The sequence below is a fragment of the Pithys albifrons genome, chromosome 6 (assembly GCF_047495875.1).
Source record: "Pithys albifrons albifrons isolate INPA30051 chromosome 6, PitAlb_v1, whole genome shotgun sequence".
NCBI classification, from domain to species: Eukaryota; Metazoa; Chordata; class Aves; order Passeriformes; family Thamnophilidae; genus Pithys; species Pithys albifrons.
The window spans coordinates 50,310,701-50,430,638 of NC_092463.1; the positions used below are offsets into that span (position 1 = coordinate 50,310,701).

At 40.9% G+C, this 119,938-nt stretch overlaps 1 protein-coding gene across 2 annotated transcripts; it reads right to left on the reverse strand.

Moving 5' to 3' along the window:
• Nucleotides 1–850: 850 nt before the first annotated feature.
• Nucleotides 851–73,246, reverse strand: PTPRJ (protein tyrosine phosphatase receptor type J). Of its 2 annotated transcripts, none has more exons than XM_071558838.1 (24): nucleotides 73,101–73,246; nucleotides 26,551–26,569; nucleotides 25,283–25,450; nucleotides 24,311–24,568; nucleotides 23,518–23,784; nucleotides 21,902–22,168; nucleotides 21,016–21,282; nucleotides 19,619–19,885; nucleotides 18,165–18,431; nucleotides 16,989–17,255; nucleotides 15,150–15,230; nucleotides 14,554–14,685; nucleotides 12,008–12,218; nucleotides 11,728–11,843; nucleotides 11,070–11,157; nucleotides 9,780–9,821; nucleotides 8,771–8,858; nucleotides 7,566–7,656; nucleotides 6,724–6,797; nucleotides 6,444–6,578; nucleotides 5,926–6,045; nucleotides 5,388–5,548; nucleotides 4,767–4,902; nucleotides 851–4,068 (listed from the first exon to the last, which is right to left on the reverse strand). In XM_071558838.1, exons 1-24 carry the CDS (start codon nucleotides 73,155–73,157, stop codon nucleotides 3,910–3,912), a joined length of 3,738 nt encoding a protein of 1,245 aa, XP_071414939.1. In that variant the 5' UTR covers nucleotides 73,158–73,246; the 3' UTR covers nucleotides 851–3,909. The 2 variants fall into 2 exon arrangements, with proteins under 2 accessions (XP_071414939.1, XP_071414938.1); XM_071558837.1 differs by having other exon boundaries at nucleotides 14,937–15,230.
• Between the last annotated feature and the right edge of the window lie 46,692 nt (nucleotides 73,247–119,938).

The following is a 119,938-nucleotide window of genomic DNA, read 5'->3' on the forward strand; positions in this document are numbered from 1 at the left end:
CCCACACTGGGAGGTTCATGGTCACAGCTTCTCTTCTGTTTCAGCAAGAGCACTCAGACAACCATCCTGTGGCTGGCACTGCCCCCACTGAACAATGATGAGACAATCACGCTTTGCTCTTCCCATCTCACCACCCAGTCACTTCAGAAAACACAGAAGTTACCATGGAGGATCACAAGATTTTACATTGAAGTGTCAGCACCCCATGATGAACTGGAGAGATGCTGACTGCCAGTATCACCCTCCAGGCATGTGATTCCTCCTTGGGAGTGATTCAGATGGTAGCCAGGAATGCAACCTAAAGATTTTAGGAGAAAAGGACTTAACTGAGATAATTTTATATGCATCTACACACAGGTAATATGTAATCAAGTAGCCAGCTATAACATTACCATAACAGATATTTCTGCACCCCCTTCTATCATCACCTCCCAACAACAGAGCATCTTAAAGGGACGGAAAAGTCCTCACTCTTGTTTCTCTGGAATTAAATGAGTTCTAGAAACAGCGGTCCTCCTTCAAGGCCATTTCAGTGAATGGATGTCTTTTGACAGGCCTTGGATTATGGTCCTGTTCCTTTACCTGGTATCAAGATCTTCATTTACAGAAGCCATTAAATGCCAGGACACATTAACTTCAGACCCAGGTCCTGCCAGGCAAGGCTGAATGACAGATTAACACTCTTGCAGGGAGCTCCAATGACTGCAATACACAGCCATCCCCAGCCAGAGGATGGGAGCCCACTTCCCTTAGCCATTATAAAGCCCTTCTAAATGAAACTTTAGGAAATTAATTTTATCCAAAAGGAACCAAAAAGAAAACTCCAAGAAAGAAAAAATAAGACAGAAAGTGCTCTAGGATGATGCTTTTTAATTGTTATTTTTATATCTTTGAAAACAAATCAAACCATTAAAAACATTATAATGTGCTGAAATTTCCTGTACAACAAATATGAAAACAATAAAATTTGTACATCGTTTCAAGATATTCAACAGTCACTTATTTGAAACACATCAACTTTTCCCTTCTTAAGCAGGCCCGAAACAGGAAAAACAGTAGAACAGAAATGCAGGAGACATAATTGTCACACAGTGGAGCTTTCAGTGGATAGCTTTAGATAGCTAACAGCAAAAGAAGACACCAACCAGTGAGACAGACCTCAGCAATTGTAACACAAAGAACATCAGAGGGCAGGGAGAAAGTACTTCCAGGAATTCTTCCCCTACAGATCCACAAGGTAGGGGAGCATTACCTTTACTCCTTCTCTTCCTGCAGAGACATCCTATAAGGTATGTCTCTTATTCAAAGAGACACTATGCCCAACTTTATGTTTGCAACATTTTAAACCTTACCAACTTTTCCCACCTATATATGGGATCAACAGGTCATTTACTGCAAACTTCATTCTCTTCTCACAATGAGTCAGTTTTGGAAAAACATATGTACACAGTTCTGTTTAAAATGGGTGATCATTAGATGATGCCACAAGTCAGAATTTAATGCCTGCCTCCAAAACCAAAATAACGGGACAGATCCAACTGTTTTCCATATAAGGACTGGGGCAGTAGTTAGGCAGAAACACATTATTCTAGCTAGTTTTCTGATGTTCTGATGCAGTATTATGGAATCAAAATGAAGCTACTGTGGAAGACTCATCTCCCCCTCCTCTGGGCTATACAAAACAAGGGCCTTCAGAAGCAAGAGAGCATTCACCACCCTAAGGCAGCAAGTTCTTGGGAGACCTGGAATAACGAATACTGGCTCTGTGCTCTGCACAGATGTGCACTAATTAAAAAAGAGTTAAAAAATAATGTGACTGTAAGGGGCAGACTTTCCTTCTTCCCAGTTCCTTTGCAATGGTTCTGTTTGGTCCAAGTGGTTTATCTTTGTCATCTGACAGCAGCTTAGAAGAATGTGGGTAAGAGATCCACTTCATGAACTGCCAGTTTGGATGGAGCTGGGCAGGATCATTAAACTCATGGTTGTTATTTTATTATCTTTTAATTATCTCAGAGAAAAAAAAATATTTGCAAGAACACACAAGTTAACCAAAACAAACCAAACAACAAAAAGCTGAACTGCACCATGGTTTGTCCTCCAGTTTTGCTCACATAGCACACCACAGTTTGACACCAGGTTGTAAAGAATTCCCTGGGATATTTGTAAAGTTACAGCTGTGCACTAGGAATTCTTATATTTTCCTTCAGTTGACACTGGATCCTGCGAGGTTGCCAAGTTCCACTGTAAAGCCACATACACTCTTAGCATCTGCAGCTTTTTCTGACAAATCTGCCAAAACAAAATAAAAAAGAACCCAAAAAACTAAAAAAAGCAGCAGAATTCCAGGGACTCTGGTTATTAAACCTTCATAAGATTTTTTCACCGCTTTATAGCTATTCTATAGCATTATTCATAAACTTCATATTCATCTGCAATGCCACCAGTGCAATGATCCAACGACCAAAAAACACCCCCCCACTCCCCAACCCCAAGCTACTTAAGTCCTTCATTGGTAATGCCTTCTTAAGTCTTATCAGTTATGTACCAGCAAAGTAAATCCAATCTGATCCTTGACTTGTGAAATCAGCAGCTGGGGTATTTCTGCTTGTTTGTTCTGTTTCCAAAAGGACCAGTTAAAAAACCAGCAGCACTATATTGGAAATAATTACAAAACAATTACATTGGATCAATGAGATGCAGGCAGGTAAGATGTGTCTCAGTTTTGAATGGCTAAAACAACCAAGAAATTTGTCTTTACAGCAGACTTTTGTGCAATGTGTTTTGGTAGAAACAGTAAAGCCAGTCAATCGTTTGGGAGTGCTTGAACACTTGGAACCTTAGTTTCAACATTTTCACAGATTTATATATTTGAGGAAAAACAACAACAATGATAAAAAGACACCAACCTGAGAAAAACTCTATTAGAATAGAGTGAGCATTATTCAGTAAATCATATATTGCACCTTTAAATAAATCATTATAAATTGTATAAAAACAGGAATATCGTCCAGGAACAGGAAGGAGCTATTCTGTCCTTCATACACACCCACACACACCCCCTTGCACACACGTTCACAGATTCACTTGCTCTGTTTTTTTTTTTTTTACTATAGTTAAAGCTTGGAGTGACAGACCACACTCCTTTTCCTCTGGCAGAGGCACTGAAACATTAAGGCAGGGGATATTTGTGGTGAAATGCAAAAACAAAGCTCACCTCCACACTTCTGGAGAGTCCTGCCAACAGTGCAACTACAGTTAAGTTTGACATAAGCCTTATTTAAAAATCTGTGTTCTCATTAAGAGTTTCAGTACAAAAATAGAATCTCTGCTGTTTTTTTTTCTAGAGTAGCAACCAGTAAAGGCACAATTTCCAAGTATAAATGTCCATCTGAAGGAGCTGTTTGTACTCCTTTTTTAAATAAAAAGGAACACAGGAAAAAAATCACAGAGGCATGTATCTATTAACTAAGTAACCCGATACAGTAGATAAAATATGTTCCTGAAACTTATAATTAAATATATTAAAACACCCCACAAGCCTGGTGTCTGTAAATGAAAACATATAAAATTGTAATAAAAAGCCTGTGTTATTATTTTAATATTTAAATTCTAGTTCACTGTTCATACTGCAAATGCTATTTCACCTATCAGTACTGTTAAATTCCCAAGAAAAAACAAGATTCCTCTGTTAACTTTAAATAGTTTTGCTTGTGTTGGGTTTTTGTTTTAGCATCAATCTGCAGCTCCTGCCAGCATTGTTTTTCCTCCTGCAGATCAATTCTTTGAATGCAGACAGAACTGGAGAAGCCAGACATGAGACACTGCACACAGTCCCAGCAAACGTGAGTAGAACACCTCCCTTTACTACAGGCAGGCAACACCTCCTGGAGAAACTCCATTCCTTCTGGGCTATGCGTGATAGCCATTGGCCTTCCCAAAGTCTGGTCCAGGTGTGAAATTTTCATAGATTTCCATTGCGGTCACATTTTGGTAAATAAGATCGGTTTTCTTCTTCTTCTGGGATCTAATAATATCCATAACACACTGGTTTAGGAAGACATACTGGTCCTGAGGGAGAAAAAGAAAAGATAATGCATTTCTAGAAAATATCTGATTTTTGAAGTAATTCTGCTTCTGAATAAAGGTTTTGGCACTGCACTGAATGTTAACACAGAGTATGTTTCAGAACTTGTGTGTATAAGTTCATAAAAAATAGAGCTGGAAAGGACCTCATGATGTCATCTGACTAACATTCCCAAAGAACACCTAGGATCAAGTTTACTATCATGCCTAATGCTCTCTTAAAAGACTTTCATAATAGACATTTTATACCCTTTTTCAAATCAGCTTGAATTAGTCCACACACCTTTTTGGATCAAAGTGATAATTTCAGCAGGAACACTTGCATTCCTGCAGAACACATAAGAAAAGACTAACATCAAGACTGCTTGACTCAAGATAATTCTGGCTCACAGCTAAAGGATAAAACACAGATGGGTAAAACAAGCTGTAAAAAAGTCTGCTTCAGAATTTGATTATTTCCACCTGCAAATGCCAGTCCTACAAAGTACTCTGTAAAGAGATTGTTTGGATGTACTATGGCTCCTGGCTGCAATGACTTCTGTGGGAAGAGTTGAAGCAGGAAGGAGGGAAGTAAATAAAGTGCAATTTTACCTTCTTAAGTATCTTTCTGTAATTCGGAGCTACGTCTTGAGTCCACAGTTCCTGGATTATGCATATTTGAAAAACATGCTGCTTGGCCTTACCTCAGTCTGCACCATTAAAGGCCGGTGCATGCGGAGATCATACACCACTCCATACACATCCACAGTGTTCTCCATTTCCATCTGCTGAATCAGGCGGTCAATAGCGATGAACGTTCCTGTCCTCCCAACACCAGCACTGTAATGACACAGAGATGCTACTTACTGCTTCCTATCAACCACCTGCTCACCGCTGGCCTGATGAAAAGCCAGTGAAAACAGTACAGTGCCTCCTGTTATTGCAGTGGCACAGGGAATAAAAGTCTTGGCAGCCCAGAGAGGTGGCTCTTACCACCACTGAGAGGAAGGAGCGACATGATTGTGGGCTTCTCAGTCTTGCACTCACACAAGGTATTCAAAACCACTTGAAAGGACAACTTTTCCTGCTAAGTTTTCCAGGCTGGGAGAAACTGTCTAATTCTGATGAAATTTTGTATCATTTACTTTGATATGTACATAGCATTGCTAGTTTCTGAAGCACAGGGCAAAGGTTTAAATTTTGCAAGGTAAACAGCCCATGCCTTTAATAAGCAAAGAAACCTGTTTTAATCCCATTGAAAAAAAAATTGGTCACAAATAAGCCACAAGATAAAAGTGTGTTTAACAGAAACACGTTCTTCCTACCTGCAGTGCACCAGAGTAGGAGAGTCGATTGGATTTTGACTGTTGTACTGATGAACAAGGTGTCTGAAGTTGATGAGAAGATCTGTTGTCTCTGGCACTCCGTGATCCGGCCAGGAGGTGAAATGGAACTGGCACACCGTATGGCTTTCTGGTGTGTCGGACTACAGAAATATATATTGAAACCAAAACAATACAAAAAAACCAAACAAACCCACAAGACAAATAAGAACTGGCTTCAGCCAAGCAACAGTAGGGCTTCCTGCCCTATGTACTGGGCCAAGCTCAGCTTCATTAAAGATGCCTGTTACAAAATGTGCAGTGATTTGGATCAATGATATTTCAGTTTCCCTCTTCCTTCTGCTATGATAGTGAATACTTTGAAATAATTTTCTTTTCCTTTGACTCTACTCTAAGCTTGTATCTGCTGTATTGTATTTACTGATGGGGCTAATTGTTCACTCCAGCAGATATTACAAGTATCTGCACAAGCACAAGGTTACTTTATCTATTAATAAAAAACAACCAAGGCAGTACTTACCTTTTCTACAGTGAAGTCCCTTATTGTCCATTCTGGAAGGACAATTTCTGAGACTATTGTCACTATAATATCACCATAGGTCTTGGATTCTTTGTCTGGCCAGTACTGCTCACATTTTGTCTAAGAACAGAGTGACAAAATTAGACATATTAGACAGAGCAACAAAGCAACTGACTCAGTTTCAAATAACACACCACCTGAAGCAGGGCTAGAAAGAACATCATTCTTCTCAAGGCCTACTCCAGGGCAAGAGAAGCTCTACTAAAATCATTCTTTAGTGAGAAGAACCCACCTTTAAAGACAGCCCTCCTGAGGCAATCTATTCTGATAGTTAGCAGATTAAAAAAAAGGGAAGAAGCTAAAAAAAAAGTTGTGCTTATTTAATTTAGAAAATAATCTTCCACCAAGAGGATAGTTGTTAAAATAAAGGGGTCAGTCTCCAAACTACGAGGGTAACAACAAAATTAAAAGAGATCCAGCTGCCTTCAAGAGACAGTTCAGTTTTGATAAAAACATACCCGAGCTTGTTCCACACATTTTGTCAACATAACAATAGAATAGATATTCTTTTCCCAAATCATTTGCCAGAAGTCTTCTACAGTATTGGGTAAAGGACCCTGTGCAGCAATAAATGCCTTCATTGAGTTATAGCCCTAAGAAATGAAAGAAAAAAATATATATACACACACATGTGCATCAGTGAGACATAAACGTTGATTTTAAATATCATTATGAGCTGTTAAGCCTACATCAGAAAAATACACATTATACTGAATTTCAGCTAATGAAGCAACTTACAGGCATATAGTTTGCATTAATATAATCACCAGTTCCAGAGCTTTGATTTGAAAGTTTAACACGAGAAATATCATCTGTAGAAAGGAAAAAAAATAGACAATTATGAATTTTAGGTTCCAGTTTATCTAATGCATGGTTTCTAAATAAAAGGTGTTTTAGAACAATGTGCATTTTAAGAATATGAATAGAACTTCAGGAATCATAACCAGCAATATTTTTATAATGAAAGCCTTCAGAAAAATGAGTGGCTGGGATAAACACTCAGAATACTCAACACAGATTATTTTGGTTTTAAACATGCTATGGTTTTGCCTATTTATACATTTTTAATCCAACACAAAATTTACTACGCTTTTAATTACTAGATTAAAAAAGGTATTTGTCTCCAGCTGATGTTTTTCCTCCAAAGCACCATTAAGTACCCATCACTGTTCACCTTTCAATTCCTTCTTACACTCTGCTGCACTGGGATGCAGCTTGGCAGGGCTTAAGACTCCTCGTTCATCTGCAAAGCTGGTCAGCAAGGTCTTAATATTTCTTATAGCTCTGCATATCTATCTGTCTGTGGTCAACTGTTATCCTCTTGTGTTTTCCACCTGGACTACAAGTTTCTCATAAATGGAAAATTAAAGTTATTTAATTAAGGAAAAGTTATTTAAAGGAGCTTTCTTCAGGTTTGCTTATACAGTGATTTTGGGAAAGCAGCAGTGAAAATTCATTCGCTTGCAAATGGACAACATTTGAAACCTCTGGGTACTACTAAAGCCAGATTAGCCAACTCCAAGGTTTTTCACCTAAAAATTCAACCAGTAGAAGATGCAAAACCAAACAGAGTAACTCACATGGCAAGACATTGTTGTATCTATTTTTTACCCTATTCTCAGGTAGTTCAGCAGCAAATTTGGGCTGATGAATACCAACAGACTTGAGTTCCTGTAATAAAAGAAGGATTCATGAGCACCTGGTCCTGGTTTCGGAATCAGAGAAACATGAGACAAACAGACAAATACTCTGAACGTTTCTGGCCTGTGCTGTAAAAGCAGGCATGTTAAACTGTCATAAATGACAATAAAAATAATTTTATTAAAGAGTGGAAGGGTGACAGTGGCAAACTTGACAGAGAAGGGATTAATACAGAAAGTAGGAACTGTAGTGTGTTTAAAAAACAGAGATGGACCTTAAAGTCTGGAAACAGTTTTGCCAAAACACAACACTGATATCAATGGCACACTAGTTCAGGCCCCAAGGCACTGAACTACTTTGCATAAGCTTTACAGACATTACAAGGAGAAAGGGAGCAAACACATCATGAACAGACTGCAGGAAGCAAAATCTGAGAGGAAGGCAAGGTGGAGCACTAGCCTGTCACGTACAATCACAGAGACAGAATTTGAAGAATAAAGTCAATTAAAAAACTTCAAGATGAGGAAAAAAAACTAGATTTTTTTAACAGCAGACATGATAACACAAAATCCTTTCTGATTCTTCCTTTCTGTTCTTTATACCTTGTAACAATTGAGCTTTAGCACATTTAATAGAAAAATATTTATGGTCAGAAAGCAAATCATAATTGCTGTTTGTCTGACTGCTCCTTTGAGCTATTCACAGGTGTGGTTTGCAAATCACACCTACACACTGAAGAAGTCAGTGATATTAGCAAGAGACCTCTATACACAGCGAAAGTCTGGCTGTGTATTAAAAAAACCCCAAGATGAGAAAACTCAAGTGCAGAACTCAAATAGCATCCCCTAGACTAACTCTGTGGTGCAACTAGGGCAAGGACTCAGGAGATCCTGTCTCTGGTGAGAGCTCTGACCAGCAGGACATGCTCTAAGCTCACAGGTAGAGACAATAATTCAGGATACAAAATTTTTATCATGTACTTCAGCTTAATTTAGAGCTGCACAAGAGAAGGGAAGGCTATACGTACTCTAAAATAACAGACCCTTCTCTTTCCCTTCAGTAAACCTTGCATATGATAATTGGAAAACTGATTTGACTTTCCAAAAATATTTGTCATGAAGCTCTCTCCACTGAGGGCACATACCTCATACTCTTCAGCAAAACCACAGTTGGAGTCAGCTTGCTGCTTCTTAAAGTAGGACTCAAAGTTCTCCACTTTAATAATTTTTGATCTAAAATGAAAAAAGCCATGTATCAGCAACTAGTATTATGTCAAGACACCACGAATTAATACAGTCAACGTGTTAGAAAGTGCTTTACTTACTTCTTGACTCTTCAGGGGAAGGAGAGGGAAAGAAAAAAAGGTTGATTAGACACATGCATTTGTATTTTTCACTATGTGAATCTAAGAATGAAAGCATGACTGTTAGTTGCAGCAACAAAACCGTGCATTTACAGGGGTATCAAGCATAACATATAACTGCTCTGTTAAACCAAGGAGAGAATAGTGTATCCTTCAGGAGAGGCACTTGGCAGAAGGTGTGAGTCAGCCACTTACTCCCATCAGATTGGCCCCATTCCCTGGTGTATTTTATGTCAACTATCAAAGCATACACAGGTGGAATTTCATGGGATGCTCTGGCCATGCCTTTCCATCAGCACAAAAATGGATGTAAGAACCAACAATATGATTCAACTGCACTGCCTATGACTTCCAATTTATTATGGTTACCCCACCATGGCCAGCTTTTACAATCACAACACTATCTGAATTAATGGCTCAGAACAGTGTAGTAATAAAGAAAAGAAAAGAAAATCAGGTCACAGTGCATATTTTGTCCTTTATCAACAATTTGGATTGCTATCTCAATGTGCATAAAGCCTGTGTTTCATTCAAACATTCTGTTTTTCAAAACCATTTATGTGTCTAATAGTGATTCATGAAGTGAACACTCAAATCCCTGTGGTGGCTCTGGAAGTCTTGATCAATTTGATTATTTCTAGTCTGCCAGCTGGAGTCTTTGAATTCCATGAGGAATTAGTACTGCAAAATTCTATACAAAACTGCACCGAAGACAAGTACCTGTGTTCAGAGTAATTTTTGCAAGTATCACTTGTTCTCAAAAACAGTATGTGAAAGGATATGGACTTACTTAATTGGAGAAAAGGACACTTCAGTATTTCTTTTATCTTCCCTGTAAGGTGAAAGAAAACAACACAATAGGTTCACAGTACAATTTAATGGAATGCATACGACATTTCTGATGACAGCTATTTCCTGCGCCTGTTGAGAACAATTTCTTTTAAAACATCTCATTCTGTGAAAAAAACCCAGATTCCTAAGGCAAGCCTTACACATGGAGTAAGAATAAAATACTTCATTTGGTGATGTTGTGCAATAGGACTGTTCCTTTCTGTTGGAACCAGAACATAAAGCCTGAACATAAAGTACGCATTTTAGTGGATTACGTACATCTGAGGGATCTGCATCACTAGGCAACATCTCAGAACTGTTACTAATACCAGAATCCCTACAATAAGTGTTCAACAGTGATGTGTCAGTCATACTGAAAGACAATGTTAAATGAAAATAAATGTTCCTAGCTTTAAAGGAAGCTCTTCTCATTATTGTACTCACTTATTGGACACAATTTGGAAGACAGCAGCAGTTAATCAAAGAAACTAAGAAAATTGGACTAAGAGCCTTACAGTTAACTGTTTAGAGAGAAGGTACTACATGATCAGAACCGGGAAAAAGCATTTTGTGGACTCGTACATCCCAGATGATTTGGAAAAGACTGGAAACTGAGCAGCCAGCTCAGATCTCAGGCAACTCATCAGCTTCTGGGAATCCCGTAATGGAAGTTTCTTGTGACAGGCAATTCAAGAGCATATTAATGGATAATTTAAAAATAAAACCATCTAAGGTACAGTTACATATGCCTTTTGGCACAATAATTTGTGATGTTTGCTCAGGTCTAACTGAATGACTTGATTAGTATGCTTGAATGGTGAGGCACTGGAACAGACCACCCAAAGAAGCTGTGGATGCCCCAACCCTGGCAGTGTTCAGTGCCAGGCTGGATGGCAATTTGAGTAACCTCGTCTGGTAGAATGTGTCCCTGCCCATGGCAGTGGCACTGGAACTAGATGATCTTTGAGGTCCCTTCCAACCCAAGCCATTCTATGACTTCATTCTATGAATTAAGATTTATTTTGTTTAGCTCTTTTGAACTTACTAGTTTGTAACTATGGGGTTAAACAAAGTAATATAACAACTGGTTTGATACTTCAATTCTAATCTGTAACATATAAACAACATTTTTAATATTATGTACTTTAAAGCATCATGATGGAAGTGTATAAAACAGAGAGAGGCCTTTTTAGGAGAAAGATACAGAAGTGAAAAATACAACCAACACAATGATAAACACACACGTTACCTTCTCCTTCTCCAGAATATGAAACCCCCTATAGCGACTACAGCAAATATTGCCAAAAGGCATCCAATAACCACTCCAGCAATAACACCTGATAAAAGAGAACAAGTATTACTCATTACTAATTTACCTCTTCAGTAATGATCTAACTCAATGAACACCCTACAGCAGAACTTTACAAGTGATAGAGCATGCTCTACTAAATGTCTTGTCTTTACCGTGTCCTTTGGCAGTACCATATGGAAACTTCATTAAGAATAATAAAAAGAGGATGATGAATTAATAAAAAATTGGGATCAAAGGATTAGTATCTGCATTCCAATACACCTGCTTCTAGTTTAGCACAACTGTTAGAACATTGGTTTCTTTTTGCTACTTTTGCTGTACCAAAGTCTCACTGTGCCATTCAATCCCTTTTAGCACACCATGAGCAGCACAGCTTTTGGCTACTCTGGCAGTGGAAGTCATACCTGGAAAAAACAGATCACCCACAGAACTAGCAAGGTATGAATTTACAGAGCAGTGTCACTGCAAAGCTAGAAACATTTCCTACAGAGAAACCAATAGGTGTTTTGATGATATGAAACTTGCCATAATTAAGGAATCTCCATACGCTGTGTATGTGCCAAGACGCCAGTCCCATATTTGACATTAACTATACCTGGATCCTGGGGTAGTAAAACCGGTTCAGAACAGGGTGAAAATGATACATAACTATCTTCCCCCTCAATCACATCGGCCATAAAGGTTATATTAGTGAAACCTGCAACACATGCCCTGTTGAAAAGAAAGAAGGAAAAACCAAAACAATAAAGGTACATTACAAGTACATTTAACAGCCTTAAGCAAGACTTGTCATTTTTTCATTAGATTTCAACTTATTATGTTTTTAGATTTCAACTGCAGAAAACATGAAAAAGTGATTTGGAATATTTAAGTACCTGTATGAAAGAAGTGGGATCAATGGTCCATTTTCGTAGCCGTACATTGTGTTTCCCTTGCCTACATTAACGATGTTTTTACCATTCTGAGAATGGAAAGAAGGTGATTCTGCCTTTTCTGTTTCTATGACATATGTAACATAGGTAGCTGTCTTCTTCTTCTTGAAATCTTTGTATGTGTTGTTCAATTTAGACTTCAAAGACTCATAACCTTCACAAAAAAAAGGGGATATATAGAGTAAATGTATCATTCACTGGGGTTTTATATCAATTGGCACAATGGCTGAGATGATAACATTAACCACAGTTGACATTACTCCATAAGTACTGGATGAAATGAAAAGCTAAATGCAACGGATAATCTCAAATCTCTGCTACTGCAGTGCAATCTACTCACTACCTCACTACTCCCCAGCGTTATTTATTTTAATCTGCTTTTGGTTACAGGGTGACACTAAGCTTGTCCTGACCTTGTTCCTTGTTCTATGTTACAAGAAGTCTCACAGCTAAATCCTAAGTGGTGAAAGAGTTAATTTCTGCCTTTTCTTGAGATAGATAAGCATTGTACAAAACAGTGATCAGAACGGTTTCCCTTTCAGAAGGCTAAAAACAGGCTGCCGGAGTGAGCAGCAACCAACAGGGCCCCATTTGCAGAACAGCACCACTTTAGAGTATCTGTTATAGAAGATGAAACTTAGAAACTTGAGGCATTATACAGCTGAGGCACAGGTAACCTACCAGTTGTTCAACAACTCAAAAGCAAGCAAACTGATTCACAGTGCTGAGGGAAAATAAAGAATGCACTCATCTGACCGAAGTTTGCACACATGGCTCTCTACTGACCTCCTTTGCAAAGCTAAAAGTGCCTTCTAATAGCAGATATGGTACTGAATTGAAAAATGAGAAGCCTTGCAGGAGATTTGAAAGTGGAAAAGCTCTACTAAGTTTTAGAGAGTTGTGTAGAGACAAGGGTTGATCTGCCACCAGTAGCAAACCTCCCATCAACCACAACTATGCAGGAACAGGGTGCAAGACAACTCTTACAAACCACTAGCTTGGCTTCATTAAAAGCAACTAAGGCTGAAATTAACTCAGTTGCCTAGAAATGTGTGTTCAACACTACCAGAGACATGATATTGTGTCCTGTCTTGTCCCTAGTTTCAATTCCAAAAGGATGTACATCCCAGGTTATACATGCAGCTCCTTGTGAATGTCTTGCATATCATCTTAAAACAGCCTTAGACACCATTCCTTGCACAACAGAATAAAGTTTCCTCTGTCTATACTAAAAGTAATGATGCCTGTTGTAGAACAGAGAAACACATCTCAAGAATATTTGTGCTAATTCAACACTTTACAGCTGAAGCAATATTTGGCTCTAAGGCGGTTTTCTGCTCTTACCAAAGTACTAACTCTACACTATAAACGTGGGCAATCTTAGTCCCTTATTTCTCTTCTTCTCAAATACCTTACAATAAATGAAGAATGACCAAATCTCATCATGACTAACCAGGATTGACTGAAAGTACAAGCAGAGCTGCATGCAAGAGACTGGCATTCACACCAGCAACCCTGGGGCAGCTGAGTAGGTGTGTGAAAAATAGTAATTTTCTGCATTGATTTAATATATATACATATAACATCAATGTAAAAAATTCCTATTTACATAATATATACACGCACACATACATAGACACAAACATTTCTTGGACATTTATTTTATGAAAAACCACAGGAGAAAGACCTATGGTCAAAATTTGGCAAGACTAATTTCCAGTGTTAGGACTAAGGATAAACACGTCTGTCAAATCCCACTTGGCCGAAACTATCTCCATCAGGTGCTTTATTCCTTCAGTGCACCGGCAGAAATGAAAAGTTGTTCAACTGGAACCTATGCTGCAAAGGTAAGTTCCCTAATTTAATGATTTATCACTAGACATTCATCAATTACAGGCATTTCTCAGTTTTGATGTTTTAAAGAGAGGAGTTTGACTCTCTAGTTTTCTGTGACATTGAACTTCCCATGGCATTAATGCTGTCAATGCTATTTAAACCTTCCACCTGCATCCCCTCTCTTTCAGATAAAGTGTTTTAAGTAAAATCAGGAGGAAAGCTCTCTTCCTTTTAAGATCTTTCTGCAGACATCTTCCAGATGAAGAAAGGAGGGGGGAAACCATTCCACATTACAAAGCTGCTTGTGTTAGCAGCTGTGACAATTCTAGGAGTGGAAGGGGAAAAAAGGATACTATGCAATCTTGGGGCAGGACATTGCTGGCAAATCAATTTGACAACAGCGTAGGGGCAGTACATGTGAGACTTATGTACAAGGATAAGTCAGGAGAGAAAAGAGAGTGAAAGAGGGCTTTCTGAAAACAAGGAGTGATCTGACAAAGCAAGCAAGGTATTTGCCTCATGATTTTTGAAAGGTGATCAAAGATATTGAATCAGCTTTTTCTCTATCCATTTAACACCAATTTAGACTGTAAAACCTAATGCCATCTGATAAATTGTTTCACACAGCTACAAGATAATTTCATAAATCTTACCTTGATGTGTTGTGATCATTACTGCATACGCTTGTAATGGACCATAAAGTGAATCAAAATCAGAGAATTCAACAGACAACGAGCTGTGACTGACTACCTTGACTGAAGGAGCTTCACTTGGATGAGGTGGGTCTATCAACAAAAATATTTTTTATTATATCAAGGACTGATAGAAGTTTTCCAAACAAGAAAATGCTGTAATGCTGATGCTGTTCATATAATGCACATTTACTGCGCATCACATTAGACCTTGCATTAATGTAGTGTTTTATTCATAGTCTGTACGCTGATAATGTACTGCATACCAAGTTTGGTATTCTGCAAACATGAAGTTAATAATTTTGTCCTATGAATATTTTTCATTCTCCAATCTTAATGCTTACCGGTAATGCTCGTTTGACACATTTTGTACACTGGAGAGCTTTCAGAACCGCATGAAAGAGTTATGATAGTAACATTATAGGTGCTGAAATAATCTAAAGATTCTGTTATGAAGGTTTCCTCTGAGCCTTCTCCCATGCAGGATTGAGCCTCTTCTTTATTTTCCTTTGAATTATTTGTATTAGTTATTATAATTTTGAAGCCAGAGCTATTACCAGAGGGACACTTCCATTTCAACATGAGGAAAGGCTGCTTTGCCACTGGTTCACACCAAAATGAATTCACTGAGGCAGGTTCTGCCAAAAGAAAAACAATAACAAAAACAAACAAAAAGAGTAATAAATTAAGTGCTGTCCTTAATAGACAAAGCTGACTATTTGTATGTTACATGTATAAATGTTTGTAAAATTTCGGCTTTCCTCTCCACTTCTAAAAAGATGCCTATATGGCATCTACTGCCCACACAAGGACTTGTTACCCTATTAGAAAGCCAAATACCTAACACACTATGTACACAGACCTATTCTACTTAGACTGAGCATCTGTTAAGATCAGCAATGTTTTCAAAATACAGTTCAACCCTTTACCATACTACTCAAAGAACATTGTTAAGAATAGTAAGTTGACTGACACTACGCCCCTATACAATTGTGTAAAACTCTTAGTGGCCAGCAAATAAGAAAATAAAGATAAGCTCCATGCATTAAGAGCACAGCAGCAGCTATCCTTAAAAACACCAACTACAACATGTCAGTTTGGATGAAAGTCTTCTGGAACACAATATAAAAGCTGCAATCTTATAAGAAGACACAAAAAGATATTAAAAAAGTTAATGTAGTGGTAATACTGAGGAGAAAAGTCTCTCTAAATTAAATATCTTGTAAAACTCAGCCTTCAAGATGAAAACTCCTATCACTCTACAACTGTAATACACAATAAATTTATTTCCTCTCGAGATAAGAAAGTATTTGGTACTTTCAAATAGGGGTTATAGACTGATGGATCAAATTATTTTGTTATTAAAAAGGGATATTATTTTAAGAAACTAAGGAGAAGCACAATTGTGTGCCAGAACAAACAGATTTAGTTCAAAGTAGATGTGACTGGGACTTTTTTCTACTGCATTTTATAAATATCTACTTCCCTTCAGTAACACTGTCAGGTACTCCTACAAATACAGCGAAACTGTAGGAGATTACAGACACAAACTCTGGAACAATACCTCTGACAGCTAGTGACACTGGATGTCTGGTTTCTAGAGCAGTAAAATCATAACTTTTGAGCTCTGCCTGTAGGTGCAGCTAGAAGTAGCATCATCTGTTCCACATGGGAGAAATCAGAGACCAGCATACTCCACCCTGATGTGGAAAACAGAGCTGGGCTCTTTTGAAGTCAAAGAGAGATTCTGGAAACACTCATGAATATTTCAAGACAGACAAAAAGAACCCCCAAAAACAGAGGCACAACCACACTTCCAGTTTCAGATAGACTGAGATTATGAGCAACCAAGCAGCATTCACAGAGTACCAGCGACTCTCTTAACAAGCTCTCCCCAGAGCCCCTTTGGCAAACCCGCTGTGGAGCTCCGGGACAGATTCATTTCACTACAGTCAAACGGGGGCAAAACAAAGAAAAGGACAAAGTAGAACATAATCACAAGGGGTAAAAATACTCACAATGCTTAACACAAGGAGCACAGGCATAACAGCCTTCTCTTGTCTGCAGAGGAGCTGAGCAAAACAGCATGACAGGCACACAGCACAGGGCTGCCCACAGCCCAGCTGCAGCCACGAGCCCCTCCAAAGGGAAACAAGCCCCCCTAAGGGTCCCCTTGAGCATTCTGTGGGAACCCTTCAAAATAAGGGCCTGAGGGCCTCAACCAAAGGGAAGAGAGGGCAAAAAAAACCCTATAAAGAACCCCCATCCACACATTAACATTGCTCACTCCAGGTAGGCTGTGTCATATTTCAACACTCAAGCAGGTGGGCAGAGCCACGTGCTGCACAGCAGAATACAGACCACCAGGAACAGGCCTGCAAAAAACTGTGACTTACTTGTACAGATGGGTATGGATCTTCCTTCTCCTTCTGCCTCATTATCAGCTGCTACTGCATATACGGTGAATTCATACATTGTCCCAGGAATTAACTCAGTAATTTCTGCTTTGGGGCCATTGGATGTCACATTCCTAATAGGAGTATCTTTTACAACCTCTACCCTGTATGCGTAGGAGTCAGAAGCCGTGTCATTCATCTCCCATGATAAGTTGACAGAGGTCACCCCAACATATTCTGCCCGGAGATGATGCACTGGGCTGGGCTCTGTGAAAGGCAAAACAATCTGTCAACCTGCAAAAACAGCTACTCACAGGTGCACCCAGAAGAATCACAGATACACCAGTACTTCACTCCTTTCCCACCACTCATGGCTCAGAGTGCAGGAGCAGCCCAACATCATCACCAGATTTTCCTAGAGGCTGTTGCACCAGTGGGCAGCTATGAGAGAACTGATGGAAAGTAATCTTAAGCAGCATTCATCTCCCTTTGGAATTCCAAAGCAGGATCACAGGTCACCACAATGTCAGCACTCCCAGAATTTTTCTTGGCAATCCAGAAATGTGATCAGGACAGATATAAGGCTGCAGGGAGACTGGGGAAAGGAGATGGTGGTATATCTGTGCACTGCATAAAGTAGTAAGGAACTCACTGAAAGAGGAACAGAGGTGATGAAAGCTGGCAAAGGAGCAGTTTGCCTAGGTCAAGCCATGAGCCCACTCCTGAGCTAGTGTTGCCTAACATTCACTCTCCTGCCCCAGCCCAGTGTAAGCCACAGGCCTCCAAACCATGTAACTTCCCTGGGCACAACAAATAGTCTCTGTGTGGGAGCCTTTTAAAAGAATGTTGATACTCTGATCCTCCAAGAAGTAAAGGCAACATGGGTACCTATGCAAATCCCAGCCCAGGAAGGAAGTTTAAAGGAAGAATTCATTGCGGCACAGGCCATGGTGACCAACTTGCACAATTACCATTTTTGAGGCATTAGTTTTACTTTTTTTTTAAAAAGAAGGCTATGTCTCTTCCACACAAACATCTATGAATGCAGGCAGGCAAAGAGTAGCACCGCTGCCTGCAACAGTATTAAATTCCGAGCTCCAGGCAGGTGGGCAGAGCCACGTGCTGCACAGCAAAATAACAGACCACCAGGAACAAGCCTGCATGAAACTGACTTACTTGTATAGATGGCTATGGAACTTCCTTCTCCTTCCGTCTCATTATCAGCTGCTACCGCATATACGGTGAATTCATACATTGTCCCAGGAATTAACTCAGTAATTTCTGCTTTGGGGCCACTGGATGTCACGTTCCTAATAGGGATATCTTTTGCAACCTTTATCCTGTACGTGTAGGAGTCAGAAGCCGTGTCATTCACCTTCCATGTTAAGTTGACAGAGGTCACCCCAACATATTCTGCCTGGAGATGAAGCACTGGGCTGGGCTCTGTGAAAGGCAAGACAACAATCTGTCAACCTGCAAGAACAGCTGCTCACAGGTGCACCCAGAAGGATCACAGGCACGTAAGTGCTTCACTGTCTTCATATCACTCATGGTTCAGAGTGCAGGAGCAGCTACCATCACCAAACATTCTGGAGTCTGTTGCATCAATAGCTGGGTAACAGAAAAATGAGACAGAGCCATCTCAGGCATGATACACTTTCGTTTCAGAAGCAAAGGCAAGAGAAGCACAAGCCTTCACTGTGACAGAACTCCCATGGCCTTCCCTGCAAATCCAGAGGTAGGAGGGAAGGAGTGAAGGGGAAAGACAGTGGCAGTGCAACTCTGCACAGCAAAAATAAGGAAGATAAACTAGCACTAGAAGAGGAACAGAGGTGATGACCCTGACTCCCTTTTTCTCCAATCCTCATGCCCTGAACTTGACCCTCACAGTAGAGACCATCTACAAAAACCCTCTTTTCCAACACCATATTCTCTACATATCTTCAATAGAGGGCAACTGGCTATTACAGATAGTACAGGTGAAATTTCTGGGAATTGACTGGTAAGGTAGGATCATACATGCAGGTATATTTCAGGTAAATACAAATGACAGCAACAGTTACCTGTTTTCTTTCAAATGCACTCCACTGAACAACCAGGTTGGGCTACTACCTTGGAGGCTCCTCCAACACCACATTGCAAGACTTTTGTTATGTAACATGGCAAGGTGCTGGATGGCCAAAGGAGTTCTCCTGAGATAGCACTGCCTGAATCTCACTTTCCTGGCTGCAGCCCAATTGCAGCTACAGGCCCCCTGCTCACACAACCCCCGGGGCACAATATGCTCTGTGTGGGAGCCCCTTAAAAAGAAAATCTGAGTCCCCCATCCTCTAGGAAAAGAATGCAAATGCCCTTTGCCCAAATTTGGAAGAGATCAGTCATCAGGGAAAAGTCTCTTCATTGACAGCAGCCTTGGGGCAAACTTTAGCAACAGCTTTCTATTAGGGCAATACTGCTTCTACACTTCAACATCCCATGTTTGGGAGATTGGACATATATAGCTCGAGGATCAAATCATCACCTCTGCCTGCAACAGTATTAAATTCCAAGCCTCAAGGTATCAGGGAGTGCCCTGTGCCCCACAGCAAAATACAGACCACCAAGAACAGGGTCACAAGAAACTGACTTACTTGTATAGATGGATATGGAACTTCCTTCTCCTTCCGTCTCATTATCAGCTGCTACCACAAATATGGTGAATTTATACATTGTTCCAGGAATTAACTCAGTAATTTCTGCTTTGGGGTCACTGGATGTCACGTTCCTAATAGGAATATCTTTTGCAACCTCTATTCTGTATGTGTAGGAGTCAGAAGCCGTGTCATTCACCTTCCATGTTAAGTTGACAGAGGTCACCCCAACATATTCTGCCTGGAGATGAAGCACTGGGCTGGGCTCTGTGAAAGGCAAGACAATAATCTGTTAAGAGAGAAATAAAGGAAGAAGAACCACAGCCACATTTCCCTATTTCACATAGAATGAGCATCATTTGTAGCCAAGCAGCACTTTTACAGTACCAATGTCCGGTTTCAGACACTCACACTGTGGCACCTCTGGAAAAGCCACAGGAATTCTGGGGAACACTCTATTTCACTTCATATGCCAAAATTATTTGTTCCACAGTGGATTTGCAGACAGACACAGGTGGAAATCAAGGAAGGAAGTAGAGTGCAAGCTGATCTTGGTTTGTTAACTCAAAACTCTGTCTACGAGTGTTAATCTGAGACTTTCAGCCCAAACTCCCCCCAATATCAGCATAAAGAAATGGGCTGCTTGAGCAGGTGCAACAGTTGACACACATTGCTGTATCTGAAAGTCTGACTCATCAACTCCAGGCAGATAAGACTCACCTCAGGCAGCTTAGACAAGCTTATCTACTCAGTACCAGCTCCAGGACGCACTGCTACAAATTGCTTTGTGGGGGCGTTGCCTGTTCCCTTTGCATCTCAGAGCTACATACAAAAGAAACATGTCCACCTATTCATACCTCTGGTCTGGGAATAAAGTTCCATGGCACAAAGCCAATAAGATTGGCACCACACTCAATAATTTGGCCCTAGGCAGTGGGAGAGCCACAATCCTCAAGAAACTCAGGCCAGAGACACTGCAAAGAGCTCAAAGCAACCTTCAGGAACAAAAAGCCTCCATAACTCTGGCCACCAGATCCCTGCACACCATGTCTTTTGGTACAAGGTGTTATAACCCACTCTCAGAAGCTGTCAGGAATCTTATTCAGCCCTCAAGCATCTACAAAAAGTCATGCTGTTGTAGCAGCTGGATCTCTACACAGTCTTGAACAGCAATGCAGATGAAGTAACTGATTTACAGGCAACACATGCAAGCACAGAGACCATCTCAGATCTTTCTCCTTTTACCAAAGGCTGCTTAGCATTCATGCATACAGACACTTGGAGAAAACAACATCACAACCAGAAAGAAAATGAAGATGTAAATATAATACAAGAAAGCAGAGCAATTTGGTACAAATGCCATGTTTACTTGCAACCAAGAGGCACCATTTCCTTACTTGTATACAGGTCTTTGGTAATTTCTTCTCCCTCTGTCTGATTATCAGCTGCTACCGCAAATATGGTGAATTCATACATTGACCCAGGAATTAACTCAGTAATTTCTGCTTTGGGGCCACTGGATGTCACATTCTTAATAGGAGTATCTTTTGCAACCTTTATCCTGTACGTGTAGGAGTCAGAAGCCATGTCGTTCACCTCCCACGTTAAGTTGACAGAAGTCACCCCAACATATTCTGCCTGGAGATGAAGCACTGGGCTGGGCTCTGTGAAAGGCAAGACAATTTGTCTGAAAGGCAAGACAATTTGTCAACTGCAAGAACAGCTGCTCACAGGTGCACCCAGAATGAACAGAGGCACATCAGTACTTCACTCTCTTTGTATCTCTCATGGTTCAGAGTGCAGGAGCAGCCCAAGAATATCACAAGACAGTCTTGGAGGCTGCTGCACCAGTGAACAGCTATGAGAGAACCAAAGGCAAGTCAGAGTGTCATTCAACTCCTTTTAATATTCCAAAGGAGAAGCAGAGGTCACCACTGGACCACAGCTCCCAGGGCTTCCCTTGAGATCCAAAAGGTAAACAGGAAAGGTATATGTATGGTTGGCAGTGCAGGGAATTTTGCTTTGGCTGGTTAGTTTTTGGTTCAGTTTTTGTGGTGGATTTTTTTTTCACGGTGGGGGGTGGGGGGTTTAGGGGGAGTTTGGTGTTTAATAAACAAACAAACACCACAATTATGTTCCCTCTACACATTAATACCTCCTTCTTAGTATTCAACCCAGGTAAGGCTTGTATAAAATTCCAACCCTCAGGCAGGTGGGCAGAGCCACGTGCTGCACAGCAAAATAACAGACCACCAGGAACAAGCCTGCATGAAACTGACTTACTTGTATAGATGGCTATGGAACTTCCTTCTCCTTCCGTCTCATTATCAGCTGCTACCGCATATACGGTGAATTCATACATTGTCCCAGGAATTAATTCAGTAATTTCTGCTTTGGGGCCATTGGATGTCACATTCCTAATAGGAGTATCTTTTGCAACCTCTATCCTGTATGTGTAGGAGTCAGAAGCTGTGTCATTCACCTCCCATGTTAAGTTGACAGAGGTCACCCCAACATATTCTGCCTGGAGATGATGCACTGGGCTGGGCTCTGTGAAAGGCAAGACAACAATCTGTCAACCTGCAAGAACAGCTGCTCACTAGCACACCCAGAAGAATCACAGATACACCAGTACTTCACTCCTTTCCCACCACTCATGGTTCAGAGTGCTGGAGCAGCCCAACAACATCATCAGATTTCCTAGAGGCTGTTGTACCAGTGGGCAGCTACAAGAGAACTTAAGTCATTCTGAGTGGCACTTATTTTCCTTTGACACCCCAAAACATAAGCACAGACCTTCATTGTGACAGAACTCCCAAGGCTTCCCTTGGGAATCCAGAGGAGTGGACAAGAAAGCGATAGAGTAGCCTGGAATATTTCAGTTGGAAGGGTCCTGCAAATATCATCTAGTTCAACTGCCTGATCACTTCAGGTCTCACCAAAAGGTAAAACATATTAGGAGTATTGTGCAAATACCTCAAACAGACAGGCTTAGGGTATTGACCACCTTCCTAAGAAGCCTATTGCAGTGTTTGACCACTCTCTCAGTAAAGAAATGCTTCCAAATGTCAAGTCTAAACCTCCCCTGAGGCAGCTTTGAACTGTTCTCACACATCACATCACTAGATACAGGGAATAGAGATCAGCATCTCCCTTTTCACTTCCTCTCCTCAGGAAGCTGAAGAAAGCGATGGAGTCGCCTCTCAGCCTCCTTCAAACTAGACAAGCCCAAAGCCCTCAGCTGCTCCTCAGGACAGGCCTTCCAGCAGGTTGCTGCCCTCCTTAGCAGGCATTCAAGGACATTCATATCCTTCTTAAATTGTGGGGCCCAGAACTGCACCCAGTATGCTGGATGAGGCTGCAGAAATACTGAACACAGCAGGATAATCACTTATTTTGATGAGCTGATTCTACTGTGTTTGATGCACCCTGAGATGGGGTTTGCCCTCCTGGCTGCCAGGACTGTCCTGCTTCAACCAGCACCCCCAGATTCCTTTCTGCAGAGCTACTCTCCAGATACTCCTCGCCCAGTTTACATTTATGTTCAGTATTACTCTGTCACAGGTGCAAAACATGGCATTTGGACTTGTTAAATTTCCTTCCATTAATTACTGCCCAATGCTCCAATCTACCTAGATCCCTCTGGAAGGTCTCTAAGAATGCCAACAGCACCTTCCAGTTGGTATCATCAGCTAACTTGCTAATTTTGGATTCAACTCCTGCACCCATACCATTGATAAATATACTGAACAGCCAGATTAGGCTCCATGAATAAGACATCATATATATATGTGTGTATATGCGTGCATATAAAAAAAGCTTTATACTTTGGCCTTCAGGCAGTTAGGCAGAAGTCTGAGCTGTCCAGCAGAACACTGCTGCAAGAAACTATGACTTACTTGTATAGATGAGTCTGGACCTTCCTTCTCCTTCCGTCTCATTGTCAGCTGCTACTGCAAATACGGTGAATTCATACATTGTCCCAGGAATTAACTCAGTAATTTCTGCTCTGGGGCCACTGGATGTCACATTCTTAATAGGAATATCTTTTGCAACCTCTATCCTGTATGCGTAGGAGTCAGAAGCCATGTCATTCATCTCCCATGATAAGTTGACAGAGGTCACCCCAACACATTCTGCCTGGAGATGAAGCACTGGGCTGGGCTCTGTGAAAGGCAAAACAACAATCTGTCAGCCTGCAAGAACAGCTGCTCATGGGTGCACCAGTACTTCACTGTCTTCATATCACTCATGGTTCAGAGTGCAGGAGCAGCCCAATGACATCACCAGACTCCTGGAGGTTGCTGCGCCAGTGGGCAGCTAAAAGAGAACTGAAGACATGCCATTCTAAGTGGCAGTAATTTCCCTCTGACACCCCAAAGCAGAAGTGTAGGCCATCACTATGTCAGAACTCCCAGGGCATTTCCCCAGGGAATCCAGAGAGGTGAACAAGGAAGAGACCAGGATGGAGGGGAGGCAAGACAATTTAAAACAAACAAACAAACCCATCAGGCTTATGTTTCTGCTGTACCCTAACATCCCATTCTTTGTATATTGCCCAGATCAGCCTACAGAACCAAAATACATACACAATAGTATTGAATTGCAATCCTCACATAGGTAGGTAGAGCCCTGAGCTGAACACAAAAGTACAGACCACCAGAAACAGAGATGCAAATAACCGTGACTTACTTGTATACAACCTTAAGGGCACTCCTTCTGTCTCATTACCATCTAGTACTGGAAATACGATGAAACTGTACATTGTCCCAGGGATCAACTCAGTAATTTCTACTTCAGTACCACTGGACTTCAAGCTCTCTCTGACAGAGGTATCATTTCCATACTCTATTCTGTATGAGTTTGAAGCACTGTTGTTCACTAACCATGTTAAGATGACAGAAGTCATACCAACATATTTTGCTTTGAGATCATAAACTGGGCTGGACTCTGTCAAAGGGAAAAAATAAAAATCTTTTATCCTACAAGAATATTTGTTGACAAACATATAAAGCACTCTTCCCCCTGCCCTACCCGGGTCTTTTGTAAAACAGTCATCAGCCTGAGAAAATAATCAAGCCATCCTCTACTGCACTTGGCTACCTCTCCAAACTCCTCAAGTTTCTCTTCATCTCAAGGAGTAAAACTATCTAGGTGCAGCAGTGATTACTATGCTGCCTCAGCTGTGAACTTCATGCACAGTGCTGAGAAAGACTGGAACACACAACCTGCTGTTATTTTTTACTAAACTGTCTACCCCATAGAGAGAAGTTCTTCGAGCTGCAAGATTCACACACCTTTCCTCTCTAGGTACATGACCCAGCACACTCTGTTACTTATGCATTTCAAATCTATGCCACAGTGAGGTTGAACTGCTGAAGCTGTAACCTAAAAAGCTGTAATAAGGATGGAAGGGAGCCTAAGTCTAACATGAATAAAACTATTTCAAGGCCATGAGCCAAACACAGAGTGAAACTGTACTCCCAGTCAGCTGTGCAGATAGATTTCTTCAGCTCATTCTCTATTCCAGTAAAGCAGCTGGATCCACGCCCCTACAATGCTCTTTGCACTGTGGACTACAGTTCAGGCTTAAAATACTAACACAATACAGAAGTGCAAAACACCCTGAAGATTCACATCCCAGTCACATTTCAAAACACGTACGTGTTACATTGCTTCGATCACTTATTGTCCCATCAGGTAGTGACACAGCCCTGATTGATCTTCCACCTCCATAGGCTTTGCTCCCGCTTGCAGAGTTTACTGACAAATTATCATTACTACTGGTTCCTGGTTCTGCAGTTACATTTTTTGAGCTGCACTCCTCAGTGCCTGAAAGAAGAACACCAAATAATAAGTCTCTTTACTGTTCACAGAACTAGACAGATATCACTTTTATAGATACTGTGCACAGATCCGCAGTCACTTCTGATCTCCCAGTTTGTTCTACAGAAATTTCACTGTGCATTTCCTAGTTCTACCTTTTAATTTCAGTGAGATGATTTTAATTAGATTAAGGGATTGTCACATTATTTCAGTCATTCACTGGCACTACATACAGTTTGGATGAAAGCTACCATGATCTGCTCTTTTCAGTGCAGTTTTGTTTGAAAGAATTTAAAAAACTTGCAGCTGCTTTCTGTATGTTTTCTTCATGTATTATCAGAAGCTTTGTTTAGCCTGGAACAGCGATTTTGTCTCTTCCTACCAGCACATGAGCAAAAAAGTTCTCATAGTCCTGCAGTGTGTTTCCACAAGTAAGGATCAGACATGGTGTATCTACAGTAAGAAACTTTACATTGACGTAGTGCAGCCCAAAGAGTGAAGAGGGCTGATTCAGACTCTAAAATTTAAAGCTAACACATGTGTGTCTGATGTTCAATATTAAGGTAGAACTTATCTGCATATACTTTCAGAAATTTCTGCTACATGAAAACTTGTCATCTTGGCCAGTACAGCAGCTCTAGACTCACTTCAGAAAATCCTTAAAAGCATCACTTTGGGCAGCTTTTTGTTATGGGGTTTGCTTGATTTGGATTGCCTATAGGTATATTTTCCCATCTTTCTAAGCACATTATACCTGTACTTGACTTTACCAGAACTCTTTACAAACTGAAAAGGAAAGGAGTTAAAGTACAGATTTATATCTTTAAATATCCTTAAATGCATTGCAGGAATTATGGTCACTAAAATAACCAAGTCTACATTTTTAACTACCATTCCTAAAAATTCTTTTCAGGAAGTTGGTTGCTGGTTGTTTTTTTGTTTCTTTGTTTGTATTTTTTGGTTTGTTTTTTTTGTTTTTGTTGTTGTGTGGGCGTGGGTTTGGGTTTTTTTAAATACTTGCTGATACAGTCTGATCTTTTTAAAAGAAATTAAGATAATGAGAGTTACATAAAAAAATAAAAAGCAAGCCACAGAATGATACTTACAGTCAATTGTGCATCTGACCTGGAAAACAGAAATAAATAATAGAAATTAAAACTTTAAAACTACCAGAAGTTCAAATAAAAAAGAAAAAGGGACTGGTTTAATTAAGATGGGGGATTAGAGGGGGAGAAATCAGTTTTTAGAAGTCCAGACTTTTCAAGCTGCAAAAGAGATACCTAAAAACCTGCTAACATAACTCCAAAAATATACCAAACTATTAGAGAAAAAAGACTATTTTTAAAACTAGTTTATTTTGTCACAAAAAAAAGTTTGAATACATAAGCTAGTTATTTTGCACATATCAATTCAAAAGCCAAACCTGTAAGATCTTAGTCAAAAGACAGTTTAGTTAGCACCTTTGACACCATCCTACCAAAAAATGGCAAATACCAATTAGATATTTTTCATTAATAAGACTTTTCCTTTCATTGTATTGTTGTATAAACTTTATTATTTCTCACAAAAGAGTATTTTGCTTCAGAGAATGCAAACTCAATGTAGTCAAAGTTCAAAATACTTAGTTACATAATCTGAAATGTAATTTATAGGTGTGCATTTATCTGTAATCCATCAGCAGTTGCCATTTACCTGCAGCCTGAACCTACTCTGCTAGTAATACAGACCATCACACCAGATTTTGCTCTGAGGATGATTTTTAGTCTTACAACTTCCTACTTTTACTTTGGAATAGTCATTCTCTTCCTCTTTATGTGTGAATTCACCCCAAAATTGTCAACTTAGTATGCCTCCAGGGGCACCACAAAATACTTCTTAAAGGAGTGAAATAAAAGCCCCAGACTGATATCTGCAGGCGCTTGAGAGGATAACCGTGATTTCTTGGGATTCCTGTAGCCGGTTGATGCCAGCTGACTGCAGCAGCCACTTCTGTCATGTAACAAACAGATTACTGCAGCCATTGTATCAAGGATTAAATACAATGATTCACCTTGCAAACCTACACATGACAAGGCAAAAACAAGCACACAGAGGTAAGCACCCCAAGGACAGGCAGGTTCCCCGTGTGGTGCTGGAGATCCACAGGTCACAGTGCCTTGTGCCAGGGTGACCTGTAGACACGCAACATTTCTGCCCATGCACCTCTGGGTCTGGTTTTGACACCGTGGTGGGTATAGGCAGAAGCAGTCATTTATCTGAAGCACTTGAAACTCTCATTTTCTATTTCCCCATTTTCTTAAATTCTTAGCTGTTTGTGCAATTTCATGAGCTAACTCAAAATAAGCAGCTGTATCACAACAATGCTTGAATCCCAAATCATTTGCCCTGTCTCCCACTCACATGTTGCTGGTGCCACAAGTAGCTCCAGGAGCAGCAGCACCTGGTGCCACAAGCACAGGCCCAAGCAGTCCCTTAAAAAGTAGTCAGAAGATAACATTAAATCTTGTTCTCCAAATGATAGACTAAAAAAAGGACTCTCCACAAAGAAGAGGCAGGCCACCTGATCAGAGACAACACTAGAAGCAACCTGTCCAGCTTTACAGCAAGGAGAAGAGCAGCAGAAACAAGCTCCAAGTGGAGAGACATCCTTCCAGCCTGTGATGGTCTCAGCACCACAGCAAGAAGAGTTTGGGCACACTTCCTAGGCAAAAAAGCACTTGCAAGCACCAAACACCCAATTCCTGGTTTTCTCTAGCACAGCCGTATGGAGAACTCGGCACACAACAGACATGTCATGGGACACGGATGTTCTGTGTACAAGCCCAAGGCTTCTCCTCAACCTTCTGAATTTTTGAGAGCTCAGCCAAACTGCAAGGCTATAAAGAGGTGAGGAAACATTTGTCTCCACTCAGGTCAAGCATCCTTCTGTTTTCTTTCACAAAGTGGCTGAGGAAAGGCAGGAAAGCACTACCATGTAGCAGTCAGAGCAGAAGCGCTGTGTGGAAACAGCTGCTGAATGCAAGAGGTGAGATTCCCTGAAACGCAGGGCAATCCAACAGCAAAGCCAAAAGGGTGTTTTATTTATTAAGAAAGAGAAATTGAAAAAAGAACAGAAACAAGTAATGCCACAGGACTAAGAAACAGTGATTTCTGCAGCCCTACAAACAAAGAAGCAAGAGACTGACATGGTTCACAACCTGTCATTCAGATACCTTCTTTTCTGAAAAACTACCTGAATATGAACTTTCTGATCTCCTCCTCCCTAAATTTTGAGTTCAGGGGCACAGCATCCTTCCTGAACAGCAGGAGCAACAGTTGTCATGTGACTGTGAAACAGGTATGCCACCACCAAGTCTTTTGCACCCCTCCTTTATCACCCCATTTCTTCCCTGCCAGCTCAAACAAGGAGCATGTTGATTCCTGTTTTATGGTCACCTGATCTAATGGCAAATCATGCCCAGCTGCTAGAGACTTGGCTGTATTGTCACATGTGGGTTTTGTTAAGGATGCTCAAACAACAAAAGGAAAGTTATGCTAAAATTCCTGTCACATGATGTATGAACAGCTTCCCATCATCCCATTGCTCATCACACACTCTGGCAATACTCCCTCACATCACCCCTCTGACTTTCCAAAGGCCTATGTGCAAACAAAATTCAAAAAACCACACGTAACAGGCAGGCCTCCTTGTGAAACCCAAAACCACACAAAACAAATGATCCCATTCCCAAGAGTCAGCCTGCCTGACTCAGTCATTCCATGCTGTATTTTTCAACATCAGCCGTGAACCAAACTGTTGTCCTGCCTTATGTGAGAATTTATAATCATTTAATAAGAATTTATACAGAGGATATTTATTAGAGAATTTATTTCAGAGGATATTTGCACTGAACACCTGATTCTCCTTGTGTTTGCATCTAATATATCATAAGCCCTGCCATCGCTGCGTTTCTTTTTCAAAGACACAAATCCCTATTTTTCATATATACAGTTTGGTAATTTTTTAACTTTTGTGGAACTTTGAGTAGGGGCGGAACATTCCTCTCCAAGAAAACACAGCAAAATGCTGACCATTTCAATTGAAAAACAGGAGAAACGTTTATACACAAAGGCATCACTGTCAGTATGATGGTAAGTGAATCTTTTCATGTGTCACACAGCAATGCTTAGTGCCTGATCAAAGGCTGCACGTTCCAGAGGAGCTGAGGAACTCACCTGCACTTGCACAAGGTCTGTCCTGTGCTCCTTAATGTGTGCAGCTTATTACTGACCAGGAGTTGGTGGTGTGTAATATACGAAGAATTCAGCTTCATCCTCCTCAGGTATACACTGGGTTGCCTAACCGAGGAATTATTATTAGTCTCACAAGGCAATCTTACTGAGGGAGAAGTCAGACATGTTGCAGGAAAACTTCAAAAATTTTAAGCGACTGAGAAGCCCAAGTCCTACTGATATGCATCAGAGGCATAAGACAATAGTGCCTCCCTTTCTATTAGCTGCAAGTCTTCAGGGCAGCTTGGCTCTGCTGCCAAACTCTACTCTCTAATGACATTAGGGTTCCTGAACTGGGGAAAACCCTTGTGCACAGTAGTCCTCCTGCGTGGGGTGCTCCAGTTTTCAAAACAAACAGCGTGGTTTGATTCATGTAAATACAAGGTTAAGAAGCTGACTAAACAGTCAAAGTGAGCACACCAAAAATCCTAGCCAAAAAAAGACCTTAACCACAAATCCTTTCCGAGAACACCACTTGAGGTTACAGCTTACTATTTCTTGTGTGCTCATCAGTGTGTGCCTTGTGACTCAGATGAAAAAAAAACCCAGGAAATTAATCACAACTCTCTCAAAGCTAATGATCTTTCAAGTGTGCACCTTCAGATCTTATCTTCTCCATCCACCCATCCTCTCAGGTTTGGAGGAGTTCCACAAAAATACAAAGCTATCACAGTGGTCTTCAAATTGCTTCTCAATACCCTTTCACAAAAGCAACAGCACAATTAAGATCACTACCCCAAGTAAGACCGATCGCACACCTTTTTTCCCCCTGCTCTGTCCACCTACCATTAGCTGTCCCACACCACAACTATGCGCTTCAGGACAAGCCACCACACAGCAACCATCATGATGGTTTTAAGACTCCAGGCTTGGCTTTGCTGATGCTCAGTCACCACCACGCAGCCAACAAACATTAACCAGCAAAGACTTAGTAACCTGGCCACTTCCAAACCCCTCTGTCACCTCTGGCATTTCATACTTAGCATAGACTTATTCAGAAAGCATTGCCACAGAAAGCTTTTATTCAAGGTCACACAAGTAAGTGCAAATTAAACACTGGAATGCCACTGGGAAGCCCCGCAGTAATGGAAGTGGGATTGCCCAGGTATTGCATCCACAGACTGATAAGCTTTCCAACACTTACTGATTTCCTAGGAGTTTTAAGGTATTGACTGCTATTTCAGCTGGGGACATCTTCCCACTTCCGTGAGAGTGTGAAGTCCAAATCAGCAGGTAGTGACATCTTCCCGCAGGAAGACAGAATACATTTTGGAAGATGAAATGTTTCTGTCTCTTGCACCCCATCTCCTGGCTGTTTCATCTCATTCACTTCAATATAATTTCCAAATTAATGAAGCTTCTAGCATTACAACGCTGGGCAAGAAAAAACAGATCACGTGAATAGGGGCAAAAAATACATGCTTAGACTTGTATGAACCTAGTTCAAGTAATATGCCCTAGTCAGGCAATTTGTGGATTTTGGAGTGCAAAACATACGATACAGGAAAATGAATTAAAATATAAGTGGGTAATATACTGCCCTATTTTCTAATTTCTTCATAATATATCATAAATCTTCAAGTGCAAATAATTTATCTGCATTTACACAGAAAGCTTCAAGCACAAATCATTATACTAATACAAAATGCAGAGAAATTCACACAGAATCATCAAGGTTGAAAAAGACCTTCAAGATCATCTAATCCAACTGTCAACCCAGCACCATCATAATCACCCTTAAACCAAGGGTCACATCTGGACAATTCCTGAATATTCTGGAGATGGTGACTCTACCACTTGCCAGGGCAAATTATACAATGCCTGACCACTCTTTCAGTGATTTTTTTTCCTAATAACTAATCTGAAACTTCCCAATGCAAGTTAAGGCCATATTTTCTTGTCATTTGACTTGACACATGGCAGAAGAGTCTGACCCCCACCTCACTACCACCTCCTTTAAGGTAGTTGTAACATTGCACTGAGGTCACCTCTGAGCCTCATTTTCTCAAGGCTAAACAAAACCAGTTTCTTCAGCCTTTAATTTGCAAAATTAAAGATACCCAAGTCAAGAAAGAAAATCAGGTGCTTTCCCCTCTATTTACCATACAAAAAAAAAAAAAAGACAAGGTGGAGTAAGTCTGCTTGCTGTGGGTCTGCTAAGCTAACAGGTCACTTTCCAATTTCAGTGGCATTTGTAAACACTTAACCCTCCTGTATCAGGTCCTTAGTACTAGAAGGAGGAAATAATCAACAGAAGGCTAAGTCAGAAGCTAACATTTAATTATATAGTTTCATTGAAGACTCAGGACTTGGGTTTGGATCTCCCCCCCCCCCCCCCCCCCCAGTGTGTATTTACTCTGCTCAATTCATTTTAACAGTAATCCACAAATAGTCTTCTTTATTATTATTATTCAAATTAACTCCAGATTATCTCAATGATATGATGCATTCACTTCCACTGAAAAATAGAAAATATGCTGTGGCAAATGTAAGCTCCACCTGTTTTCCCTCTGGTCTCTCAGGCAGGTACTCAAAGCCCATACACAAAATACCGTTTCATGGAATGTTTGGTGTAAGTGGGTTTATCCTGGGGTGAAAAGCCTGTAATTTTAGAAGCAATGTACTAAGTTTTCTGCAAGATATTTGCAGTCTTCTGTTCTTTTAGCCCGAAATGAGCAGCTCTGCTAATGAGACTGCATAGGACCAGATGGAGATCCAGAACTCAGAAGAAAGAAACACGAACTGATGTTTGTTAACTGGGTGGGGCTGGACCCTCTTAGGCCACCATGTTGTGGTAGGAAGATACGCAAAGCCCGGAAGAAATCAACAGCCATACAGGCTATTTTGAGCTATTATGCCATTATGTGAGAGGGGAAAGACTATTTCCGCTTTGCATGTATTTCTATTTTACCCGTGACATTTCTAAATTCTGCCTTCCCTGAAGCAAGATTTCCTCCAAAGAGAGACCAAATATAATTTTTCCCACTGGCTTTTACGAAAACAGATGAGGAGATTCTGGTTTCCACAGCATCTCCAGTAAAAATGTTGTGGAAGACAAAGCCTTGCAGGAATGCCAAGATGAGACACCAGATGAAAACCTGTGATGAAATACATGGAGCAAGTTCTTTCTTCCTCTGCTGATTTTTGTCAAAGTTTTACCTACATCTGCTTTTCAGATGGCTAACCTAGGAGCAAGGAGTTTTCTGGACAACATATCCAAAATAAAGAGAAAAATATAGAAGGGATCTCATCTGAATTGTACCTGTTAGATTTGTTCTCCTTCCTGAACACTACCTTCACAGAAATATTTCTCAGATAAGTTTTCCTGTGGTTTGGTACAAGGAAGTGATTCACCTACCTGTGCACATATAAAACACAGAAGCAACAGAGATACCTAAGACCAAACAGCAGAGATTTTGGTAGGAAATGGGCTGACAACAGGCCCAGACACCAAACACAATAACTGCATTGCAACTAATAGCTCTCTCACCACTGATCCTAGGAAACACCATTAGGCTTAATTCCAATGACTTCCAGATCAAACTTTCGTATAAAACCTCTCCATTGCAACCCAGTATTAGTTCTCTGCCTCCAGGTCCTCATTAATTACAGGCAGTAGGTGCTGCAAACCACCTCACAGTAGAGTAGGATCACTCCAACTGAGGAAACAACAAAACTTCATCCCAGAGAAAGGCTGAAAAGTTTCAACGACTTTAAATAATTTGTATAACACAGTAGGTTGGACATTACAAAGACAATCCTGCTGAAGGACTTTATAAAGAGAACAGTCTGCTTATTTGACAATGGCAACAAGTAATATTTAAAACAACTACTTACTAAACACCCGAAATTGTTATCCTGCTCAAGTTACGTGTCATACTGACATGGCTGGAACTGCAGCTGGATGTGCAAGAGCAATGTCTGAACTGAAAAATGTCCTCTTTTAAGAGGAACTTTTAGTTAACATTGCCAGTCATTTCCTTCCAAAACTAAGGGAAGCATCAACCTTTATTTTATGTGAACAAGCCACATTCCTGCATGTAAGTCAAGAGCACTATTTTTTCACTCTGAGTCATTACTCAGGCACACCCTGGAAGGAGGAGGATTCAATGAAAAAAAAAATTAGAAAAGGAGAGAAAAGAAAAAAATGGCCTGGTGGCAATGACACAACACTAACTGTCACCAAGTCAGCAGGGTTGGCCACCCAGGCACCACGGAAAACACACACCAGAGCCAGCAGCCGCCTGGCCTTTGTGGCACAGTCATGAAAGTGAGCAGCATTTCCTGACAGAGCCCAATTTCAGATCTGCTTAGCTGAGTGCAATTGGGACTCTCAAGTTTCTCTCTTATGACAAGTAGATTTGCCAGAACTCTGGACTCTGTAGAGTCTTTGCTCAGGGAAGTGTTAAAAGATACTTTACAAGGAACATAACATCGAGCTGGATTTGGTTTGAGAGTTTTCCAGATAAAACCTGTCATGAAGGGATTTTAAAGCTTACACAAAAGCTCAAGGACAGTATCAAGAAAGATTATTTATACTGACGATGAGGACCAAATTTCTGATCTATGACACTCTGTGAAAGCCTTCAAGCTTGCTCACACTGAGCTCAAAACTGTCTGGTTAAATAGAAAATCCTCTTTCTGTGGCAGTCCTGGCACTGTACGTGATGGCTTTGCTCTTTCCTGCCTTCATTCTACACTTTTTTTAGGAAAGTTAATCTTTTTGCTTTTACCAGGGGCAAAACTTCCTAATTTAAAAAGCAATGAGGTATGCAGCTGGGAGAAACCAGTCTGTGACCACTGCCTGACACAGAGACCTCTTGGGCTAACCTTCATCTCCTCCTTCATGCTCTGTTTCCGTTTATTACCATTTATTTATACTCCTTCAGCACATTCAGTTCTACATCTGTGTAAAATGCTCCACTCGAATCCAAATAAGTTATCTGTACGGCACTGCCCTTGCCCCGTATCTGGGTAAATCTACCCAAAGTGAGGGAGAAAAGCAATCCTTCCCATCTCCAAACAGTAGCTCTGGTTGGGTAATGCAGTTTGAAACCACTAGAGGCCCCAGTAAAACCATCAACTTCAGCCCCAGTGACTAACCAGGGAAATACGACTGAATTCCCATGAAATTGGACATTCTGCAAAGTACAAGGTTAAGGATGACCACGTTGGATCGTAAAGTGTGATGTAGGTGTAAACACAGGTCAGATACAGATTGTGGGAGATAAAGACACCACTTTGAGGTGCCTTGGGCAGGCTCAGTGCACCTTCAAGCATCACAAACCTGTCATGAGGGAAGTAATTTCATACAATAAATTACTGGCTGGACCTTAGAATTTCTTCACAGTGCTTATTTACTACATATCACATCTTCACCTGCCTTGGTTTGTAGTGAATCTACACTTTTTGATAGGACCTAAAAGCAAAGTAGCATTTGAGTCTCCAAAACAAATGCAAATTGCCTTATAGCAAAAGATGTGATGTCAGACCTTTTCCAGCTCTAAACTAAGCCACAGATCTGGCTGATCCGCAATGATCAGATCATCACAAACACAAACAATTTGATTAAACCATGTATTCCCATATACTGTTTTCACATAGCAACATGGGGCTGAAGGGATACCCTTGAGGTTTGCCTGCAACTGTCAGCCCATTTAATCCTTTAATGAATTTAAACTGTAGTAAAAGACAAATGGACTGCAAGCACTCAAACCATGTAGTAGTACTCCTGGGAGGGAACAAAAGATCTCATTGTAAAGCTCCAGTAAGTTCATCTAGGGCTCTGGTAGTCTCTCTTTTCCTCCTCTTTGAACAGAAGCTGAATAGAAGTAGGAATGAGAATTGGCTCTGCCATCACCCCATCACCAGGCTCTCCTCTATGAATACACTGAGGCTGCATGAGAAGTTATTCACTGACAACAACATGGGCTCTCTCTCATTTACCAGTCAATAGACATGTCTATCAATGGTCAACTTCATGGCCATCTGGAAGGACTGGTTATGGAGGAAAAGGTTTGGATGATGGCAGGGTCAGAACCAGAGATCAACCTGACACTGCAGCCTGACCAGCTGCAAAATTTTTTTTTTCCTAGAAAAAAAACATCCATGGCTTCTTTCTACTTCCAAGACACATGAAGGAGTTCCTGATGATCTGTATATTTGGCTTAGCTCTGATACAGATCAAACAGCTAGTAGCTCATTTCAAACTCTTATATTTAAGAGGAAGATGTTTACATTATTTATTAGCAGTCCTGAAACATGTTCATTTCAAATAAATTACATGTTATGGCAATGTGCAGTGTTTGCTCAGCCTTGTACATCACTTAAAAAAAAAAAAAACATAGAAAGCTTTCAAAGCTAGGAGTCAATTTTCCCAACATTTTGGGTTTTGCTTGCTTAGAGTAGTAGTATCACTGATGTGGCTTCCAATAGCTTTTGCTATTTCCATACAATTATGGATTTTCCTCTACCTATACTACAACCAGAATACAAAAGAATACCTCTTTCTTTTGCATGGTCTTGACAGACAAGTCCAAAGTTTTCATAAAAGATTACTGGAAATAACCTTTTAAAAAACCACAATTAAATGAAAGAGAAATAACCCTTAAATTTGCCCAATTTCATCCAAACTTGTGTTACCACTAAATGAATACCCACTACCAGTGTATTTAATGGTGAAGCACAACTATTTCAATCAGTTCACTTCCACTTGATGATGGTTCTTACAAATTTTAAGCATGTAATATTTTAAAAAGAAAATTTCTCTACAAGCTCTGTTTCTGAATACACATATATACATATTTTTACACAGGCAGACTCCTGATTAATAGACTGCTTTGTCAAAATACATGAAATGAACTTTGAAGTTTTATAAGAAGTACCAGTACACTATTAAGAATGGTTGTGTCACACAGCCCTCCACAGCATTTGACAGTGTTAACCTAATGAAAAATCAGAAAGGAGCAGCAACAAGTGCAGTATCACCCTCCAAGCACTTTGGCAGGTTCTCACTTTGGCAGTCTGTAGTACCAACTAGTGCCTCAACTGTGGCCAAGAAGTGAGATATTAAAAAGTACTAATACTAGTCAGGCATTGACTTTGCAGAAGAGACTTGGGGTAGGGAAGGGCTTCACTGGTGTTTTTGTTTTTCCTATCTATGCTATTAACCTTTTTAGTCCAATATTTTTTTTAAAACTTATTTGGGACAGTTAGAAATTCAAATGGAGGGATGTCCCCCAGGTATCCTCAACGTAATTTAGGCAGCCTCTCTTAATACTTACATACAAAATAGCAGGATGAAAGGTCAGTAGCAGGTACTACAAGCAATCACAACTCTTCACCCTTCCTCTTCATTTCTGCTGCATCTTCAACAACACACTAGGAATTCCTTCAATTAATTATTCTTTGACTTAAACTGAAAGTCACAAGTGTAGATTTGATTTTACTTAACCCGAATTGTATGTTCAATGCCTTTGAAGATGTATTCTCTTTGGTCCTCTGTCCTCAACAGACCACACACATGAAAACTCAAAGTAATCACTGCTTCTCTGGAAGGTTTCTAATCTTGAACCAATTTATAGAAACTGTTTTCCTGCACCACTGCAAAATGCCTGAGAAACCATGAAGGACAAGAACTTTATGATTCATACACATACAGGTTTATATGTCTATCATATTAAAGATGAAACAATGCCTACAACAAAAAAAATGCTAAGCATTTCCAACCAAGATAATAACAAATGGCAGTAAAACATTTCCAAATCAAACACATTTCTTTCTGGCTTGATGTTCAGTGTTTAATTTTTTTATACTTTTCAATAGCTATAGCATAACAACTCTATCTTATTCAGTGTGGAAACAAGCACATACCCAAAACCAGCTAGCTAGAGAACATTCACTGCTATTATTTATTTGCTAAAAACACCAAACAAACAAAACCAATGCTCTCCCTCCAAAACCAGCACCCTCTCACCCCTCCACCACCCTCTGCCCCTCCTCCCCCCCCCAAAAAAAAAACAACACCCAAATTAAAAAACCAAACCCAAACCCAAACCAAACCAAACCACAAACAGGTAAGGCTATGAAAAACAGTCCTCAAGTATTGCATTAAAACATACCTAGTCCACAAATGGAACTTTGATATATCTGCTAAAAATATGCTTGTAAAGTTTCTTGTCTGCATGTTTAAGGCTGACTAGTACCAAACCTTTGAATAGAAAAATGTGTCTGTATGTTTGGAGCAAAAGATTTGGAGAATGTTAGAGGAGAAACCCTTAAGTTCATTGTGGTGCAGTTTTACCATGCACACATGGCACAAAGCTTCATCTTCCCACTCAAATACTAAAGCTACATGAAACGAGCTTTAAGACAAAGATCAGACTAAGTCCTCTGTGCCTTCTGTCATATTTTATGTGCATGTCACAGAAGGCTAAGTCATTTACTGTACTTGCTCATGTAATAGCCAGATTTCCCTCAGATTAGTGGGATAACATACATATTTATAACTACCTATAAACTGCTGCTTGCCAACAGTAGAGCCTGTAAAGCAGCACTGTAAAATGCAAACCTTAAATGCTCTGCACCACACTGCTAGGTGAGATCTTCTTAGGTCTTTAAAGTCAGCACAACAAAAATTACATGCCAACTCGGACTGTTGAGTCAGAAATCAAAGTCCTGAATCAGATGACCTTTGCTACCTGCCACATGGCTGTTCACCTGCATGGAATCTACAGGTAGAGGAGAAAGATAAGAGTGAAGAGGAAGATAATTGCATTCCAGCTGCTAAAACCTTGTTATCTCACATCATTTAATTTATTAGGTTTTCCAGACTTTCACATCACCTTCCCTGAACTGCTCTCTTAGCGGCCTTGGGCTCTTTTGCCACCTTCAAATAAGGGTTAAAACAAGAGTGAGTGAGAAGCTGGATTCGTTTGCACCTCTTCTGCCTCTAACAGAGACAGTCAAAATATCACAGAGTTATATAATGCAGACAGAAATGTGACCACCTGAGGAACAGGTTTGAGTATAGAATGTAAAACACCTATGAGAATGATCACATACCAGAACAAAGTAGTGAATCCTTCACAGGCTGTGGCAGCCTTTCATCTCTAGGAGATACTATTTTATCACTCCTTATAGCAACTACATTATAGCAGTTCAACTGCAGAAAACAAACTAACAAGAAAAAGCACTTTGGAACAACTTGCCTTATCGGCAGGAGATGCCAGCAGAGGTTGATCGACAACCCTGCAGGGTTTGATTTGCCTGGCAGAACCTCCACCCTGTGTTTCAGCATCAACAAGAAGGCATCTTGCAGGCACTGACTGGGAAGAGTTTCATAAAGATGAAAGACTCTGCTCAGAAGACACATACAAATGAGACCAAAGGCACACCAAGCCAAGTAGAACTAAAGACTACTGTTCACTGCCCCCAGACTGCCCAGTGAAAAGCTAAAAGACTTTTCAAAGGACTGAGAAACACATTAACTTGAATACACTAGTGCAGACAAGGCCCTAGTTTAGAAAGATGCCTGATCCATCACCTGACTCAAGCTATGAAAATGGAACTGTACCCGCAGACTTTCTTTCTGTCAAGGGAATACCATGTATTGGGACACATGAGCCTCCAGATGCCAAAAGGCATGAAGGTAGATTGTCTAGACAACCCCTAAGGTCTGAACATCTCTATAAAGATATTTTCTTTTTTTTTTTCCTAGTGATATATCCCATCTGGATGACTCAGTACCTTTTAAAATCCACTGTTATAGCACATTCTTCCCTACCCCATACAGTGGTTTTTATGCCTACACTGCTTCTAACAGAAACTGCATGTTGTGAAGTGTGTGTTCAGAACCTGTGTTAAATGCAGAGTTGAAGATTTAGAGCCCAGCCCCTGCTCTGTCTCCCAAAGACACTTACCACAGCACATTCCTTACAAGTAAAGCAAACAAACAGAAAAGTGCTTGGTTGACTAAGCAGCTTCCTCCTTGTTTGATAACAAAGGAGAGACCAGCAAGTGTGTGCTCCTGCACAGTTACCCAGGGCTTCAGATGCAGGCAGCCAAAAAGATAAACTCTGATCATATAGGACATTGTTGCACGTAAGAGGGAAGACACAGCATCACTCGTGTCTCAAGATCAACCAAAACCATAAGACCATAAATAAGCCGTTCAAATCCTCCCCTGCAAACCAACTAGAATGCCTTATTAGGGGATTAGCTCTAAAATCAGGAACATGTTTAGAGAAAAACTTTTTCAAATTAAAGCATTCTACAAGAAGCAAATAGATAGGATTTGTAGGTGGAAAAAAACCCTTTGTACTGAATATACTCAAACAACTACGTTTCTTTAGAGAATAAGAGAACACCAAGTTACCTACTTTCATTCATTCAAACAATATTATGGTAACAGGAATGCAACACCAACAGAGACAACCTAAGCACAGAAAAAACCACAAGAACTACCTTTTTACTGACAGAAGTCAGCCCAGGGATAACCTCGTACTGAAAGGTGCAAGTACTACAATATAAGACAATAATGAAATGGAAAAGTCTCTGGTAACATCTGTAATTGTTTTGACCCAACATCTACCACTGAATATTTCTTAGCCAATTGCTCAGAAACTGAAGTTAGATGATATGACTTATCAGAATTTAACCCTCATATTTAAATGAAAGAAAACAAATTGCACTTATGGTACTGTTAACTCACTCAAAGCATTTGCACTGCAGGTTAACCAAAAGTGTCTCATCTGAATTACAGTCTTTGTACCCTACAATTGAACTACCCATACTGAAGACTGTACAGTGAAACAACTGAAAAAGCAGATAGTATTTTATTTTTTCTACTTTTTATCCTGATTTAACTAGAATCGCATCCTGAAAGATATTTCCAGTTTTTCTAATATCCCTCTTATCCCATTTCAACATACACTGTGTGAAGATCCTCCATCCCAAATATTATCACAGTAACATTTTAAGCTCTTACATTGTTCTTTTATATATCTCTCCCATGTCACATTAACATTTAATGTAGCTATCAATTCTTAGTTCCTATAATAAGCAACCCACAAAGTTTCTTTCACTAATTTTATTAGTATAAATTTTATTGCAATTCCTCCAACAGAATGCAGTGTATTTATAGCAACTCCCAGAAAAGTTGGGTGTAAATGGTGGCTCAGTCACCCCAGAAACAGTATCTGCATAGCTACCCAAAATAGACCCAAAGCATCCTTTTCCAACTGACCTGATCCTCTGCAGAAACAACCTTTCCAATAAAGCACCAGAGCTTCCTCCCTTCATTTCAAACAACAAACAGATGCCCATGATGCACAACAGCAGTGAATGAGTTTAAAATGTATAATAGTTTCCTCTATTATTACAAAGTTTATGTTGCCTCTTAGATATCTTGTGTTACCATATGAACTAGTTCCTTCTATTGCAGTACCAGAGCTCTTGGTGCAAAGCTGTCTTTTTAAAGTTCTGGGTTTATATAAAAAAAACCCAACAAGAAACAAATAAAAGCCTTCCCTTGATTGTGAGAATCAGGTTTGCTTATTGGCCAAACTGCAACTACACTGCTCACAGGCCCAAAGACTTTGTAACAGTAAAGAAACAGGCCTAGCAAATTTTAACATTGTTGTTTCTGGATGGAAGGGGTTTTTTTCCCTTGCTCAATCATTTAATCATTAAGAAACATAGTTTCAGTGCAGACTATTCACGAATTTGGGCTGAATTTACAGAAGGGTTCACTCGAGGACAACCCCCTCTGACTTGCATTGAAACCAACATGAGAGATCGAAATGAACTATTTTGATCATGACAAAAACATTCAGATGCTGAGCATAGGGAATAAAAGCCAAGGCAACAAAGGGCTATATTCAGTCACAATATGGTCAACGTAGTTTTCAACAGCCAAATGGTTACAGCACTCAGCTGGCACGCAGCAGATTCAGGTTGAAATCTCCTCACTACCTGATCCACCGAGACAGGGGCAAAGCACAGAGTGGGGCCACTGTTCCCATCCAAGAGCCACCAGACTTGTCCTCCATCATGTGCACCAATTAACACCAAGCTCAAAATACATTCCTGCTGCAAGGGAGACCTGAGGTCAAGGCCTAATGAAGAAAAACGGCTTCAATGAAAGACACACAGGGATGTACCACTGGGAGAAATATGGGCTGCCATCCTCTCCCACTGTCTTCCCCTCAAATCTTTCCCCTGTGACTCTTGGTTTTAAACACAAACCACACAAGCAAGAAGGAAGCCCAAGCTAAACCACTCTGACATGAGGTCACACCAAACAGTCAAATTAACTTAAGCTAGCCAAACTAGAGGTTTCTGTAAGACCTTCCCCATTCCCACCCTCTGCCCCAACCACTTAGTTGAATTGTGACCACTTTTCCCTTTAAAAGTATTTTTTTGGGGGAAAGTTGTTTTCCCATATCTATGCCACCAAATGGAAAAATAAAGATGTAGATTTTTGGTTTTGTTTTCATGTTGTACTGAAAAAATATCTGGTTAGAGCAGTACTGCATGCACTTAAGAGAAGGTGAGTCTGGGACACATTCACATTTTATTAGCACCTAGAGGCCAACAGCTCTGGGAGCAGAAAATACTGCAGAAACAATAAATAAACATTAAAAGAACCACAAGGGAAAGGCATTTGTTTGCACACCAGGGTGTGGGAGGCAGCAGAGTACAAATGACCAGATAAATTGTTTTTTCACACAAAATCTCAGAATCAACTATGTTGGAAAAAAACCACTGAGATCACTGAGTCCAACCTATGACCAAACACCACCTTGCCAACTCAAACCTGGCATTAAGAGCCACATCCAGTCTTTTCTTGAACACCTACAGGGACAGTGACTTTACCACCTCCTCAGGCAGCCCATTCCAGTGTCTAATCACCTTTTCTGTGAAGAACTTTCTAATGTGTAACCTGAATTTTCCCAGCTTAAGACTGTGTCCTATTATCGTGTGCCTGATTGGCTGGGAGAAAAGACCAAGCCCCACCTGGCTACAACCTCCCGTCAGGCAGTTGCAAAGTGTAGGAGGTCCCCCACGCCCCGAGCCTCCTCTTCTCCAGGCCAAACAGCCTCAGCTACTCCTCACCGGACTTGTGCTCCAGTCCCTTCAATAGCCTCAATGCCCTTCTTTGGACATGCTCCAGCATCTCAACATCCTTCCTAAAGTGAAGGGCCCAGAAATGGACACAGTTCCTCTCTGTTTCGTTTTCTGCGTAATCCTAATGAATAGCAGCAATTTGGGGAACAACATTATATTCCTCTATCAGAGGCCACTCAGTACATACCCTTCATCCAAATGCAGTAGGAGTACCATGGTGAGAATGATATGTGTTACTTTCTACTACACAGGGTGGGACGAAATGCTACTCAACAAGCCTGTATAGAGACATCTAAAACACATTCACTGAAATTAAGAGCCTGGGGAACGACAGGTCGGAAACCCAGCTTTGGGTTCTTAATCTCAGCTTTGTTAACAGGCAAAAATAGTGAGAATTCAGACCCAAAAGTCATCTAATTAATCAAAGTTATAGGAAGGACAATTCTATGAAATGACAGCAGTGAAATCATAATGCAATGCTTTGATTCACATTATGTATGCACAGCAAAGAAAGATTCTCCAGCCTGGGATATTTTGGGAATCTGTGCTCTAACAGATGCTGTAATTGCAACATTCCAGACCTCTGAGTTATGCCCAAACAGTTCCCTTTATTATGCTATCTTTACTGGAGATAAAAAATACTGTATTGCAGGCGCAGTTTCTTATCTAGAAAGCGGTCACTAATACACAGAACTACTTTCAGTAGCTTTCATGAGGCATTACACCCAGTTATGTCCTAGCAAGGATATTGTTACTGATTACTCAAGAAACTGGACATTTCCAGCTCTATGGCTTTGAACACAACTTGCAATCAGCTAAAAGCACTGCCCCATTTACCCAAGCGTGCAATTCTCTTGCATCTTTATGACTGATCTGCAAACGATATGATGATAACGAAAAGCAAGTAAATAAACAGAAAAGGTGGACTAGCTGCTAAGGTTGAACAGAGTTTAGCATTTCCCCCATACAGCAGTTTCTGTGAACCACTTTTCCCACCTGCTGTTCTGACACCTGGCCAAGGTGCCAGGGCCCTCAGCCCCACTTCCCAGTCCTGAGTGGGTGCATCAGCAGTCTCTTGGCACAAGAGACTGGGCAGTGGCAGAGGAAAGCCTCCACCCTGCAGCACAGCTTTTTCAATCACCACTCAGCATCAATACTTCTAAAAACAAGACTGAGACAATTAAAAGATCTCAGTGATAAGATGGGAGCCAAAATTTGCTTTTTTTTTTAATATGCATATAAATTAATCAAAAGTTCCTGTCTGATAATGCCTTCCAGCATACAACTCCCAGCCAGTGGCACATGCCAGGCTGGGGTGGAGAGCTGCAGGCATTCACGATTGTAACTGGAAGGACACCCAGTGCCTGTCAGTATCAAGAGTCTTATTTCCCAATTTCCACTCCAGTAACAGCTACTGAAAGAAGAAGGGGCAGGGTGGGGAGGGAAATAATTTTTATGTTTATTATTTCTACAGTTCAGTAAAAATAATCATTATTTGAGATACCTTTTATGTTATTGATTCTGGATTAACGTTTTGTCAAGCAGCAAACCTCCAGTTTTTGCAGCAACAAGGATCCCTTGCTGCTCCATATGAAATGGAGCTGCTTTAAAATAACGGGAAGAAAAAATAACTTTTAGCACTTTTCCCCACAGTTCTCACCTCTACTAGCAAGAGCAAGGCTTTGAATATATAAATAGCCTGGCAAGGGTGTAGTATAAACCACACCCCACCTCAGGGCCACTGTCTTAAAGGAAACAATATTAAAAATACCAGGGATGTGGAGAACACGATAAGGTTTGCACAAGATCTATTACTGTATCTACTTTTGAAAAACACCAAGTACCTCACACAAAAATGCTGTACTGGGTGCTTTTTCATGGGCAGGGACTTTTCAGTAGCTCTTCCAGTCCCACTGTTAATTGATTCCTCCTGAAGCCATGACAGCTTTTAGTCAGGAATAGGGGCCAACAGAACATATACCCTGGGGTTTGGAGGAGGAAGGGGTTCCCCCCTAAAAACACATACACACAAGGGTTGCAGGATATGAAGGCAGGAAGACACACGGAGCACATCTTGTTTCATGACCGAGGTCCCAGCCTGCTGCAGAGGGGTTTGCCCCAACCCAAGAAGCATGTGGCTGCCCCAAACTTCAGCTTGCTTGAGGTTTCCAGGGCAATTGCACCAGCAGGAGCTGCAGTGTCCCCTCAGCTGGTCACCTGACACCCAGAAGGTTCCACATTGACAAACAAAAAAGAATGCAAATTTTCAGGCAACACACACTACTTCTGTCAAGCAAATTCTATTATAGTTATAGGAAGTTGTTGAGAAGTAAGATCTCAGAGGAAGCTGAGGAGAGGAACCAGACCTTCATGGGACTAACAAGAATCTGAAGAGTTGTAATGAGATTGCTAAAAAAAAAAAATCCCTTAAAGGCAGGATTAGACCTTGCACTTCAGTTATAAAGATGATACTATGTTCAGAGAAAGACTGAGAACTAATATAGAATCCCTCTCAACAGCGGAATTTTAATTTCCTTCGTTCTGCTAGAGTTGAGTATTTCTACCTTTCACCAGCACTTTCCTCTCTTGCTGCACATTTTAAGTGGTGGCTGAATGCAGCCTCCATGCCCCCAATAAAACAGTTCACATTTTGCTGTGTGTTGAGGGAACAACAGGAAAAGAGAACAGGACTTCTCAAGAAGCTGAGGCTTTGCTAACTCTGCCGGAGCTGGAAACTACAACCCCAGCCTGGCTGTTCTGTGTCTGCTGAAAGCCTTTGAAGTGAATTCTTTGAAGCTGGCCAGAAGAGCTCTGAACTGGAGAGAGCGACAGAAAAGGGTGGCTGGGGGGCCAGCTGGGGGCTTTGATTCCCACACAGCTGAGTCCAACTGTGGATTCAGCAGATAAATGTGCATGTTTTTAAAAGTCACCCCTTCTTTTACAGGTAAAACTAACTTATGTTCACCAGCCGACCAGTGGGTCAAACTGCATGTCACAACAAATGTTACAAGATACAGAAGTGCACAATTCTTGCAGTTTCACACTGCTGCAAACACCACCCTTTGAAAAACCACATCTATGACCAGACTGGACCAGGCATCAAAACCATTTACTGTGCATATTTCTGAAAAAATGACTGAAAATTCCTCTACAACTCCCTGCAGCAATTCTGCTACAGGAATAAAAGGTGCTGTTAATGTAGGTTTGACTTTCCCAGGGAAAAGTAAGAGTGGCAGCCATTTAAAACTGGCCTTTTCTGGAATTTTTCTGCAAAGGACATCTCTGATCCTCATTTTCAGTATGCAACCTAGTATCACACAGCCTGTAGTTTTAAGGGTTACAACTTTGGAGAGCAGAAGTAAGAAGTCTGGCTTAAAGTAACAGCCTGACTTAAATCCACTGGGACCCGAGTACACATTATCCCTTTAAGCAAGGGGCAAAGCAACATGATAAAAAAACCCAGCTGAAAGTATTACACACTAGAAGCATTTCACCCTCCCTGTTCTGACTGAGAACCAAAGGAACATAGGCAGTAACTGCAGTGCTGAACACGTGCAGACAGCTATTTAACAAATCAATGAATGGGAATTAGCTAAGTTTCTGTTGCACTGAGGAAGGAATCAGGCATAGTGAGCACCTAGGACTTGGCTCACAGAATTATGAAAGTGTTTGATACAGTTTGATTATTATACAAAAAAAAGTAATTAAAATGAAAACAGTTGCGTATAGAAGACTTCATCAGGAACAAAGTGCCTGAAATTTTGGGACCCTGGGTTTAGTCATACTCAAGTATTGCTTCTGTTTTTCCTTTCCCAAAATACGTATCCTCTTTAATACAATCAATTTCCCTTATAATTTAGGGTTCATTGTAGAAGTGTTTTTCGTTCAGTCCCTGACCAGCAGCACATAATAACCAAGAGGACAGATGAAGGGTTTTTTGCTGCATTTTTACAACCACTTCTCACAGAACTTTTTACAAGTCAGTATTTTCAATAATCTTGGTAAGGAAAAGTAACCTATCAACACTATTTCCTCTTTATTTGCTCTGCTAATTCTGTGGCTTTTTGCAACAGACTAAATCAAAGTATTTTCAATTGTGAAATCTAAAAAAATTTTGAAGCCTGTGTATAGCACATCGAGCTTTAGAGTACACATGCTATTCAAAACACCATGCAGCAGTGTCTCATAGTGAAAGAAAATCATTGCCCTGTGATCAAAAGATGCAGGATTTATTGTATAGCCCCGAGTATAAAATTCTTAAAAGCTGCTACAAATGGTGCAACAGTTTCTACTTTTTTGTGTCTTGGTGATTTGCAAATTAAATTTGCAGAGTTCACAAGACACGTTGCCAGTGTCACTCTGTTCAACCTCACTGGGCTGTGGTTTTCTGTTTTGGTTTTTAATTAATTACTTTAGATCTGCAATTTCAAATCACTTGACAGTTCCACTGGGCTGCTTTTAGGAACATTTCTCATCTCTTTGCCTATAGAAGCATAACTTGCAAGAAATTACATGAAGAAATATTATAGTTCTATTGTAGGAAAAGAGATTACTCAAAATAAGCACAGCAGCTATGACTTAAGTAAAAATATAACTATCTGACCTGCTGACCATGGCCACATACTGAAGTCACAGAGATCTTTATGCAAATTAATTTCAGTTAACATCACATTAAAATCACCTACTACTATTTTAACAGCTTTCAGTTTCAACAGTGTTTAACCAGATAAAGTACAGTTCTTAGCACTAACGTCTTCAAAACAGTCTCCAGGCATAAGAATTGTTTTTCCTCAAGGACAGCATAACACACAAATGGCAAGATTTTGAACTGGACTCTGAGCTAAGCCCTCTCAAACTGTGCACTCTGTGCTTGTGTATTTAGCATGTCATCAACACAATAAGCCAATAAATTGCTGCCCCTTCCTTCCATGCTTTGTTTTTAAAGGCTTCATTGTATTTTATTTCAGTTTATTTAAGCAAGATTTCTATCGCTGCTGGTACAGAAAACTTGTTATCTTTGCAAATATGAGAAAAGCCTCTGAAAATTCATCTATATATATTAATTACTCTGACCTTACAATTTAACCGCTTAAAACTTGTTTGTTCACTCTAATCAGCAACAAGAAATCAATAAATCTTTATACCTTGACAAGGTATAGAAATGAACGACATCAGCAGCAGCATTTCTTAGATTTTCCTTTTTTTTTCCTGACACTCCAAGATCAGCAAGAAAGCCAGGTAATACACCAGACATAAAACCATTACCCAGATTGCAGTGGTTTGCTGAACATATAACCTTTGGGAGAACTTCCTTAATGAAGAAAAAACTTCACATTAATGAAAAATTTGAAGGCTAATCACTGCATGTTGTGGGGACTTCCTGCAAGCCCACAGATGCCGTATCTAAAGAACAAATCTGACAGTAACTCCCAAACATTTTCTGGGATCAGCTGCTCAGGTTCTGATGAACGCAGGAGGGTCAGTGAGAACTGTTTTGGCAGACTTTCTCCTATTGTCTGTTTTCTGAAACACCACAGACATGCAAAATAAAGACATGTGACTTATCTTCCCGACCAACTATTTACAAGGAATATTGATTTCATGGGTCATTAGACATATTCCTGCCTTTTTCATTGTCTCTGCTGCAGAGTGGTGATGGCAGCTCAGCACTTACAAAATGATTGTGAATTTAAGAGCAGCAATGACCAAGGAGGTGGGAAAGGGTGTGGGTGACAGAGATGACATAGAACAGAACACCCTTAGCTTTAGCACAAGAATTCCCAAAACACACTAGGAATGCCAAGTCATCTCTTTCTTCCCAAAGCACCATAAGGCAACAGCAAACAAGAGGAGGAGTTTGATAAGGAAAGAGCTGTAGCAGAGCTGGGAACCATGTTTGCTGTTTGCTTCCCTGGTTGTGGGTAAACATCCAAACATTCGTATGACTGAGATCCTCATCATTAGATTTGTGTGTAAACTTGCCTATAGCAAAACATTTCATCTGTGTACATTTAGGAGAGATGTTTGCTGCTTTTTAAAAATTCTGTTTTACTTCAGAAGCCTAGAAGAAACGTGGCACAGACTACATTTGTTCTCCGAAAACGCTTTTGGAAACTCAAAAAAATATGGTCAAATAGCTGAAAATGGGTAACTCACATGCTTGCTTACATCATGAAAACTGTACACAGTACGTCTCTGCATCAGCTCAGTACTAATGCTTTGGCTAGACACTTAGAGCAGGAAGTGGTGCCAAGTGACAATGGCAGAAAAGAACTTTTGCTTAGCTTTGTTCTTCCCACTCCAACTTGTGATTATTATTTTGATCCTCTCTAAAAGGATCAACTCTGCATTTTGAGGTCTGCTCTGTGTGAATGAAGCAAGCCTCTCTATCTGTAGGAGACTAAAAACAAGGGGCAACCTTTCCTCCCACTCCTGATTACACAGAACACCCCTACAACTGCTGGCAGTGCAAAGTCTGGTGCTCCAGTAGCCAGGTCCAAATTCCTGCCTACTCACATGGTGTCCTTTGCAACACCCTGCTCTGCTCCTGTGCTGCTCTTTTTCAGGTGCAGGATGTGGGCAAGCTGACAAATGGCAAGTTTCACTGTGGGAGTCTGAAACATTACTGAGCCCAGGTACCAACCCAGTCCCTGCCAGGCAAAGCAGGTAACAAACTACCAGGCCAAACTGTCAAAGGACCTTTCAAATCCTTAGAAGAATCCGTTCTGCTTGGCTCCTCTGACCAATGCAGGCCAAGCATAAATCCCAGCTCAGGAGCCACCTGCCACAACAAACGGAGAGAGGAAACTACACCACAAAAAGAGCCTGAGGTTCACCTCCCATAATATCCCTCTTTAACCATCTGTCACCAAATCAAGACCCAAAAACCACGATGGGTTTTTCCTACCACTTCTGTTCAAAAAGTTACTAGTTTCTTGTAGCAAATGGAAGCCAAAAGATAAATTCAAAGGTACAAAAACCACACTGAATCAATTTTACATTATTTCTATCTATTTTCTCATCACCATTTTCACTCAGACCTTGTTCATAGGTACAGATAAACATAAAACAAAGGTGGAGTGGATACATATGGACATAACATTTACAAGTGAAAACATCTGGCAACAGTAGCTTAAAACTGTCAGAGCTGTAGAGAGGACTTCACAGTTTTTCCTGGTAAAAATTAATAGGGTTTTAACCTGACCTTCTAACCAGAAGAAATTCCTTGCCAGCATGACTCAAAGAAAACTCTAAAAATCACCTTTTTTGTTAAAATGTGTGGTAAGCATCTCAGACAATATGAATATTATGGCTCAAATGAAACAAAATGTGTTTGGGGAAATAGATAAGAGCTCTTGGCTTAAATAAACAACAAGGAAACAAAAATTAATTCCCTAATATAAACTGGAGGAGGAAGAAAAAATATTTGCTAGTAGATTCCCATGTTCTGACCTCTGCATGAACTCTAAGTAACCAGCCTGCAATTTCTAACAGCAATAAGAAAGTGCACAGGAAGATACCCAAAAATCCCAATCCTTCCAATTTCTGCTAAGCAGACAGGACACAAGGCAACCGAAGAAAATATTTAACCTTCACAAAGCTCCAGCATTTTGTTGCAAATGGCCAAAATACTTCACTGCAACTGTTACACATGGAACACTGCAAGTCATAGACCTATACATGGTTTAGGAACCAAGGCCCAATTCCTTCCGGAACAGTTTCTTCCCAATTCTCTTTATGGCTTGGGGTTTAACTATGTATCAGTTCAAGGTAAAAAGAGCTTGATTTAGAAAAGCTAAATACTGGATAATCTATCATATCCCAATGTTAATGATTCCTCAGCTTAATTAATGTTAGCATAATCACCTGCATCTACTCAAAAGAAAAAAAAAAGTGTTGAGAGACAAATATTCAACATATTTTACTGTACCTAACCACGTGGACTTTTTAGGCTGATGCTGAAACAAGTAACAAAGCCAAACTGCACTCACTGAACATACCAGAAAAACTACAGGAGGTCTTTAGCAAAGCAGGGGATTTGCCTTTACATAGTGTTAACAAGCAATAACTACTCAAATTAGTGAGGTCTTGAAATAAGCTAAGACTACAGTGTCTATTTTAAACCACGTATTTTTATTAAAAGACAGTTATTCTTAAGTAATTAATAAATTAATCTTTGCCATTACCCTCAGGTTCAGCAAGGTACAAACATATACTACTAGTTTCTTTCTCATATCCCACAGCTAGTAGCAGACAAGTCTCCAGAAAAAGCTGGCAAGTTCATTTTGTTTTGGATTATATGAAATAACTTGCTTCTGCTACAGAGGTGTGCAACGCTGCTACCACACTTTCAATTTTTCTTGAAAAAGAAAAAAAACAGGTAGAGAAATTATTTAAAAAAAAACAAACTGATTTTTATACTTGGAAGAGCTTCTAGTCTTTGCAGCTGTAAAAAAAAATTTGAACTCTGAAATAAGCTCATTGATTATCAGCATACTGTCATTATCATCACACTGGGCTTTGATTTGCTCTGTTAAAATGGTTCAGGTATTTAGCTCTGAAACTGGCATTTGATTCCAGGTTTATGGAGATGGAGGATATGACATTGCATATGAAACTAAAACACTAGGAAGATAAATTTTCCTACTACTGTTGCAGAATGTAGCTGACCCTACCCAAGTCTGGCTGCTGCTGAAGGGGGAAAGCCATGCCTCCTCTCCTCAGGCTGTCCTTACTGAGGCACAGTCACTCACCTGACTGCACCGTGAATTTTTTTAAACAGCTCATTTGGCAGAGAACTTCTCTTCAAAAATAATGGGAATAGCTTTCTGCTAATTTAGCTATCTCACCCAACCCAGCACGGGGTCAGACATGGGCCAACAGAGTGAAAGGGAGCAGCTCGCGTCACTGGATGACAGCACGGAAGTAGATGGCCATTAGATTGGCTCAGCTGTTTGATAAAGCCTCACCCTCTTGCAAGCATAAAGGAAAAGATCTAACACTCATCCATTTCAATGGCATTTGAGGCAGGAAAATGTTCACCCCTCCACCAACAGACATTTCACAGAGGTGACATATTTCAATGAGATAAGACAAGTAAACAGAATAATCCTCCTGTCCTATAATCATTCTGTCTGATGAAAGCTCTCCTCGTGGCCTACAAAAAGGCAGCATGGTCTTTACTGCCCAGGAACCTCAAAGCATCTCTTCTACAATCCACTCATCCCCTGCCTGACTGCCTTACTTTACTATCTTCTGCCCATGTGAACCAATTGAAAGACACAAGACAGGCAAGTGACTGCTTGAAAAAAATCATAAGGTCCTTTCACCTTAACAGTGTACATTTCTGGACATGAGAAAATTATTTTAGAAAGACTGTTTTCAGAAGCACTCTCCATTCGAGGCACACTAGTTTATCATTGTCATTGATGAGATGCACAAGGCACTTGCAGAAGGATTATCCTCAGGGCAGGAAAAAAATCATCTTTCAGCCAGCACCAACAATGAAATGAATGAACCAGTTGGGAGCCTCGATGCAAAATATTTCATTAGATAACCTACACTACTCCTTAGCAGAGTTTAGTACAGTTTTTATTCACAACAGAAAGGGTACCATGTGTTCTTCAAGTAATTACTATAAATACCGCACGAATTAACTGCTATGAAATAGCTGTTTTTAAACAAACTGCTCTCCTTCCTTTGTGCAGTAATATTAGTAGAGAAGACAAATACAATGGCTTGAAATAGCAGAACTTGAAGAAAGCAGAAGGAAATTTAGCACCCTTTATTTCTCCTCTTCATGCAAATTACACATATTTGCACTTCAATAACACCTAGAAACAGCAACCAGAGCATCCTTCTGCTGAGAAGTCTGCTCGTGTCTGGTAAAAACAGATCCTGCCCACTGACTGCTCTTTCAACCTAACCACAGCAATACAGGAGGGTCTTCAAAGTAGTTGGCAATTGCAAAGGATTTCTTCCTTTCCTCCAGCACAAAACATTAATTATACTTGTTACAAGGTATTTTTTGAAAGGTGAACCTACAGCATTCACCAGATAGAAATACTTAACAGTCCAGAAAAGGTTCAGCAAGTTAATCACCTTTTGTGCCACACAGGGAGGGTACAAAATGTAGAAATGACAAAGCGAGGTAATTTACTCTTTCCTATTTTAGAAGCTGTTTGATAAGGAGACTGAAGAAAGTTGCTAAGATTCAATGGACCAAAATTAAGAATTAAAAAATCCCAACTTTGCAAAAAGAGAAAATTAAGTGATATGCAGAAATGCAAAGCCAGCAGCACCAAAAAAATCTCACTTCCTTTGGCATAGAAAGGGAACAGGCAAGCGTGATGTCAGAAGAGCAAAGTGGTCACAGGCTGCAACTCCACTTCCCATCATCAACAAGCAAAAGGCATGTGGGTTCACTTCACTAGACAACCAGACCTTCCACCTTCCATTAGAAAGGGAGGAAATTTCACCTGGAGCACTTGGTGATGCTGAAAATAAGACATAAATTCTAAGAGGAAGAACAGAATAAGCGACTAAAGCCCTTCTGAGACAAACGAGGGAGTCAGAAAGAGAGTGGGATAAATAATGAGCCTGGAGCTCTATACAGCTGTGCTGCCCTTGGAAATAAGTGTTAGGTGACACATGGAGAGGCTGCAGAATTTGGAGAACAATGAAGCACACAAAAAAAAGCCTCCAAATTCAGAATAATCTTATTTCTGTAGGTGTGGTATGTTGAGAGCTCTGTAGCTCGTGCAGTGTGTATACATTGCAATTCGTGGTTATTAATTCCTACTACAGAGTACTGCATGACAGGTGCTACTCTCAACAATTAAGGGGCAGCAGTATGTTACTTGGGGGGAAATGCTGGGGGCTGTAAAATACTTCTTTTGTGTAATGAATAATAAGTCCTTCTCATCCCCTTCACAACTGAAAAGTCAAGAAAGAAAAGTAAACACTGAGTAAGGTTACTGTTTTCCAATCCGCTTGTGCTGCTTCTAGCTACTCATTAACCTTCACACATATTAACCAACAATAAAAGAGACAAACTCGGTTGTTTCTCCCTCTCCACAAGAAACAAATTAAGCACGTATTAGGTTTAGAACCACTCCAGAATCACTCCAGAAATGCATCTTACCATGGACAACGGCACTGTGGCTCAAAAATCAATGATGGATCCTTTCTACTGGCATGGGGCCACACAGACACCAAACACACACTTCTGGAGCCAAAGTTTCAGCCAGATACAGCCCATCAAGCGATGCCCAGAAAAATAAAACCTAAAAGCATCAGGTATCACTGATGATCTACTCTGACAACTTCACAGCCAACACTCCTGCTATGTCTGTTTGGGAAAAAAAACCCAAAACAACAAACTCCAATCTAAACAAAAATCTCTACAGACCACAAACCACTAGTTTGCTTTCACAGGTCAGGTGCTTGAAGTATCAGGTTTCTTGTCCATTTATAATGCAACCCACTACATTCAAAGCAAGACCTCGAAAGTAGGCTTAAGGGACACTGACAGTGCGTAGACTTGGACATAGACAGATTTAGACTTCAGCAGCTCTCAGGATTTAGATTTTGCCCTAGGCTCTAGTGACAGGTCAGGGGAGAGTCAGTGAACAGTCCCACCGGTAAGAAGCCAGCTAACACAGGACAAGTGCAGTACTGAGATGAGCTCCTGACATCAGGGAGCAAAGCAGTAGGTGTTCCTCCTCCATGAGGACACTAGGGTGATACAGAGTCAGCACCGACCTGAGAAAGGTGCCAGCATCACCACCATCCAATACCATCAGTGTTCCTACAACTGCAAATCAAGCAAAATCACAGCAGGTGCTGGAGAATTCCTCCCCATAAAAAGGGCTTTCTTTTCATAAGAAATGAAAGAAGAACAAAACCAAGACCATAAAGCACAAACCCCCCTGTTGTGACCCCTAAAATGATTTACAGACTACAAAAGACAAACCAAAATGGGCAGAGCAATGGACCTTTCACTCCCCTTAATTCAATTCTCTGCTTTAAGTCACTGCACTGTTATTAGCCTAGCAATGAGACTGTAACACTGAAGTTTTTCAGCTTGATGGTAAAATCACGTAGTGTCCATCCATCTCCAATAATAGCAATATTGAGACAATGAACTCTATTGAGGCATCTCATAAGGCAGATAGTCATTTGCATAGTACATTTTCTGTGACTCTCTGTAATACAACATCTCAAAGACTCAATTCAGACTATTCTCCTTTCCCACAGACATTTTAAAAAAAGGATTCTTTTACTAGAAAAAGAAACAATAACCCCTCCCATAATAGGAGAAAGCAAAAGATAGGATTTTCCTGGCCACGATGGGTGCACACTTTTGCCAGTGCATTTTTATTTGGTCAGGCTTTGCCCCCCACCCCCAACTGTATGTGCTTTTTATCTCCATTGTAGCTTGACTGCTCAGAAGTATATTTCTGGTTTTGTGCTAACAGAGTCCTGAGCAGGAAGCACTTTGGGATCCACAGGTTTTTTTTCATGTCTTCACATACTCCTCTCTTAAACGACTCACAGCACATTTGCTGGACATACCATGGTTCTGTAGATACATTACAAGCTTACGAGCCCTGAGTTTTCGGATGGGCTCTGCAATGCAGTACTTGGGTAAAACTTGACAAATAATTCTTCTCCAACAGACTGCAACAGCCTAGAAGAAAATGCACATGCATATAATGTATGCTGTGCCTCAAAGTTCAGCTCAAATAACATTTCCAAGTACCACTATACACAAGCTGCTATGATTATGCTCTTGCTCTTCATAATGTTTCTGTTTTATCCTCTTTCAGTAAATAATTCTGGACTTTGTCAGTGTTCTATTTCATACAAGCAAGGACATATATTATTCCTGGGCGTAGTTAAGCTACCTCTACCTATACAAGAAGGACACACACTCAAAATACCTCTTCACTCTACTGAAACAGCTCCTGTCTGATTTGCCCTGTCCCTCAGCACAGTCATAAACAAGCTTGAGGAGATTTTCCTAAATCCTCCACCCCATTTCCTCTGTCAGAGCCCACAAAAGGAACAGTAGGAGGGAACACGTCTCCCTAACTCACCACCTCAACTCCCAACTTGTGATAGAATCATTATTCCACCTTTGGTCATGAACACAAGCTCTCTGCAGCCACCCAGACCAGGGTGCAGAGGAGATAACCACTGAGCTACAGAAGTCCTTGGACACTCTCCTGTGAGGTCCCAGAAAACCAGCAGTGACACACACTCTTCAGACAGGTCAGGCATGACAGTGTCCCTGGGGAAGGCCGAGCCACAGACTGCTCTTAGGTTAACTTTGGGCAACGCTGTGTTGGGCCCCTGCAAAAACAAAACTAGATGGCATTTTTGACAAGTCGGAGAAGGTCAGTGGAAAGGGAGAAAAAGTTGCCACACAACAGCCCCTGTGAGGAACAGCATTGCACCCTTTGTCCAAGTTTCTGATTTTATCAGTTTATGCCACAGTATTAACATTGTTCATGGCCCTATTTTTTGTCTGTGAATCACCCACTCCCAGAGACTCTTCCTCCACCCCAGATTATAAATAGCACGATATACAGAATGGAGCTTGTGAAGCAAAGGAGACTTGCCGAAACAAAATAGTGTATACTGAACTGACAAAAATCTTTCAAAAGCCTTTCTCGTTTATTTATAGTGCTGGCTAGACAGGCAGATTCCCACATTTTGTAAACCCTGTAGGTCACTATCTCCATTGCTCATTCACAAACAATTCTGCTAATAAAAATAAAACCTCTCTGGTTATAACTGAACTTATTCCTCAGCACACTGCTTCTTGGCACGTGCCTCTTGAATAATTTCTAGATAAGCAATATTATGTATTTTTTCCTATTTGAAGGCAACATATGCCTAGACCATGATACAACAATATGACATTATTTATATATCTAGAAATATTCAGACTTTGCAACCAATCTCCTATAGCTCTATCAGTACAGATAAGTAATTTTCCACCACATCATAGTGGACTGTGACTTAAAGATCTATTGATTTTATTTTCATAGGAAAATACATTCTTGATAGCAAGCATAAAATCCATCCATCACAGGGTTTTTTAATTCCCTCTTTTCTTCAGAAATATTTTGTTTGCATCGCAAAGTTCACAGTGCTATCAGACAGATAACAAAACAAAGAGATGTGATCAAAAGCTTCAGAGAACAGGCTCCTGGAGTTCGAACACACATGACACCTTGCTGGACCAATATACAACAGGTGGTAGTTCCTAGGGCCCAAACAAGCACAAGCCTGGGTATTAAAGAAACTCAAATTCCCCCTAACATGGGCTGGATGGAAAGTGAACTAGCAGGTTCTGCTTTGGCTCAGAAAACCTTCAGCACCTGTGCTGAACCCAGGCAACTCATCCTATGTTTCTATCCCCATACAGACATATTTGCAACATGTCAACTTCACACCAGAGTCAGATCTGGACTGGATACACATCAGCCTAGCAAGGGACTGCTGAGCTCAAACAGCCACATCAAACCCACACTTGCAAATACACACCACTGCAATGTCCCCACAAATTACCCAGCCCTTTTTACCACGCAGACACATCAACACCCAGGATATTGGGACTGGAAGAAACCCTTCAATTTCAGAGATATGGATACACAAAATGCCTGTGAAAAGAATCTCACCCATATCAATTTAACAGAAACAGAAGAGCCACTAGGAGTAAGACTGGTGGTGTTGTACTGATAAAATCCCCTGTAAGTGTCTCAGGTGAATGCACTGAAGTGCTTGACTGTACGATTCACCATTTTTTTCCCCTGCCATTAATCACATGGTTATTTGTCAAGCTAATGGTTCCTTAATCAGTTGTACAAGCTAAAGCCTGCTGAAACAAGGTTCCTCTTCAAACACAAAGGAGTAAAACAAAGCACTCAAATGCATATTTGAGAAACCTTTAAATGTATTAATATTGTGGCTCTTTTTATTTTGTAGACTCAACAAAAATCAACTGTTTATAATCTTAACAAGAAAGGAAAATACTAGTGCCTGGAAAATATCACAGTAAGTCTGGACATCATTTAAGCCAAGTATGTCTTTTTTTTTTATTCTCCTACTGCTTATCTCAATGCAGAGTTCCCTTTCCTTTAGCCTCTTTCAAACAATACTTGCACTAAACAAACAAAACTAAATACCAAAATAAATTATTTCTCACTAAAGGCTCCTTTCTTCTCTCTTGTTCTACATTTACAAACATATAAATGTGGGCATACACAGTCACACAGATAGACATGTGTACATGTATATCCTTGAACTAGCTTATGCTATTAAAGTAACCTATTATCTTATATGAAAACTGACTAGTGTTAAACATCACTTTCTAGCAGAAAGAGAAAACAAGAGTAGGATCCTCTTGCAATTACATTGCAGCACTGAAACTCAAAAAGTCCAAGCTATGTGCTATCAGTTCATGATGTTACTTCAGACCCTCGTGCTTTATCCTCCACATTTAAGAACAGAAGCTTTCCCAGGGGCTCAATACATTGATTTTCATCATCACTCTGAAATACTGACCAAAGGACATATAGAAGCAATATTTAACCTACCATAAGTTCTTTCCATCTAAAAAAAATGTGTCTGTAAATCAATCTTTGTTAACATGCCTGAGCAACACAGAGGGAACTATGAGATCATAAAATAGGACTGTAATACAGTAACAATGATGGGGATCTCCCACATAAGTTCTCACTTGTACACACAAAGAGGAAACAACTCAAAATCAGGGAGGAAAAAGAAATTTAATTAGAGCTGACTGAAAAGTAAGCCATATGGTTCACAGGAATTTTTGCTTTCAATTAAAACACCCTCCTCCTCCTCAGCAAGCTAAATAAATACAAATTAAACCAAAGTATTTGACATGTATATTCAAAACTGAAAATAAGCATGGCTGAAAGTTTGGGTGGAAGCTGCAACATATACCAAGCACAACTACAATCTGAGTTCTTCAAAAGACATATTTTGTCACCATACTACATGGGCATTTATCCCTCCCCATCATCACTGCATGTAACAGATTCCCCCACATTACTAAAACCTATTCCACCCACATACCCAAAATTTGACTTGAGGTGTAGGCAGAAAAGGAAAAGAGGAGATGAAAAGTTGCAAAGAACAAAACTGAATTTTAGAAATAGACTTTTGAAAAGTCATATTCTGAAGTTTTGTTTTTCTAAAAATGAATGAATGAAAACAGCCATGTTTCTAAAATAATATATAATAGGGAACTGTATAAAAGACTGGGCTATTAGGGAAGGATTTTCAACCAAAATGACAAATTGCAATTACATATATACAGAAAAGTCTTAAGAAAACAAGATATACTTTATTTAGAAACAAGTGTGAGAAATGTTATGAGAAAGTCTGCATTAAGAAAACTCAGAATGGGTGGAGCTTTCACCTTTTTAAACTCTAACAGAATTACCTATAATTGCTAAATACCCTGAAGACCTTTCTTCCCTTGTGGTCTGGCATGAAATGGGCTTTCTGCAACCCTTTTAGTCCTCCCTTCACTAAGGTTGCCCTTGCTGTAGCTAGGAAAAACTTTTATGTATCGGAAACACTTGGGATATCAAAGTAAGAAGTCTTAACTGACTTGTGCCTATTGGAGCCTTTGCAGAACTGCAGCAGGGGAGAACAAATGCAGCATAAAGCTACTAGTAGTTGCTCTGTGCTAGATCAAGCACTGAAAGATTCTTGGAAATCAACCCTAACCATCCTATACATGGAAGGAGAGGGAGACTGGAGAAGAAGGATGGGGGGAAAAAAATATGTGAAATAGCCAGAAACCACTTGTAAGGAAAGTGCATGTAAAGATGGAAAGGGGAGCAGGGAACTGAACAGGACAACACAGCAGGAGGTGGAGGCTTGACCAGCCAGGTGTGCATTGCCATGGTACCTAAGTATGTAATGGTAACCCTGCAATGAATGGTACCCAGGCTCAGCCTAGGGTTAGGATCACCAGCCATGTCCTTAGTAATGAGGTGGGTATAAGGTCAAACCAGAAAGCTCACCTCGGCTTAAAAGCTGCCCCAAAATCAAGGTGGATGAATCCACTTCTTGGCAAGGCTGTATAGGGAAAGCCGCCCTGGGATATCCTCCGTCTGCACCCCAAAATGCATCCAGGCAAGCTGAAGTGTCTCCAACAGCACTCTCTGAAGAGGGAGCTAACACTGAGCACAGGCAGCTCAGGCTGTTGAGAGGGAGAAGAATGTATGCTTTGGGCCCAGCCTCCATCCTTTAGGATGGAGCAGATTAAAGTCAAATGGTCAGCTTTAATTCCAACACTTCCTAAAACTTCAGAAATGGATTATACAGCCATAGAAATTAATCCTAAATTCAGACTATGTGCTTACACATGTACATGCTTAAAGTAACATTCACTTGGGCATTTCAGAACAGAGACTGCTTTGCTGTGCATTTTCACAACAGGCAAGATAACCCCACCCACTCTTAGCCAGGGAGCTTTGGGCAATACTCTGAATTACACATAAGCATACAGTAACGCCAATCACATCCTCTCCTCAACAGCAGTCACCCTAGAGACTGGAGACTTTGCTACTGTGTAGTGCAGCAGATGAACCAGACAACCTCACTCTTCTCGCAGCTCTCAGATCATCACGGGTTGACCATCAGCAGACAGCAATTATCATCACCTCGTTGCAAGCAGCACACAGCTGGAGAACTCATGTAGCAAGAGCTTGCAAGTTCAACACCGGCTGTCTAGAAATGCCTTCTATCACTTTTACGCAGTATCCACATTACAGGGGATAGTGCCCTATTGTCACGGCTGTCAAGTGTGCGAAGGTCTGGGGCGGGCAGGCATGTGTGAATTTTACCTCTTTTCAGGAAGGGATATCTCATCCCAACAGGATCTAATTAAAATGAAGTGGGTGGATTGGTCAGTTTTATTTCAGAGAGACTATGGTTCAGCTGTGTCATGAAACAGCACATACTTGGGCACTGCTTCAACAGCTGAGACACACTGCTAACTTACATAGGCTGCAGTGTTCTTGCTCCTCATGTCCACTCTGTTTACTCATCATCCTCCCCCAATAACATACTTCATTTTCTTTAGAAACTTGTCTTTGCTTTTGGTTCCATAGAGACAGACATGATGAAACAGGGAATACACCCCAAGCTCAAGCAGCCTTTCATACACTTGCTTTTTCATGTCCTCCTCAGCTGTACCCACACACAGTTCTAGTTTAGCTCTCTCCAGTGCATTAATTTGGGATGTTCCTGTCCTGCTTTAGAGTCCTCCAAACACATCCAATACATACAAACCCCAGACTGCCCACAAGACCAGACACAGCACTACAGGACATCCAGAAACAAATTGTAGATTTTGTTCCTCAGCAAAAGCAGCATTTGCTGTGTAAAGGCACCAAACATGTTTGGTTTGGTTCAGTACAATACATACTATGTGGAGTTAGAGTAGCCCAATGGAAGCCATTTACAGCACAGACATATTACCAGCATACTCATTTTTGCACCATTTCAATATACCGGTTGTTATCTTTAGCCTTCATTTCTTGACATGATCTGCACACAGCCATGTATCCCTTCATGAGGTCAGAGGCACAGTTTGCTCCCTAGCATTCTGATGCCTCTCACTGCCCCCACATGCTATGAGTAGCTTCTTCACAACCAGGACTTGCTCCATGACACACCAAGTATCCAGGGTGATATTCGCTGTCCCACTTAATGCCTGCACATGTTCTGCACAGCCTCAATCACACTCCTACTCCCTTTTCCCAAGCATCCGAGTGGTTTACCATAGGCTGCCCCAAGTCCAGAGGTGAATGTGCATCCTGCAGCACAAGAACCCTCCCCATCTGTGCCTGATGTAAGGTATGTCTTTCCTTTCTAAAATCCCCCCAAGAATTAGCCAATTCACTTACAGAAAAAAGTGACAAGACCCCTACAACACAACTTTTGTGTGATTTATAACCCATTCATGATCCAAATGGAACACTGTATTCACAAAATACAGGAAGTCGCATGAAGGAAGCTTTTTTTCCCCCTCCAGCTCTCCTTTTTGATACAGTTGGTGAGCAGAAGTGAACCCTGATGGAAACAGGTATGGCAGGGCACTATGCTGACTTCCTACATGTATTTGTTGACTGGGAAAGATTTCTTTTTTGAAGTCATTGCCAGAGATCCTAACCCCATCAAGATTCCTTGCTAGTAGCCATGTGCAAATGCAACCTCCCATAGCATTTACAACCCCCAGGTCACAAAACAAAACTAGTGCAACAAAGGGGAGGAAAGTGCAAAGAGAAGATGTGAGAAGTGAGCAGATCCCATGTCCTCAGGCAAACCTTGCCACAACAACATACTCTAAGTCTTAAAACTTCTCAGTCATTAGCTTAATTATGAAAACTCCAGCAGGGTTTCATCAGTCCCATGGACTCCCTGGAAGATGAAACAGCAAATTTCTGACTATAGGAAAGCAAAATAAGAGCTCTTTGCTCTAAAGGGAAACTGAAATTTGTCAGTAGCTTACGTTCCATCTTTTCCACACATTTCTACACAAGGAGACAAAATGTTCAAATGACCAGTTTTCACTGTGAAACTCAGATTAACATAGCTGGAATTAATTTGATGCAATCAAATAGACAATAGCGACAATTACCATATTTAGCAAGGACTGAATGAATGTCTATAGATGAGATGTCTTATCTTCTTCATCTTCTCTTTTTTCCACAAAATAAAAATAATTTAGAAGAGAGAAGAAGCAACTAGGGTAGCCAGCTTGCAGGAACAGCAGTGCAGGAGACACATCATCTGCAGCAACTGGTCTTTGGTAGAGCTGGGCATTACAACTTAATATTCTTCTTAGTTTGAAGAGGAGACAGAAAATAAATAAAAAGTAGCAACTGTGTCAGTTGTTGTGCATAGCCCTAAACTTAGGCATAGGAAGAATCACTGTTTATAAATCATAAATAAACGGCACATAATTCAGCATTCAAGTATAACCTATGGGGCACAGCAAAGGTTATCAAGTGACCTTCTGTCTGCTAACAACATAGGAAGCAGGCAATGGCTTTGGTAGAACTGAGCACAGGCTGCTCTGTGGGAATCACCTAATCATTAACTTCTTAATGACTTAATAAACTAACTGCTGGATGAACAGCAGTTCTGCAAGTCAAAAACCAAAACAGTGCAAGTGAATGAAAAGGACACCCTTTTTTATTTTTTTTGTAGGCTGCTCAAACTTTCAGAAATTTAGAAGAGAACTATTTTATTTGCACCACTTAGCTGAAGCCCTAACCAACTTCACCATAAAGTGAACTAGGCTCCATTACCAGGAGATTGCTGGGGAGGAGAAGAGGGAAAAGCATGCTCTACAGTAGATAAATATCACCTCTGACCTTCTGCTCACTTCTCCTGCAGCGTCCTGCTTCGCACACTGAACCAGGAAATAGTTGAACAGATACAAGTAAAATTGTGAAGACTGAGTCAGAAGACAATAGTTAAATAAATACCAGTTAAACCACATACCGTAGATATGTCTTGTAGTACTGGGAAATGAGTATTGCCTAAGGCTGTTCCAGATATTGCATCCACCTGCAAATATTTGCTGCTGGCTAGAGCTCAGCACATACACTCTCACCAGCAGTGTCAGAACTTCACAAAATATTGCAGAAAAGAAAGAAAAAGTAAGTTAGCTTAATACACAGTACAATAAAGTACTTATTTGTTTTAATCACCAAAAGGATATAATGCCTGGTTGGGGGATTTTTTTAGTTTGAATGCTTGGTGATTTTTTTAAAGGACATTATGTGATTATAAAGTTAGTTAAGGATACAGCTTTTTTTTCCCCCCAAGTATTTTAGGCTTTCTATTTCATGAATATAGAGCTGATTATTAGCTTTAACGTCGATATTTTACTATGAATGTACAGCAGACATCAGAAATTAGAGTGTCATGTAAGAGTTAGGCACACACAATAAAAGTTCAGAAGCAATTATACTTTCATTACATAGTCTCAAAATCACATAAAAATATGCTAAGACATTTATATTTTAGATCAACTACCTTTCAGCAATTGTGAAAAATCATTACAGCTGGAGAAAAAGAGAACAAGAAGATAATAATGCACATGGTGCTGGAGGACCTGATCATGAAAGTTTCGTCTTATGAAGAAACAGCTAAACACTTTACAACAATATTTCATCTGTAACTGTTAAGCTGGAAAAAAGGCCTGTTTCCAAATGGACTCACTACATAAAAGAATTTTTTTTTTACATCTGTTAGCTGGCTAATTTTTTTATCTTGAACTATCTCCCAGAAATTTTAACATGTCCCAAAGCAAGCTCTTGATAAATTACAAAGGAAAGTTTTCTTTTCTTTAATAAGAACAAAGGAGACTATTGTTGAGATCTATTATATACATACAATTACCTGCATTGTTATGCAGATTAAAGAACAAAGGCCAAACAGATCTAATTCCAGATCTTACAGCCCTGTCCCTTCCCATAATTAGGTCTTAAAATTGGATTTCAGTTAACACATTCACAATACCAATACCTACCAGTCCTTTGCATGTGCTTAAGAGATAGTTTCAATTATTCTAACATAGATGCAGCAATACATTTTACTCATCACTGATCTTTCAAGTGAACATGTTTGAGTTAATAGTACCAAAGTGTGGGGTTTTTTAGTTGGTTGTAAGAAGTCTTTAAATTAATACAAGGTTAATTAGAAAGAACACTTGGATAGTGAATCACTCACTTTAAAGAAATGCAAAGCAAACTTTCACAAAAAATTTCCTATTTTCTTCTTTCATCTCAGAAATAGGATTTTGAGCTACAGAGAGATATTGGATAAAATAAAAAAAAAAGTGTACTTTTATTCTGCAAATGTTAATGCTGCTCCTTTATTTCACATGAGAATATATCAGCCCCCTTTCTTCAGCTGTCAGATAGAACATCTATCAGAAACCCTGAGTTTAAAACACCAGGCCTCTGTCTGTGGCATCCACAGTATGCCAGCGAAAAAGGCCAGATCCTGACCTCAAAGCTGGGCTGCTTATTCCTCAAAGCTGAGTTGCTTATTTCTCCCTGGTGTCCAGTTGCATGGAACTAGACCCTAGAGATAAATTCCCCTCAAAGAGTTAGGCAAACTGAACCAAAGATAATGAACTTCCTCAAAGAGCGAGCTTTTTTTATTATTTTATGTGTGGGGTTTTGTTGAAAATATACATTTGCAAAGCCTGTGGGAAGGAAACTGTGTCTACACTTCCCATATTTCTCCTCTACAAAAAAAAGTATAAATCCATAAAAGGTGAAACCATCAAAGACCTCAGTAAACCAGGCACAGCCAGTAGGCAAAACAATCACATCAGAACAAGGGCATTTTTACTGGTAATGAACTTCTGGCCTAGTAATAAGAAGAAGCAGCTGACACTGCAAGAAGATGGAAAGAACACTAGAATTTAGAAAGTATAACTCACACAGCAGGGAAGACATGAACCTGACTCCAAACTTGCTTATAAATGGATGATTATAATATATGCAGTGTCAAGAAGACACTAGAATTCTCATATCTGCTTTCAGTAGAGAAAAAAAAACCTAAAGAAAACATAATTTGATGATCTAAAAGGACCCTACCACTATTGCTGTTCATTTTATTTCCTCCTCATTTGAGGTATTTATATGTATCTAAAGTTCCTGCAGAATATCAGAGAGCATGATCTCAAAAGGAGATAAACTCCCTTATTAATACAATACAATTGTACATATGTAAATCTGACACCAGTCACAGGTACCCATTTTTTCCCTTCACACTGTTTTTCACAACAAGTCACATTTTAATGTTTAAAAAGTACACTGTAACCATGGCATGTCTAATATTGTAATAAAACCACCAGCAAGGCTGAGTCAATCTCTTTTGATGCTTCCACACTGCTACTTTCTCCTAACATGCATTTCATCTGCATCCCAAGAGTAGAGGGACTTCTCTTTGTCAGCCAAAGATACATCTTGGTCTCAGAGAGGTCATTTGCCCCAAATCCCTGCCAGCACAGCAAACTGGTCCTCCTTCCTATCAGGGCTATTTTTCCTGTTCCAGATGTCACTGGTGGTGGAGGCCTCGTTCATTTTCAATTGGACACTATTTACCACTCCAGCATCCTCGCTGTCCTTTCCACTTCAAAACACACAGGCCACCTTGCACAAAGCAGAGCAAGTTTATACAAATAAAGACAAAGATGTGACCTCTTTTACTATGAATTCAGACAGTAACTAACAAGTCATCTGTACTTAACCTGATACAGGCTGCAGACAGATGAAACTAACTAAAATAATGTCTCACAATTTTCCCCTTCACCCTTCTTAGCATGGTATCTTTGGCAAAATTAAGTTCAAAATTTCAAGGGAACTGTCTGGGAACCAGTTGTCTGAGCCACTTTGGGCACAAGGAAACCCTGAGGAGGAAAGGCAGCAAAAAGAAGCAACCTCTATTTACCTACAGTGACTACTGCCACGGCAGGCACAATAAGTTCTACAGGGAAGCAGCAGAAAGCTTTCCCAGTCTGTAAAATCACAGATGGTCCCATGCTTTTCTCTGTCTGTAGGCTGGGCTGTCACAAAACTCAGCTGTTGTCTTCTCTGGCTGTGGCCTGCTGCCCCATTCTTTGAAGCATCCTCCTGTCTCAGGAGTCAATATAGCGCTCACAAACCAATCCTCTGGGTGGGCATCCTTTGCATGGCTGTCTCCTTATTTCCAGGAGAGTTGGTAGAATTTATAATCTGAAAAAGAGTACTCAAAAGTAGATATGTAGAAATAGACAGCAGTGACCTGTTCATGTGTGTATATAAGAAAATAAACAAGGATCCTCTAACTTACTAGAATCCAAGTACACAAGAGGAAATAATGACAGAAAGCTCAATGTAAGCTCCACCATGATGGGGAATGCAGAAACAAATGTCACCATTCCTGTACACAAATACCCTCCAGAGACATTCACAAAACCATCAGCAAACAGAGCAAGATGTGTAACACCATAACCTTGGCTAGGAGTCCTCCTACAGGTATGCAGACCCCTATATTCCCACCCATCTACCAAGACATCCACAAATGATTAATCTTGACAAACTCTATTTAAAAAAAAAAAGCAAACATTAAAAAAAATCCTGCTGAACCAGTAAAAGCAGGGGCTTTTAAATATGCATTTAAAGCCATGCCAAGCTACAATCTCTCAATGACCAAGGACAGGCTGCATTTCCATAAGCAACCCCTCTTAGAAGAGCACTCCTGTGCAGGTACAAGCTAGGTTCAGCCCAACAGCTTGCAACCTGGCAGACACAAAGAAAACCCTACCAAAATATTGCCAAAAGGAAGTAAGTAACTAATCTGAGAATGCACCTAATCACAGAGCCAGCTATGTTGTAGATACAAATACAACAGCCTAACAATGACAAGCTTCCAGGCACTCACGCCCCTCCACTCACCTGAAGAGACTCTTACATGTCTCCCTTGCCCTTTCTCAAGCACCCACAGCCTCCAACATTGATACACTAACAGACTGTATCTGCTTAGTAGGCTACAACACACTGTAATTGACAGTAAAGCTCTGGACCTGATGTTCAAGTCTTCAGTTGATACTTTTACTGTCTCAGAAGCAAAAATTTCTTACATTCAATTGGGGAAATAGAGATGAAGTTCACACAAATTATTCCTCATCGTCAATCTCTAGCCCATACAGTACACAGAAAACAGTACTATAGTATGTAGACAGCATTCTCCTGCACACCACCAAGCTAAACCCAACAACCAAAAAACCATTAAGACCTTCGAATAAACAAAACACCCAACCCTACATGTAAAAAAAAACCTCCCACATTCTCAACTCTAAAGTAGAAGCCCAGATGCAGTACACAACAAAAACTTTGCATGCATTAGGAAGTTGCTAATTACATACTAGGTATTTCTTTTATTTGTTCAGTTTGGTTAAAACCCTACAAAACAATGAGAAAAGTCAGAAGCATACCAAACAAATGGGAGGCACAAGAAGAATGGGAAAAGGAGACTGAGAACAAGCAGATGGGCAGCACTGGAGAGAAAACAACTTCGAGGCATTGGATAGGAGAGTCTGAAGGTGATCCTTACAGTAGTCCCTTCTCCTCCCCAAAGCAGTACTCATGTCAAACACAGGCCTTAGCCCTCTTCCCCACACATACCAACTGGATTTGAAGCACCATGTAAAGCTAAGATCAGTTACAGACCCCACAGGTCGGGTACCATGGCAGATACCAGCATCATTCCTTCTTCCATATATAGCTGTAGTTAAAATTTCTTCTATTCTGAGATGCAGTTAAAAGCACCTTTTATCCAACTACATTACTACAGGTGGAGAGAGAGGCTTTCATATGTGGGCTCTTGGCATCTTCACACGGAGCGCAAAAAGAAAAGAGCGATGGTTGGACTATGTGGTTTCCAATATCAAGGGATTCTTCCAATTTCCTGGTGATGGTAGGAAAATAACCTTAACTGCATTCTGTGACGTGACAAATGCAACAACATTTATGGAAACACATGGACATATCTTTCCCTGCCTTTTCCACTGGATGCCCAAAAATGGCACAAAAGATAACTAAATGAGGCCATGAATTTATCAGTTCAGATCTGGATGGATTCCATATACATGCCCATTCTTTGCTGGATTACAGAAATACTTTTCCCACTTAATCTTGGATTTTCTCCTGGAATCTTGGATTAATAGCACCAGAAGGCCTGTTTATGTGCAGATACATTTGGGAACAGCTGGAAAGCACTTAGAGAAAAGCCTTGGTGCAGCCTTCCAGAGAAGTGCATCTGTTTTTTTCTCTTTCTGCACATGCCTGATCACTCTTTCCCCCACCGCTTTTTAACACTTCATATTAGCACATGCTTACCTACATTTTGTTGTCTTCCCTTCCCTCCCCTCCATTAAAGTCCTCCCCTGCACAGTCATCTTCTGCTGAAAATTAATTTCCTACTGATAGCTCCAAGTAAGGTAAGGTTCTCTTTGACTCTCCCATTCCTACTTAGCAGTAGGCCATCTCTGAAAGAGAAAATTCAACTAGCTTGTCCTACACTTCCAGCAACCTTTCTTCATGTTCCAGGTACTAATTACATTCAAATTCTGGAGTCTGACTAAAAGCAGTCACATTGGGCTAACAACCAGATGTGCAGCCACTGACTGTTTTAACAGTTTTTCTCCCCTTTGCTCATATTGAGAACCTTCTTTCAAGCAGGCAAGCATAAACCCCAAATAAACAACATGAGACAGGCTTCACACCTACAAATATCAAATTTCCAGTTGCCAGTCACTCCCTAATATTGTCAAAATGCTTACTCGATCATACACTGTAATTCTAGTAGAAAGAAGGAAATGCATAAATTAAAATTATATGGATTATGCCCTACACAATGAACAACCAAAGATTTTAAAACAGTAGCAACTTTGCTCATATTTAGAAACTCCAACCAAAAAAAAAATTACAAGCCATGAAAATACACAACAAAGACTTGCATGTATCTCATATAATTGAGGAAGTACTAATAATAGAATGGCTGTTTGCACAGGCAACATTTCCACTGTGGGCCTGAATTCTAGATCTCAAGCAGGCAGACGATATTTTGTTGTGTGTTGCTGGCTGGAGACTCAAAGTATTGGAAATATCTGAGTGTGCTGCAATGTGCAGCCAGCCTATGATGCTAAGGAAGCACTATGCACATCCATGCCACACAGAAAACAAAGCATCTATTGAGTACTGCAGAAGGTGCTGTTGTTGTGAGGGACACAAAGAAGCACAGGAAATCAACCTGTGCTGCAGTTTAGACAAAAACGAAAGTCCTTGCACTTCAGCATCAACTACCAATCATCGCATAAAAATAATTTCTCCTAAGAGATGAAAAGTGTATTTCTAAGCTACTTTAACAGAAGCAAAATCAGTTCACAGCTACAGCTTCCCTTACTGGTCTGTGCTGTGTATGTTCAGGCCCGCTCAGGTCTTCAGATCAGCAATGTTCATACCCATGCTTCAGCGGCCTTTAAAGGTTTTACCCCAGAAGTGCATGTACAGCAGCAGCAACAGAGCCTCACAATTCTCAAGCTTTATTATTTTTAAAACCTCTAAATGAGCTATATGTAGACCTGTCATAAAGTATATGCAAAATATTTTTGTTAAATAGTACTTACTATTAACTTTTTCTTGCATATGCTGAAGATAACACAGAATGATTTCCCAAACTAAAATTTAGACTACTATACAGGAGAAGAATCAAAAGACTGATTAAAGATGATTAATAAGGACCAATAGATAGCAGAAATTATCTTATATCCAACATACACACATGGCAAGCCCCCATCTAAGATAAGATGGTTCTTCATTTAAACTCCTCAGTTGGAAATTCAGACCAGTAATTAAGTCATAATCCTATATAATCAACTCACACAGTATCAGTAGTTCTGTGCATGGAATAAGCTGTAAGAACAAGCTATTAGGTCCACATAAATGGCATTTATAATTCTAAGCACCAAAACCGGCACACAAACACTAGAGTTTAGGTTGCTCTTTTAGTAGTAGATGTTAGTTGTATCACTAATGTGACCATTCCCAATAAAAACACACAGAGTAATATTTGTTTTTTAACAACTTCAACCTTGCCCACTATGCTGTAATTCATCAAAAATAAGGAAGATGCTTATCCTTGAGTAAAAGACACCACAGAAAGATCATATGCCCATCACACCACTCCAGGGCTGCCATGACACAACCATTCCACAGCTCAGTCTGCTTCCCAGTCCTTGCATGTGTTTGGGTTCACAAAGCTGTCTGTGTGAGGAGCTCTGTCCCTTCACTGACCCCACAGTCATCTGAAAGGCAATGCAGAGGCCAGATCCAGCCAAGAGACACTTCCATCCAACCCACTGTCTTTCCACTCAGGGGCCGCCTGGGAGATGGCAGACAAGAGGCAATAGTTCTTACTGGCAACACACAAAGTCCAGCTCGTGCCGCATGGCTGACAGTCCTGCCACCTCCTGCCATCTTCTTACACCAGCTAAATACCTCCCCCAGCCACATCCCTGTACCTGAGCACGTGCCACACCACAAACAATACCTGCCCACCCTAACATCTGCCTAGGCAAAGAACACAACACAAAGAGCAAAACCGTGCCCTATCACAGAACATCCTGATTTTTAGAGGGCAAAGCCATGTGAACACTACTTGGATTGGGCAACAAGACTATGTGCTTAAAGCCAGGATTCCATCCAAGCAAGGTTTTATTCTGCACCCTTATTGCTTATGGGCTATATAAACACATATTTTCACACGTGAGTTATCCCACCCTACTTGCCATAAATGGCCACAGGGAAATTTAGTCATTTCAAATGAGGGGTTCATTTGCAGAATCACATCATCAGCGAGTACTCAGTTTACATTCTATTTCTCTAAGGACAAAGCTCCTAAGGGGCCTTTCTCCCCACCTCTCTGTAAATCAAGCAAGTACTCCTAATGTGCAGAACTTCACCAGGTGCTGATCAGCACTAGTTAAGAAGTCTGATAAATGGAGACTTCCTTGCATCAGCCTTCACATTCAGAGGTATGCCTAAAGCCACAATTAAGACTGTTGTCTTTTCAATTTTCAGTAATGACACCCATGAGCCAGGGAGCTCTCACCTAAAATTATGAGCCACACCCAAATCTGCAGATCTCACCTGTGTTCCATAGCATGTTGATGTGAGCTCTGACACCATCAAGGATTACAAGACCTACCTGAGGGTCTGCAGCTGGGACCACGGATGATGAATGCACAGCTATAACTACATATAATGGAGGAGGGTCCATTTTTTCTTCATGTTATCCAATTAAGACCCCGACTTATAGAACATTAGAAGTAGATCATTATGTTACAAGATTTCACACCCAGCTTGAGAAGAAAAACTACAAACAACAGAGGTCATGGTAGGCAGATGCTGCAAGGCTACATCCAAGGACAATCCAGGCCTACTGTGAGCTTTGACAAAATGCTGGAATACTTTGATACCAAATTCAGTTTCAGTTCTTTTTCAGAAGAGATTTTTAAACCTAGGCTTAGTACAACAACAATGATGGAATGACAAAACACTGCAAGGTACCTCAAACTGAAAGAGACACAAAAGGAACAGAAAGCAAAGATTTACAGCAATCACTGGCTGCAATTGCAAGCTGGTGCCAATGTAAGATAAGGAAAAAACAGTTAAACTAAAGCAGTGGTCCAGTCCTGCTCTGAAGCTCTCAAGCAGAAGTGTCATCGCAAAATACTGAGTACCTTGACCCATAGCAACACACATTCACACCTCTGTAGCAGAAACCGTTAATGCAGAGACGCCAAACAGGTACATCTGGAAGCAAAAGTTCAACAAGCCCCAAAACGTTAGAGTTCACAGCAGTCATGAGTGTTCCTACGGGAACACTGGAAAGCTATCAGCTGAGAGAAGCACGGGGTGAAAGTCTACGACAGTACGCTGTGAGTGGGTCACCTGGCAAGCGCTTCTGATTTACATCACTGAAAGGCGTTCTTGGAAGAACATCCTGAAACACACCTGGGAACCTCGAACCCAAGCGTGCCGGCCTCCTGCTGACCTGCACCGCCAGGTGTACTCGTTCCGCACATAGCAGGATTTTCCCGTGGAAACTCCACACCGAACCTGAAGGCTGTAGCCCAGTGGGTGATGCGGACCACCGGCAAAGCCAATGCGCAAATAACCTATTACTAATTAACCAGTACCGACACGAGGAAGACAGGCTACAATGCTGGGAAGACGCGAGCCGTCCCTGTTCTACCTAGGGCAGCTTTCAGGAAGATAAATAACCGGGGCAGTCTCATGCTCGGAAAGCACTCACGCCGCTGTACCGCAGAGTCGTACTGCTGCGGCCAGGCGGGGCTCCGACCCCCGGCGGCGGGCGGAGAACGCCGGGGGAGCCCGAGGCCGCGGGGAGCCCGCCCCAGGTGAGCGCCGCCTCCGCCGAGCCGCGGCCCCCCAGCCTCCCCTTCCCTCCCCGGGCGGCACCGGCGGAGCCGCAGCGACACAAAGCCCGAGCTCCGGCCGCACACCTGCCCCGCCGGCCACCCCTCCCCGCAGCGCGGCGGGCACCGCCGCTGGGCAGCCCCAGCGGGGGCAGGTGCGACAGACCCCCGCCTCCCGCACCTCGGTCTCACCTCGGCCAGCAGCAGCAGCAGCAGAAGGCAGGGTAGGGGCAGCGGCAGCCGCCTCATGGTGGCGGAGAGCGCTCCCCGCTGCGCGCACGGCCGCTCAGCCCGATGCCGCCTCCCCCGGAGACATGGCCGGGCTGCCGCCCCGCACCGCCCGGCGGCACGGCCCTCCCCGCGCCCCGCCCGCCGCCGCTCCCTCCAGCGCTGCCCGCCCCAAGGAAAGGCGGGGGGATGGAGACGCGGGGGGATCCCTGCACAGGGCGGAGTGAGGGGGCGAACAGGACAGCGACTGCTGGAAAACCAAGCCGATCACCTCCCTCCTTTACCGCCACTCCTCGCCCAGGTCTTAAATGGCCGTCTTGCAGCGGGCGAAGGGTCTGCGGCTGGCGCTTCCCCGCCTTCACCCCTCCCTCTCTCCCTCCCGGCATCTGACATCTCCCCCAACCAGGCCGGCTGAGGAAGTGGCTCCCTCCGAAAGTTTCCCGGCCTCCGTGCGCACCCCGGATGGAGCGGCTCCGCGGGGAGCGCCCCGGCGCTGGGACGGTGCTCGGGGGCCGGCGATGCGCAGACGGATCGGCGGTGACGCGGGGTTAACCCCGCCGGGAGGCGAGCGCTGCGGTGGCCGCGGCCACACACGGCCCCGGGCGGGTAAGGGTCAGCCGACCCTGGCCGAGGGGATGGCGGGTTTGCCGCAGTGAGTGGCTCCGCTTGTTGTACCATCCATCACCCCCACGCAATTTCCCCCAAAAAAATCCCGTCCCCCTCTAGGCACTGGTTTGGACATATTTTATCCATGCCATGAAAGGGGACATGACATCATCAAATGCAATCACTTAATTTACTTCCCCGGCTAAATGCACTGCTTCACGTTTCATTCATCTTGGATGAGCAAAAAGGAAAAGCAGGGACATTTTACAGAGTGTATCTTTAATTGCGGAAACACTGCCAGTCCTCATTTACTCAAAAGTTTTGAGCTCACATGTTTGTAATTTCCCTGTCTTCTGAGCCCTCAAAACATATGAGTAACATTAAGGAAGCAACTATTTCAACAGGAGTTCATGGGAAGACTCAGAAGAATAAGGACATTGGGTTTGTTCAGCGTGGAAAAGAAGACTCCAGGGAGTCCATATTACAGCTTTTCAGTACTTAAAGGGGGCTTGCAAGAAAGATGGGGACAGACTTTTTAGCAGGTCCTATTGCGACAGGACAAGAAGTAATTGTTATAAACTAAAAGACTATCTATTCAGACTAGATATAAGGGAGAAATGTTTTACAATGAAAGTGGAGAATCACTGGAACAGCTTACCCAGAGTAGTTGTAGATGTACCATCCTTGGAAACATTAAAGATCAGGTTGGACACAGCTTTGAGCAATGTGACAGAGTTGAATATGTTCCTGTTTGTCATAGAGGGGTTGGACAAGATTGCATTTAAAGGTCCCTTCTAACCCAAACAGTTCTATGGTTCTGTAAGGGCACACATATACCTTACTGTTTGGAAGGCTGAGACTTAGGACTGGAGTTAGTGGAGGGGCATCCCTTCACATCAGTAAGATTCACAGGAAATAGATAATTACCTCAGAATACTTAGGAAAAGTATTTTTTAAATGTTAGGCGATAAACACTATACAAAAACCATTAATAAAGCCACCTTTTCTACACTTTCTATTCAGTGCAAAGCACCTGAGAATTGTTTCCCGACTGAAGACTCCTCCTGGTAAACCACACAAACTGACAGAAGTCTCACTGGCTGCAGTGCTGACATAACTTCACCAGATCAGACCCTATCATTTGGAACTTACAGCTCTGAACTCTTAAAATAAATCCCTTGTAGCTGCTCCCTGTGCCTGGTCAGAGCCCCAGTGGATCTAAGTTGCCAAACTGCAGCTTCTGGCCAGGCCAGGTTCCATTGTCTGGGTTTCATCTAAAGTGCAGTGCAACTGACTGCCTTCCTGGGTGACAATGCACAACTGCACTTGAGCAAGCACACTTGGTCATCCTTGACTCCAGCCCAGCAAGAACAATGTGTGACTTTTTTAATTGCATGCTTTTTCAGTACAACAACCTAGTAACTAATACAGTTGCCCTTGAAATTCAGTGAGAATCTCTGCACTGGTGTAAGCAGTAATGGCAGCCAGCCCTGAAAGAAAAAAATGAAACAAATTTACAAAAATTAAAAAGCACTGAGCAAGAAGTGGGATTCTGATCTTGCTGAAATTTCTAATTATCTCCAAACTGATGTTGCCATCCCCAAACTCTAAACATCCCTGGCCTCTCAAGTTCACTCATTCTTCTTAAGAACAGAATCCAATTTTGAAGCAAGGAGAATTGTATTTCTATGTTAATTCCTTGCTCCAGAGAGCAACTGGGCAGCTACATCACTATTACAGGAAGCAAAGTTCCTTTCACCACACCATGTCTGTCTGGTTCCAGTATAACTGGTGAGGCTTTTCACATACAAGCTACATGGAATCTGTGATTAATTACTTTCTCATTGACACTTGTGGCAGAGTGTATGTCATATGATGGCTTGTATGTCAATTACCTGAACCAGGAGGCCTATGAAGTTCTGTGACGGACTCATATCTAGAGCATTCAAAATAGTAGAGGACTGCATTAAATTTGCTTATAGAAATAACAGATTCTGATAAAATGTTTCTCAAGACTGTTTAAAATTCTGGTAGGAGTGTTCCAAAAAAGCTTTTCTGACTACATTTTTGAGAGCTCCACGGTGAAAGACTCACACGTGTTCCTGATTGTTTCCTTGGTTCAATGACTGTTCTCTTTATAGCATGCTCTGGTTCACTGCTGGCTGTTCAGACCTCAGGAAAGAGCTGGATCTCAAAGAGCTGTGAATCATGGCAGAATCGGACTTCCCATGCTGAAAATGGAAAAGAGAAATTAAAAGCCAAATTTGTTAGTCTTCCAGGTGCTAATTGTTCAACAGCAATAACCATCACCACACAAACAATTTCCTAGGAATTAGAGGCTCAAGATTGCATTTCATGCCACAGGCTCTTCACAGCTTGTTACTGATCTGCTGGAAATTCCCTGAATTACAATGGCTATTGCCTAATTGTTTCTATACGTGAGTTTTGTTTATTCTGCAGGCTTTTATTAAAGCCGTATGTGTGACAGGCTTATAAAACTGGGTAGGTGTTGCTCCTGGGCTAAAGCTTCTGTTATACTTTCATCTGTAAGTTAATTTGTGCATCTGAGTCATAAAACCTCTTTAAAAGGAAGCATCAGAAAGAAGTGTTTCCACATCCTTATGATCAAGTTTTTGAACAAGAGACCTAAGTTTAAAAGTCACCTTGGGCCCCTACACACAAATCCAGGAAGAACATGCAGGCATATTACTTATGGGTGCTCTAGTTTGCACCACAAGGTAGACTACTAATGCTCTGGGTAGAGAGAAAGGGAAGACTGTAAAAATACAGTGACTCAAAGCTGCCCAACTTGGAGAAGTTACCCTGGATGATAATACTTGTCTTTCACTGAGACTGGCAATAGAATATGCTTTAAAAAATTAAAATTACTATGGCATACTACATTTAACTGCATAGCACAACCAGCCTTGATCACAATAGTGTATCCTCATTAGTTATTCCCAGTTTCATTTAACAGCTCAATGTGCGGTGTCAGCCAGAAGCATCAAATTGTTGAGCACACCTAAGGAAGGGTGTGGAGAACAAAGCAGAGAGCATTGTTTTGCCAATGCATAAAACCAAGTTGCACCCACATCCTGACTAACGCTCTCAGCATTGCAAGAGGACATAATAGACTGAGGAAAGGTAGCGAGAAGGGCAGATAAAGTGATGTGGATGATGGTGCATCTGTCTTACCAGGGAAGCCTTAAAAAGCTGAGATTTTTCAATTAAAAGAGGAAAAGGCTTCCTGGAAATAAGATGAATGAAAAACTTGTTCAGTAAATCCCATTTAACAGATATAATAAAGTACTTGTTTCCATAGCAGGCAATGAGCTTGCAAAATATGTAGTCACAGAAGGTTTTAAAGGCAAACAGTATGAGTGGTTCCAAAAAGAGAGTAGACAAATTCATGGACAACATGTACAGAAACAGGGAGAAGGCAGAGATGAGTCTACAACATTTGGATGCTGGGAATGGTACTCAGCAGTCAGTCAGGTTTGTTTGCACTTTCTAAACAGAGTCTCCTAATGTCACTGCTGGAGATGGGATATTGAGTTGGATGGATTCATCACTGACTGAGCAAGTAGCACATTCCTTAGCTGCTTAGAGCAGCAACATCCAAACCAGTGTAAAATAAGCATATAGCATATATAGGCATATAGCAAGAAACAAGCGTTCTACCATTTACCTTGCTACCTCAGCAAGACAGGTAAAGTGGAATAGCTTATGTTACTATTGTCAGTCACAAGGGAGGAAGCACTCTGTGCTACAATTTCAGACTGAGGTCTAGCAAATGCACTGAGTTTTGGTTGTCCTTGCAAGTCCTCAGATTCAGACATTATGGGACTTCTGTTACTCAAATAGAATGCCAAATGAACTTCTGTCCTGTCCATCCTTGCTCAGTGCCTTGAAGCTACATAAGCCCAAAGTGCTCCTTCTAGTTGATACTGGTCTGGCTCTTATTTACACCACTTCTAAACTTAAGAGAGTCCTTCAGGCTTCCATGTACCACTGAACCCAGAGATGAGTCTTTTAGGAACAACTCATAAAGCAGTAGTACAAGTCCCTTTTACATTGCAACAGAGGAATGAGGGAAGAATAAACTAAACTGTACAGCTACACAGTGCACAGCATTGTCCCAGGAACAAATGCAGTTCTAATACTTCTAAATAACCAAAGGTCTTTATAGTAGAGGGATTCTTTGATGTTCGTTTTGGGGTTGGTTTTTGTTGGTTTTTTTTTTACATATACACAAAAGTAGTAACAGAAGAGAATATAAATTGGTACAAATATATTTTGGTTTATGTATTCGTAGTTCAAATGGGAGATCACAGCACAGAATTCAGTCTCCTTGTGTGAGCTCATCAGGGACATGATAAATACATGACAGTAAATTCAAAATTCTCCTTGAGAGCAGAGCAGTCCATAGGAAAGATGTTACACTCATGGAAAGGTTAGTGAGATGAATGTCTTCATGAGTGCTGAGGACCTTCTTGGAGTGTCAACCTGAAGGCAGAAATCAAAGAATTTACAGCAAACACTACACTAACCTCAGCAGCAGCTTTGATGGAAAAGCAGAAGGTGGCTAAATACCACATCTGGGGATGGTCCCACTATAACAAGTGATGCAGAAAGTTTTCAGATGTTGGATGTGATTCTAACCTAGTTTCTGCTGGCACAAGCTCTCCACAGCCTGTAGCTGCAAGGGGTACTGCTCTGTTGTATTTTAACTCCTAAACAGTATTTTTTAAATTTTTTTTTCCTCACAAGGAATTAAAGGTGCATTGAGCTACTGGCAAAGCCATCTTTCAGATGGAGGGGAAAATAGACATGATATTCAAAGAAAACATGTCACTTTTTAACAATGAGAGTAAAGTTAACTTGTGTTCTGGTTAGGCCAAGTTTGGGATGGTTTTATTTAGACTAAGGGCAAGAAGAAAGACAGTTTTTTGATGTGATGGTGGCCAGAAAACAACCAAACAAACTGAAAACAAGTTTTTATGTTTGTTTGTTTTGTTTTTTTTTTACACAACTTTTGAAAAGACTTCCATGTGCAGTAACTGAAAATGACTTTTTGGAGGTGGGTAAAACCTTCAATCCATAAAGTTCAGTCAGTGGCCAGCTTCCTTTTTGTGTGAAGGCGGGTGGGTGGGAGGATACCTTTCACATAAAAATTGAATGGAAAATATTCATTAAAACCCCACAGACTGGCACACTCCAAAGCACTAAGTCACCGCTGTGCCCTGGCAGTCAGGAAGGCAAATCATGTCCTGGGGTGCATTAGACAGAACACCATCAGCCAGTCCAGGGAAGTGATTGTCCTGCTCTGCTCTGCACTGATGCAGCCTCACCTAGAGTTCTGGGAGCACTTTTGGGTGCTACAGTATAGGAAAAATATAAAGTAGCCTTCCAAAGAAGGGTTGTGAAGATGGTGAAGGGCCTGGAGGGGAAGCCGTACAAGGAGTGGCTGAGGTCTCTTGGCTTGTTCAGCCTGAAAAAGACTGAGGTGAGACCTCATATTGGTCTACAGCTTCTTCACATGGGGAAGTGGGGGGCAGGCACTGATCTATTCTCTCTGGTGACTCCAGGGAATGGCATGAAGCTCTGTCAGGGGAGATTTAGGTTGGATATCAGGAAAAGGTTTTTCACCCAGAGGATGATTGGGCACTGGAACAGGCTCCCCAGAAAAGGGGTCACAGGACCAAGCCTGGCAGAGTTCAAGAAGCATTTGGACAATGCTCTTAGGCACATGGTATGATTTTTGGGGTTCTCCTGTGCAGAGCCTGGAGATGGACTTCAGTGATCCTTGTGAATCCCTTTCAGCTCATGATATTCTATGATTCTACAGCACCTGACCTACCTCTAACACAAGAGGACATTTTTGTAAGTGTCTCAAGTTCAAACAGACACCAGCCTTTTAAACAGGTCATCTTCTACACAGAAATGAAGGGACTCTGTTCCAGAAGGAAAGAAGTCATGATCCTATAGCCTGTCTCACAAATGCAAGGTCCCATGTAATCACTGGGCTACTGCCATGAGTCACATAATGGGTTGCAAAGGACTCTAACACAATAAGTATACATCAGAGTTTTACTCAGACTTGAAGAAAGGGCAAGAGCAAAGCTGTGCCCAGTATAGGCAGTCCCTGTAGTATTACCAAAGGGCACAGCCATAGCTGAGCTGCCCCACACAGAAGAGAGAGTTCCGAGGTGGCATTTAGAGCCAGGAAGCAGTGACTGGCAGGATTTTGAGAAACACCAAAAGCTGGCAGCCTGTGCAGCTTTCCCCTTCTCCACCTGCCAATTTTTTTGTTCTTGTCTCCAAGCTCACTAAAGAAATGCATAGATGTTTCTCAACATATCAGTTGAATCACTTTCAGTTACTATATATGTCCCATAAATGACACCATATAGTCCAAATTAAATAACGCCGAGCTAATTTCTAAAACTGGTACTACAAAACATTACAAGAGCTGAGTCTGCTCTCATGAATGAGTGAAATCATCTGTCTTGTGTAAACTAACAGTATGACTGGGGACCTCTGCAAGAGCATTAGAAAAGAGAGTTGCTGGATACCTTATGCTGTGCAGAAGTTCCATCTGCCATGATCCTCTACAATACATCCTGCCACCTTTAAGAACTGAAACCTTAAGAAACTTATCAGAAAAACCATGGGTGTGACACCACTCACAAATATACTGATACTTTAACAGCACCAAGATTTCCACATCAAAGGATTGTCATTTGTCATTCTGCAGTCACTGCAGCAGATGACTGCCAAAATCCCAAAGTGACAGATACCCCTAAAGAAGTAAGAAACTAAAAGGTTAAAAATAAATGTGTTGAAATTTTTGACAAAATGAGTAAGCTTCCTTTTCCCTTTCTTCTGACCTTCCAAATTGGGATGGGTAGGAACAGTTTGAGTGCTAGGTTTTATAATGCATTTTGCTTATCCCACCCCCCCCAAAAAAAAAATTGCAAATAATAATGTGGAGAAATTTTGCAAAATTGCAGGTGTCTTCCAAGTATGATGCATATCGACTGCATAACAATCATTTTTGGAGAGTAATTAGCATCTATAGGGTCACTTAACTTTTGTTCCATTGCAGACATTGCCCCTAAAAGCTACATAAACTCATCTTCTTGTGCTCATTTCACACATGGTACTGAAGCATGAACTATTTCCATAGAAATCTACATTAGGCAATAGTGTAATAAAGTGGGAGAAGCAGGTGCTTGAGCAATAAATCTACTGGCTGGAATACAACTGTCCTATTTTACATAAACCCAGTGTTTTCCTGCACAAATAACTGCTTTAAGGTACACACCTCTTGCTTTTTACAACAGTATGCAAAAAAATACTGTCAGGAAGTAAAATGGCAAAGAGGAAGAGGTGAGACTGAATCCCTGGAGTGTTTATATCCAGCACTGAGAGACCTGGACCAGTAAGATGTCCTAAGACTCCTCTTGGTGCATATTGTGTCCTTCTTTATTGTGCTCAAACCACTGTGGTTGAATTGGGAAGGTTTCAAGCATCTTGGCAGTAACACATAGCAATTGAGCTTAAATAGCAAGATGGCAAGAAAGCTAGGAAGACATCTGCTTGGGAAGAAAATAAAAGCTGACATAAAAAATTATCAGTTCACATCCCAGCTAGCATGGCTGAATTCCCTGGCTTTGAATATGCATCCCTGCACTTGCAGCTCTAATGCCTGGTGGTTTGTTCTGATCTTTGTTCATTTACTTGTCCTGTCTGACTGGAAATTATGTTTTGGCAACATCCTGCTATTTATTGTGGCACCACAGCCCTAAATATCCTTTAAGACATGCTGAGGCTTAGCTGGCCAAATTCTTATACTACCCTTTGAACTCTCAATGGGAGCCAAGTGCCTAGTTTGCTTACATCCTTTTATAAAATTCCAGGTTCTGGGGGGATTTTTATAACATTTTTTGAAATATCTATTTTTAAAACTATCTCCTTTCTATCTACTACTTGAACAGTCAGTGCTGTTGTACAGCCTTCTGATGCCACTGGGGAAAGCTCTTAAACTAATGCTCACTAGTAAATGAAATGAAATAATAAGCTACACATCAAGTAATGAAGTATTGCTATTGCCGTTCTCCCATGTTCTTCTTGCATAAGAACAGCAATGATACACCAGCAGATTGCTCTTAAAATTAATAGTTTCCATGTGCAATGCTTCTGCCTGCATTTCTCAATTAAACAGGCTGTTTCGAACAGTTCTTCTGCTCCCCAAGAAAACAGAAGTCCAAAAGGCAAGGAAGCAATGCCCACAACTAATAATAATTCCCATGGAAGGCATAGATCCTTTTAAAAAACTGATGGATTAGATTCAACCTGCTTTAATAGGCACTCACCAGCAATAGTCCAAGTTAATTTTACAGCTGACAGCTTAAAAGGTTAGGTGAATAATCTGTTCACTTAAAATGGAAAACTTCCATTCTCTGAAAGATCCTGAACTTCCAAAGATTCATCTACACAGATATATGCTGTTCCAGCATCTTTACAGGATATGAAAACAAGCAATTACTCCTTTTTATACTTGTCTTCCTTACTCAGTGCTGCAGAGCATGCTAGTGAAGGGCAGTGGCTCTGTTGACCACATTCTCCGTCAGAGGTGATGTGGCTTTGCTCTCTTTTAGTCCTCATAAGTCATGGCTGAGGAGCTGTGCCTGTCACCTCTGTTGTTAGAGGAGAGATTAAGCACATAACTCCTTTCAAGTATATACTATATGTGGTTCTACAGCAGCACAGTTGCTCAAATTAACTGTGTCACTTGTAAAACCACTAATTTTTGGTAAGAAATAACAGTGACCAGGAAGAATGGAAACAGGAAGAGAACAGGGTGAGGGGGGAAACAGATATCAAAGCATGGCAGAAAATTACTGCCTTATTTCTCAACTAAACTCATACCTTCAGGTGACAGCAAAGCAAGGAAATAAAGATTTAAAGCAGCTGATCAGGAATAAAACAAACTGTCTAGAATACGAAATCAGGAGGTCAAAAGGAAGGAAACATTGAAACTAGGGTTTTTTCATTGTTGAAGGAATATTGCTGCTGCTGTACTATCAGCCTAAGTAGAGGTAGGACTCAGTCTGTGGCTGCAAGCATTGCAGAAGAGGCCATAAATCCACTGCATGGGTTTTCTGTCAGACTATGCTATCACCTTCCACAAAGCAGACAGCACTGAGGCTTTTTGCTAGAACTAAGCTCTTCACTCCCAGTCAGTGGCTTCTTTGTGTTAATGCCCTCTAAGAGTGACACTTAATGACAGGTACAGGGAAAAAAATCATTGTCATGAGAGTACTCATCATGGCCATCTACCACAATGATTTGACCAGCTTTGGCTGGGTCCCAGGCAAGTGGGTGTCTTGTAGTTTCAAAGCAGGATGTCCTTTTGAAAGATTTCTAATCCCTGACGCTCAGGAAAGCAACTGATAATGGAATATGTGCTTATGCTTCTTAGTGATTATCAGAGGGAATCATAATGGAGCATTTGCACAATTAATTCATTTCCTATATCCAGCATACTTAATTAATCTAGGGAGTAAAACTGATTAAGTTTCTCTTCTAGAAAGCTTATTCTTTCTGCACCAGAACTTGATCTTGCTTTTACTATTTATGTATGGTTTGGTGAGATAAATATGATCTCTAGTTTAAATTATTGGTTGCAGCATCAATCTTACCTAGTCTATAAGCCAGTTCTGATTCTACAGGAAGGATGTATCTCCAGTATGGGGTAGTTCTTTGTCTAAAGGTAGAAGATTCAAAATTAAAGTTAAAACCATCAATATGTTGATCTGAGTAATCAATTAACTATCAAAACTTCTATTTGCTCCTCTCCTTCTCAAGAGATCCTCAGTCTTTGGCTTGTCCAGGTCTTGAGACACAGGATGATTAATGCTGATTGCTGTCTGCATGTTCATTAAAAGTTTTGATTTCCAAAATAAGCCTTATAATTAACAGAAATTATTTAGATTTTTCTTCAGAGGATTTAGGATTTGGGGCAGTCATTCCTCTCTTTCTTGCATGAACTTACTTTCCTGGTATGTGAATTCACCTTCCTTAGGTGACCTTGGGCTGAGGTGGAGGTTAAGGCATCCTTAGGCAGAAGAAAAACAATAGCTATAGCAGAAAAACAGAGGAGGGGATCAATTTATTTAGCAGTCACTGGTGGTGCTAATTGCTTTCTAGAGGGTAGTTTCCAAATAGATTCTGTATTTTCTCTCCCCTTGTTCCTCAACCCTCATTTTCTGTACACTGCAGTCCTTTTCTGCCCTTTTCTGCACACAGAAGACTGCACTAGATGTCCTATTACTTCTATAAATCATTTAACCACAAATGTGGGCCATATTCCTTCCTTTCACTTTAACTCCAGCAGCACCATCTTTAACAGTTCAACTCATGACATTGTTGCTTTCCTTGCGGGAGAACCTTCATTTGCATCAAAAGCAGGAAAGACTCCAAGCTTTTATTTAAAGTGAAATATGACTGGACCCTGGAAACATGATCCAAAAGCTCCCTAAAGGATCATAACTCAAAAGGTGAGAGGAGTGGGGCAAAGAGGACAAAGAACACATCTCTGAGCACCTGGCAGAGCTAGAATAAAAGTCTGGGGTATGAGGAGCTTTTGACACTTTAGAGGTCACAGACTTTCAGTCCTTTGTCATCTTTAACTTGGATTGCAAATTGATATTCAAGATACATAAGGTAAAGATGGAACTCCTTGAATTCCTATATTCCTGTTAAAGCCATTAAATCTGTTCAGTGCTACAAAACTGTGACCCTAAAGGCCTGGCTTGACTAGACAGTGCTGTTTGGACAAGGAAAGTCTGCCCAGGTGCTTTTAATTACCAGGAAAGTAGTTTTCCAGAAATAGCTTGCTGGCTGTTTGCCAGATCTATTTCTTCCGACAGGAAAAGCAAAATGTAAACATCCAGCACTTCATAACAGACCACAGAAATCTCTCTCCAACTGGAGCAGGACTCTGGAAAGATTGTAATCACCTCTTGTGTCCTTTAAAAAATGCTAGGCTTCCCCATAAGCAGAATTACCCCACACGCCTTAGCAGATTGCTGTAGGGAGAGTCTGAGAGCTCCCTCACCCTGCAGGAGACATTGCAGTGCTGAAGAATCCACTGGGTCTTAATACAGAGATGCTGCTCCTGAGAGCAAACAAGGAGCTACTGCCATGCAAACACTTACAAGGCCCTTGGGTACTGCCAAAAGAAACCAGTCCCACCCAGTTGCCTACAAGTGGCAAAACTGCCCACCTGGAACTGACTGAGAAGGAAGGATGGTGGATATGTGTATGTCTGCTCTCATTTAGCCTCTTCTTCAGCATTTATTTCTTCTTGGCTACTGTCAGATTGTCCGGAACTTCAGAGCTACTCTTTAGTTACATGGCAGTGTGCTTACTGGTGATACAGGTATAGAGGTACCTCAGGGTAGATTATACATTGTAACATGGCTTAAGGCAACTCTTCAGGAAGTATTTCACCTTCCTTTTTCTTGTTCTATGCCTGGGCATGTTTTACAGGAGGCAGACTCCTGGGAAAAGTATCTCCTAGTAACTTTAAGCATGACATACATAGGGAGGCAAGAAAGCTTGTTTTCTGGGTTCTGCCAGAATACTCTGGCAGAAAGAAAATGAGACAGAGAATGTTACATTGAATATATAGAGCTTCACTCTTTGCAGTAACTGTCAGGCATCTCATTACTCCAATTCTCCCTGTGCATCCTTGCTCCCTGCTGGCATGGCATCTGTGCTCAGTCTTTCAGCATTCATAGTTCCCCGTTTCTGGAACCTTTAGCCAAACTCCATGACAGGAGATACATTCTTACTAATGCTTTAGTTTCTAGCTTGGCAATTTTTGGAAGATATCCAGACAACGTGTTAAAGTACTGTAGGTGGAAATAAGGAAATGGCATGGTTTGATTACTAAGATATTACTCTTAGTTCCAGTGATGCCTAGGGATACCCAGAAGCAAAGTTTCTTTGCTGCTGAGTGCTATACAAATATGTAGGATGATACTTGCAATAAAGAGATGATGGACAGAATAAGAGACACAGGTAAGAGGAGGTTTTTAGAGATGGCCAAGTAAGCAGATAAGTAGCTTGCCCAAGGTTGCAGAAGATTGTGCGAGAGCCAGAAACTATGTCTGCTGAGTCATAAAACATGAGTTTACTCATCTGAATTTTTTCCCATTTCCTAAATACCAAGGGGCTCGACTGTCATATAATACATACAAGTTGCTTACATGTAACTGAACTCAGTAAAAAGAGAGTGGTTTCATTAGCTTTAAGAAAAAAAAGACTGTATCTTACAGAAGATGAAAAATAAACTATTTATTTGCAAGGAAGGCAGTGGCCTAGTCTTCTGGATCACTGCTGGGCAGTGTCACTACTGTGTTTGGTTCACACAGGGAGATGACTCACTAGTGCTGACACTGTGATGCTGCTCTTGGTCTCTCTTGCACATCTGACTTCCTTGCTTTCAGCAATTTTTACAACTGTACACATTCCCTCCAGTTCTTCAGTCCATTCAGTCTTCATAGCCAAACTCAGGTCCAGGGGGAGCTATGTGAAAATACTGCTATCTGCTACATGTACAGGTAGATGTCATGGGAGGCTTCCATCTAAATGAAGTCCTTGTAATTTACAGAAAAGAGCAGATAGAAGAGGGCATCAGGAGGGAATTGTGTTGGAGAGCACTGCAGATTGAAATGTGAATTTCTTCTCTGGAGACCAGTTGTGGAAAAAACCCAAAGGGTTATCTTGCTTCCTCTTCACAAGAGGTCAGCCAAGGTAGAGAGTTGGTGTCAGCCCCAGACAGCTGAAATTAGTAAGAATTAGTAAAAAAATCCAGTGCTCATAATTAACATTTATAAAAATTAAGACCCTTATATTGCATCAAATAATGCAAAGGAGAGCTTCCCAGGAGAACCATGGAAACATCAGCACTGTCCCATTACACAATCCTTCACATGTGCCCACAAGAAACAAACAGCTAATTCAGTCTAGAGAGATCTGATGCTTTCTGGGCAGGCTCTGGGAATTGAAGAGGTGGTGACAGAATGGCAAAGAAAGAATCAAAGCTTAAGCAGAGGCTCTCACTGTGTAGGAAAAAAGCTCCAGTTGGTCAGTGTTTGACTGCCCTGACCATCATCCTCGATCTGGCAGAGTTCTCTAAGCTTTGTAACTAGCAATATTTAAGTAGTTCATTGAAGGCAATGGCACTGCCTCTGGGCTTGGAGTATAGCACAAACTAAACGCTCTACTACACTGCTATCTTGAAGTGCTTCCCAAAAATGCAAGAATGAGCCTCTCTGGTTAGATATTTGCCTATACTACATTTTTGCTAAACATTTCCCACCAGTCCGTATCAGTTGTGATGGAGAGCTGCAACAATGTGGACTCCTGAGCAAGGTGAATTTGCTTTGAAGACTTTGAATTTGCTTATTAAAACTCTGAGTCCATGAGGTAAGATTTTTAGAAGGCCTAAATGCTTAAGGAGTATTAGCTAGCATTGATTTGCACATTCTATAAAGAAAACCTGTACCTCAGAATCCATATATGTTTCTAGAAAAGTAATTTGACTTTCAATTTAGCACATGTTCTCATCTGCAATGGGACTTGCACATGTCCAGAACTTATGCAAAAGCAATATATTCCTCTATAGGAGGTCAAACCTAAAAATTTATTACCATAACTTTAGACATTCACATTTGGGAAATGTTGACCTTCTAAAATATTTTACTCACTGATTTTTGTCATTATCCAAAAGTTGTTCATGCAGGGCTTTATAACTACAAAATCAAGACTACGTTAAAAAAAAAACAAACTTAAAACCAACAAAACCCAAAAAACTACAAACAAACAAACAACACAACCTCTCAAAAATTTGGGTCCATTTGGGCGATTGCTGCAATTTGTCTTTTCATAAAATGGCTTCTTGCCTGGGAAGAAATTTAAATGTTCTTAGTTTTTGAATATTGTCCAATGAAAATTTCTGAGAATTATTTTTTTCCATTTGAGAACAGAAACATATTCACTCTATGCTCCCCTGCCCACAGCTGTTAAAAGATATGTAAAAGCACAGAAAAGAGCCCAACCCAAACCAGTAGTTTTTAAACTTCCTCCTTCCTCTTATTTTGCAATAACAGTTCAGAAACATGCACAGTTAACTTTTCATCATGAAAATTATTCTCATCTAAGTTGCTAGTACACCCACAGAACTGATAAGCTCAGAATATTTCCTGATGGGTTTTTTTATTATTATTTCCACTTAATATTTATTTCCATGCCCAGTAGAAGTGTGTTGTCTACCTATTTGAAAATTCATAACCAAAGACACATTGCCTGTAGAAAGGCAGACTTTAGGAGGCTTTTTTCCTTCTCTCTTTTTTTTCTGTCTAATGCTTTTGCTGGTTATAGAAAGTTGCTTGAGACTGATCAGTCAGTGCACTCTGAAAGAACTTTTATGAGTAACAAGCAAGGCTAATAGGCCAAGGCAGCACATAAACAAGAATTTTCTTAACATCAGGATCCCTGAACACAGGGATCTATTGATCTTTTAAACTATAATGAAGAACACTCATCTTTCTGTATGTTAGCTACAAAAGCTGCTCTAATGTTCTGCTAGGAAAATGTCAGACTGACTTCAAAAAGCACTGTAAAAATGGTTTGAGTTCTTATAAAAGACTGGAAATTACATGGCTATTCTTAATACTCTTAAAAATACTACTAATATTCTCTGATTAACAGGCTGTTAAGAAAATTCTGTATTATCTTCCTCTATGAGCTTTTACTGCAGTAGCATTATGCAGGTCCTTGCTACATAAGCACACTTTGGTAGAGGCAGGAGGAGGATTGAGCCCCTGGGAACAGATATCCACACCACTTGTCACAGGATCCTGAGAGGACCTCTGTGAGTGGGAGCTCTGTTTCTGCCCAAGGGACAACTCTGCTGCTCTTCAGTCTCATGAGCGTTGCTCGTGTTGGCCTTGCATGAGTAAACTGTCCACCAGTTGACTCTCTGCACTTAAGCACAAAGCCAGCCAGCCTTGCTGTCCCAGGCACTGTGGTGTGCCAGCTCAGGGCTGTGTTCCTTGGAATTTCAGAAGTCTGGTAGGACTGGCCACACTGGAACCTAACTAGGGGAGTAAGTGACAGCTCTGCTACCATGGCAGGTGCTTGTGTTCTGCAGGAAGTGAGGCCTGAGAGATGATACCTAATCTCCTGTTAGCCTGATATTCTATAAATGACAAAGGGCAATAGCAGCACACTAGGAAATAAAAGAGAATAACAGCATACTCAGCATGCAGCAATGGTTTCCCAGAGTCTTTCTAGCAGATTTTCTGCAGCATCCAATCTGTAGTTCAGGGTTCTAAGATGTAGAAACATAGTAATCTGTAGCATATCTACATGGTTAGACCCTGACATTAATACTTTTTGTGGCAAAGAATACAATTCACCAAGCATCAAAATACAGATGTTTCTTTCCTCAAGAGTTAATTCATACTTATAAATACCAGAATCTTTTGATGAAAGCCTGGAAAATTTTAGTGAAACAGAAACTAAAAAGCAAGAAAGAGGGAACTTCTGAGCCTGCCCTGATCTCATATTCCCTTGTCTGCACCCCACCCATTTGACACTGTTGAGCTGAACTGGTATCAGTAATAGGATAAACTTCAAACTAGGGGAGGTTATGCCATTAGTACAGGCAGGCATCCTGTCTTAGCTAAACCATTTTCAGAGCAGAAAGGAAGGACTAGGAAGACTTTTGTAAAGCACACAAGTATATCAGTACTTTCATGGTCTGATTACTGGAAGCCCTACATGTTTCAGTTGATAAGGTAATCGCAAGGCTTTCATTCTCATCTGAATAAGAATATTTAATCTTTGCAGCATAAAGTTCCATGTTCTAAATTAAATTTCCTGCCAGCTCAGCAAACAGTTTTGCTACTTTGAACTGCATTGTACATGCTTTCCTTTCATCACAGGATGCATTCTCTCTCAGCATCAACAGCCAAGAGGGGAAAGGCCAGTCTGCTCCAGAACAAGCATCAATATGCTATGGCATTCAGAACCACCATCAACCAGCAGGCAGCTGGAGTGGAATGCAAATGACCAAGCAGAGATATCTGTAACGGGGATAACTATGTCTGAAAAGTCACTTCAGGCTCCTTCAACTGTCCACAGAGATACAAGGCTGCTTGGTTGGCACAGTGCAGCTCATCTGGCACAAGCTGTGCAGACACCATCCTGTAAGTGCTTCATTTCTTTGTGTTAGTTTTACAGTATGTGTGGAGAACTAGCTCAGGTGTAGACAGCCACAGTGCAAATCTCTGTGATCAGAAAGGAATAACCTGACTTTCCGTTCCCCCTCTGATCTAGCTAATAGAAGTCTTTGCCACATTAGATTTGGGAAGGCTTGTCTATTCCCTTTGCTCCAGCTCACTCATCTATGGGTGTGTTTCAAAATGTTTCATGCTTATAGTCTAAATCTTGCCTCTTCATTCAAGAGCCACATAAAACCTAAAGCAAAGAAAGCTGGTCTTGTTTTTCTTTCAAGCAAAGAGAAGGAAGAAGCCAAGAAACTGATGGCATTATTGAAAAAGCAGAGGTGTCTTTTTCACATTGCATGTTGGTGAAGTTCACCAAATATTTGTGCTGATTTTGTAACCAAGTTACAGTTTTAACTGGTTTAATTTCCTTATTTACATTTTTACCACACAAGAGTGGGTGACAGTTGTGATTAAGATTTTAAACAAATAGAAGTTCTATGGATACTAAAGTACAAAGCAAAAAGAAGACTGGGGGAATGACACAGAGTGAAAAAAATTTAGGGAACAGAAATTCAGTTGCTTTTGGTTAGCTGTATTCACAGCTTAGTCCCTCCCCAGCTTTTCCTGCATCATTTGGAGTTCATAGAATTTTAGAGATTTGCTGACATGTACAGGGGTTTTGGCTATTAAAACCAAACTCAAAAATACACTTTTTTTTTGTTGTACCAGTGAAACATCCCAGGAAGAACAGTTTCACCTACAAACCTCAATTTCTCAGTATCTCAAAATCTAGCCTTACTTGGTCAGAGTAACTGAACATGCCTGAAGAAGAAAAGCTTAATTTGCTATAAGAAGGAATTAAATGTGTATAAATAGACATTAGGTTTTGGCAGGCTATCCTCTTTCCTAATCCTCAGTATTTCCCCAATTACTATACAGCCCAATCACTCTACATAAGTTGTTTTTATTAACACTATAAGAGGCCATCTGTCTGCAAATACCCAGTCAAATAATAGAAACCAACATAAGAATACTCAAATTCAGCTACTGACAGACCTAAAAGATTTGTGTGCAGAATAAATATTTACTTTTTAGGCACTTCAGTATCATTCTAGGATTTTTCCAAGCATTTATCATTTCAGGGTGGCAGGGAACTATAACAATTCTTTCTCCACCCATTTCAAGAATTTTTACTTTCAATCACCAAAGATGATGTAACATGAGGTCTTTTCAATCTGCATCATGTTACCACAACCCAAAAATACTGAGCATGATATGAGTGTTACAAGCTTATAGAAAACAAAGTAGTACATTTTGATCCCCAAAACTTAGAAGTGTCTTGTCTAAAAGATCAGAGTTCCTCTACAAAACTATGGCTGCAAAAATGGGCAGGTCCTCTGGGTGGGTCCCCTGAATCAGTTTAGATGGATTTGGTTTAGTAACCTAAACTAAAACACTTGGAATAATTGAACAGTTTCTGTTGAAGACTATTTTAGATTTGGTTTTAATAACAGTGACTTGCATAGAAGCTTCCTTTAAGAGTTTCAGTTTGAAATCAGCATTGTATTCCCACTGAAAGCCAGGAGGAAGAGGAATTAAAATGGAGATGCTGCATAGAACAACCCTCTGGCCAGTGCTAGAAAATGTAGCAACTTGTATCATATGGGTCACAACAATCATATGCAGCATTACAGTGGGAAGAGTGGCTGGAAAGCTGCCCATTGGAAGAGACCCGAGCGTGTTGGTCAACAGTGGTTGAACATGAGCCAGCAGTGTGCCCAGGGAGCCAAGAAGGCCAGTGGCATCCTGGCTTGGAGCACAAACTGTGTGGCCAGCAGGAGTAGGGCAGTGATTGCCCACCAGTACTTGGCACTGGTGAGGCCACATCGTGAATCCTGCATCCAGTTTTGGGCCCTTCACTGCAAGAAAGACATTGAGGTGCTGGAGCGAGTCCAGATAAAGGAAGTGGAGGGGATGAAGGGTCTGCACCACAAGTCATATGAGAAGCAGCCAAGGGAGGTGGATTGTTTAGCCTGGAGAAAAGGAAGCTTGCGGGGAGACCTAATCATTCTCCACAACTACCTGAAAGGAGACTGTAGCCAGGTAGAGGGCAGTTTCTTCTCCCAGGTAACAAATGACAAAATGAGAGGAAATGGCCTCAAGTTGTGCCAGGGGAGGTTTAGATTGGATATTAGGATAAATTTATTCACAGAAGGGGTTATCAAGCACTGCAATAGGCTGCCTAGGAAAGTGGTTGAGTCACCATTCCTGGAAGCGTTCAAAAAACATGTGGATGTGGTGCTTGGGAACATGATTTAGTGATGAATACAGTGGTGATGGGTTAAGGGTTGAACATCATGATAATAGAGGTCTTTTCCAGCCTTGATGACTCTAGGATATTGTTTCATTATTCTCTTCCATACAAAATTTTCTTGGGGATAGAAGAGATTGAGAGGATGAACTAGGAATTCCAATATTTCTCTGAGCAATGAACATAACAAAATGCATGCCAGTGAGGAACAGAGTGGTTTCCCTTCCCGTTCAACAGTCTAAGAAATGACAGGGATCCACTAGTGTGTAGCTATTTTTCAGCTACCCCTCATTTTCACCACTGCTCATGCAGATGCCTAAGAGAGAGGAATACCTATTTACCCTATGAAAGAACTATGCTGGTAATCACAGTGCCTCCCAGGGAAGTCTGTTTCTGCACTGTGCACAGAGCTGTAGAGCTGTGCACTTCCCACTTTACCACATGCAGGCTGGAGCTCCCAGCCTGTTTGTAGAGCAGTTACTTGTGTTTGGTTCTGGTGCCGGCAAGTAAACATCCAGAGATGTTGCAAGCACATATGATTGCTCTGTTTCCTTGATTTTCACCAACTTGCCTCAGAACTGAATATGCCTTAGTGGCCATAATGTTTCTAACCTAGGTTTAAATAGAGTGTCAAAATAAACTAAAAGCAGCTGATCACAATGAAAGCCAATTTAATATGATGAAAAAAGATCTGAAGAATTTTATGGCAATGGACTAGATTGCCTCTTGAAGGATAATCTCTGCTTGAATACAGAGATGCTTTAAATAAAAGCCTGTCTTTTCTTAGAAAACATTGCCTTCAAAACACATTTCTGGTTCTTAAGAAGATGAAATATAGAGGAGGAATATCTTTTCATAATTACCTTATACTGTAGAGTTACGATATACTGAGAACAATGACCACCGTAACTAAAAACGTACACGTACAGCAGGTTTGTATAAAAAATTACATAAATATTTGCAATATCATCTGAAGTATTATCATTACTGCTTAGGGAACTAAAACTTTTCACCAGGGATAACTACAGCTGCTAAAAAATCAACTATTGTGCAATAGCTGAAAAAAAGAAAGAGAAAGAGGGAGAGGAAAAACACCCTGCTCTGCATCTCCTCATGTACCCTGGAGTATCTGTCCAGACCAGATGTTAGGAGGGAAGGATGTGCTTGTACAGCCTGCTGCACAAGAAATGACAGGAGGATTATGCTTCTTGCAATAGGGTACGTAAAGAGGTGTCAGCAATGCTGGGGAACTCATGCTTGTGGAAGGCAATGGGGAGGAAGAAACTCCTATGCTTCGTTGTAGGTCTCACCTTCAGAAGGTGAAGGACCAGTATCCTGGCTGTGATGTTTGGTAAATCAGCTCCTCTCTTTTTGTGCCTGGGTGCTTCTGTGGTGGTTTAAGTCAAATTGCAATTTTGTATCATTCAGAGTAAAGTTAAAAATTGACTCAACTTTAAAATCAAATAGTCAAATTAATAGATATTAGTTATTATTTATCACTACACAATAATATATTTGTTATAAACTATATTTGTATCTGCTTTGCAAATGTAAAAAAGTGCATTTGGAAAACAGTTCTTCAACTACAAAAACTGCACTAATAAAACATATTCCACTTCCTGCTTAAGCTATACTGTTCTAAGGCGGTTACCACCCATGTAGCTCAATAGAGTGAATGCAGTCAACTTTAGAGCACAGAGAGGGACCAGCAATAAAAAAAGCTCTTTGGCTGTTAAAGCCACACACCATTTTGCTGTGCCTGAGAAAAGGATGGACAAGTAGCAAGACAGTTAATGTCAGGAAATAATAATAACACTAATACTTCACTAATTACTCTTTTCCTCTCCACTCGATCAACAGTGAGATTAGGACTGCAGCTAATCAAAAAATAAACCCCAAAAATTTATGTTAAGAATAAGAGGATACATCTGTTTCCTGCTTTAGCCAGATCTGCTCCCCCTTGCCATCAGAATAGCTTCACTGAGAAGCAAAGTTCTGAAGATTAAAGCTGAGGGTCACTATTTTTACTCAGAAGAGCTCGAGAATATGCATAAGAGTAGTTTATTATGTCATCTCTGCCTGTGACAATGAAGAAGTACTGCCAAATGGGGAAACTCCTAATTGTAAGCTCATCAGAGTGAATGCAAGTAAAATATTAAGGAAGTATCTGTCCCAAAAGAGTTCTTTACTCCATTTTTGAAAGTAAAAAAGACAAGCTCACCCTGGATTTAACTAAGCACAGCACTGACCTTTGGCTTTAGCAGCACTTTGCCGGTATGTCCAATGTGTCTCAGTTCCTACAGTGGAAAGTCTTTTATGTATTTTAGAGCTGGAAAAGAGGTATTTTAAAATGGACTCCTGCTTTAATTTTTCTTTTACATATCTCCTGTTTTTGGCCCATTGGCAAGATTTCCTAAGCAATGAAAATTGCTACAAAAACTATCAGAGTGGGAATACCTAGTCACACTGACAACTTAGAACCATCTGTTACTGGTTACTCATGAGTGGTTGGAGTCCCCTTTTGTGCTAAGCACTGCAAGTATGGATAGCAAATGAGAAAGTGCCTGCCCCAAATAGCTCCGAACAGACAGAGCTAAGATTTGCCCAAGACTGCAACATGTACACAGCAGAACTGGGAAATGAGCCTAGGTCCTCTCATTTCAAACCCAATTTCAGTTCATCTTTCTATCAGAAATAGATTGGAAACTGTGCTATATCTGTAAGGAAAAAACTTCATCACTGACAAATATGCACAGGGTTTTAGTATGCTGTGGCTAAACACAGGAGGATGGATAGATGCTATGAATGAAAAGGCTAAATTATTATTTAAGCTGAATCAGGTGAAGCCTCTGATATTGCCTGTAGCGTTCAGAGTGACAGCAGCAGAAGTAAGCACCTTCACAAAGACTTCTCTCCCTTTGAAAACCATTGTCATAGAAGAAATAATGGTGTTTTGCCATCCTTCTTGCTTCTCTAATACAAACCCAAACTTTCTGTCATTCTAGCAGCTTTCTATCATCCAAATGCCTGAACTATGTTTCTACAAATCTGAGATTTACAGAGGAGGAATGCCTTTGGAACCCTTTTTAGTTGTCTTGTTTGGGTTTTGGGGGGGTTTTTTGTCCAATATCTCAAAATCTCATTAGGCAGTGGGAAGATCTGAGCAGGGTGGAAGAAAAGGAGAAAAGATCCCTGCTCAGATAAGTAGCCTGTTCCTGCTCCTCACTAGCCCCTTGCCCAAAAAACCTGCTAATATCACAGAATCTATGTTGTAGATCTTCATGATATCTTGAAGCATTAACATAGAGCACCTAGTGTTACTACCCTCCTAACTCAGACATTCGGTTAGATGGAACAAATCCCAGCCCAGGTATATGCCTGGATTACTGGTGAATATGAGCTGTTCAAGGCCAGGTTGGATGCCGCTCTGAGCCACCTGGTCTAGTGGGAGATGTCCCTGTCCATTGCAGGCAAGTCCAAACTGCATTAAGGCCCCTTCCAACCCAAACCATTCCATGATTCTGTTGGAGCCTCAGAGACAGGGAGGTGCAAGAAGTCCAGAGAAGCAATGTGCAGAAATTGCATGTATTGCTGCAGATATTCCTTCTGCAGCAGGCAAAGAGCAAGAGCTGGTTGTGTGCCCAAGGAGACAGGTCTGCGTTTGTCCTACTGATCTGCAATCAGGTCTGTTTCTGAAAATCCTTCCATACAGGAACATAGACAGGTCATAGCTACAACTGCAGGCCAGGAGCTGTGGTGATGACCATGAAACTGCTCTGTGCTATGTCTGCATTAACGTTGTACCACCACCAATTCCAGAGCCCAGGAAGTACGCACACAGAGCTATTTTACCCCAGCTTTGCAAGGAATTATTTTTTGGAACAAAAAAGCACTTAATTGTAATGTAAATGAAAACTGGAAGGTAGTGCCTGTGTTTTTGACAGCATGATTCACAGTGGTTACTTTTGCCCTTTCAAGGAAAGCAATGTAATTAGCAAAAGAACAGTCAGATTGTGTTTGCCTTGCAGAATGAGACAGAACTACAGTGATGAAGCACAAAACAGAGCAAGGAAAAATTAGCCCTCCTCCACAGTTCATGCAGTATTCACAGTGTCAGCTTCGAACTATTTTACAGTGTATTTTGAATAACACCTTACATTTATGCCTGGAAAAAAACAGAGGAATCTTAACACTACACTGATTGGATTTTGTAAATTTCATAAATCCTCTTAATCAAACAAATCCATACCGGCTGAAGACTGAGATTATTTTTAGGAATTTTTTTTAAAGTCACCACTGCCAAATTTTAAGTGTAAGGGAAGGTGTTATATGTGCAGTTTCTAATGCTCAGCCTGCAATTAAATTATGGCATTGTTAAAATGAAGGAATTCCTGTTCCATCGTGTTGTTTTTGGCTGATCCTGTATTGTGAGTTAACTTCATGTGATGTATTTTCTTTAGAACAAATTTCCTTCAATTCAGTAGTAGAGGTTCAAGCTGCTCTGCTAAGAGTTTGTGACATTTTTTTGGAAGTAGTTATGAATTCACGAATGCAAAGTTGAAAGATTGTTGAGAACACTCCCTTGAGAATGACGTTTCTAATTTTTCTTTATCCTTTATCTTTTGTTTATACTCTTTTCCCTTGCAAGACTATATCTTTCCAGCCCAGAAAAACTCTTGAGTGGAGCTTTTGACATAATCCTAGAGAGCTGCAGAAGAACCCAGAGCAGGAAAGAACAATCAAATTATCTGCCTGAATGAAGGCCTTGAGCAACAGAGATGCCCTGCAGTTAGTGGTTACTGGAGACTGTTCCTGGTTTTCTTGCAGACTCATTGGATAATCATAGTCAGTTGATTACAACCAGTTATTTCGACCCAACCATGAAGATAATCAACAAATTATCACTGGTGCTGTTGGTGCAGAACAACCAGCAGGTCACCTGTGGAATTATCTCTAAACAAAAATAATGTTGTGTTCCTTTGCTTCACAAAGGACAGACATAAGCAGCCAACACAGAGTAAAATTGGAACGAGCTCTTTGACAGAGCCATCTGGATCACAACAAAATATGCCATTAAGTATTTAGTCAGTGTGAAGAGGTATTTGATTGTAGCTAAGATAGCTAAGTCACCAGTCTTGGTAATTACAGGTAAGAAACCAGTATACTCAGCCAAGCAGTGGAGAAAGATGGATTAAAATCTTGTAGCGTTAGTAAGAACAAGTAGTGACAAATTCTTTTGCTTTCAAGCTAAATTCTAATTGGCTCAAAATACAAATGCCTGTCCGAGCCTCTTCAAATCCATTGAGAAAGGTAGAGAGGACTAATAGAACAAAAAAACCCAATGGAAACAGTCAATAAATGGTCTTCTCATATAGTCCTCCTCAAACATACACTTCCCTTAACAAGTGGAGTAAACTTCAGCTTTGAATTGGATACAGAAAGAAAAATCCTCCCAGAAAAGTAGGATTTTGCTCAGCCGTGAAAGCTGCTCTCTTTAATGCAGCAACAACAGGAATACAAGAGCTTCACATTCTCTTTTTATATGTTTAACCTTTGACAAAAAGGTTAAACACTTTCCTCACAACTGACTCATGTCAGGAAATGCAAGAACTCTACTCTCCAGATGAAGCCTGGCTAGCTGAAAATGCAATGTCAGCATCGAAGTGCATTAAAACAGGGATTCCTTGTGCAGTTCCTAGTACTGCTACAGGAGCAGGAAGTGGGTCAGCAAGAGAGTCTTTTACAGACAGGAGAGAGATGAAATGGTGGCGGGAACAATAAGGAAGTTCAGGGTGGAGGAAGAATTGGCTCCAATTACAAACATCTCATGGAGAACTATTTTAAATGCATTGATGTATTAAAATCCCCCTAGCAACATAGCAGGAAAGTTTACAAAACATTAAATTGAATATCTGTGAAAGCTTTCTGTGTTTTCCATTCTTTGTTTTACAGATATTTTAAGGCTGGATTCTCATCTGATGTCATTATGACTAATTCCCTTCACTTGGCTAATGAATATAAGGGCAAGTTTGTCTAGGTGTGTTGGTTTATTTGTTGGAAAACTGATGGCCAAACTCGTGAACCATAGCAGCTCCAAAGTCAGCCAAATCTACAAGTACTTAGTACATCAAAAATTCAGGGCTGGGGACCAGATAGGGCCATTAATTCTTACTCAGTGCCCTAAGTGTCATGTTCTTCAGGATAAATACAGGCCCTGTGAGATGGAACAAAGCTGCTTGTGAAATGCTAAAGAATGAAGACTGCAGGAAATGAGGAAGTCCTGAGCACTGATATCAACCCAGGATAAAGCATAAAGAAATGATCGGAGGTGAGTCCAAGGGTGACTTATCAACCTATCTTAATATTGGGAGGGATCATGTACACAGGTAAGAGCGCACCTCCAGGACCCAGCATAGGAAGACCCAGGAGCTCAGTTCCTGTACTTGGAGTATGGTGGGAAATGAGAGGAGAAGAGACGTTGTTAAGAATGTAGTAATCAGCAACTGGAAGTAAGGTTTGCCTGCATCCATGGACAGAGCCTGCCTAGTATGACAGCTAGGCAACAGAGATCCTGAAAAGATCTTGGTGGTGGTAGACAGTGCTACTCCCCTTCCCCACACTCTGTGAGGGAAAGGCAAATGGAGGATGTGAAGAACCAAGCACTGTTTTCAGGAGCAGATCCTCTCTGAGGATTGTCCTCTGTCCCAACTTAATCTCTCCACTCTGGCCCTCACTGCACTGTTCAGCCTTTCTCCTTCTATATCTTGATTTGTCTTATTCTTCTCTAGCAGGAGAAAACCCACTAGAAAAGTCATAGGGCTCCACAACCTTTTGCTCTTCCAGCCTTCCTAGCTGCTCCACCTCTCCCTGCTGCTAATAGCCAACCCACTGCCCTGCTCATCCCTCTCATGACATATGGCCTTGTGCTGCCCATGCTTTTGGTGGCAACAGCACACAGGGGAACATTTCTCCTGCCTGAAGCATGCATTTTATGTTAAAATGGTGAGCTGGCACCTCCTCTTGGCCTACGACACAAAAGCTCTTGAAACCCACAACACAGTGTAAGTAGCTTAGGAAGTGGCTGTGGCCAAGTTCCTGATTCCCTTCTGCACAGTGAGGCAATTGTGAAACTCTGTAGCACAGCACAGCACGGGATGGTGTCCGAATGTTGTCCAAAAGTATTCTCTTCAAGACAATGTGCAGAAAGGATGTGAGAAAGAGGCCATTCTAGGACTCTCTTGACTCAGAAGGAAGATTATTTCTTGTCACAGCAAGGACAGACCCCTTCAGCCAAGTTGGAGTGAATGTAGACTTCACAACATATTAGGGCATGGAAAGGCAGTCTTCTCTGGACTGAGCCTTCAAGCAGGTGATCTTAAATCATGACATAAAACTATAGAACAAAATCACATCTGCAAATGTCATCTGTCCAGCATATCTAGAGAGTGACAATGTTCTACTACCAGCTATGCTGCAAGTCTGTCTCCTGCTTCCTTCATTATGTGTGCAGTATAGGAAGGGAAAATCCTAGCTGTGGAACCTTGTGGGACTTCTCCCATGATCAAGAACAAACTCACTTTAAGGGAGGCAGAAACTGACTCTCAATTAGTGATTCCATGTCCCTCCCACACCAAAGCCATAAAGGGAACTCATCTGCATTTGAAGAGTACTCAAAAAAGACGAGTTTTTGTGGACAGTGGAATGAAGAGGGCGAAAAGGGATTGCCAATACAGTGACCTGCAGCACCTGCTGTATTGCACATTGCTAACAGGGGATGCAGCCATTGCCTCAGTGTCCCCCAGCAGACTCATCACTGCAGTAAACTACAGGGTTATACTGGCCTGACTAATGGCAGTGAGGACTGTGGTGACCAGCACATTCCAGAATCATCAGACACCCAGGCTCCAGCGTTTTGGTATCAACTGTGCCCATACTGCCCCTCTCACAAGAAGCCTTTTAAGCCAAATATTTTCTATCAAGCCCACAGCATCTGCTCCAGAAATTGCCATAGAAACACTGCGTTTCCAGCAGCTTGGTAGATGAGACAGCAGGCACCAGGTGGCGATGTCATTTCAAAGATTAGCAACAACATGACAAAATTATGTTGTAGTAGAAGTGTTAAAATTGTTACCCAGACACTTGCATCTATCATTATTGATCCAAAATCAAAATTTTATAACTTGCCTGCAACTGCCTCATTTGTCATGTGCTGAATTTCTAATCCCCTAGATTTAACCTTTAAAAGACCAAAAGGAAGCTTACCTCAGTGTGGGATAACTGACAGCCTTCAGCAGGAGTTTCTGAGGCACATTCTGAGTGGGTTTGCTCATGTGTTTGTGAGCACACGCATATGTGTGTTTCAAAGAGTCAAAATAACTTGTGAATGGGCAGAATGAACTCCTGCCCTTGTCATTGAAATGGCAGACACTGTGCATCACTGTACTTTGCAACAATTCTTCACTGGATGAGAAATGGGGGAAGAGGAGTGGGTAGAACAGTCATGGAAGCGCTGAGTCAGTGAATAATTGCTCACTTAGTGGAACAAGAAGAAGAAAGTAATAAGACAGTAAGGAACATCCCAGCTTGCTGACTGGAATAGCTGGCACCACTTAGACCTGCATCACTAATGGGCTCTCCAACTCAGGAACAGGAGCAAACAGACATCAGGCCTCCTCCTCTCATCAGGAGTAGCAGATTAAAGTCAGAAGAGCTACTCTGACATACATTCCCAAATCTGGATGCCAGATGGGAAATAAATAGCACATTTTTAAGAGTGACAGTGACTAACCATTGGAACAGACCAGCAGGGAAAGCAGCAGATTCAACTGAATGCCTGCTTTGTGCAGGCTGTGTTGTAGTGAGACATATAAAGCTCACTGCAAGGAGAGCAGTCTAAAGTCTGTGATTAGGGAACATACTATTCAGTCTGGCTCTTAATTTTATTAATCTGTAACAGTCCAGAGTAAATAAAAGGAGAACTGAACCCTGCATTATTGTTTAGCAAGTTATTATAAACACTGACAATGCGGGATTTAAAGCGAGTTTTTGTAACTCATCTAACACATCTACGGGTATAATTATATAATTTGAAATTCACAGTACCTCATCTAAACTGACTATAATACAATGAATTTCCATATTTCTAAACTTTGACATTTTATTCTATGTGTTTCATTATTATTCATTCACTATTTATTGCATTGCATCTCATCTTGAGTAATGCAGGGGATACTCACACGGATTTCCCTTTACTGCAATTAAAACTGTGCTATAATTTGTTATTGGAATAACTACTACTTTCTTTTTCAACCACATAATCTATTCATTACAAAAGTATATAACAGTCTTATTGTCTGTTCATTAGGAAGTTGCATGAAAAGAGACCAGAACCCTCTTTCTTGAAATAAAAGAGATAAACTTATTTTCTTCTGCCATTTGAATATGTAGACTGTGAATATTTGTGAATTTCCCATAAACATATTTGCCCATCTCCATCTTGAAGCATCACTGTACATAAAAAGGAACTATCCTGTTCAGAAAGGAGTAGTCCAGAATAGTCCTGACACACCTTACTGAACTGTATGCAAGAGAACACAGCAAACAAGCACTTTGTGTCTCGCCATCCAGAAGCTCCATTTCCAGTCACTGTGCCATTCTGCCCTCTGTGTAACACAGCTGGAACTATTTGGATCTCTGCTGCCTTCCACCTTCAGAGTACAGCATAAAAGACAACCTCTTCACTGCTCCCAGACAGAGAAGTCTGAATCCCCCGAGACCGATTGCAGTAGAGCAGGCCAAAACACTTCCCTCTGCCACCACAGGACCCAGCCTGCCAGTACTGGTGTTCAGGTAAAGAGCTGACTCCTTTCAAAACTTCAGCTTTGGATCCCAAATTATTAGTGCTTTTTTTCAATTTTTGTGATCAGACATAGATTTACATAATCAATGTCATTCAGGGATGAAGTCATGTGCCCTGGTCAAAATGGTGAATGAATTTACCTTTGTTCCCTATTTTACACAGTGCCCCAGGAGGTGGACTCTTCTGTTTGTATGAGTTCTAATCCTGCCTGCACATTTGCAATCTTTTGAGTCATTACCCCTTTTCTTGAACAGTGTGTTTTATTCTGCTTCAACCAATAAACCAAACTAAGCACTTCTTCACAGTACTTTTATAGTTTTACCATCTCCTTTACATTGAAGAGGATTTTAAAACATTGTTCCAAACTCATTTTTGACACACTCTTCCAGTGCACTGAAGTTAAATGGTACCTTCCCTGGGACAGGCAGATAGTCATTCTCTTTTCAGTTAGTAGTGCACTTTGTAAAGCATAAACAACAGCCAGCTATTTCAGCAGAGCTGAGCTTAAACTGCGTTTTCCTGGAAAAATATACCAAGCAGTAACAAACACAGCTGTCTGGTTTTTGCTTTGGGTCAGGTGGTAGGAGAACTGAAATTAATTCAATCTCCAAGATTCAAATCATGAATGAACACAAATAATATGAAAACCTACCGCTTGGGGAATGATAGTATATGTTCATTTTTGCTTCGTCTCTCTCAGGAACAAATTCTACTCCTATTACACCAACATAAATGCACAGCAACAGCACTGATGGGGATGGTGCGCTCAAGTATATCCTTGTATATCCGATTAGGGGATAGCCCTCCATCAAAAGGGGAAAGGCATGGTACGAGAAATGCTGATTACTTATTAACAGTGGAGTGCCTGCAGGGTCATTACCGGCTGAACTAATATGTCATTGAAAAAGTAGTGTGTTACTGTTGACATTTTCCATTTTGTATCTCCTGTCCAGGCACAGCTCACTGCTGTCAGTTCTTAATTTGTACTCTGCAGTATTTCGTCACCCAAAAACAGACCCTCTGGAGCTACAAAATGAATGGATGGAGGGAGATAGGTACGAACCAAAACGTCTGGTTAAGGCCAGAGTGAAAATCTGGTGACATCTATAGAGCTGTGAAGTTAATGCATTTTCCTTAGCCCTTCCCTTTCCTCAGTCATTCAAGGCGAGAAACAACTAGCCTTTGGGCAACGTGGGATTTCACACTTAAAACACCAATCTGCTTATTTGTTGTCCTGTACTGCCTCACACATTTATTTATGTCAATGCAAAATCCTGCCTAAGGAGATTATTATTTTTTAAGGAATGCTCTTTACGGATGGACAGCCAAACAGGGAAGAACCTGGCTTGTTTAATCCAAGTCAGTGATAACTATTAGTTGGGAAGGAGATATATTCTCTACTGTAAAATACCAGTTTTAGTAACCAAGTTTAAGGAAACAAAGTTAATATGACCAACCAGAGATGCAGTTTCAGGACAGCAGCAGCAGATGTCTTGTTGCATCAACCTCAGGCATCCAAAGACATGCTGAAATGAGATTTGGAAAGAAAAAGAACAACACTTTCAGCACAAAAGTAAAATTTATGAGTTTGTGATAATTCCCCTTAGAAATCTGCCACTGGGCTTAAAAACAGGATACTGGATGAGCTGTTTTGAAGTGTTTTGTTAGCACCTGCAGTTATAAAATTCTCTTTTGCGTCACTGCTTTTATATGAAGAAAACAGTTTTCTACAGTCAAGTCTATTTGCTTGTGTTTCTCCCAAGGAAGTTTTATGCTGTTCAATAAAAGCTCACCTGTCTTCAAAGACAGATAAATTTTATTTATTTAGTAAATCAAAGTAATACCAGCACATCTCACATTAATTTCAAGGTGTTAGAAATAATTTATTTACCTACTTACAACTATTTTTACTTCTATTTTTATTGCTTAGCTGCCCCAGGAGGGCTGGCATTGCAATACATCTATTTAGTGAGAAATGGCCTGATGGAAGACAGAGAAAAAAAATTATTATCATCCTTTTGTCTTACCAGAAGGATCTAAGGGAGATGGCAATTTGCTCATACACTCCAAAGGTCTGTGTCAGAGATGGAATTTTAATTTAGATCTCTTGAGTCTCTCCAGTGCCATTTCTAATGTCTTAGTGAAAGCAGACTTGAATTTCTGTCACATTTCTGAAGGCAGCAGGCCTCACACAGGCTTCCTTCAGCTTCCATACATGACTGCAGTGCCTCAGAGAGTTGCTCTGAGTGACACGAGGCACCTTCTTTCCCTGCTGGCAAGATAACTGTGTCTATTATTTTCTCAACCTGCATTTTGGAAGGTTACTTATGCAGGCTTAGAAGTTTACATGCGACTCTTCTGTGACAGTACTCAAGAGCCATGGTCCTGCTGTTGAATATTTGCAATGCTCTTTTGATCCACAGCTTTGAAGAGAGATCTATCAGAGAAGAGGAGGAACTGCCACAGCTGTCTTTTCTGTAAGCACTTATTTATGCTTATAAAACCAGACGGGAAAGGTGCCCATCTATGCCCTAGGCACTCCTGATGATTGTTTAAAAGCACAGCGTAACAGAAAGACAAAACCAGGAGACACACACAACAATAACCTTTGCTTAGAGCCTACATCAAAACTGAGAGAGTAATATAAAAGAGAAATATCCAGATCTCCAGGAGGGAAAAAAGCCATGCACTAAGAAGCAGCCATGTTTCCAAAGGCCCTAGAATTTGCCGTCTCCTCTTATCATGACAGATTGGGGAATTCTGCAAAAATATGGGGTAAAAGTACCCAGGCCAAGCAGTCTGACTGAAACAGCAGGTCCTGAGAACATCCAGAATGTGTTTTATCTATGCAAATAAAAAAATTAACAGTAATTTTTCTTGATGACGGAAGAGCCACTCAATTTTTCTGACCTGGAAAGCTCAAGTCATTTGCTCATCATTTGTCACACATATTGCCAACTCCATATGATAATTCTTCACTGGCCCTTCTGCCTTGCTTATGCTCCTAAAGGTACCAGGGATAAAATACAGCAACTTCACAGTCTCTGCTCTGATCCAGTACAACAGCATTCAAACACAGGATGCAACCATACACTTTAATGTCACTTCTCAAAAAAACCCAACCAACCAAACAAAAAAAAACCAAACCCAAAACACATTGATAGATGCTTTTCCACCCTCCCTCTTCTTCTGAGGCTTTTCTAATCCTTCAGTACCATTCATGGAGGCTGTTGTTTTCTCTCAGGAGGTGACAGCTGCCTTGAGAGAGTATTCCTGAAGTACCTTAAGTGGTTTTCAGAGGAAGCAGTGACATTTAGATGCAGGCAGAACAAAAGAGGAGGTTTAGAACACTCCATTGGTGGGGTAGCTGAAGGCTCAGAGTGCCTCAGTACACAGAATTACAGCCCTCCTCAGAGAGGAGGTAGGAATTGAGAATCCATTTTTAAAATCCCAATGAAATTCCATCCACTCCAGTTGCAATTCTTTTCATTGCTGAAGTTGAGTTCATAGCCAAAAACTAAACCTCGCACTGCAAGAAAATGTGCTATTATTTTCTTTAAAAATCATGTCCTAGTTCATAGTCTCCTTAGATGTTAATTTTCTAGAAAGTCCATATTGGTTTCTGTAGGTTCTATGTATTCTATGTAGGGTTTTTGAAATGTCTCTGCATTTGGCATGTTGGAAAATATTTGGACAGCAGGAAGGTTCACTGAATTTGCCCCCATTAGACCTATATATAAACATGTCTCAACTGATGACCAAATTCACCTTAGAAGGATGGGGAGAGTTTGCTCAAGTCATTGATTTAGGTTTTGAAAGGCATTTCCTATAAAAATATAGACTAGCTGCAGGCATCATGAACCACTTATGTCTGTGACAGAATTGCAGGCTTCTGAAATTTTATGTTAACTATTGTTTTCCTCCCAAGGCACAACCATTTTACCCCATCCAGGTTTCCAAACTCATATAAGCACTGCTCTTGAATATCTTGCTTTCTCACATTTGTCCTGTCACATGTTCTATTGGATTTCACCCTGACATCACTTGCATGAACATGATAGATGAAGGGATTGCTTCAGTCTCCTGATGCCAAAGGCCCTGACCTTTTCCCCTTCTCACCGATAAACTTCAGGTTCTTGAGCCAAACTGGAGTGGTTCCAAGTCACATCAATGTTTGTGTGCAAGTGTGAACTTCAGTACAGTTGCCTTCTGCTTTTTTCCCTTCAGTCCCAGCTATCTGAATTCTCCTGTTAATTCAGAAAGGGCACAAGGTAGGGCAATTAACAATATGCCCTGGGACTCAACCAGCTCTAGGCAGTTTAGAGAAATCCAGTGGGTTGATGTGACAGTCACAAATTAATTCTCGTGACAGAGAGAAAAGTCAAACACAGAGACAAGTCAATCTGAATTCAAATGAAAAAATCAAAAGTTCAGGAAACATAATACAGCCAATTTACTCTAGGACTACAGAAATATCTGAGGTCTCCATTTCCTAATCAGCACTTATTGTAACTTTTCAACCCACAGAAAGAAAAGCATATCAATATTATCATGTTTGGCCCAATTCCTGATACACAGAAATTTTCAAATACCAGACTTCTATGTAGGATAAAAAGCTTACATTTATTTGCTCTTTTACTGCAGAAAGCGGGAAAGAATCCTAGACATAAATATATGAACCTCTAGATTACTTCTGCTTTCAGATGGAGAGATGAAGGCATAAAGAGACTGAGCTCTGACTGATCAAAGGACAAAAAAAACAGTAAATCACTCAAATTACTCTCAGGAGCTAGGCTTTCTAGCTTTTTGTCAACTGTTGTAACAATTAAATGATGATGCCAGCCATGAAAAACCACACAACAGAAGAAAGTGGGCGTTAGAACACCTGCAATTAGCAAACTAGACTAATCATATATAGCCTGTGTAATTCAAATACTTAAAAAAATACTTCTTCCAACCCACAGAGAAAATTGTATCACTCCATACTCCTACGATGCATTGTACTACATTTCTTGTTAAAATGGTATCAACAGTTTGTGTAACACTCTTACTAACGTATTCTTAAGTTAGAAATAGGAAGTGAGTAATAACACCAGGAAGACCATCTCCTATGTTACTTTTGTGTGTGTATACAATATATTAGTGATATGTGTCAATACCCTGAATCAACAAGAGACATACTAGATCACTTGATTCTTGGGAAGCATTAAATTGAAATGGCCACCTTTTTGTTTCTTTCCTGCTCTCAGGGACATTTCATCATTAAATACAGATAGGACTTCCATGTCATAAAACAGTTAATGTCCATAGAATTGACATTTAAATGAATGGATTAAAATAGTGTCAATTTAACAAGCAAAATGGATGTCAGAATTAATTTTGAAATATGGATCTATTCATGTCTCAGTACTGCTTTAGGCAAGTGTCTCATCCTCACATTACAATGAAAACTGGAAAGGGAGCTTTCAGTTGATACTTTAGCAAATAAACAGGAACTTATTCTTAATTCTTCTGCTTCCCAATTGTTGAACCATTCCAACAGCTATTTGCATTCACACAGCTGTAGGCAGTCACATGAAGAACACAGAAAGAGAAAAATCAAACTTTAGGCCTTTTAAGACTTGGTCCACTCTGGATATAAGCAGACATAACTTGCCTCAGCTTAAAAAAAATTGCTCTCACTTATTCCATGGATGAGTATGACCTTTGAGTATATTTGTTTTATACACTAAGTCAAACATATGCAGGTATGAGTTCAGAATAGCCCTTCTGAAGTTAGGCCTGGGGGCAAGAGGTTAAGGAGGCAGTAAAGCAGCTTAGTACACAGCCACACCATTTAAATAAATTACAAAAGTTCAAAGTAAAGTAAGCTCTGAAAAATTCAAGAAACTCCAGTACCTAATAGTCTGGACCTATCATTTAGGTTTAGAAGAAATTTCCCTATTGCTTCAGCTAGAATTGATGTTATATATGAATCTTCAGTGACATTAACACACAAAACAGTACTGCAGTCTTGTCACACAATGTCCTATCTTGACCCTCCAGACCAGGAATGAGACAGAGTCCTCAGGCTGTGAGGCCTTTTTCTTCCCTCATATACCATCCATGCCACTCTCAGTGAAGTTGCAGTGCCTGGGACCATCTCTGGTGAAGCCTGAGAGCATACTGAGTCATTAAACACTCTGCCATTTATCTAAGTCTTCATAGGAACTGGGTGGCACTACAGGAAAGTCAGCCTACATTTCAAGAGACAGAGTCTGCAGGTCATCCCTTTGAAACTCCAGCCAGAGGGAGACTTTTTTCAATATGTAATAGTTAAGAGGTACAGTGCAGAAATGAATCCTTCCCTTTACTCCTACAGTACCAAGCTACCAGGTGGGCATTAACAAGCCAGGTAAACCCCAAGCCATTTTCAACAGCCACTTTCAATTAACCAGGCTCCATTTCCCTGACAAAGTAGCACTTGGCAATGAGCCCTAATGACCAGTAGTCACAGATCCAAACTCATTGCTTTGTTCCAATGATGTTGTTTTACATAGGAAATAGATGAAGAGATGAAATGTAACTACTGGCATTCAGGAATAGAGAATAGTCCAGTTTGCTCTGAATACTACCTCTGTATACGTTTTACACAGAATGCTTATAAAAGAAACATGAAAGAAGGGAAGAAAATTTACATTATTACTCTCTTCAGTGCCACAGCCTTAGCCACTTTTCTCTTTGAAAACTCTTTACCTGACCCTACACTTCATGATAAGCTGATATCATGAAATGTGATCACCAGCGTCATGGTTCAACTCCAGCCCTCAACTAGACACTACTGAGCTGCTCACTCACTGCCCCCCCCCCGGCAGGTTTGGAGACAGAATCAGAAGGGTAAAAGTGAGAAAACTCCTGCATTGAGATAAAGACAGTTTTATAGGTAAAGCAAAAGCTGTGCACACAAGCAAAGCAAAACACCCATTCCCATGGGCATTCAGCCATCCCCAGGACAGCAGGGCTCCATCACATGTAATGGTTACTGGGAAAGGCAAACACCACCACTCCAAACGTCATCCCCTTCCCTCTTGTTCCACAGCTTTATATACTGAGCCTAATGCCATATTGTAGGGAATGCCCCACTGATCAGCTGGGGTCAGCTGTCACGACTATGTCCCCTCCAAGGTTCTTGTGCACTCCCAGTTTCCTCACTGGTGGGGTGGGGTGAGAGGCAGAAAAGGCCTTGGCTCTGTGCAAGCACTGCTCAGTAAAGCAAACATCCTTGTATTACCAACACTGTTTGCACACAAATCCAAAACACAGCTCCACACCAATTACTGTGAAGAAAATTAACTCCATCCCTGCCCAAACCAGCATAACTGGTAAGTGTCAGAACTGTATAGCTTGGAGTAAGTACACTTGCTTTCTTTAATAATACCCATTTACTTCTCACCTCCTCCTCCTCAGGCCTGGGGCAGTCCACTCCTGCTTTATTTTAAGAAGATAAAGCAACAGAGTAGGGATATAGATGCAGGGTATAGATGTTATATCACAGTGATAGCACAGTTGGCTGCAGGTAAGAATTTTTTTGCTTAGGATGAAGCTCACACTCCAGTTTAAGTCTGGATGACCTTTCAGTTTTTCTTGCTGAATTCTATGCCGAAGTGCCATATGGATCCTATGTCAGTTACTCCTACTGTGAGTATCACACACACCAACTGGTGTGCTTTCCCAAGAACTAAATAACGGAAATTGCTTCTTTCTTTCTTTCTTTCTCAAATGGTTATTACAGAAAATTAGAATACTATATTTCTTGCAATATATAAACTTCAACAGCATTCATATTTTGTACGTAGAGAGGTAAAAAATTGCATGGTAGACAGTACTGTTAAGCAATAGCAATTAGGCTTTGCACAGAGAGCTACTCCCAACTGTTTAGTATCAGTAAAGCAGACTCAAAACAAGTATTCCTGAAAGTGTATATTTATACTCTAGATATTATTTTTTTCCAACTAGAAGTAAGTCAGGCTATATTGCGGTTATTTGTGCAGAAAATTTGTGTAATGACACAAACAGGCTAAGAATTAAAGATACATGTATGCAATAAGTCATGACATTAACAATGGGTTCCTGCATATATTCTGTAAACAGCATTCTAGAAATATGATTACTTTCATCTACTGCAAAGGAGCAAAGAAATGCCAGCTGCACCAGAAAACTTTTACCTGACATAGGCTATTGCTGTTTTTTTTTTTAATTTGTCATTCTTCTTTATTAATACTTCTCAAATGGGGAAAACTTAACTCATAAACTGCCATATGTCAGAGTTTGGAGTAACTTTTGAACACTGACTGGTGAACTAGGCTTTGACACAACATGCCAAAAGAAAGGGTGCTGCTGCTGGCAGTTCAGTAATGCTAAGTGACAACAAAACTGGGAATGAATACCAACCAGAAAAAGTCAAAGAAAAAGCTTGACAACAGCTTCAGGTGCCAGACAAAGCAGTCTTGCAGAGCATATGTCAACTTCTGATGACTATATACAATATGCAGGTCCTTGGTTTCTTGATCAAGTTCTTTTCTGCAAAGGGATATATATCTTGTCTTGTCTTTACAGTACCTGCTGTGATATAGAAATCAAAATTCTTAGCTGATTATATGCCTGGAAATCTAATTAAACCAGAGACAAATCTTGTCTTTTACCAATATACTAAAAGGCAATGTTTTAAGACATCAAGATATTATTAAAACCAAAACAGTTTCTATGGTGGTGATCTCGTTGAAATATGATATCAGTTTATCTCTGCTCAAGGTATTGATCGTAAGGCCCTAATCAGTTTGATTTTCTTGCTTTAGTATTTTGGCTTGCCATCCCTCAAGGTCACCATTATTCGTGTACATCATATACATGTTCATATACATGTGTCTGTGCAGCCATAACTGCTGCTATATACTGGCAATGAATGAACTTCATAAGCAGAGGATATTTATCAGACACATGGAAAGCTTTGGAAATATCACTAAAATTATTGTTTTCTGAATTAATTATCTGAAATCCCATGTTTTCAAGTATTTCTGAATTCTGTTGGACTATTTCAAGTCAGAAGATACTTTCTATGAAACATTTTTCTATGGTGCTCTTGGACCAAATGAACTTGCGTGTTCTTCAGTTTCCAAGGGTGATCTTTGACATTAATTTTCTTCATTCTGGAGTAAGAGATCTATTAAATTAGACAGATAAACATGTAAAAATCTTTAGCCATACTCCGCTATATAGACTGCAGCTATCTCAAGTGTCTATCAGTGCTGCTTAGCAGTAATGCATGCTGTGAAAGGCTTGTTTACTAATATTTGCAAGACCACAACAGATGTACAAAATGAGCTAGGCTACAGTGAACTTTAAGAAAGGGCAGCTGATTGTTTCATCTAGAGAGAGGGAATTTGCTAGAAACATCACTAGCTGTTTGCTGGCATGGAAATTTTTATAGTCAAGAGGAACATTCTCTATATCAGCAGCCTTTCCTTTCAGACTTGTCCTTTTACCCCTCTTCATTCCCCCAGAATCACAGCAGCTGAAACTAGACTATGGATTTTTATATGGTGATTGCTGTTGGTTTTGCCGGAACTTGTGTGATTTAACTATTTGTGTGTAAAATATGCAACAGCAAGAAAGAAAAATGCATGCAGAGCCAATGTTTTCAATGCTAGAAGTGGACAGAAGGGATCCTGCAAAGATCAAACAACTCTAGGGATAAGTGGGGTACTTTAATGCTTTGGGAAGCTTGACATGTATTAAAGGTCAACATTTTAGGGTTGACTGTACACATCTCATTGATTTCTTCACGGTAAGGTTTTCACAGCAGCCATTAGTCCTTTTTCTTGTTGGCTAATAAAAAAATGTTCATGGGCTGTGCATAGATATATGTGACAATGCACTTCTCAATGGATTGCATTTCTATTTTATCATCTAAAATCGAGCTCATGAAGTTTCATGCTTTATTAAGAATCTCACCTGCTTTACTATGATTTAGCCCTGTTGAGTTGGTGTAGATTACTATGAACCTGACCTCCTAAATTTACTATCCAACTTAGAAAAAGGTATTTTATCAGTGATGATAAGTATCAGGGAAAATGGAGGAAGAACAATACATGTGATAAGATCAGGCAATTACAGAAGCTAATAAAATTGTTTTGATTTTAAAATTTCCCCATCAAAACTTAATGCTTAACATTTCATTAATCCTTTTAGCTACTATTTCAAAATCAGCCTTGCACCAACTGAGCAATCATGAACCCTAAAGAGTTTCAAAAAGTGACTTTTAAAATGTGTTTGTGAATCCTGTCTTGAACTACCTCCCAGGACCTGATACCAACAGCGTGTAGAATACCCAGTGATTTCCTTAAGCAGTCTCAAGTTGAGACATTACTAATATCAAAGGTCCCACAAACACCAGCTGCTTTTGAAAATAGATGCATTGTCTTTATTTCTGTTTGTGCTGGTTTGAAGGTGAACCAGCAGGGGAAATGAACTCACCACGAGAGAGATTATAAGTCAGAGGCTAAAATTTAATAATAATATTACAATAAATACACTGACACAAAGAGAAATTGCTTTCAACTCACAAAACCTAGCAGTATAACCCAGTGTTCTGGGGCACAAACACAAAGCGGTTTGTTAGCCCTTGTGCTGAGACCCACGTGGTTCCCCCCAAGTCCAAAGCAAAAAGAAGTGAGAAACCTGTTGGTGCAGGTGATGGCTGTAGTCTGGTCGAGAGTGGCAGTCATAGTCTGGTCGAGAGCAGTGATCTCCTCCTGTGGAGGTCCTGCTGCTCCTCTGGATCCGACAAGTGCTTCCCAAGGTCTTACCCACTACTTATGTACCCTCAGGGGGCACCCAGTCCCTCCCCCAGGGCAGGGACTCACACAATGGGTGATTAATTCTGGGAGCCATGGGGTATCCCTGAACTGTTGATGGCCCCTTAGCAGCCATGCCCCCTCAGGTTGGGTGTGAAGGTGCTAATGACTCCCTGGGCAGCTGCTGCAAATGGTCCATTGGCCTTGGGAAATGAATAGAGGGGGTAGAATACACAGCTTTGATCACCCCCACACAGTCATAGCTGGTCCCACCTGCTGAGCTAGGACACTGTTCCTTCTCAGATTCACAGATACAATGTTCTAAACCTCTCCCACTTCTCATTATCAGACCATTTTCAAAATTGTGCATTCTCACAGTATCAGAGTACTTGTTCTCTCCTTCTGCACAGGTATCTTTCATGCTGTAGCTGCACAAGTCTGAAAGCATGATCCCCTTGAAAGCACACTGCCATCAGTATACTTTTTGTCCTCAGACAAGGAATAGCAAGCTGATTTCCTCTGAGCCATATGCTTTGGCATCTTGAAAGCATCCAAGCCAAGAATTCCTTTGCTTTTCTTGAACCTCTAAAGTGAGATAACCTCACAGTCCCAATCTTCTGCTTTTGTTTTGGGTTGGTTTTTTTTTTTTTTATTTCTAGCTTTTGTGCAAAACGAGGTTTATAACTAAAGCAGAAATTATCCTTCCTAAGTTTCAAATAGGACTACATTAGCATGTGTTTATCAAAATAGCTGCTGTTGACACAAACTGAGAGAGGGGAAACCCCAGGACATGCACCATATGGTGACAGGGACAGCAGCAGAAACAGTAAGAAACCGTAAATATTAATTAAAACAATTCTTCATGGTTTCAAAATGGGTTTTTCACAAAGTATTAGTAACTGTTGGTTAATCCTTCCTTATTACTACCCAGTTCTGAATAAATACATCTCTTTCTCAACTTTGGGAAAAGTTTTTTTCCTCCTTCTGCCTCTTTTAACATTTGAAATATAAGGAGTATTACAGTAACCATGGTATCCTGATGACATAATGGTTACCATGAGAACAAAGCTGAAATAGTGTCATCAGAGCCCCTTCTCTCTGCTGTGTTGAGTTTTATCTTTAATAGAGATGGCCAAACTGCTGCCACCCAGCCTGGCCAATTCTATCTGGCTTCATGGTTTCAAAGCTCATAAAAGCAAAGCTGCCCTGTGCTGCTGCCTTCTACCTTAGTATAGTTAGTTTTGCTTCAGGGCAGCTGTGCCACCAGCTTATAAGATTAGTCTGCATTGCAGGCAAGTAAGAGGATAACTGTTATAACAACTTCCCCTAAGTCAGTGGCATTTGTCATGACCATAGGACATCCTGCAGCATAGCCTTTGGCCATGTGTAAAATGGCAGTTCTTGGTCTTCACTCGTCAGGCAAACCAGATTTTAAATCACGTTTATTTAACTGTGCTGGAAGATTTCTTTGCAAACCTGTAGAGGGTCTCTCAGTGCGTGATTGTCTATGGTCCAGTCCTGCAATAACCTCTGCCCAGCAAGTGCTCTGAACTCACAAAGGGATCCACTGGCCTCAGGGGGTACAGGCTAAGTGCAGAGATGCATCACACCCAGCCTGTTATAGGTCAAGACTGCTAAAGCAGCCACTAAGGCTCAAGACAACACTGTGACTCAGGATGCATACGATTCATCTTCATGAGTGCTCCTGAGTGCTGCAAATTCAGAAATTAGTTCAGATTCTCTGTTACTGTCAGTCTGACTGCTCTGAACATCAAATGGTACCGTACCCTCGGGCCAGCACACCCCATTGCTGCAGGGCAAATGGGCACCACCAAAATGCTGTAGCCAGAGGATAGCTCCAGATTCAGATAAGTAAAAGCTATTCCCAGTTAGTTTCCTCTGAGAAGCTCCTCTTTCTTTTACTGCAAGAACCACTGGACATGACTCACTGCATATTGTTTGTTCATTTTGCTATATATATTTCCCAAATGCTATTTTAAGTGGCATTTCGCCCTTATGCTCCTACTAATTTTACTGCACAAAACCAATCCTCTAGTTTTAATTTCATATTTAACCAAAACAAATGTGGTGTGGCTCTGTTCACTTCAATAAAACTATCTGGATTTATATTATACATACAGATATAAGAAAAGTGATCAGAGGCAAAGACATGGAAGGTACTACAAAACAAAGAGGCCAATGAAACAGGCAACATTTAACACAAAGCTCCCTGCATTCTGCCAGTTTAACAAAATGTTTCCACACCAACCCAAATAGTTCTTGTACATGGTTCATATGCATTTCCTTCCTCCTCTAACCAGAATCCACTGCACAGGCTCTTCCTAAAGCTTTTGGTGATAAATTTTCTATTGTAGCCCCTTTTTTGGTATCCATAGAATAATTCAAGACTACTGGAGGTCATCTGGACCAATTCCTATTGAAAGCTGACCAATCTGGAAGTTAAGTGAGGTTGTTCACAGGATTGTCCAGCTGAGTTCTGAGTACCGCCAAGTATGGAGATAACACAATCTCTCTGGGAAGCCTGTAGCAGTTTTTAATCAGACGTACTGTGAAAGTGAAAGCAGTCACAATTTCCTCATATCTGGTCAGAATATAGCTCTTCCTTCAATTTAAGACACTGCTCTCTGCTATGCGCAGTCTGATTCTGTCTTTGTTACTTGCTGTTAGGTAGGTGAAGACAGCACTATGATCCTCCCTTTGCTTTCTCTTATCCACATTAAAATAAAAAAAAACAAAACAACAAACCTCAGCTCTCTCAGTCTTTCTGTAGCAGCATGGTCCAGTTGCTAACCTTCTAGGGGCTCCTCCAACCAGATTGTCTCCAGTTTGTTAATCTCTCTCTTGCATAGGGAGACTCCAAACTTCTGATGCAGCCTCACAAGTACCTCTCAGAATGGAGAGATCACTTCCCCAACATAGCAAATATGCTTTTACTAATGTAACTGGTACACAGCTGACCTTCATTGCAGTAAGGGCACATTCTGACTCAGGCTTAACTTGTCATACACTAGGATTCCCACATCATTTTCTGCAAAGCTGTTCTCTGCCCGGACAGTCCCCAGCTTGTTCTGTCACATAGGATTACTCCATCAATACAAAAAATACAGTAAAAATTACAAGAGTTTCCACAAAACTTTACATTTGCCTTACAACATCATGAAGTTTCTGCCAGCCCATTCCTTAACTTCTTGACATCCCTCTGAACAGCAGTCCCAATGTGGCTTCATTTGGAAATGAGGGTGTAGTCTGTTCCCTTGTGTATGTCATTGACATTAACAGTAACCAGCAACAGCACCAGAGGGGCATCACTAAGAGGTCACCAGATAAATTTTGAATTGTTGACCAATACCCCTCAAGCCCACTGATACCCTCAAGCCCTGGGGCTCAGCTAATTTTTTGCCCACCTTGCAACTCATCTATTATTCCATACTTCCCCAGTTTTATACAAGGATGCTAAGGGAGACTAAGTCAAAAGCCTTGCTAATGTCAAGGTAAACAACATCTATGGTTTTCCTCTTGTTCCCTGAACTGAATTTTTCATCATCTGGTTAGGTATAGTTTGCTTTTGGTAAGCTCGTTCTTGAGCCCATTCCACCCTGTCTGCACAAAGATCTCTCCTGTTTAAAAGATGCTGGTTGAAGTAACAAAGAGAGTGAAAAGGAATTTAAAAGCCTGCCAGGTTCCACTGGACTCTTCCCACTGGAAGCAGTATGAATCCTTTCCTTACACTGCTAAGTGGGAAAAAAAAAAAAAAGGATATGTATCAACCTGATAAATCTAGCTGGTTTGGCTAATTTGCAAAAACTGAGCCAGCCAGGATTGAGGCCCAGAGCTGTTGCATTATTTATTAAAAGTTACTTTGCTACTTTCCCCCAAGAACACACAAGTCCACTAGGGACTGTGCTACTTAATCAATGTCATCAATGAGTGCCTTCTTTTCTTTTAAAAAAACCCAACTGAATGGCAACAAGAAGCATAAGAGCTGCAGCTGAACAGTTCAGTGTTCTGAGGGTAACACCTTGGTGTTTGTAGAGGGCTTTTGCTGCAGCAAGTTCTTCCTACTCTCTCAGACACAGATCCTCAAAAAAAACCCCACAAAGATTATTTGCAATGATATATGTGATTCCACAAGGTTTGCTCTTAGGTCTAAGGAGAACTGAGTTGGTGTTAAGTCATGGTTGCTAGTGCACATCAGCTGTTCTTCTGCAGATGAAATGCAGAAGGAAACAACCTCACCAGTGCATCTCAAGTAATATTTTTACCTCAGTGTGTCTATTTTATCATAAAACTAAAACTTTCATTGACTTTTACCTCCAGAAGGCTGATTTGCATTTAGGAACCTGAGGTTTAAAAAAATATATATAATCTGTATCAAAGACAGTCACAGAGAGTAGTTTCAACTCACATTCCTCTTCTGCTAACAGGAATGTCACTGAAAAAAGTGTGTTGTGAGGGCCTGACTGCTCTTTGCTGCAAGCAGTTGGAAGGTGGAAGAATCACCGAATGGGTCAGGTTGGAAGGGACCACAGTGGGTCATGTGGTCCAACCTCTCTGCTCAGGCAGGGTCATGCTAGAGCACATTGCCCAGGATTGTGTCCACACTGTTCTTGAATATATCTAATGAGGGAGATACCACAACTCCTCTGGACAACCTGTTCAGTGTGCAATCACTCACATAGTAAAGAAGTTCTTCCTCACAGTCAGGTGGAATTTCCTGTGCATCGGTTTCTGCCCATTGTCCTATTGCTTGGCACCACCAAGAAAACTCTGGCTCCATCCTCCTGATACCCTCCCTCCAGATACTCATACATGTTTATGAGGTCGCCTCTCAGTCGCCACTTCTCAAGGCTGAACAGGCCCAGCTCCCTCAGCCTGTCCTTGTAAGAGAGATGTTCCAGTCCCCTCATCATCTTTTTTGCACTCCACTGGACCTGCTCCAGTAGCTCCATGTATCTCATGTACTGAGGAGTCCAGAACTCGACAGTGTACTAGAGGTACTCACCAGGGCTGAGTAGAGGGTCAGGATTACCCCCCATGACCTGTTGGCAATGCTCTTCCTAATGCACCCCAGGATCTCATTGGCCTTCTTGGCCACAAGAGCAGCTGGCTTATGGGCAGCTTGTTGTTCATCAGGACCTTCAGGTCGTGCTCCACAGAGCTCCTTTCCAGAAGGTCAGCCAAATTGGTCCAAGGCCTAGCAGGTCAAATGGGAAATAAAACCCACAGTCATCTAGAAACTAGATGGATTACATTTTTCAATGACTTCTTAGGCCATGAAATCAAACAGACACAGAGCATTAACTAGGACACAAGCACAGCAGTGTATCAGCGTCAAATGTCACACAGTCTCATCTATTTCCATCTTAAGCCTTACTCAGGATCCTTAACAGCTGCCTCAGACACAGCGTAGTGCAAGTGCTTCACTCTAAGCAAGATCAAACTTTTATGCAAAATTCACCTATAGCCTCTGATCCACAACCATATTAGTGAGTGCCCTAAAATTATTTAGGCACCACCTTCAGAACCCTGCTTCAAACTCAGCTCATCAGCTGTGCTTCACCCAAAGTTCAATCCTGATCCCAGCCATAGCCCCAAGGCAGCAACCTCTGTCTGTCTAGCAGAGAGCTGCTGCCAGAGTCAACACTGAAGTCCCCAACATAGCCACCAACAAATGCAGGTCACTGGTCACTGAATCTCTAACTTTCACCCTTGGACTCATGTCTGATGTTAGCCTCTCCACAATCTCAGACTTAAAACCTTCCTAATTGTGTCAGGGTAACAAAACACTGGAACAAACCCACATCGCCACCAGCCTAACTCAAGATTATCATGCCCTCATGGCTCAGCCATATACCCAATCCCAAATTATGACCCTTCTTTTTTTCATGATGTAATTGTAACAGGGTAGCTGGTTGACCTATTCCAGAATGTTCTCTGCAGTGAGCAGTTGGCAGAGGGCAGAGTACCGAGTACCCAAATTTTGTTATTCAAAATCAGTTCAGGTAGATTTGGGATGCTTTTCAGCAAAAGAAATTACAAAGAACCACATGTGGCAGCACATGTGATTTTAATGTCATACATCCTGCACTTTGATAAGCCCAAGAAGGAAAATGGTTCCTCAGAATAAAGCAGGGAAGCCCTGTTGCCTCTCAGCTACTTGCTGCTGCTGGCCCCACACTCCTGCAAAGCTATGGTGCACCCCAGAGCAATGAGCCATAGATGTCTGGTACAGTAACTGGGATCATTTGGGACCACAGAGAACTAATTCTATGGTCCACTGCAGTCTTTCTGAACTCTAAGAGAAGGTCCAATCACTAGTTCATTCCAGGTTATTATGACATTGACTTTTGGAAGGGAAGACAATACGGGGATAGTCCAGATAAAACTGATGAGTCTAGTTTTTGCCTCTTACATCAAACTCTGACTCACCCTGCACTGATACCAACTATACCAACCCGCAGTTCTCCTTTAATTGGGAAAATCACTAGGATAGTACTCACTGCCAGAATTCTAGGTCATAAAGTCATTCTCTGACTCAGAAGAAGGTTTACAACAGCTGTGGCAGTGATATGTACTGTAGGTGAGTCATGTTGAACTATTAGCACAAATATAAGAACCTTATAAAGCAAGAATAAATAAAATGTTGCACTGACCTATCTAAATTATAACATTACATTTGTTATGCTATAGCAAAAGACTTGACAATGTTTTATTGTGCATTGAGTTTTCAAGAATGCAGAATTTAGGAAGTAAAGTTACTAAGACACATCTCATCATATGAATCCAAAACAGCTTTTTTAAATTCAGAGGCTAAAATTTTAGCTGATACAAATTTTCTGGCAGGCATTAGATTTGTGGAGGCA

Excerpts from the sequence above, each read along its gene's own strand:
- PTPRJ (XM_071558837.1), bottom strand. The coding sequence starts at position 73,157 with ATGAGGCGGCTGCCGCTGCCCCTACCCTGCCTTCTGCTGCTGCTGCTG. Across the intron at positions 19,886-21,015 it reads TACCAAAGACCTGTATACAA|AGCCCAGCCCAGTGCTTCAT; the intron begins GTAAGGAAATGG and ends TGCCTTTCACAG. Across the intron at positions 12,219-14,553 it reads AATGATCACAACACATCAAG|GTTATGAGTCTTTGAAGTCT; the intron begins GTAAGATTTATG and ends TTTTTTGTGAAG.